The following is a 144179-nucleotide window of genomic DNA, read 5'->3' as shown; positions in this document are numbered from 1 at the left end:
CCTGTGCCCGCTTTCTTCAGGGATGGAGTTGGCCTTTCGTTCATTTTTATGGACGATAACGCTCATCCACATAAAACTACTCTGATGGATGATTATCTGGAAAGTGACGATATTAACCAAATGGATTGGTAAGCCAGATCTCCAGACTAAAATCCTATAAAATATGTCTGTAACGCTCTTGAAAGACATTTATTACTTTCATTCTTCCTTCCAAAACTGTCCAGGACCTGAAAATAGACGTGATGCAGGAGTGGAACTGACTGCCGCACAGAAACATAAACTGACATATTTTTAGTTACTGCCATATTACGTTCTTTGATCTGTATGAGGGTTAACTAGAACCATTGCTCAATTAATTTTTTTTTTTTTTTTTTTTTTTTTTTTTTTTTTTTTATATTGAAACCTCTGTTTTAGACTTTTGTGCACCGATGAACTGAGTACACCAACTTTTCTGTGTACCATGACAGTTATATAGTATATGTTTTATATTTCATCAACCTATGCGGACAACAAATATCTTTAGAATTTATCCATCACAACTGAAACGAATCAAGTAAAGGTGTTAATATTTTATTCAACTCTTATAGATTAAAAGCTAAAAATCAATTAAGATTTTATAAATTGCAAAATGGCATTTGTTAAAAATATTGGAATTAATAATATTAAAAATATTCTACAGATGATCGACGGGATGGAAGTAAGACGAATGACGCAATTGCACCATTTTCTCAAAGTCCTCAAGTCTTACGCAAACAATCCTTACAGTAACTTAAAACTTACTGTTTTGCTGAAAGAATTCCACTGAAAGTTGCTTTTCTGTGAAGAAATTTACATAATCCACTATTTTGGTCAGGTTGTAAGGATCTTAAGTTTTACTAACGTTTATTTTATTTTAAATCTTTACTATCACTTCTTATTTTCTACTTCCGGCCAGAATTAAAAGCTTTAAATTATTTATGCAAATTTGTCTGGCGAACGCCAAGTACTTAAGTTGTGGCTTTTTGCCAAGCAAGAGAGAGGAAGGAGTTAGTAGAAGCAGGCCGCTTGCCTTAGCAGTTTTACTCGGTTGTTGGTTGTCTTCCAGGCCAGAGGTTTAATCCTCTTAATAATTTTAAACGTATTGTAGTGTTAACAGTTCTCTGTACTACATTCGGCCTCCTGTTAATATACGGCCAATCTTCCACGTAGGCCCTTGTTTATTATTCCAAAGTTAAGTTAGAGTTTAGTTAATATTTTTATATTCTTACGTTCAGACCACAAGTGGTTAGTCTCTGTATTCCGAAGTAAGGAAATTATTGTAAAGAGTGAAAAATAAAGGGTTTCGTATACCCTTCCTGTGTATCTTGTCTACTTCCCACATTCATTGAACATGGCTTTAGTAAGCTCCCTGTTCCGAGTAAGGTTCTTGAATGTTCCCAAAGCAAGTAAGGCGGAACATTGAACCTGATAGTGGCGCCCGACGAAGAAGAATAACCACGGCCGAGTTTCAAGAAGAACCTGTGCTGCCTGCAGAAGCGGCTCAGAATCCAGAAATGCCAGCTGCCGCCCTGTAAGGATTTGGTTACGTCATCCAGACCATGCGCGCTTCGATGAAACCAGAAGCAACATTTAATGGAAACTCATCGGTAACCAGTTTTTTGGAAAAATTGGAGGACCACTTCATGATGTATCCCGTGCACGAGTTCCAGAAAGTCACATTAGCTACCAGCGCTTTGAGGGGCCAAGCGCTTAATTGGTTCAAATGTATAGGCAGAAGTCTCTTGGGTCAAGCAGGAAGTCCCACCTATACTTACGAAAATTTAAAGACTGCCTTAGTAAAAGCCTTCCCTGTCGTAAGGGATCGTGCGAAATTAGAAGCGGAACTTTTCAGCATATACCAGAAATCAATTCAAAATCTCTCGAGCTTTATTTTAAGAAAAATTCACGTCTTCAAACTCTTGTATGAAAACCGTCCGGATCCTGAAATAATTCAAGTGATTTTGCCGAGGTTACTTCCCCAAGTACAAGACTTTATTGAATTAAGGAATCCAATTACACTGGAAAAGTTATTTGAGATAGCAATCCAGTTTGAAAGTAGAAGAACGGCGGACATTGAAAGAAGACGCCAATATCAACAACGAAACCAATTTGGTGAGCCAAGACCGCAGCAAAGTCAAGCACACGGCTACGGAAGCAAAGCGAATCAGTGGGCAAGAAAACCCGAGCATTCAAAAACAGCCGGCGAACGTCGACAGTTCAATAGCAATCCAGGAAAAAAGTCTCAAGGCCAGTGGAAAAAGAAGGAAAGCATGGAAAGAAAAAAAGATTTAAACTAAAACGGATTTCTGCTGACGGGAGGGTGCGGAAATCCGAAGGCCAAGAAAACCCCTCTTCCTTCAAGTTAAATACAGTAATGGTGAAAAATTTGACTCTTCCGAAGATTGAAGTGTCGGTGAATAACATCCCAGCCACCGCACTCCTGGATATAGGCGCGCAGTGTTCCTCTGTGGCAGAAAATTTTTTTAGGAAGTATTTTCGTAAATATCGCATATATAATTCGGATAATACGACAGTGTTAGCTGCGCAAGGGGAAAGATGTAAGTGCATAGGTAAATTACCGCTATACGTCCGTATCAAGGACGAACAAGTAAAGGTTATATTTCTTATAGTAAAGAATCTGCAATCACATATTATCTTAGGAATAGATTTTCTTTCAGAGGCTGAAGCAACGTTGGATTTTAATGAAGCGTCCCTTAAGCTGACGATGAAACCAGTTCGAGAAGAAAAAACGGAACCGCCAATGTTAAACCTTGACCACCTGCACAAGGAAGAGCAACAAAGAATCCGACAAGTGGTAAGTGAATTTCTTCGTCATTTAGTGATATTCCAGGATTTACTTAAGTTACTAACCATAGTATTGACACCGCAGAGTCAATGCCAGTTCGCCACAAAGCATACCGGTATGATAAGAATAAAGAAAAAATTATAGAATGGCACATTAGCGATATGCCAAAATGGCCAAATTTATGACGACTTTAGACTTAACGACTGGTTATTTTCAAATAGGGCTTAGACCGGAGGACGTGCCTAGGACTGCTTTTATAACCAAGTCTGGCACTTATGCATTCCTGCGTATGCCGTTTGGCCTTTCAGGGGCACCGGCAACATTTCAGCGATGTATGGATATTGTGCTAAGGCCTGTTCTTGGAAAGTCCACATTTATCTATTTAGACGATATCATTATTACTAGTGATAATCTGGACCAAAATGTACAGGATTTAAGACAGGTGATTTCATTATTAAATGAGGCCGGTCTAAAAGTTAATGTGGAAAAGTGCAAATTTGCAGCCCCTGAATTAAAATATTTAGGTTACAAAATATCTCAGAAAGGAATCGAGACAGACGAATCAAAATAATCGCTGTGCAAAGGTATCCGCCGCCAAATACGGCGAGGAAGCTCTCTTCTTTTCTAGGACTTTGTTCATATTATAGGCCCTTTATAAAAGATTTTGCAGCTATTGCTGAACCATTGTTAAAATTAAAAAGGCAAGATTCTCGTGGACGGTCGAAGCCAATAGTGCTTTCGCAAAATTAAAGCAAGCATTAACGCAAGCCCCTGTGTTGAAATTTCCTGAAAAGGATGAGAATATAGAAATTTCAGTGGATGCTTCGGATTATGCGGTAGGAGAGGTACTTTCGCAAAATCAGCAGCCCGTGGCATTTTTTAGTCGAACTTTAAATCAAACACAAAGAAATTATTCCGCGACTGAGAGAGAGGCACTTGCAGTTCTGTTAGCAGTGCAAAAGTTCCGAGTCTATTTTGGAAGTATGCCAGTAACAGTGTATTCTGATCATACGGCGGTAACTAGATTGTACTCAGAGAAAAACTTATCCACAAGGTTAATAAGATGGGCACTTAAGTTACAGGAGTATAATTTGGTAATCAAACACACCCCGGGAAAGGAAAATATCGTAGCAGATGCCCTATCCAGAATAAAAATAGATGAAGAAGGTAATACTGTAAAGGTGGCAATACTCACAGCATGTACAATAAATTCCCGAGAAACTGTAATAACCGAACTGGGTAAGGATCCTGAGTTTGGACACATTTATGAGTATTTAAAGGATCCTGAAAATTTTAGCCACCAAGATATTGTGGCGATAAGAAATAGGGCGGCCATTACGAACTAATAGATGGTCTATTATTTTATACAAAAACTACAAATTCCAACAATGAATTTCGACCTGTTATCCCAACTAGTCTTAGATTAAATATCCTGTAAGGGTTACATGACAGCCCTTTAGCTTCCCATGCTGGTATTCGGAAAACTATCCAACGCGAACGCGAGGCAGTCTATTTTCCTGAACTGCAAAAGTTAACAAGGGCGTATGTCCAATCCTGCCCAACATGTCAAGCAGTTAATTATATTAATTTCCGCCCGACCGGGTTTCTAAATAGTATTAAATCCGATTTTCCAAATGAAATAATTGGCATCGATTTATTGGGCCCTTTCCCAAAAAGTCAGTTAAATAAAAGTCGCTATCTCCTTGTTATGGTTGATCATTTTAGTAAGTGGACCGAAATTGTTCCCTTAAAACGAGCCTCCGCGAAATTAGTTACTGATTCTATTTTAAATAAATATATTTTAAAATACGGGGCGCCCCTAAAAGTTATATCGGATAATTGTCCTCAATTTGTAAGTAATATATTTGAAGACATGTGCAAAAAACTGGGCATACGTCATTTAAAAATGGTCCCGTATCGGCTGCAATCAAATATAGCGGAACGGGTCAATAGAAATATAGTGAAAATTATCCGTAGTTATGTTAAAAATTTTCATAAAAGCTGGGATAACTATGTCAATGAATTTGCTTTCGCCCTTAGGACCGCAAAACATGAAAGAAAGGGCAAAACTCCTGCTGAGTTATTTTTAGGCAGAAAGATTATAACGCCGTTAGATAAATTATTTTATGTTCAACAAAGAGCCCCAGAATTTAAAATGGGTGATATAGAAAAATTAATTAAAGAAACATAAAAGAACACTGAAGTAGCACAAAGAAAACAGAAACTCTATTATGATATGAAACGACGGGGAGTAACTTATAAAGTAGGAGATGAAATATTAAAAATTAAGCATTCACTTTCTTCAGCACCAGAAGATAAAACCGCCAAATTTTTTCCACGATTTGAAGGACCATATGCCATAGAAAAAGTAACTCACGCTGTAGTGGTGTTAAAAGCCAGGAATGGTGAAACATGCTCCGCAAACATTGCCCAGATAAAACCTTAGTATGACCGTAATGAAATGCAAATATTCAAAGATCTTTTGCAGGATCCGGCAGGGCAGGCAGTGCAGGCACAAGCTCCAGAGGTGGAACAACGACAAGTACAAGGGCAAGCCATTAGGAGGCAGGAGCAATTGAACAGAAAGTTTCCCTGTTGGAAAATTGAAGGTAACAAGAAAAAGAAGCCGTTCCACCGACCACAAAAGAGAGCGCACGACCACCCCCAAAATAAAGAAGGGAGAAGTACGACGAACGCAAAGAGAGCCAGGAGAAATAACGGCAACTGTAACCCGGCTCCCAAACGGAAGATCTACTCATCGGACAGGACTCTACGCAGTAAATGTCGCCGAACTGTGGAAGGATCACCAGCGGCGGAGGAAAAGATACAAGGAAAATTTGAACGGCCAGCAACGAGATCCAAGCAGGAAATAGAGAGAAGTTTCCCGGTTCCGCCAAGACCAGCTGCCATCAAACGGCCAAGACCACAGACAGAGGCGAAAAAAAAGGTATTCAAGGGTGACCGAACTGGAGGAAAAGAAAGCTCCTAGAGGAAGGAACTGAAGGGCGAGCCCGCATAAGAAGGAGGATAAATCAAACTAGAATCTTCGCTACCTTCAAGGACTGGGCTGAGAAAAGAAAGTCCGAATATCACAAAGATAAGTAAAATTTTATGTTACTTTGCAAACTTAATCTTTCATTCTTACTGCAAGTGGCAGATTTCAAGAAGTTTTACCTCATGTGAGGTCTACCTTTATCGCCAAAAAGGCGAGAAATGAGTTGTTACCGATTTTGGTATTATGTTTTTCAATTACTCGCGCGTAAAACTAAAGTTGATGTATAATAGGAATGTGTAAATACTTGAATATTGTAAAAGTTATTGTATAAATTTTATTTAAAACATTCTGGCAAGAAAGAAGTTTTAGTCTGAAAGACTTTTGAAATGTAGTATTTCAATGTAGAAGCATTGGCACTTGCTTGGAAAAGAATAGAAGTTAACAATGTACTACTAATGTATGTTTTAAAATGCGTAAAATTAACGGCATGTTAATATGTTCTTATATACAATGTGAACTATTATTTTAAACGTTAAGAAATACTGTGATATGGTAAAAGTGAAAGTAATGCCAAAAAATTTTAAACTTATTTGTGTGACTGTAGAAAGGCCAAATTATGGTGAATATGTGTTAAAGGTTGAATGAACGTAGTTAGGCTCTCTGACGCTACACTTCAGAGTTAGCCACTTTCAGAATAGTACCTCAGGGTTTAGATATGAAGATAAGGTGTGTTACGAGGTCTTGTTATGTTGAATTTTAACACGTTAGTGTTTTGATTGTAGGCGGCAGTGTTGAACACTTGTACATAAAACATTCGTGTTTGGTGTTTTCTTTTACAACACATGTCAGAGAGCACGGGGAGAGAGAATTAAAATAAAGTCATGAATGAAATAAAAATGTTAAGAGAAATATAAATATTCATGTGACTTGCCATTTAATTGTGTAACATTTCATTAAACTAGTTTTCCTTCCAGATCTCTGTAAGGAACCAGATTTTAACTAAAAGCTCCTGTTTAGATGCAGTACAGATGAAAAGTAATTGTCCAATGAGCTGATAATGTAAAAACAATTTTTTTTAAAATTTCTAGTTTCTAGTGAGAAATGTTTGTAAAAGATTGGCCTCGCGTTAGATTCTAGAGCTAAAAGTTTTCAACAAGGTCGTTTTAGACCTCAGTTTCAAACTAATTAACTTTGGCGGGAAGTATGTAAGGATCTTAAGTTTTACTAACGTTTATTTTATTTTAAATCTTTACTATCACTTCTTATTTTCTACTTCCGGCCAGAATTAAAAGCTTTAAATTATTTATGCAAATTTGTCTGGCGAACGCCAAGTACTTAAGTTGTGGCTTTTTGCCAAGCAAGAGAGAGGAAGGAGTTAGTAGAAGCAGGCCGCTTGCCTTAGCAGTTTTACTCGGTTGCTGGTTGTCTTCCAGGCCAGAGGTTTAATCCTCTTAATAATTTTAAACGTATTGTAGTGTTAACAGTTCTCTGTACTACATTCGGCCTCCTGTTAATATACGGCCAATCTTCCACGTAGGCCCTTGTTTATTATTCCAAAGTTAAGTTAGAGTTTAGTTAATATTTTTATATTCTTACGTTCAGACCACAAGTGGTTGGTCTCTGTATTCCGAAGTACGGAAATTATTGTAAAGAGTGAAAAATAAAGGGTTTCGTATACCCTTCCTGTGTATCTTGTCTACTTCCCACATTCATTGAACATAGCTTTAGTAAGCTCCCTGTTCCGAGTCAGGTTCTTGAATGTTCCCAAAACAAGTAAGGCGGAACATTGAACCTGATAAGATGTGTCATTTTCTTCGATTTATCGCTCACAGAATGCAGTGCTGGCTCGATTCTATATCATGACAGTGTACTGAGGGGGAAGCATTTTGACTTAGCGGTTTCAGAACCCTGAGAGAAGACCGCTTTTACGGTTGGACCGAGGGGGTAAAGGCTATAGGCCACCGTGCTGGTGATATCTGTAGCGGGCGTAACTCAGCCTCTTAACTGGAATTCCATGTAAAGCCACGGTACTAGTAGCGGTGCTTTTGCCACGGACAGTCCGTGGTCATCCCAGGTATTCCATGTAAAACCTTCAGCCGGTGGACTACCCGCGTAGTACTGACGGGGGCGCTCCAACGACCGCTAAATTTCCAGCTCATAGGATGTCACACTTCATGGTGGTCTCAGTTCGCCGGGAGTGGTGACCCTGGTTGACCTGTTCAGCCATGAGGAGCGAGAACTTTTTTGAATCCGTTGCCCGTAAGTGTGAGACGAGGCGGCGTTGTAGCGAGATACTTTAGGCCCTCATGTTGGGCTCCTTTTGCCTGATGACCACCTCCCGTCTAATGCGGAGGCCTTAAGGTGTTCAGGCCCAGCAGTGCGTCTTCCATAGTTTGCGGGTCCGGTAATTCATATGGCTAGTTATCGTTCATATGAACAAATGCCCTAATTCAGGCCCAAAACATTTTTTAAGAGTGACGTCCTTTTCGAATGGCTTATTTTTTCTAATATTGTATGCCGTTATTGCTTCTTCATGAGCGATATCATGTACAGTATATAGCAATTCACATAATATCCAAAGAACATAATATATTAGATCAAGCTGTAGAGTCAATAGGTTATTTTGATGCTCGAGGCGTGAAAAATGAGCAATGGCCTCGCCGGGACACGAACCTAGTCCTCTCGAATACGCGCTGAGTGTGCTATTACACCACGAAAGCATGCTGGAACAAGGAAGAAAATAATCTTCTACAGCTGATTTCAGCAGACAAGTTCAATTTCTACAGCAGACAAGTTCAATTTCTGCACCTGAATGTGCTTTAGATCCTTTTGATTATAGTTGAGATATTAATACAAGGGATATAGATAGCCTGGGGTTAAACGACGCCTTAAACTCTTAGCACTACGTCTTTTATGTAATCCGCTTTAAATCCTTAAATCTATACATTTTATGTATCTGGACACAATATTGGAACTATTGCCATCAAAATTATTCATTATTTATAATTATTAAATTAAATATTCGGTTACATCTTTCGAGCCAGGAAAATTTAATGAACTTTTTGTACAGAAATATTTTAGTGGATAATAACTTTTGGATCATTATCGAAGTGTTTTCCCCGTCTAGGATAATTGTTAACAAATAGTCACTATTTATGTTTGTAAACAAATTGAGCAAACTCGCCATTTATTAATATTTTGTATCAGACACCTGACGAAGACGATTGGTCAATCTATCAAGAACCAAATTTCTTGTACAATCTATGTTCAGCGTGTTAATTATTAAAGCCATGTTAACCAGTATTTACTTCACCGAGTAAAATGCCCATGATCTTGATGTAAGGTGACTATTTTATTATTGCATCACGACTTTTCACTTGGCTATTAAATGAATATTACACATTCTATAAATATTTACGTTTTCATACAATTAAAGTGAAATAATATTCTTTACTGAGTTATTATTTTTCCCCTGTTGAATCCTGATGAAATACAATCAAATTATAGGAATAATACTAATTTACTCTAAATTTTCCTTTTGCGCTAAATGTAAAAATTTATGAAAAATTTCAAAAGTGATTTGTAAGCTCAGTCATGTATCGGTAATGAAATAAAATGAAATATTGTTATTAAAGACAGGCTAAGAATAATTACCACATTCTTTCATGATACTGGATCCGTTTTAACAAGAAACCCTTCGTAAAGTTTTCGTTAAACATAAAGTATATTGTTACGAATTTTATACACACACTGACCAGAGATTTTCATTTGAATGTGCTCTAGGGATGAAGTATGCAAATTTTTTAATGACGTAGATGCAAGCTGTTTTAATGGCGTAGATGCAAATTTTTTTAATGACGTAGATGCAATTTTTTTTAATAACATGGGGTTAGAATGCTTGTATACATAATAGGTAAGAGTGCTTTTCAGAATGAATGAGTAAAATGTGAAAAACGACAGATCATTTGAAAAAGGGCGTACCGTTGATGCCCATTTAGCAGCAGCCTCGATTTCGAAGCAGCAAATCTCACTGGGTTCTGAAAAGTAGTATCAAAGTTTTTCAAAAGCTGGAATCAGAACTACAGTCCTTCTCTAGAAGACATAACTGTGGTTCGAGCACAGTTTTTCAAGAGAGTGATCCTCCGACGAGTTATACGGCAGAACAGCGACTTTACTGTGCTTCAGCTGACACACAGATCGTCAGCCATGGTTCTTCCCAAGAGATTTCAGATCAAACCATGCGCAAAGAATTGCAGAAAATAAGAATTCACAGTCGGTTGGCTGTGAGAAAGCCGCTCATTTCTACCCGACGTGTAAGAATTCGTTTGCAGTGGTCTCGGGAAAGAAGATACTGGACATCTGAGGATTGGAAATGGTTTAATGTGGTCGGATGAATCACGCTACACCTTATTTTGCACTAATGGAAGACGTCGGATTTCGGAGAGAATTCCATGAAGCCATGAATCCATCTTGCCTTACTCGCCCTATTCAAGGGTCTGGCAGGAGTATCAGGGTATTGGGGAATATTCTGCTATTATGGAAGTGGCACCCTGGTTTTCCTCGAGGTTAAGCAAACAGCCATGAGATAACCTAGATATACTGGCCGATCACGTGTTCCCTACATGGTTGCATTTTTACCCTGATGGCGACGAATACTTCATGGACGATAATGCAAGTATACATCGTGCCAGAAGTGTTCAAAATTGGTTCGCTGAACATCAGTCTGACTTCCAACACCTTCTCTGGCCACCGCATAGCCTGGATCTTAACCCCAAAGAAAATGCGTGGGATATGATGGAAAAACGTATCCGACAGCACTCTCCTCTTTCATCTAGTTTACAAGATCTAAAAAACTGCATAGCCAACGCATGATATTCTCTGGACGTAAAGCACTCCAGAAGCATGTAGACTCGATGCCTAAATGAACCAAAGCAGTTATCCATGCAAAAAGTGGTCCAATAAAATATTTATCTTGGATTTCTAATTCATTGGCCAGTGGGTGTAAAATTTAATATGAAAACTCTAAGAAAGAGCGAAGCTTTGCTGGAAAAATAAGATTACAAGGGCAAGTCTAACATTGAAGTAAATGGGTATTTCCTTAACTTGGCGAGATATCGTCAATCTAGCAATTGTTTAGGCAACTAATTTTTTGTCGGCAAATTTTGCGAGAAATCGCAATATGTCGCTAAATATGGCGACATTTTAATCTGCCCCCTGTAAAACTGTAAATTGGTACTGTAATTGATCTTTATACGTAACTTTCCATTTTGTACCACTGAAAGGGCTTCCGAACTAAAATGATATCGAAAGTAAAAAGCCCACCCAGGTAAATTTATTTATTGAGAAATTTTTACAGAGAGTTTTTACAATGAATATTTTACAATCATGCTTGCATGACAGTAAATGTTATTTACAGTCTTCTTTGAATTTACATGCTACGTTGAGCTGGTTTTGATATATACAATAGATATACATAATATGAAGTTTAATAGTTCGAGAGTCCAGTAAAATTTCCAGAATTCAAAATTCATAGTACAATAGTTCAAGATTTAGTAAAAGTTTAATAGTACAATAAAGTTCAGTAGATCAAAATTTCGATAAAGTTTAGTATTAATTCTACACGTAACTGTAACCCGGCCCTTTTATGTAACTTCAACCGTATATACCTTCTAGTAATATCAAGAAACTGATACTGGAAATTCCTTGGCGGCCGTGGAAAAACTATATAAGATTGAAGAGAGCGTCAGTTCTCAGTTTTCAGTATAGAACTGATTTCGGATAATTAAGAGATCTTCGTGCGAGCTTCGCTTTTAGTTGCGCTTTGTTTTGCGTTGTGTTAAACATTCTTAGAAGTTTAAAGGGGTAGCTACCGTTTGTGCTCCATAAAAGAGTTGTACGAGTACTATTTTTTGCATACAAGAAATTGATTATAAATTTCGAAACAATAGGCTTTTCAAACAATGTCATATTTGACAGCATTTTAAAATGAAATACGTGGATGAGGGAGGTTTTTTTGAGTAGTAATATATTATATTTGCTGTCTGCTGCTTTGTCAAAGACCAAAAACTGAGTCACTGCTTATAAATGTCTCTTGTTGCATTATAATTTTCATGGTAAAATCGAAAAGAAGAATTTTATCTGTTAATAGCAGCGTAATGTTTTATAAATCTTTTCGAGAAGGCGAAATAAAAGATTTGCAGTTTTAAAATAAACGAATTATGGTTGTCAAAAACCCGTCAAAAAATACAATCTACGCTTCTCAAATGATAATAACATAAGCAGAAAATGATGAATAAACAGATAGGGATTTTGTGGTATTTTAAAACAACAATTTAGATCCTTTCTTCGAATGTTAGAGCGGATATAGCCCGTAGGTATATCTAAACATTTTGTTCGTAAATAACTGAATCATAATCAATATTTCACTAATTTTTGTTACAGAACACTTACTGTGCTTATATTTTCTTGCCTGTAAGCATAGAAGTTTCATTTCGAATTGTAAATCCTTAGATTATTTCTTTAGTTTTTTTAGATAGCGAAGTATTTTTATGGAAGTGCTTTTGTTGAATACGTGGCATGTAAAAATTCGGAAAGCTTACTATTAACTCAGCTTTCAATACAAATTGTATTTGAAATTAAAGAAACTGAATCTGAAATGATAGCAACAATATTATTTTAATAGAATATGAAATTTTTGGAATGTTCTTTAAATCTAAACCAAACTGACCTTAGCCTACATTGTACAAGTAGTCTAATTCAACATTTTAAAAATGCCCTTTAGGTCAAATTTTCCTTTACATATAACTAAAAGAAGGAAATAAAATTAATACTGCAAATTAAATTTAGAAATGGAAAGAGAAAGATAACTTTAAAAATAAAAACAACTCGAATTTCCATGAAAATTTAATTGGAAAGAATACCATTGTCTTAAATATTCAATGTAAAACTATTTTAATGACATAAAAGAGTATATATTGAATAAAATATGAACAGATTTTAAAAGAATAAAAATAACAAAGAACGCAAAATGGGTAGAAGAATAACTTTTACCTTACTGGACTTAATAACCCTATCTGAACTTTGAGCAGATAATAGAGGGACCGGAAAGTAATGTCGCTTTCTTACATTAAACTCACACGAATAAATTTTTAACACATCTTTATTTTTAACCAATAATGTAATCCCCCTATATATAACCAACCTTTTGCTATCTAGTGTGCAGATTTTCAATCCTCGGACCGATATAAATCACTTGGTTTTTGAGTAAACTATGTCAAAGTGGCATTTTGGACATCATTCAAATTTTTTGGCAGTAAGAAAATGTTGTAAGGATCGGAATAAATGGAAATCCGAGTGTACGATAACGGGCGAATATGGTGGGTGATGCAGCACCTCCCAACCCAATTCATTCATTAATTCCAGTGTCCGTACTGCACAGTGCGGTCTTGCATTGTCGTGTTGCAGAATGATGCCTTTTCTATTGACAATCGCCCGATAATTTCCGATTAAAGATTGGTTAACTCGATCCAATTGTTCACAATAAAGATCTGCATTAACAGTTTGTCCAAGTTTCAGCAATTCAAAATGAACAATTTCGCGAATACTCCACCAAACACACAGAAGCGCTTTTTTGGGATGTAAACCTTTTGTAACCCCTATTAAAACTGCCTTTTGCGTTTTGGATTATCAGATAGGACCCATTTTTCGTCTCCAATTTCAATCAAATGATCCAAAAACGGTTATGTATGGTGCCGTTGAAGCAATAGGTTGCATGTGATGGATCGGTTGGCTTTGTTCTCTTCGGACAGATTATGGGCAACTCGAACACCTTGCTTTGCTTATTTTTCCATTCTGCTTTAAATGTTCTTGGATGGTCGACCAAGGTTGGTTAAGAATGTTTGACATGGATTTTCTTCCACTTCTGCCCTTAGCATGTTGTTTTCGACATGGGCAGAAATGACATTACTTTCCGGTCTCTCTATTACTTCCATGCCTGTTTTCTTTATTAAGTACTGTTTCCTGTTTCTTATTATGGTTCGGAAAAAAATTGACACTACAACTGTAAGCGATGCATGTATTATTTGCACTTCAAATTTATTTATCTGGCTTCAAAATTATTTATTTGCCTTCAAAATTATTTATCTGGAATTACAGGGTCTTAAGAGAAATCTTAGTTCCTGTTTAAACTTTTATCACAAAACAAATAGTAAATAAAAGCTTAAATAATATTCTGTATTTACTGTGATGTAAATCAATAGCTTTTCTAAGAAAACAAAAATTTAAAAACGCAGTTAATGCTCTTTTATAATTTAAATTCTATATTATTTTTCCTTCCGTATTTGCATAAACAGGATTATAAAGTAATTAGCTTTTAATTTTTCCTGCTTATTCATTTTATCATAAACAGCCGCGGTCTTAAATTTAAACATGAACTGTCCGTTTTATAAAATTAAACATAGAAATAATTCTTTTTGCGGAAAACTTTCCTATTTTGGAACTGGCAACAGTTGTGATGAAACATTATTTTCAGAAAAATAAACAGAAATGATTCTGGGCTTTTTCTGTGTTAAACGGTAAACTCTGTCTCTGCCTTAAATAGGGCCAATTATGAAGCGTTACATGAAAAGAAAAATCGCTCTTTTAAGTTTCATAATATTGAAGTAGTGTGTGTGTGTGTGTGATTATGGCAAAGCCTCGAGGGCTATCTGCCTAAGAGGAGGGATGCCTTCGTGGAGGACTTTCAAAGGGAAACTGGCTCGTATACACGTTACACATGGGGAAAACCACGAAAACGCCCATGCAGCCAGCTCGTTCGCGGGATTCGAACCTCGGACCGAACTACCAGTGTTTAGCGTCTTTACCGCTCGGCCGCTGGTGGGCCTAATATTGAAGTAGAAACTATTCGTTACAAAATATGGAAATAATACATTTAAAATAGATGTTTGAACCATTTTTTTATAATTCACGAACGTAATATATACACATACACACATATACGTATATTTTCGGGATAACCACAATAAGAACTGCGAGATAAAAGCTTTATTCTTTTATATTTATAAACTTTATTCTTTTATATAGAAGTTTTTAACATAGTTGTTTCCTTTTATGCGAAAACTCAGTGTATATTTTACTTTTTATGAAGAGAAAAGCGGTGTATTAGCTTTGCTTAAAAATTAGTACTTTCATATTATACAAAATTTAATGACGTTACCATAAGTCACTGAATTTTAGAGTGTGCCAAACTCTAGCAACGATTTACATGGTCATTTTTCAGAATTAACAAACAAAGTTGCCATTTTCTTATACGATCTTTTTATTGCATTCAGAGTTCCGGCAGTTTTATAAAGCAAACGTAATACTTTTTGTCTTAAATTCAGTTTTCAAATATGCATTTGCAGCATTTCTCTACAGTGGAAGAAACTGTGCTAAAATTTTTGCAGAAATATACAAATGCTAAACGGAACACTTTCTTTGAATCTATTTTTAAAGCAACAGCCGCGAAATTTCTATTCATAGAACAATAGAAATAAAACCCGCTCCTAAGCAGATTTATTAATTGACTTTTAATAAGTACCTAATTACTGCTTAAAACATATATGTATGTAATAGAAAGCTCCTTGAAATTATAAGTCATCATTCTTCATCTTCTGTAAAAAGTCGCTAAACTGTGCTACGGTGGTTTCGCTAATATATAAATACCTAAACATTTACTGTACAAATACGTGAAAATGTCAAGGGAAACATAAACTAAGCAATTTTGTTAATGAAGAACAAGAACTATAAGATTTCATTTGTCTTAAACCCTTAGAAAACCGAAGACTTCGCTAACCTGTCTGCTTAAAATACCGAAACGCCTGTCACCGTCCATTATCCGTTCCGTCCATTAACGCACCCCTACTCGACCATTAACGCACAGAGAGGTGCGACGATTTCAAATGACATCCTTTCTACTTCCTAACAAAGAAGTTTCCATTAACTTTTTGGGACAAACTGTCTGCAATAAACTGATACAGTGCATTTGGGAAAACCGCACTTGCTACTCCATACTTTAGGAGGGAGGGAAGAAAACAACGTTGCAATCTCGGCCGTTTCAGGCGGTTGCCGTCGTTTGAATGAAAGGCCTTCTCGGGAGTTCAGGCTTTTAAAGAGTTCAAATACACTACAGGATACAGCTTTTTTTGTTAAAGGGCCCACCAGCGGCCGAGTGGTTAAGTGGCTGAATACTGGTAGTTTGACCTTGGCTGGATTCTAAGTGAACGGGATAACTGATGAGCGCTTTCGTGATTTTACTCATGTGTAACGTGGATACGAGCCGGTTTCTCTAAGAAAGTCCTCCACGAAGGCACGAAACCAAAGCAAATCTCAAGATCAAAACTGGTTCATGAAATATAGATGTCTGCCTAATGCCATAATGAAACTATCTAATTGTTTTTAATCTTATCTAGTAATAACAAAACTGCTTCTTCTTCTTCCGCAAAACTTTAAAAAATATAATATATGATATAATTGCTAGTAAAGATAAAACATAATGGATTATAGTTATATATAAATTATTTAATAAACAAATATATTTTGAAATTTCTTTCAACTTTCATATTATTTTATATTGTTTATTAATTTGTAGAACAAGTTTAAGAATCTAAATCTTTGAAATCACTGATTGCTTAGGAATATTTCCATCCTGGTCAGTTTAAATGTTGATCATTGTTCACCTTATCATACATTAGTATACTAATGCTCACCAAATATCTCGATACATAGTTTCATATATATTTTTTAAAAATCTTCACCGTAAAAATAACTTAATCCTATGCAAGATTATAAAATTCGGTGTTTATAAGACAATTCTGAGTTTTGTACTTTCGCTATCTACATAAATGGAAAGGAAATTTGGACATAACTGCATTAAAACCCTATATGCTCTTTTACTTTCACAACTAAGGGCTGGAGAATATCAGACGGCAGGAGATTGACGTTTCTACCCGGATTACAAACGAATACTCAGACTTCTTCTGAAGTCTCATCTTTCACAAGAGTCTGTTGCAATACTGAATGGAAAGTACCCATGCGTCTTTTTAGGATAGCTGGCTCCTCTAAGCTTTTGCTTGCTAAAACCATCACAGACCCCTGCAAGAAATGATTTTTATATGTTTTTCTTTCATCTAAAAGCACTCAATTGTTTTTATCTGGGAAAAAATGGAAACTTTGGGGAAACTACGACAGCGCATCGTCAGTCCTAACAATAATGGTAGTATAAGCAATCTTATGCTTCAAAAGATAAATAATGCTTCCGAATGGAATTTAAGCTTTAAAGCAACACTGGCTATTATGGAAACTATCTAGATATTACCAAATTTAATGCTTTATCTGTGTATTTTGTTCAAACAAAATATTATTTCTTTTTAACAAATGTAATGCGTAGGTTATAGTCAAAAAATTTTAAATGAAGCACTTTTCAAGCCGCTTAATGGGGAAAACAAATAAAACTTTATTTTATTTTATACATTAAAAAATATAACAGTTATAGTAATAAAATATACTAAAATATGAGAACATTGAATTGTACGTATCAGATTAATTAGCATTATCAATTTTACATGTTTCTTTCAAGAAGATCTGTGGCTGATAGTCTTCGTTGCTGATTAAAAGAAAGATAAATCGTATTTACATATTAATAATTCGGTGTTTTATAATTTGTTTATAATATGTCTTCTTGCTTTTTAATTTAGAAAATTGAAGAATATGTCTCAGATACATCGATTAACAGTTTCGATTAACATTTAAACAGAATAACATATATGTGAGTTTATTGTAACCCACTATGCGTTCTAACTTGTGTATATATATTTTTTAAGAATTTGCACATTTCCTCTATAATAATGAAGCAGCTCTTTATATCGGGTAAAATAAAAACTGATCTATCCCGGGTCAAAAAAAATTCCTCTTCTGTAATAATTCGTTGGGTGTAAATTGCATACATCTCAATATACTGAATTTACATGATTTTTAAAAATATATCCAGATTTGTGGAATACCCTGTACAAATACAAGGATAACTACTACTGCATCTTGAAATTTGTTTTCTTCTTACATATTAAATAATTATAAGAAAATATGTAACTAATTAACAGAATTACAACTAAGTATGAGATAAAACTTACACCTATCTCGGACGTTGCACAAAAATTTTTAAAGCAGAAACTTATGAATAGTCTTCGAATTTCCTATTTGTGTGTTTTTAAAACATATTGTCTCCTTTTTGACAATTCAAAGATGATTTACTTACAGTTAAAGCTCACAGAATATTCCAGATGATTTTGGCCTTCCAGGGAAGTAATCGCTTTAGAGCAGTGTTTCTCAAACATACTCGTACTTCAAAAGGGATCCACTTTTATAATTAAGAATGTTCTGCCGATCACCTTGTTCTTCTTCCCTTGAAAGTAATGTTTCAGCATATATTACTACTTGAAGATTTATATTTTTCAAATATAATTAATTAAAATTCATTTAATACCTTTATATCGATATTAAGTAATCAAGTTAACAGACGAAAACTGATATCCATTTTCAATAATTCGGGCCATTTAAAGTGTGGGTAATCTTTATTTTAGTGACTAAAATTTAAATGAATCTTGATATTCACATTAAAGCGTGGCCTAAGATTTATGAAATTTAAATAAATGTTGGTACTCATATTAAAGAGATGGATAAGCCTATAAGGTATTTTCTCCCTTCTTCTAGCATACCTTCGTGGTGTAGCGGTTAGCACACTCAGGCGTATTCGAGAGATCCAGGTTCGAGTCCCTGCGTGGGCATTGCACATTTGAGTCTTCTCCTGCTCAAAAATACCTAATAAATCTACAGCGGTGAAAGAACTAAAGCCAAAGGTGAAGACGATGATTTTTCACCAACAGGATTTGGCGATTGGGTTCTCTAATCCCCAGTGACTCTTTAAAAGGGGGAGTATATAAGGTATTTTTTCCCTCCTTCCAGCATACCTTCGGGGTTTAGTGCTCAGCAAACTTGGCGCGTATTCGAGAGATCCAGGTTTGAGTCCCGTCGACGGCATTGCTCATTTTTCATGTCTCCTTCATCAAACTAACATAATGACTTTACAAGCCTATTGATTCTTGTATAGCTATTCTATGTTTAGATGCGTGCTGGTAAGAAGCACCACAGTCACAGTACTTTATATCTTTCTTTTGTTATTAAAACTGGAGTGAGAAGTTTATAAGATAGGGTTGTTGAGTCATTAGGTTTTCTTTGAAGTAGAAGACGTGAAAATGTGCAGTGCCCTTGGTGGGACTCGAACTCTAAACCTCTCGAATACGCGTCGAGAATGCTTCCAATTCCACCACGAAGGCATGCGGAAAGGAGAGAGAAAATATCTTATAAGGTAACCGGTAATAAATTTTGGAAATGTCACTCCTGGGCATAAAAGTAATAGACGATTTCTATGAATAATTTCTTAACTCTGAGATTTAAAGCTCTCAGATTTTTTTCTGTCGTATGCGCACTTAATTTGAATTTTAGTTTTTCTCCTTTTTGGAAATGTAAGAGGACAACAAAGTCAAGCTTCGAGGACAACATACTGAGAAGCACTAGTTTAAATAAAATGACCATCGTTAATGCTCATTGTTATTATTTAATTATAATCACAAAAATACTAGACATTCTCAGAGACTGTTGTCATAGAGAAGAAGTCACCATGGGATTATTCACTATAATATTGTGACCATTTTTATGTTAAATTTTACTTTGCTTAAAGTTACAATGTTGGCCTAAACGATGCCTTTCTGGAAGCTTATTTGTCTTATACAAAGTTCAGCACTTAAAATGCATTAAAATAATTAATTACTTAACCTTTAATATTCACAATAAAATGAAGTGTATTTATTTTAGTTTCGTCTTTACAATGATGTTTATACTATTTAATTATTGTCTTAGGGAACACTTTTATTATGTCAAACATATGGCAGACACTGTTATTTATGTTGTAATGTTGCGTCGCCCCAACCTGCACGCAACAATAGTGGTGACTGCTATGAACTGGAAAGTACACAAAGTCTTGAGAAGGGTTTAAATCCCTTTTTCTTCAACTTTAGAAATTACAGATGCGTGCTCTTGACGCTCACAAACTACGCCGACCCGGCGGTAAAATAAAAATAAGAAACTAAAAATGAATAATAACAAGTTACTACCTACGAGGCTCTCTAAACGTAACTAACCTAACCGCATTCTAAGATACCGCTGATATTTCAGCAAACTTCTGAATATTAAGTCGAAAAATTCAACTATCTGCCGAGGCAAGCTCACTGGCCGAAACGCGTGGTTCTTCAATTTCTACCTAGCCACCTCCACGCTCGTGAAGCAAGAAGGCACAATTTCGAACTCGTTTCCCTTCTATTTAACTCAAAATACTTCCGCTGACAATTTGAATACTTTGCGCGTTCAACTAAAATTTACATACTCTGGCATTGGCAATTCCAGGGAAAAGTAAGGCTTGACATGAAAGATAGTTTAAACTTAAAATAAATGTTAGTTAAAACAAATATAAACCCTACATTTGCCGTTGCCAGAATTTCGTAAACTTGGAAGCAGGTCCTAGAAACGACCTGTTGAAAAGTTTCCACAATTCTGAACTAAAATTTAAGAGCCTAGTTTACATTAAAAAAAAATGTTTTCTCACAAAAGTTAGAATAAATTTCTGTAGATAATTATTTTACCCTCTCTTCTTACAGCAACCTTTCCTGGACTTCAGCAATCAATCTGTTCTCTTCCTTCCAGCATCTGGAAGGAATAAGTATCAGTATCTTTCTAAATACATTATAATTTACACTTTCTTGACACTGAATAAAGTTTTTGTTTTTGATCGATTTATTTTCCTTAATTACTGCTTAATTCACATTCATTCAAGTATTCAAACATGAATTTAACTTTACCCTGGCTCTCCACCATGTGTGGTGTCAAACGGGAATATTCGTGTTTTAGTATTGCAACACTTCCCCTAACCACAATGATTTGTTAGAATTCAACGACCAAATAGACACACCCTACTCGACATTCTAAAACTCGATGAGCTATTTTAACATTCTTAAAATTCAAGTGTAGGTGGAGAACCCTACAAAACACATTCATTCTAAATTCCAACTCATTCATCTTTAGACCTGCAGGCTTTCGCTCTAAAGCATGATTTTATCTACAGTTTAATACTTAAATTTGAATTCATTTCTTTTGAGCATTTACTTTTAGAATCTAAAATTTTATGCTTCTAGACTAAATTCTACTTTTACATAACTTTCAAGTATTTACGTATATTTACAAAATTCTAATCCATATGACTTTTACAATTTACCATAAAATGAATAAGAGAAAAATAAATTTTTACTTCACGCATCCTTCGCCAAGTTGGCGGCACTGAAACTAAATTTCTTATTAATACAAGAATACGAAGTTATTTTTATCTTCGGCCAAATTTTGGCTTTAACATAACAGAATTAGTCTTTCGACTAACAGAAACTGCTTGTTCTTAGATTTTATACTTAAAGAAAATAATACTTTTGCCTTAGCTAAATAAAGTAAAACAAAACTAAGTCTCAACCGAGACAAATTGACTTCCGTCAAAACATAGAACTTCGTATTTACGCATAACATTTCGGATCAAAAGAAAAATTTATAGAAGATTTTAACTTATCTTTGAGTTTTCGATGATTGGAACTCCGACATCCTCTTCTGGCAGAACTGTTCCCACGTTATAGATTTCATCGAAGTCAGTCGTCTACTTTGTGTCCTTCGAGTGTCGTCCATGTTGATTTTTCTTTTTCGCCCTCTGAATGCCGGCCTTTTAGAGTGGTAGTCGTCGGGTTGCTGTCTTTTCCGTTTTGCCCCTGGACGGCTGGTCTTGCCGTCCTCCGGTCTGGAATCGTGCTTGAATTTCTTCTGTTGGTGGTGGTCTTTTCGTTCCTCCTGCTGTCTTTTCGTTCTCGGGAACGGCGGCCTTGTTTGCTCCTGACTATCTGGCCCTGGAAGTGTTTTCCTCGATGCAGAATTTCTACTGCGATACGTTGTAACTGGTCTTTTCCTCTTTACCGTCGCATGACTTGTAGAAGGGCTAGGTTTCTCTTCAGTTCTCTGCTTCTTGGGTGGTGGAGCGGGTGACGTTACTTCTTGACCTTCAACTTCTTTTACGCTTGAGTCCTGCAAGAAACTTTTAAGGATTTCAAAATCATTTTGATTATAATATTTTTTCACCTGATCGGGACTTGCTTTACAGATTTCCCCTCTCTCGTTCTTAAGGTACAATACTACTCCCTTGATTTCCTGAATTACATAGGGGCCTTCAAATTTTGGAGCTAACTTTGCAGTAAAATAGTCTGGGGCACTTGATAAAGAAAATTTCCGCTTCAACACTTTATCCCCAACTTTAGAATCTGCTTCACGGCGTTTTCTATCATAGTATAATTTTTGTCTCTTTCTTGCCGTATCCGAGCTTTTAACCGCCTGGTCAATGCGTTTTTGCACATCTTTTTGTTCTCTTTGTTGCACAAAGAATAATTTATCTAGTGGCGTAATTAACTTCCGTCCTAAAAATAATTCTGCTGGAGTTTTCCCCGTAGTATCGTGATTTGCTGTTCTTAAAGCATAAGCTAACTCATTTATGTAGCCATCCCAGCGCTTGTGATGTCTGCTAACATAACTTCGAATTATTTTTACAATATTTTTATTAACTCTTTCTGCTATGTTTGCCTGTGGTCTATACGGGACCATTTTGATATGGCGTATGCCAAGTCCAGTGCAAATGTTTTCAAATATTTGGCTAACGAATTGTTTACCGTTATCGCTAATGACTTTTATCGGTGCACCGTATTTTAAAATGTATCTGTGTAAGAATGCATCTGCGACTGTTTTGGCTGACGCGCGTTTAAGTGGAACAATTTCTGTTCATTTTGAAAAATGATCTACAATTGCTAAAGGAAAACGATTTTTATTTAACTCACTCTGGGGGAAAGGACCAAGAAGATCTATGCCTAAAATTTCATTCGGAAATGTAGCGCTAATGCTATTTAAGTACCCAGCCGGGCTGTGATTAATATCATTTATTAACTGACATTGATTGCAGGACCTGACATACGCAGTTACTATTTTGTATAATTGCGAGAAATATACCGCCTCGCATACCCTTTTTAAAGTCTTTCTTACCCCTAAATGACCCGCTGTTTTCGCGTCGTGTAATTCCTTCAAAATGCTTAATCGAAGCGAGGCTGGGATGACTGGTTTTTTATTCAAATTTTCGTTTGTTGTTTTCGTATAAAATAATAAATTATTTATTATTTCATAGTTTTCTGCTCTATTTCTTATTGAATCGATATCTGTGTGTTCAAAGTTTTCGGGGTCTTTCAAATACGCATAGATACTTCCAAATTCAGGATCAGCTTTCAATTCAGAATAATTGTTTCTCTAGAATCTAAATTTTTGAAGTCAACACAGCGCATTTGAGTTCATTTCCTTCATCGTCCAGTTTTATACGAGATAGTGCGTCAGCTACATTGTTTTCCTTACCCGGTTTATATTTAATTATAAGGTTATACTCTTGAAGTTTTAAAGCCCATCTTTTTAACCTGGGCGTTAGGGTTTTCCCCGAGTAAAGTCTACCAACAGCCGCATGATCCGAAAAGACTGTTACTGGCGCTTTGCCGAAATAAACTCGAAATTTGTGTACAGCCATTAATACGGCTAATGTTTCTCTCTCTGTAGCTGAATAATTCCTTTGTGTAGGGTTCAAAGTTTTACTAAAAAATGCCAAAGGATGGCCATTTTGCATGAGAACATAACCTACAGCATAGTCCGACGCATCTGCTGCAATTTCCAGGTTTTCGTCCCCCTCCGGGAATTTCAAAACAGGGGCATTGATGAGCGCTTCTTTTAACCTTTCAAATGCGGTATTTGCTTCTGCTATCCACGTGGATTTACTTTTCTTTCTTTTAACTACTTTCACGTGAATTACAAGGGTTCAACAATATTAGCAAAATCTTTTATGAATGACCGGTAATAATAACATAACCAAAGGAAAGAAGAAAGTTTCTTGGCGGTGTTGGGAGGTGGGAAATCCTTGATGGCTTTTATTTTTGAATCTTGAGTTTCTATACCCTTTTGCGAAATTTTACAATCCAGATATTTAAGTTCTTTAGTTGCGAACTTGCATTTTGAGGCGTTAATTGTAAGACCAACCTCTTTTAATAATTTAAAACTTCTTCTAGGTCTTTAATATGTTGTTCCAACGTACTACTCGTTATAATTATATCATCTAGATAGATTAACTATAAATTAATATAGTTAATCTATCTAGATTAATTATAATAATTAAAGTCGATATTCCTAGGACAGGCTTTAGAACAATGTCCATAGCTCTCTGGAATGTTGACGGGGCCCCACACAACCCAAAGGGCATGCGTAAAAATGCATAAGTGCCCGATTTTGTGATAAACGCGGTTTTATGTATGTCTTCGGATCTCATAGCTATTTGATAGTAGCCAGACGTTAAGTCCAACGTAGTCATGTATCTCGTAGACTTAATCTTTCTAATAATTTCCTCTATAACCGGCAAAGGGTAAACTGGGAGTTTAGTAACACTATTAAGTTTTCTGTAATCGATAGCAAACCTCCAAGCCCTTTTATCCGAAGGAGGAAACTCGTTCTTTTTCCTACATAGTACGACTGGACTCGCGTACGCACTATTTATGGGCGTTATTATCTGGTTCTTTAACATTTCCTGAATGTGCTCTTCGACGATTTGTTCTTTCTGTTTATGATAGCGTAAACGTTTAGTCCTACAGGGTTTGTCGGCAGTTAACTGTATATCATGGGTAAGAATTTGACAGTTACCAGGCCGTTCCGAAAACAAATTCGAAAACGTACTCACCACTTGCTGGATGGCTTGACTTTCATGATCATTCAAATGGCTAAGGTCGACTTGCGCTTGTTCCACTGGTTCCACCACCCTCCGATCCATCTCCAGCACAATAGAACTTTCCTGAAAATTCAGTTTGACCTTCGCGGCTTTTAAAAACTCCATACCTAAAATAAGTGATTTTGCAAATTTTTTAGTACAAAAATTAATACTTTAAGGCTTTCGTTTTGAACCTGTATTTTTAAAGATAATTTTCCAATACATTGACAAGTTTGTCCTTGCGCTGCTATGATTTCTGAGTTTTTATTTTTAAATAATCGTAACCTATTAAAATTCTTCTTAAAAAAAGTATCACTCATAAAATTACCTTCTGCTCCTGTATCGATGAGGGCTTCTACTGATACATCGCCAACCAGGACTTGTATAATCGGTAATTGTGAGTTTTTTACGATGACCGTATTTAAATATCTTCTTGAGGGCTTTTTCAAAACTTCCGGGTCTGAACCCTCGCTTTTACAGGCCCCTCTACTCGTTTAAATCTTTCCTTTCAACTTCTGCCTTCTGGGTACGCGGACGGTTGTTTTCAAATTTCCTTTTTGGGCCTTGACCTTCGAGCTTCGATACGTTAGCTTGATAGCTCTTTCCCCCATAAGAGCGATTTGCGTTTCTGGTTTGCTCATTTGAAGATTGCCTTCGGATACTTTGAGAATACGATGCCCCTCTAGCTTTTTCCGCTATTCTGCGATTTTTGAACTTGAACGCCAATTCGAAGAGTTCATGCAATGCGCTTGGGTTTCTAATTTCGAAGTAATCTGGGTAAGATTATTTCAATAATCTCCGCGTCGGGTTTCTTCCCATACTGCATATCCGTCAGTTTAATTTTTCGCAGAATAAATTCCGTCAACTCTTCTATTTTCCGTTGATAAAAACTATATAGTTCGGCTTCTAGCCTTGCTCGCTCTTTCAATATGGGGAAGGACTTTAATAATGATTTTTTGAAATTTTCAAATGTATATTTTTGGCCTCCGAATTCCCCTATTAAAAATTTGCCTATATTCTTCCACCATAGCGAGGCCTGTCCTCTTAGTGCAGATGTGCCAATGGCAACTTTTTGTCTTTCAGGCACAGGGTAGAGCTGGAAATGATTTTCGAGGCCTTTTAGAAATATCGCCACCGAATTTTTTCCGTCGAAATTGACGTTTGGCTTGATTGACGCTCTCATCGTCTGGACCAGGTATCCAAATCCTTCCAATTGGCTTGCCATTTCTTGTTGTTGTCCAGAAGCTTCCATCCAGTTTTCGGCCATTTCAGTTCGACAAGTGTTCGGGCGCCAATGTAATGTTGCGTCGCCCCAACCTGCACGCAACAATTGTGGTGACTGCTATGAACTGGAAAGTACACAAAGTCTTGAGAAGGGTTTAAATCCTTTTTTATTCAACTTTAGAAATTACAGATGCGTGCTCTTGACGTTCACAAACTACGCCGACCCGGCGGTAAAATAAAAATAAGAAACTAAAAATGAATAATAACAAGTTACTACCTACGAGGCTCTCTAAACGTAACTAACCTAACCGCGTTCTAAGATACCGCTGATATTTCAGCAAACTTCTAAATATTAAGTTACAAGATTCAGCTCTCTGCCGAGGCAATCACACAGGCCGAAACCCGTGGTTCTTCAATTTCTACCTAGCCACCTCCACGCTCGTGAAGCAAGAAAGCACACTTTCGAACTCGTTTCCCTTAACTCAAAATACTTCTGCTAAAAATTTGAATAATCTGCTCGTTCTACTAAAATTTACATACTCTGGCATTGGCAATTCCAGGGGAAAGTAAGGCTTGACAGGAAAGATGGTTTAAACTTAAAATAAATGTTAGTTAAAATAATATAAACCCTACAATGTAAGCTGTTATTTTTCTTGTAAATCTACTTTTAAGAAAGGGATAAGTTAGTTGTATAAGTCGGACAGGCATATTTATGGTAATATAGAAACTGACGTAAAAATGAATATGTAATTTGCAGTAAGAAATAGTATGTATTAAACAAAATCTAAGATGCCAAAATGTTTATCTAGCTCAAAAAGATGGGAACATTTTAACACCTTTAAAAAAAATTCCCCTACGTGTTTACTGCATTCGAATCTTAAATTTTGCGTCTTGACAAAAAAGAAAGCAGTACCACTGAAAGAAATATTTTTTGCAAATGATCCAGCGAAATAAATGCTTAGCTACGTCCTGAATAAATAAATCGTTTCTTTATTAAATAAGTGCATCATTCTCCAAATGGTTTGATATATGAAGAAATAATACTATACCACATTTTTCCTTATTGAGCTATTTTGAACAATATATAGTAAGTATAACATTTTATGTTGTATGTATAATATTTTATATTATGTATTTTTCATTTCTAGAAATCTAATATTTAAACTAGGAAGCATGTCGTAGCCGTTTAGCTTAAAATCAAGTTCCATGTGATTTTAAGCTAAGCGAATTAAGATAAATTAAAATCTGAATACGATGATTAAATTGAAATTTTATTTTAATGTCATTATTTTTATAGTTTTTGTATATATTTTAACTTTAATAGTAAGCTTGTAATCACCCATGAATTAAACTAAGTTATAAAGTTTCCAAATTAAAATTTCTTAAAAGTTATTTTTGTGTACGGCTTTGTCATAGATTTCAATAATTCAATGAGGATGCTATAAAGAATCCGTGAGTCTAGAAGATATCTACATTAGCTACACAGTTATTAAATTAAGTAACGAGAATTTGATTTGCACACGTCCCATAATGGCTTGGCTCAATTCATCGCCTATACAAGAATACCATTAGTTAAATATTAGAAAACACTCAGCTTCAATCGTAACAAACTGCAAGAAGTAATGCATTATAATACTTTATTAGATTAATACTTGAATTTATTGCCAAAGCAATGTTTGCAGTAAATTTATTCAAGTAGTCATATAATTATAAGCACTGGAAAATTCCATGGCTCAATTAGATTATTTAAGTCAAAAAGTTTCATTTGATTTGGGATGATTTTAATAATTGCGGAAATTAAAGTGTGTTACGTCTGGATACGATACAGTAATAAAACATGTTAAATAACAAATTTAACTTAGTTGGAGTGAACTGAAGCTTGTTCATTAAGCTACGAGATTATAAGTGGAAATAAAAACTTGAATACACATTCTTCCTTCGGTAGAATATCTGTTAATTATCCCATCACACATTTGCATTAGGAATCACTTGGCATTTACCGATATATCAAAGGAATCTTAGCCTCAAATATTTGCTCGTTCTGTTTGACGAAATATTAATTTCAAGCAGGAAGCGTTCGCTCTTCAACGCAAACAGCGCCGAACTCGTCCCCAGCCATCATTCAAGACCATCTCGGAGAGTGAGCCAATTACGAGAAATGCCGTTTTAAAGACAGTCAACACGCTGTTTGTTAAATGAACAGTCAGTAGGAGGTGCTGCCGGCATTTCTCGTTTATTAAAACTTCCACCATTTAAAAGGATCCTGAGATGAAAAATTAAAAGCTCATGCTTCAGCTCCAGGGCAAGTTGGGAAAAGCAAATCTTCCTAGTTTTGTCGTTTAATCCACAAAGAGACTTTTAAAAGGAGCAGAGTGTTCAAATAAAGAGATGCATTAGTTTTCGTGAAACAAAATACATTAAATGGGAAAACGGCGACACGCTACGCGCCCATGTAAATGAGACACTATGTATGTACTCACACAAATGTACCTAAGCATGAATTTTAGCTTGTTCAGAGCGATTCAGAAAAGTCACTGTAAAACTCTTACTGTAAATATTATTAATAATATTAATATTCTTACTGTAAACATAATTAAACTTCAGAATTAACATTGTAAATATTATTTACTTTAACAATGGAAAATGTTTGAGAATAATTTTTAATATTGTTGCGTTATTTTCTTTCCTTTTATTTCTCTTTATTTTTTTCCTTTACTTCACGTTCGTAGATTAGGAGTGAATAACGACGAAACTTGATGAAGTATCGAAACACACTTTATTTAGCAATATTAATCAGGACAGCTCCGTTACGTTAAAATTTTAAGTCACGTTTTACAATCGTCGAAGATCTACTATATACTCGCTGGAACAATTAGCGACACAGCCTTCAGATTATCAGGCTATTACGGTGGAGACAACTTCACTGCAAAGCACCAGTGTACAGCTCCCGACTCTGCTCGGTCGTTCTCGGAACTCTACGTACTCTCGAGACGCTACAACTCGCGATGCACTCGACGACACCCAGAACACAGCTCCCGACTCTTCGGTTCAGTCGTTCCCGGAGCTCAACATTCTCTCGACGATGCACTAACCACGATATACTAAGAGACTCTTTCGATGCACTCGACGACCCACTCGGCACTCGCTGCCCGGCTGTCAACTCGATCGACTCCGCACGGACCAACTAAATGAAACACTAACTCGCATTGACTATCAGCTCGCTAGACGAGGCACTAACTAACTGCGGACCAGCCTGGTTTATATAGCTTTCGGCTTGTGTTCGAAAACATTCTGCGCTAAACCGGTAAGAATTTGTTCCAGAAGGTTCTCCATCCGTCCATGGCATATCGCCAGTTTTGTCGCCAAATGATCGATTTCTCTCCAAATGTAGCAACCTTGCCTTCCCTTGCCATTTTATGGCAACCCTAAAACTGCTTTTCGGGAAATCTAACTTACCGCGCCTAGACATTTCGTAACAATATGTATCTGGCCTTCGAAGGAGTGCTTTTTCAAGTTATAGGGTGTCATGCTTAACACAATAAGCAACATTATAGGGTGGCATACTTAACACAGTGAGCAGGAGTTGGGAAGATTGGACAACTAACGCACTATAAGACACATGCGAAAACAGAGAGTTTTAGTCGCGTTTCAGAAGTTAAAAGATCTCTAGAACGCTATGATAAATAACCGCACGTGATATTCTAATTACCACTTTAAAATAATGGAGAGAAATATGTACTTTGTTGCGATTCAGCAATTCTGCCAAATAATTTGGTACGCATAAAATAAAAGTAATCAGCGGTAAGGTGAAAGGGTGACCCTTTTAGAGTAGAACAAACGTTCCGGACCTTCTCTGGACCAACGCTCCTTTACAAAAAACAAAAAAATCCTACCCCATCACTTCATAAATAGTAATTTTGCCAAATATTAAAATATTGTTGCCTATTTTCCATGTCTGTTTTAACTGTATATCTCTCTATTCAGTATCTGAGTAGAAATTAATTAAAGCGACCATCAAATGTAATAAAAAATTGCTAATTGAAAATTCTAATATAAGCACAAAATCAATAAGAAATTTAAACAAGTTAATGAAATGTTTGAGACTGGTAGATTTTAACAATTTGTTAATCGCAGGTTCCAACTTTGTTGATATCAGTCGCAAATTGCTACAATTAGTGGTGTGTAGTCTGTTATTTTTCTTACACAGAAATTGGCTACTGCACTGAACCCACACTCAGTCAAATACGATGAAAAAAAAAAGCAATTAAATCTTTTTGTACTTTTTCTCACAATAAAAGGTAGAGATCTGGTATTGATCTCGGAAGCAAGAATTCGTGGTATTTATTTCCAAATTTTACTTTTAGTTCTTCGTAAAATTTGATGATTCTACTGTAACTGTATTTTAAAAATTATTTAAAACCAATCTCTTATATTCATGTTTAAAATATCCTGGAATCGCTCCGTAAAATCCGCATGGAGTACTTTCAAGCGTTGGATGTAAATCAGTAAATCTTCCTATTTTGCAGAGGCTTTCGTTTAAACAGAAGTTTTCTCACAAAAAAAGCTGTTGTTTGGTTAAATTTTTGTTTTGGTTAAATTCAATTCATCCCCCTGCAATTGTAAGTTTACTTTATTACATAATTTATTAAATCTTTCAAATAAGCAATGTCATTTTTGGATGCAATTAGCTTCTCTCGCAATGTTTGGCACTGCTTTGAAGGTTACTGAGTTACAAAAATTGGAAAAACGATACAGACAAACATCAGTATTGAGTTAAAAGATTGGAAAAACGGTTCAGCCAAACACCTTTTGAAAGCTAACAAACTTCTGTTTGCAGCAGCAAGTGATTGTAATCAGGATTTTTAGCACAAAGTTAGCCAAATATTATGTCAAGCAATGCATTGCTTCTAATCTTATTAACACATCCCATAACGTAATGAAGCTACGTATGCAGGCGTTCATTCACATTTTTTTCAACCAAATGCGGATGATGAATCACACAATATACAGCGAGAGCATTTGGTACACTGCTTGTTTCAAATGCGCTATGAAACTCTAATGATACTTCGTTATAACTGTAGCACCGTCAGTAGCAGTTAATAGAATATTACGAATAGGAATTTCTCTTGGAAAAATGTATTCAAGATATTAAATACAGATTCTTCCTTCGTACAAGTTTCCAAATTTTTAGCAAATAATAACTCTTGACAAGATTTTTTTTTCTTTTATGCATTGAGCGTATGATAAGAGTAGTGTTTCGTTATTTGGTAGAGTTGATTCATCGAGTTAAATGGAAAATTGTCACGCATTTAAGTACTCGCATGATGATCCTTCAACGTTTTCAGCAATTTCATCTATTCTTCTTTGAAAGGAATTATTATACAGAGGAATTTCTCTGATGATATTTGGCTGTGTCTTATGATGAAGAACAATTTGTGTTATTTCTATGACTGCTGGCAAGATTTAATTCCTCACCAGTTGTGTGTGGCTTTCCCTCTTTTCCCATTAATAGTGTTATAATATATGAGGCTCGTATTCCATCATCTTTTTGTTTAAAAGATGATATAAAAAAAAAGTTTGATACTGACGGTTGTTTTAAATATTTCTTTTCCAATCCTTCAAATCAGCATAGATAATTGTCCTTTTTATCAGCATGCATTATATTCAAATTATCCTCTAGCCTTGAAGGTTTCATGGCTTTCCTTGAAAGAAAGGTTTTGACAAATTAAGCACACAGGTAATCATTGGTTTGTAAAAAATGTGTAAATCCATATTTTAAATACTTAATAATGCACTCATTTCTTCTTAGATTCAGACATCTTGAAATACAAAAAATACCAGATTTTTAATTAATTACTTTTTAATTATATTTATGGATAGTTATACAAATAATGGTTATAATAACTTCTGTCGCTTTCACTCACAAGCATAGATTATTGGATAAGCACACAAAAAGATATTCCTTAAGCTATCTCGGCCTTTTATAGATTTTATTTCTCTTACGTATCAATTTTTATGCATTTGCTTCTTTGTGATACTTGTGGACTTGTTTACAAAACAAGTCCACAAGTATCACAAAACACGTCCACAAGTATCACTTGTTTTGTAAACTACTTCCAACGCAAAAGTATTTTAAATGAGGCAAACATAAGTGCTTTTGTAATTTTAAGTTAAAGTTTTGTAAAAGTTACGAAATCTAACTTCTTAACACTCGGGTTCTTACACTTATTTAGGAAAATGTTATACTCATTACATACAAAAAATAAAACTAAAAAGTTAATACTCACATACGAAAAAAATTGAGCAGGATATTTAATTTTGAATTGGAGATTTTTGAAGTCATTTTCAATTTGCATTAAGGGGTCGTTTCGTAAATAAATTAAAATAATTCCAGACTCATTTTCCCCCTTAAATGCCATTTAATAACATAATTTATTATTTAGTTGGGTTTTTAATGTATAATTTTATTACATTTAGTATACCGAAATAATTTTCACAGAAATAATTTATATGTTTCAAAGGTTAAAAATACGTTATCGGTATTCTCAAGCAGTTAGCAAGCAATCTTTTAACTCAATACTGATGTTTGTCTGTATCGTTTTTCCAATTTTTCAGCTCAGTAACTTTCAAAGTAAAGCCAAAATTTGCGGAAGAAGCTAATTGCATCCAAAAATGACATTGGCAATTTTACTTTATATTCTAATAATCAGGCAAAAAAACTCATTAATCTAGAAATATTTTAATGTTTGTTCAATTCAAATAATGTTATTATTGGCCGTGCGCCAGTACTGAAACTTACTGTGGCTTTCTAGAATACTAGTTCTATAAGATCCTGTAAATAAAATCGCCATTTGAAAAAAATTATATTTGTCAATACTTTTCACAATAATCTGCACAAAACAGCTCTTAGATAATTCTATTAACAGCAGAAACATTTTCTGTAAACTTATAGTTTGATTTTAGTTAAGTGAAAAATGCAAGTATTGTACTTTACAACTTTATATCTCGCCATGAAATCGTTCGGGCAATTGTTTTCATACGAGAGTCACACTTTTGTATTATATTCCCTAAACTTCAATATAGAGTCCGTGGGAATGTGTAAAAAGATTCATTCCATAACTTTACAGAATTAATGCTTTAATTTATAGAATAAATGGAATTTCAATGTGGCAAAATATAAATATTTGTGCCTTATAAAATATTTTTGTACTGGAAGTATATATGTATGCCTACGACCAACGGTTGAGAAAATAATGGTAGAACTAAAGGACGTTTGTGAACACGTTATACTAATTGCTAATATTTATTTAAAATAATTTAAACTTAACTAATATTTTAAGCCACGAATTTCATGCAGATTTTGTTTCATAACTACAAAGAACCGCTTACTGAGCATCACGCCATATTAACTAGAAACCTAAAATCTCGTTTAGTATGTTACATTAATGCATTACAGTACGAAATAATATTAAATATTTAACTAAGACTCCAATTATTCGATTGGAACCAGTGCAATCCCTCACATATTGCTATTAAATAAAGTTTTGTTTTGAGCATAGAAATTTTAAGGATTCATTAGGAAACTTTAAGAAAAAGATAGTCATCACCTAAGTATATAAGATCCTTACTAATTATAAAAGTTAATGCTAGGGCTTGAAGAAAGATAACATGTAATCAAACATTAATGAATATTTTGCAGCAAATGCAGCATTCTTAAATACCATGTGTTAATGTGCCGAAAGATACAGCAATTAAAAATATTCAGTTAACAGTTTCCCCATTTAGAAATGAGCTTTCTGTCTAAGAAAAACCTAAAAAATATTTAAAACTATATCTTTTAATGTGACAGTTACTAACGACTGAAAATGCAATTGTAGACGAAACGAATTTCTTATACTTTAATTTTTTACTGAGCGTTCAAAAATAAATTCATGAACAATGATAATGTTTTAATGACACCTTGAAATAGAGGCGTTGGAGCGACATAAATGTTCTCACATCTTTCAAAATTTAAGAGATTCATAATCAGAAAACCACCACAGAGAAGTGGCCCGCGCATGAAATAATTGGACTGCTAAAAGGTGCGGTCGACAGTTAAAGAGACACGCTTTCTCCAATTAAAATCTCGCCTGACAAAGAGACCCGTCGTTCTCTTTATCTCCCCCTCACACTTTAGAGCTAAAAATACATTCTTTCGATAAGAAAGTGAGGGCGGGGAGGCGAGTATCCTTTTCTTACGCCCAGGTGAAATGAGGGGGCTTCCTTTAGTACCCTCATCAAAGACTCCGTGATGCGTGAAGCGCGTTTAATATGGATGAAAGTGCGCTTGTTACTCGCTTATCATTAACGCTGCTTCTCTAATTAGAGGCTGTCATCGGGGAGAACTTTCTCTCCCTCCTCCTCCGCCTCGTCTGTTTCAGACTCCCTTTCCCTTTTGGAATCTAGGGGACCAGAAGAGGGTATGATGTTCAAGGGAGCGGGACAACCACAGCCACTGTAATTACAAATCGGCGGCGTCGTCTTGGCAGCTTTCTTTTGGGGATCCTGCATAGTTGCTGGGCCTTTTCTCCAAATACACAAGGGAAGCAAGGAGAAAAATTGGAGATTTTCCACCACTTGGACAACTTGAGGAGATTCGGGAAGAATTTAGGGAACTATTCTAATGTTCTGCCTTTGATGTTCTGCGGGAACGCAGACTAACATGAAACACCGTTTTTATGTAGATTTTCAATTATTCAATATTACACAATAAGAGGCATTAATAAATTAGGACATTTTTAGCAGAACTATTTGTAAAAGTCAAATACTGGCATTTAAAGAATCCAAAAATACGATATTAGAAATGTCATCTAACTACCCATTATAACCACAGTTACATTCAATCGTGTATTTTTGTTTATTTTCAGTCCAAAGGGGCAATTTGCCCTGAAGGACTAATATTCTCGTTTTTGGCATTTTGCGTCGGTTCACTATAAATGTCCGATTCACTTTTCAAATTGCTGCCATAAAATATTAGCGTCCTGTATTATATTTAAATTAATTAAATAATGAAGAATCTGCATAAATGTAAGTATGTTTCTCGCATTGTGATAAAACAACGGTATCTAGAGCCATCCAATTTTGAATGACGTAATCCTCCTACGAATATGGTCATCTGTAAGCCCAAATTTGAAATTTGAAATTTGTTTTATTATCGTTTTCATATTTCGTAAAACTTTAACGAATTTTTGATTAACAAACTCAACGACCATAAAACGAGCAATGGCAACACTATAAGAGGAAAAAAACATTTTATCTCTAGCGCGCGGAACTGTGTATTGGAAATTCTAAAGGTATGCTTATTTTTAAAATTATTTTGTGATATTGCTGTTGAACTGAATTTTATGTTTTATGTGCGAAGAACATGATATTTAATAAATAAAACGTTAAAAAAACGCTCCTTTGGACGTAATTTAAAATCTGAAACCTTTCAAGATATTTAATAAAGATTAAAAAAGCAGGCAAAAATCATGGATTTCTCACGACATTAATAGGCAAATTTGACTTGTACTATCATGTCTTAAAAAATGACAGGAAGAAAGGAAAATTATAAAATAAATATGTTAAAAAATCTTAAGTTTGTGAAATAAAAGATAAAAATATATTAAAAAGGATTTCCGATAACAATATCGAAATGGAAGCTATACTGATGGTTTCTTTATTTTCAGAGGTTTAAAAAAAGATAAATGCTTTGATTGTATGATAATGCGGTCTCATTTGATTTTTATCTTTTATTTCAAAATATTAAGATTAATATATTCATTTTATATTTTTCGTTCCTTTCTGTAATTTTTAAGGCGGCAGACGAATCTGTCGTATCTAAATATGTGCAAAAATACATTATTATAAAAACTTGGCATGTGATAAAGACGTGAAGGATTTTGGGATATTGCCCAGTTAGAACATATTAGACTTTGTCTGCCTCCCAAGAGCCTTAATCCTCCTACCGCCGACACTTTTACAGAAAGATCTTAAAAGACATGTATACAAAACTAAACTGAGCTCCACATGTCAGCGCGTTTTGCAAAATCTCCACGCTCGATTCAAGACTGCGAAAGACACGTGGATGGCTATTTCTACAATATTATTTTTAAAAATTAAAGTTTCATATTTGCCAACTCTGTTAAATAATAGTTCTATAAATTAACTAAACCACACTTTTTATTTCCTTTTTAAAACGTGCCAGCTTTTTCTTTTTCCACTGCTAACTGGGCGGTTCATGGTTCATGTGCTGTTCCGGTTTGATTAGAAACTTTTCTCTGCCTCAGAATGGCAACAGGCAGAACTTGACTTTCGATTTGTTTAATGCAGCTCGAACGCTGCTGTGATGAGATTTAAAATTAGATTAGATTTAGATTAGATTAATTTGTTTAGTTTTTTTAATAAATCCTTTTTAAAACTATATTGATTACTTTGATCACAGAATCATAACTGAAGCACCACTTATAGAAATTTAGATGGGGCATTTAGATTCACAACAGTACGTAGTTAACCACGCAGTTAGATGCGTAGTTAGCACCATTCGTTTATTAGATTAGTGTACATTAACACGTACTTGGCAGAGAGAAGTTTCTAATCAAACCGGAACATGTGCTATTATGCGTTAACTCAGTTACTAGTCCAGCTAGTGTTCAGCTAGTTTTCTACCCATTTGCAAGTCAATCAGGTATTCATTTCAATCTATAAATACAATAAACGTTTACAAATACAGTCCAGCGTGCATAATGGGGAACTATTTTGTATGTTATACTACACTTGTAAGCAGTAAAATTTTACAGATTTGACTATAATTATAGGCATATATGTTACCGTTAACGTGTGAAAGTCATTAACGTGCACATTTCCAACTAATATGCACATTAACTGATTTGTACAAGTATGTATATATATGTGTGTGTGTATGTGTGTGTGTGTAAGAAAAATAAAGAATATGTAAAATTCAATTAACACCATAGATTAATTTACCTTCTCTATTCTAAATCTAGTAATCTCTCTGCACTGCGTCATTTCGAGATTAATCCATGTCATATGACTCTTACATAATTCTGATGATGTAAATGGAACTAAAACTCAAACAGCCAATAGTAATTTTACAGCAGTATTGACTATCCAATCAAAATGTATTGAGAACCAAAAACTAACTCAGTCTGAGTTAAGATTTCACCCTGAACATAACACACTTACTTTCTACGCTTTCACCTAGCTAGACTGCAGTCTGTCTGCTCCTTCTTTCTTACTGGAAATTTATCTAAAATATAAAATTTTTGTAATAGGCACATTTAATATGCCAACTTGTTTATGGCTTATACCTGTTGCTGAAATAAAAAATAAAGATTTAATCTGCATTCGCCTCCAATTTCCTATTCATTATAGATCAAAAACTCTATGCCATCAAAATTCGTGCTGATTATTACTTCTGAGTTTGTTTCTAGATTCTGTAGTCGAATGCAGGCGTTTGAACCCGTAATGAACAGCTAGAATTTTAATGTCGTAGAATGGTTAAACGCCGATCCACAATGAAAATCAAGTGCGTTATGTTCAGGGTTAAATCTGAATTCAGACTGCGTTAGTTTCAGTTCTCAATGCATTTTGATTGGATAGTTAATACTGCTGTACAATTACTATTTATTATTACTATTGGTTGTTTGAGTTTTAGTTCCATTTACATCATCAGAATTATGTAAGAGTCATATGACATGGATTAATCTCGAAATGCAGTGCAGAGAGATTACTGTTTTTAGAATAGAGAAGGAAAATTAATTTTACGATGCTAATTTAATCTTTTACATATTCTTTATTTTTCTGACATATATATATGTACATATATTATTCGATGGTTGTGTATCATGACTTTGATTATTATCTTTCTATTAATTTTATTTTCAAAATTAATCTGCTAATTTAATCATTTGCATATTCTTTATTTGTCTTACACACATATATGATTTAATTTGATTATTTGCAATAAATTATATGATACTTGCGCAAAAGCCACAAAGTAATAAAATAATAATTTATTTTCTAATAGATTATACAGTATATTATCTCCTTTGACAAAAGTAGTTAGAACTCTATTGAAATGAAGTAAGTGGTTAGCAGATTTAAAAATTTATCTTGAATAAATTTTAAAATGAATCAAATGAATTTTGAATAAATTTAAGAAGGAAACTTAAAAAAGGTATAATTAAAAGGGAAACTATAATCAATAAACAAAGTAATTATCGTCACTGAGCGGAATTTAGGTGACTTTTCAAGGGAAACAAACTAATCTCAATTAACAAAAATTAATATATGCGACATATATAAACTTTATTTTGCATTATAAATATATGTATATACATATATTTATAATGCAAAATAAATTAAAATATTTAAAATGCGCAAAATATTCGATTTCCAACATACCGTATGCAATAATAAAAAAAAATCAGAAGTGCAGTGACAAAGTGCATAAGAGTTGTAAATATAGTTTAAAATAAAAATAGCAAAAGAAAAAGAAAAAAGTAATTTACATTTTTTGTCACATCGTATCAGGGGCTAGGTGCAATGAAAAAAGAAAACACTGATAGTATGTCTCTGAATTGATAAGGAGATAAATTATAAATTTGAGTTTAATAGAAATTTCAATACCAGATAATTAGTTGGTGTGTTGGTGTATTTAATTATGGCAAAGCACACGAGGGCTATCTGCCTAAAGGGAGGGATGCCTTTCGTGGAGGACTTTCTAAGGGAAACTGGCTCGTATACACGTTACACATGGGGAAAACCACGAAAACGCCCATGCAGCCAGCCCGTTCGCGGGATTCGAACCTCAGACCAAACTACCAGTGTTCAGCGTCTTTACCGCTCGGCCGCTGGTGGGCCACCAGATAATTAATTCATGCCTTTATCAGTCCAAGCCCTGCAGGCTGAAGTAAGTAATGTAAAAATTGTATAATTACAGCATTAAATCCGTAAATGCGCATAAAAAACTAAAAAAATGTAAACGAATTTTGAGTAGATTGAGTGTAATAAATAAATGTAATGCTGCACACAAAAAATCGGTACAAAAAACATAGGAAGACATAGCAAAATATATAGTTAGTTCTCAAAAGTGCAATAGTCGAGCGACAGTTATTTTGAAATTGAAAATAAATTAATTCCCTATTACTAGTAGATAAGTCTCGCGTTAATCCTATCATATGCTAGGTTATAAAATTAATATAAGAGTGTTAACTGATTAATAACATAAAAAATTAGAAAAACTTCTAATGCAACATTAAGCATTGTGTAATCAAAAATGAAAGATGTAAAAGGAAATAGCATCGATTTACGTGGATTATAAATTCGAAAAGTAACTATAATGCTAACCGCATACATAACGCCAAAAAATTAATCTCAGGTAATGCAACAGTTTGCTTCAGTTCAACGAACGGAAAAAAATGAAGTACTTAGAATAAAAATTAATTTACTTTCTAATTTCTCGGAGCGAAAACGTCATAGTGCATACTGTAAGTATAAATTCGAAAAAGTTTATAAAATTGCTGTGTTTGAAAGATAATTCATAAATAAAGCGCGGTATTAAAAATGTGTGTATAAAAATTACTATGTATGATGAAGAAAAGACAGTGTATAGAAACAATGGCATATGGGCAAATAATATTGCATATGAGCAATTTTAAACAATGCAAGCAAGGAACTTAGCGTAACCTAAAAGAGGAAACAAAAGGAAGCAGAAAATGAAATACGCTGTCAAACTTTACAAACTATAGAATTTGAAGTAAGATTACATTTAAATAAAATAGATAAATAATTATGCAGTCTAATAAAAAATAAAACTAATACAAGAATGGGGCCCACCAGCGGCCGAGCGGTAAAGTCGCTGAACCCTGGTAGTTCGGTCCGAGGTTCGAATCCCGCAAACGGGTTGGCTGCATGGGCGTTTTCGTGTTTTTCCCCATGTGTAGCGCGTATACGAGCCAGTTCCCCTTAGAAAGTCGTCCACGAAGGCATCCCTCCCCTTAGGCAGATAGCCCTAGTGTGCTTTTCCATAATCTCAATAAACCAAACCAAACGCAAAGTAATGCGAGAATGCCTAATTCAACTGTATTAAGACTATCGAAGCTATGTCGGCACAATGGTTTAAGTGTAAACTATCATTAATAAGCAGAAGTATGGTAGTGAAAATAAATTTTTAGATTGGAGACTGTAGTTTAGTTAATTGTTTTTTGATGAATTTATGGGGAATTTTGTTATCTTTTAGTATTTTAATTAATAAATTAAACTCTTTTGCAAAATAATTGCCACTATTGCAAATATTTTCGATTCTTTTGGTTTGATTAATAACAGTGTTAGCAATAATTTTTCTAGAGGTGTGGATTTCCAATTAATTAGTTTAATTCTTTTGAAATTTAAAAGATTTCTTTTGTCAAATAAAGTAATATTCTTCAGATTGCAAATTTTTAAGTATAAATAATCTGCTTCGGTATCATTGTTAGTTTTATTAACGCATTTAGGAAAGATTTCTTCTTTTTGAATTTCATTGTAATTATTAATGGCAATGATGTCACTTGTATAACGGAAAAGTTCTGTTTTACGGTAATTGTTGATAAAATTTTACTTTTTACCGAAGAAGAAAAGATTACAGATGCCAGTCGAATATTTGGTACTTATGAGATTATCGTTAATTTTTAGAAATATTTTATTTAGCTATTTAACCAAATTGTGTTAGGAATACAGTTTAGTAAAGAGCACCAATTAGCGACATCAATTAAACCATTAATGCTGGGAAAAAGGTTCTAAATCTCAATTAATCTATTATCGATTTCATTAAATGGCAAGGCGATGTATAAATTCTCCAAATCTTAGCAGTTAATACTGTAAATTTGTTATTTGTTAATGGTTTTAATAACTTTCTGATTATGGTGACAATTCAGTTGTTATATCATTCAATTTTAGTTTGCCTTTGATCTCAATCAAAATTTTCCTGGGAATTTTGGTGAAATTAGAATGAATATCTTTTTTATAATTATTCATCCTATTAGCTGTAAACCTGAATTTAGTTGAATATTTGGCAGTGAATATAAACTGAAGACTTAACTGTGAGGTCTACTGGTAATGTTAGGATTTTGCGAAGTGCTTTATATCTCTTAGTAAATATGTTTTCTTTACTTTTAAGAGATCTGGTAAGCAATTTTATTATTTAGTTTATAGTTAATAATTTTTAATAAAATATTTTATAAATAATTCTAAAATTGTTATTACCTTTGTCAATAGTAGTAATAATAAATCGGTTTTTAAGCTCTTCTTTATTAAGTTCTTTGTATTTAAAATCGATCCTATTTCATGACTGAATTTATTCATGTTATGCTTGATTCCTCTCTAAACCTGATGTTTCCATTCTTCAAAAGAGTTAAGTGGATAGTTCAAAAGAGTTTAATGTCTAATTTCATGAATTCCTTATGCTGTTTGTTTTTAATAATATTAAGATCTCTCGTAATAATGGGGATGTTAGCCAACGTATTTCTCAAAGCACCTTTCATAGCTGTAACAGAGTGGGTTGAAATTCGATTCCCGTTGTGGTTAGTAATCATACTACTTTTTTTTTTTTTTTTTTTTTTTTTTTTTTTTTTTTTTTTTGTTAAGTCACTAATTGGAAAATATTTCTGGTATTTTTTAAATATTTTGTTAAATTTAATAAACACAGAATTATAATATATAAAATGAATTTTACAGTAGCTAATCTTTTTGCCTTCAGGTTTATGGGTTCTGTATTAAATGAAATCGTTAACCAGGTCAATGCAAATTTTATAATAAGAGGAGTTATTATTAAAATCATTCTCAAGTGCTAATGGTTCCCGGTTTTTTTAGGCGAAGAGGATTTTTATAATTTCTTTAACTAAGTTATTGCTATTGAATTTCTTAATAATTTTGTTGAATAAGTCAAAACGTGAAGCATAAACTTTGTACTTTTTCTACTGCCTCGACAATATCTGTTGGTTTTGCTTCTGAAAAATTGCAGATTTACATAAATGTTGGTTATGCTGTCAATTTATATTATAAATGAAATTCAAAATTTAGTCAGTATGGATAAATTGTTTTGAATTTCCCCATATTTTTAATATTTTTAAAATTACGTTGCTTAAAATTCTCCAGCTCTGCTGTATAAAAAGCATAATCCTTATTAATTTTATTTGAGTTAAAATTTTAATTAACCATCTGTGGTTATGTATTAAGACTGAGAATATTTTTGTTTTGTTCAGTATAAGTTACAGACATTGCAAATGCTGGCATAAATGCAGTTAAAGGTTTTTCGAACAGCTTGTACAGAATTTGAAGATAACTTGGGAGCTGTAGCATTGCTAATACAGGCCAATAAATTAAAACATTTAAAACGCTTTACATATTCAATTTGGAAAAAATCATATGCAATAAAAAAATCAGAAGCACAGTGATAAATTACACGAAAGGTGCAAAAGTAGCCTGAACTGAAAATGGAAATAATAATATAAAAAAATGCATCTAAAGTTACAAAAGTCTGAAAGCTTTCGGATTTTGTTACTTACGTATTAACGCCACCGCAGCTGCAGATTTGGCGGTTTTTAAGCGCCGCCAATCTACACCTAAAATTTATGCGACAAATCGTAAATTAAAACTCTTTATTTAAAATCAATGTAGTTAATCGGATTTCGGTGGAAAATGAGCCGATATAAAGTAGATTCAAAACAGTCTCTATTTTTTCTTTGACCTGTTGCTGTCGCCACATGAACTCTGCTAAATAAAATTCTAAATGATGTCTCGCTGCCCCCTATGTCTCTTGTTCCTCCATTTAGCACTGTCTCACATTCTCTCAACTGTTTATGTATGAATTCCTGTAACAGGATCTATAAAATTGTATTTATGATTAATATGTACTATTCTATTTGTTTGTCTTTTCTAAGTCCCACTTGCTGATTACACTGTCTTAAATTACATTTCTAAAACGTACGCTTACCAAAATAAAGTTTCATATCATGCGAATTGGTACATTTTAGTTTTTTGGTAAAATATTTCGCTCCTGGGGGGGGGGGGAAATTGCATCTTCTTCTGTGTTTGGCAAATCCCAAATCCCAAAGACGCATTTTCTTAGCACTAAATAATGGCGTCAAAAATCAGCAAACAACGAGGCAAAAAGGAATCCAAAAGATAATTGCGTGCGAACAACAGGATTGCTCTTTATTGGAGCATCAGCGCAACTTCTGCTGCGATGGCGTTAATACGTAAGTACCGGGATGGTTACACAGAGAGGAAAAAATTTAGGATAAAGAGGCTAGGAGATAAAATAAAAATTTTCTTTACAGTGTTGCCATAGCCCGCTTTGAAATCATTGAGTTTCTTAATCAAAAACTCATAAATGCTTCACAAAATATGAAATAGGTTATAAAACAAATTCCAAATTTGGGCTTACAGATGCCCATATTCGGGTGGAGATGTACGTTATTCAAATTTGATGGCGGTAGGTACCGTTGTTTTATCACAATGCGAGAAACATGCATACATTTATGCAGATTCTTTCATTATTTGAATTCTTTAAATATAATGCAGGGCTCTAATATTTAGTGGCAGCAATTTAAAAAGTGATTCGCCGTTAATAGTTAATCAACTTAATCAAAGTAATTCGCGCCTTTGTCAGTTCAATATGTATTGGTTGCAATATGCGACGTAAAAATTACAGAATTAGTCTCGTATCGAATATAACATAACTTTTGCTACAAACCAAATTTCCAACACTTGTGCATATTTTAAATTAACAGAACACGCATTTCAGTTAGAAAGTCGATAACGTCTTCTAAGATTTCACATTAAATAGGATAAGCTGACTCATATATATATTTATCTATATATATATATATATACAGAGAGATAGAGAGAGAGGGAGGAGACAGACAGAGGGAACGAGAGAGAGAGAGCAAAATAATATGTCAAAAACAAAAGTTTAACTATCCTGTATTATACCTGCAATATTGAAGTAAATTTTTAAACAAAGGAACCAAAATTATAAAATGTCTTATATTAATTTTGATTATGTTTAGATACAATGCTAGACCTTTTATCCACGGTTGAAATTATTAGTATTATTAGGGAATTGCTTTGTTTTGCTTCCAATTGAATTTAAATTTTGGGTGCTTTGTTTAATTTATATATGTATCTATATACAGTGGTGGCCAAAATTGTGGACACTTTTGGAAATTTTTATGTTTTTGAACTTTGTATGCTTATAGAAAATGTTACGTTTCGCAAAATGCAAACTTGTATATATCATTTTAAAGAGAATTTATTACTGAATTCAATAAAAAACACAAAATTCAATTATTTGCAATACAGAAAAGTTATATGTACTTTAATATAAATAAAAAACACAGTTATGAAGTGGTTTGTAATGTCTAGCTTTCCTGGCCAATCACTGTTCTTGTTCTGAGAACCAATCAAATGTTAGTAACTGCCAGTAGAAGCTGACATCGTGTTTACACTTGAAACAATTCATTATTTTGCTTTGTTCTGTAGAAGGAGGACCTGTTTCTTATACACTGCAATTTCAAGTAGGCCTTTTTGTAAAAATTTTTAATATTTAGTCAAGAAGCAATGACATCAAATAAAAAAGTAGATTGGACACCTAGAAAGAGATGCAATATTATTGTGTTACGAAAAAGTGGTCTTTCCTATGCTGAAATTGCAAGACAAGTGGGTGGTCAATTCAATAAAAAACAAAGAAGGAAAGGGCCGAAAAAGGTGCACCACATCTATTGATGACAGAAGAATAAAAAGGCTATGTCTCCAAGATAGAAAAATGTTATCAGCGGCCATCAGAAGTGATCTGAATGATGCTGGTGTTTCTGTCAGTTCAAGAACAATCAGGAGAAGATTAACAGATGTTGGACTGAGAAGTAGAATTCCACGAAAAAAGCCTTATCTTAATTTTCAGCAACGAAAAAAAAGACTATAGTGGGCAAAGGAACACATTAATTGGACAGATGATCAGTAGTCACAAGTTATATGGAGTGATGAAACTAAGATATCGTTATTCGGTAGTGATGGGCAAAAATATGTAAGACGTAGAATAGGAGAAGAGCTACATCCTGACTGCATTCAAGCAACTGTGAAGAACCTAGTTAGTGTTATGATTTGGTCATGCATGTCAGCAGATGATATTGGTCGCCTTCATGTCATCGATGGGACACTGAATGCCAGAAAATACATTGACACTATTCTAGAACCAAAACTTCTACCTTCCTTCAGAGATCTCTTTCCCAACAATGCTTCGTTTTTTTTTTTTTTTTTTTTTTTTTTTTTTTTTTTTTTTCAGCAGGATTCTGCTCCTTGCCACACGGCCAAAATATCGAAAGAGTGGTTTCGTACAAACAGCATTAAATTGTTGTCATGGCCAGGAAACAGTCCTGACCTGAATCCTATCGAAAATTTGTGGCACCGTTTGAAAATTCTTGTCCGAATGAGGCGCCCATCAAATAAAAATGAACTAATTGAGGCTATAATTGTTTCCTGGCATCATGTAATAACGAAAGAAAAGCTTAAAACTCTTGTCAGCTCAATGAAACGTCGATGTGAAGCTGTAATCATAAATAAAGAGTACCCTACTAAGTACTGATAACTCACTGCAATCATCACTGTCTAATGTATATCGATAACTATTATCGTTTAACTTGTTTTGTATTGCAAATAATTGAATTTTCTGTTTTGTATTCAATTCAGTAATAAATTCTTTTTAAAATGATATGTACAAGTTTGTATTTTGTGAAACGTAACGTTTTCTATAAGCATACAAAGTTCAAAAACATTAAAATTTCCAAAAGTGTCCACAATTTTATCCACCACTGTATATTACATGCGCGTATTTAAAGCATCGGCTAATGAGAATGCTGAAGCCGGAATATTAGTTTTAAATAGAGTTGGCAGAAAATACTAACAGCAAAACGCGATTGTCGGAGTCTCTGTCACTTAGATTCAAATCCTCAGATTAACAAAACTTATATGCTTATATGCATTCTGGTTAGGAATACGAAAAGAAGAAGTTATAGTAAACACTTAAATCATAATAACCAGTTATTTAAAGTAAGATACTTTGAAAAATCGGTACTTTTCCGTTTCGCCGGCGCAAATCTCGCCAAGCAAACTTTATTGGCGACAACATACACATAAAAAATGTTAACAAGTGTTAGTTCTAAGATTTTTTTATTTTGAAGGCATAAACATTTTAATTTGTAAAATCTATCTCAAAATAATATCTATCTCAAATAAATCTATCTCAAATAATCTATCTCAAATAAAAGAATAAATTTGTAAAAAAAACCGTAGTGATTTACTTCGCTTCGCTAGTAACCGCAGTGATTTACTCGTTAGAATTAATGAATTTAATCCTTGACTTTGCTTTTTCTACATTTTCGTCTTCGGGTGATCGGTGTGATTGCATCCTAACTGACTTAATTATCGCGGATGGCCTTAGGGCACAAAATTGAACTATCTGGTAAAAATTCTATCTAATTGTATGCAGTATTGAAAGAAACAGTCACTCTGATAAGAAATGGCTGCGACTTGCTTTAAAAATGAGACGTAAAGGTTACCAGCGAGGATATTCCGTTTGGCATCAGTTGTACCATTATTGGCTACTTTATCGCCTGCGCTGGCAAAACGGAAAAGTACCGAAAAATCTAATATCCTGGCTCTTAATTTAAGCAGTCTCGCTAATGATGGAGCGTTTAAAGACTGCTGATACTTTGTCTTAGAAACCAAGCCAGACGAACAAGCTGGCCAGATGGCTTTTCTGAAAGTGAATACTAAACACTTTTTCTTAGAAACATTGTTCATGATTGCATTCCTTCCCTTAGGCAGATAGTCTCCATGTGCTTCGTTATATTTAAATAACCAACCCTGGTCTGTAAATATCTAAATGTAGTTTCTTCCTTACACTTCTTTTCCTATTACTGATTTTAATTTCTAACTCTTATTTATTCGATTAATTCTAATTCAGCTACTAAATTAATTAAGTCACTATATGTTTAGGTATATTTAAAACCTTTTTATTAATTAAGTCCGATTTGACGCTTTAAGAAAACTGCCTCAGTACATAAACAATTTTACCATATCTCTTTTACTTTAATGATGATCATAACGACTAATAAGATTATCCGCGACATGCTGTCGTCATTACAAAATAACTTAGGAGCCAGCCAGTGTTTCTTATCCTTATCCGAAGAGAATTTTGCTGTTTTTTACGTCTGCCATCTGCGAATTTCCTTCATGTTATTACTTATAATGTTATTTATTTAATTTATTAATAACTGCAGTTAACATTAGATAGTTATTTGGGAAGGTCGTAGCTGCTTAACATCAGTTAATTTAATTTATTGTGAAGTTTTTTTTTTTATATGCTTTAGCTTTTCTTCTTCAGAAATGGAAAAATATTTTGACAAAGAGAAAACACATTAGCATATATAGCTTAGAAATTTTGAGATAGATTTTACATTATAAGGCAAGGGTTCTGAACCGGTGATACGCAAGAGAAAAATAGGTGGTTCGCAAAGAAACAAAATATTTTTAACTATTAAATTCAAAAATCTCGTGAAGAAAAAGAACAATTGATAGAAATTTTCTGTGATCGAACTCTAACTGAAGATTTAAAAAAAACAGACTTATTAACTTTTGGTTGAACCGAAAAAAACAATTTAAAGTTATTTCAAATATAGCTATTACATTTTTATTTTCCTTTTTGCACAACATATCTGTGTAAACAAGTATTTTCTTCCACGATTTGTTTGAAAAAGAAATACAGAACAAAATTAAGATTGGACCTTAATTTTCGGTTAAAGTTAAGTAAAATAAACAGACATAAAAAAATTGACCTCTCTTAAACAGGCCCAAATTTCCCGCTAAATTTTAGAATTAAAGTATTATAATTTAAATTTTGATAATTAAAAAAGTAACCAATTATTAATCTAATATTTTTTATGTGTGCACATTTAATATAGCCAATAAGTTGCGCAAATGGCAAAACATATTTTAAGGCATTTCAAATAATGCTATCAAGTTTGTGTTACCTATTTGCACACCTGTTTGTGTGAGCAAGGATGTTTTTCATGCTATATTTGAAATATAAATACAAACCAAAATTAAAATGGAATCCTAATTTATGATTAAAGCTAAATGAAATAAGACCACACATAAAGAAATTGATCTCTCTTAAACAGACCCAAATTTGAAACTAAATTTTAGAATTAAAGTATTGTAACTTAAATTTTGATAACTAAACAGGTAACCAACTTTTAATCTAATATTTTTTCATCTGCGCATATTTAATACAAATTGCCAAAAGGCTGTGCAAATAACAATATATATTTTTTTAATATTTCTATTGTCTCGTTAAAAATAATTATTGTAAAATGTAGTGGGGGTACTAAAGTTTTTTAATTTTATGTTTAGATGGTACGCGTTAGTCAAAACGTCGAGAACCGTTTCTGTAAGGATTTTAAGTTTTACTAACGTTTATTTTATTTTAAACTTTGCTATCTTCCCGATTTTCCATTTCCGGCCAGAATAAGTGAGAGTAGGATTTTTATGCTAATGAGTTTGCAAATTGTAAAATGTATTTAAGAAGTGGCTTCTAGCCAAGAGAAAGAGAGAGCCTTCCTGCTGTCCTGCTACGCGTGTGCTTTTCAGTCAGTTCGTGTCTGCCTTTAGGCCAGAACTTAGTTCCTACTGATATAATAAGCGTATTGAAGTATTTACACCTAGCTTACTACTTACGCAGGTTCAGAAGGCCAATTTTCGCGTTAAGTCTCTCTTGTGCATTTAAATTTAATTCTTATTTAGTCAAGTTAGTTACTAAGTGAATATTTCTTTTTTAGGGATAGACAGCTAAGCGATAGACAGAGATTTTAAACGTCCCCCAACTGCAACAGTAGGAGAATGGGGGAAAAGGAAGAAGAGGAGTGAGAAAATTGGCGTAAACCTTTTTAAGTGAATTGACAGTGTAACCTAAGGACGTTAAACTCGCGGCCTGTGGTCCGCATGCAGTTCACAGTGAATATACGTGCGGTCAGTTCCTTTTTACAACGATCAGCTCTCTTTTACAACGAAGTTGCCCCATGCATTCAAGAATGCCTGAGTCCATTTTCTACTAGTGCTTTATCTCATCACATTAGTACATTGCTCATTGGTTTTTGAGAGTTGTTACATGACGTGGTCTTCTGGACCGACTCGAGTAGCTCTCTTATTTGAATGCACCTCCCCTCTCCTTTGTTTAGCTTTTGTTTAAATGCTCCGAGGGGATGGCCTACCTCTAGTTACCTGCTTTACTGGTTCCTCAGATAGTTAAAGTGTCTTGCTAATGTTCTGGCGATTGATGCTCGCAGTTGTAATCTTATCCTAAGAAGAAAGTGCAAAGAACTGATAGTTACTTTTTGATATTTTATACCCACGTCTTTATGAAAGTCAAATTGTAGTAAAACTAAACGAAAAATGATGTTGAACATCGAAATTTTCAAGAAAGGTGGGAACTGGAATATTTTTGCTGTGAAGAAAAAGGCAAAATAATCCGCTTGATATGTAATAATGTTATTAAAGCTCGAAAGTTATATAACATTAAACGCCATTATGAGAAACATAAATCAAAACATGATCAGTACGGAGAATTAATGAGACTTAAATTGCTGAAACTGGAGCTGGAAAAACAACAGTTGTATTTAATAAAGCACCAAAAGAAAATGAATTGGCGGTGCATGAAAGTTACGTTTTGTCGGAGTTGATAGCTAAACTGTCGAAACTTTCACTGAAGGTTATTTCATCAAGAAATATCTAATTAAGAGTGCAGAAATTGTTTATCAAGGAAATATGAAGTCTTTTCAAGCAACATTTTTTGTCTCTAAATATTGTTCCAGAAAGAATTACTGATTTGGTTGCTACTTTAAGCGATCAGATCAAAGCGAAATCACCTAATTTTGAAGAAATTTCCATTGCATGTGACGAGAGTACTGATGTCCGGGTGTGTAGCTCAATTAACTGTGTTTTTTTCGTGCTTGCAAGACACAAATTTCAACGTTTTTGAGGAATTATTGGAACTAGTACCGATACGTGGTACCACTACAGAACAAGATATATTTGATTGTGCTTATTGTAACTTAAAAAAATATAATTGACTGTCAAAATTAACACCTATAGCTATAGACATCTATAGCTACAGACATCTATAGCTACAGACGGTGATCGCTCAATGATCGAAAAAAACGAAGGTTTAGAAGATCAGTTTACATTAATGCAAAAAAGCAAACCGAAATTTATGGTTGATCTCACATTCATCATACACACTGTATTGCACATGAAGAAATACTTTGCAGTAAAATTACATACGTGAAAAATGTGTTATCACATATCAAAAAAGTTATCAATTTTATAAGATCTCGAGGCTTAAATCAGCGATAAATCTTCGCTTTCTTACGGGAATTATAACGCAGGTATTCTGACCATACCGAAGTACGTTGATTATCTAGGTCTAAAATTCTCAAACAATTCTGTTATTTAAAAGAGCTTTTAATAACTAAAAATCAAGCTACATGTTTGGTTTCTAATCCGACATGGCTGCGAGATTAATCTTTCATAGTTGATGTCACAAAGCACTTAAACAATCTGTATATATCACTGCAAGGAAAAGATCAGATCATTTTAAACGTATGTGACAGAATCAACGCATTCAAATATAAACTATTTCTTTGGGGAAAGCAATTAAAAATTGAGAATTTTACACACTTTTCGACATGTACCGCTATGATGGCTACCGACCACGGACATGAACCAAACAGAATCATGTACCATCACAGCGGGGAAAACTCCAACGTAAAAAAGTTGAATATTACATACTAATAACAGTTTCTATAGCTTGATAATTGCAGGCACAAAGATTATCAGCTGATTATTATTCTGATTATCAGCTTTAACTTCTGAACATTTCACACGTAATATTATTCACGGTTGTTTCTTCTTTCGCAGTGTCTTGAGATTTTGTCTATTTCACCAAGAGCTACTCTGTTTTTGAGTGTGTTAGATGTCCACATTACCCATGCACAGTCAGGAGACCAATCAGGAGATTAAGTAAGGTGATGTACGGTAGCACATGCGCAGATATGCAGGTAGACGTAATGGGGGAGTGTCTGAGTAGTATAAAACATGTTGTCGGTGTAAGATCAGTATTTCTGGCAAAGAGATTGCACGCCGTATAGCAGTTAAAATCACACCGAGTTGCTGCTTCAGCGAGAAATAGCGAATAATCAATCTGTTAGACGACATCTGGATGCTTTTACCCGAGGTCGAATCATTGGGAAGTTGGAGGAAGGCCGCAGAGTGACAAGTGTGGCTGCAGAGTTTGGAATTGCTCACAGCATCGTTTCATGACTTTGGAGACAATTTCAAACTACAGGAACAGCTATCCGGGGGTTTAGTAGTGGTCGTCTACGAGGTACCACACCCGCAGATGACCGGTATATTGCCTTACAGGCCAGAAGAAATAGGCGGCAGACAGCGGGAGAAATCGCTAGACACGCGACACAGGCGACTGGACGACCGATATCGCGTTTTACCGTGGCCAGAAGACTGCACGGTGGTGGTCTGTTTGCACGACGCCCTGTAAGGTGTATACCTCTAACGCCTGCCCATCGGAGAAGGCGTTCTCTGTGGTGCCGGGAACACCGGAATTGGAGAGACAATGAATGGGGACGAGTACTCTTTACAGATGAGAGCAGACTCAGTCTGAGTAGCGATTCTCATCGCTTACTCATCTGGAGAGAGCGGGGAAACCGCAATCATCTCTCGAACATCATTGAAAGGGACAGGTATGAAGGTGGCGGTGTTCTCGTTTGGGGAGGCATCATGCTTGGTAGTCGTACAGACCTTCACATCTTCGACGCAGGTTCAGTCAACGGGACCCGTTATTGTAACGAGATTCTTCTTCCATATGTGCGTCTTTTTAGAGGCGCTATGGGTCCGCAGTTCCTTTTCATGGACGACAATGCACCATGTCATCGCACAGTAGCTGCCAAACAGCTCTTAGAAAGTGAGAATATTGAACGTATGGATTGGCCGGCACGATCTCCGGATCTCAATCCCATCGAACATTCTTGGGATTTTCTAGGCAGACGCTTGGCAGCTCGTACCTTACCACCAGTAACGATTCCGCAGCTTCGATTGGCGCTGCAAGACGAATGGGCAGCAATGCCTCAACAACTCATTGACACCCTCATTCTCAGCATGGGCAGACGCTGTGAAACCTGCCTAGCAGTCAGGGGAGATCATATCCCCTATTAAAGACCGGATGTTTCTTGCTGGACACCCATCACAGGGATGTTTCGGCTTTCAGTCGCATTGCGCTCCATGCTACTTTTTCAATAAAGCTTCTTTTTATCCCTCTGATTTCTCTTTTAGTAAGCGTTGCTTACATTACTCATGTCCTTACGTATTGAGGATCTTACGGTATTAAATGTGTTGATTTGCAAAGCTTTTGTACAAAGTTATATTGAAAAAAAACCGTCTCGTCCTTAATTTTTGCACACCAGTGTAAATTAACCTGTTTTCATGTAATACCAGTGAGCAATAAAATGGTAAGATACCTTCTGAAAAGCTAACGGTGCCTGTATAAGACACTTGTGATTTCAGACAATAATATCACAAATTTTTAATAATGAATTCATAAAATGCAGTTCTTTGAAGTGTACATTTTCTCGGTGTTATTTTAGCACTAAAATTTTTTTGTGAAAGACGGTATTTAGCTTAAAATTAATATTTTTACTGAGCCAGAAAATTATGCATGAAAGGAATAAAACACTCAATATTATTAAAAATATTTTTTAATGTTTACGTTTTTCTAATATTATGTTGAAAGTTTTATTAACATCTTTAATTTTGATTAAATGTTTTGCTTTATTTTAGCATTTTGTTTGTTTTATTATAGGTTAACAAGAACATTAATTTCTTTTGCATGTATTTATCTAGAAGTTTTGCAATTTCTAATTCAGCGTTTCTTTACACGTTTTGTATTACTTTTTTCATTCGGTTTTTGTTTTAAGGCAATATTTTGCTTTAAAAGTTTATATTTAATTTATTGCCATATATATTCCATAGAGCTTAAATCTGAACACTGTTGAAGTGTTTTGCTTATTTCAAGAGTATTAAGCTGCAGCCAGAGACCACTTTTTCACAATATTATGTTGAAGGACATTATTTTGTGGGATTATTTTACTATAATGATTCGAATTCATTTTAAAGAATGCGTATATGTGTGCTGATTAATCCAATATAACATGAGTAAACTTAAGGTCATAGTTTTAAGCAGCGATTTTTACAACTATTATCATAATTTCTACTCCGTTTCTTTGGCCTAGCAGCGGCCGAGCGGTAAAGTCGCTGAACAGTGGTAGTTCGGTTCGAATCCCGAGAACGGGCTGGCTGCATGGACGTTTTCGTTGTTTTCCCCATGTGTAATGTGTATATGAGCCAGTTTTCCTTAGAAAGTCCTCCACGAAGGCATCCCTTCTCTTAGGCACATAGCCTAGTATGCTTTGTCGTAATCTCAATAATCCAAACCAATCCCAGTCTCTTTCTATAGATGCAACTACCTACAATTTCGAGATATATATTTGCTCTCGTGCATGCTGAAACTTTACGCAAACTATTTGATTAGCTTTTCTCATCAAAAATTAATTTATTTCACTATTTATAACTCTTGTTTTGCATAGATTTTCAGAACGAAAGCTGACATTTTCTGTTCCTCTTTACTAATGTAAAAATTTTAATTTATTACCCGGCCATTTTACCTTGTACTATTTTAATAGACTTTAGAATAATGATAAATCTACATGATTAGCAATGTTCTGCTTCACACTTGCGAACTCTCATCTTTCGATTATTTTAATTATTTAAACAACATTACGTTATACTTCACAGATCATCATGGATAGTTTTTTTAGGTTTTCTTTAATTTTGTATTACAGCATGCTTTGAATACTCCACTGTGTCAGAAACTGAAAGAAATGACTATTACTTTTAACGAACTTTATCTTTAATAGTAGATTTCTCTCTTTCTAATATCAACTTAAGAAAAAATACTTTTCCGTGCGTGCGAGTTCGTAATAGATTGAATGCACAAGTCCGATAATAGAATAATAAAATTTATTCTTATCAGCAAAAATATATCTGAATTCTGGAATTTTCCTCAGAGATATCGATACAGGCGTTCACAATATCACGCAGTATAATCAGTTGTTGTACAAATTACTAAAAACGTTAAATAAATGCAATGCAAAGCGCATCTAAAGGGAAAGCTAAGTCTGATATCTCAGTTCACGTCGAACTGAACAACTCGCGCCAGCACTAGTTAAGCAACTGAGGGCACGTGCTCTCTCTTCGGCCTTTGCGCGAGATCTTTCTAGGACTTTCTGCTTCTCGAGATTTCTGGAAAGTAAAAAATGAGTGCAATTACGTATACAGCTAACATAGTAGTCAATTACATTTATTCAGTTTAAATACAAATTACCGAGATATACATTTAATCAATGTTAAAATGCACGTGCCTCTGTAATCTTACCTTTCCGGCATAAATTTCTCTTAAAATTTGTCTCGCGCTGCATCGCACGGGAAAATACAACAATTTTAATTCTAATTCTACTAAAATTAGCTATCTAAATACAAAATTCGTAACAATAGTAATTTCTATTTACATCTGACTTCTCGAGGAAGTCATAATAATAAAATGATAAAATAACCTAAATTCTTACAAAACATTATATAGGAATTTAAGGAGATGACTTTTCAGATATATATTGTGTTTAGATGCAAAATAATGTAAAAAATACGCATGCGCATTTATGCCTGTAGAGACTTTAGGTATTTTTTGAAACAGGAAAGATAAAAAATGAGCAACGCCTTCGCCGGGAATCGAACCACGGACCTATGGAATGCATGCAGACCACTACACTACGAAGGCATGCTAAGAAGGCGGGAGAAATATCTTATATATTCCCACTTTTAAAGGGTGACTGGGGTTTAGGGGACCCTAACGTTAAGTCTTAGGTGTGGAGATTCATCATCCATCACCCTTTTTAGTTCGGGCGCCACTGTAGAGACATTAGGTTAATTGAAAGCCAGAGAGATGAGCAACGCTATCGCCGGAAATCGAACCGCGGACCTCTGGAATATGTTTCCAGCATGCAGACCACTACACCACAAAGGCGGGAGAAATACCTTATATGCATTTATTACAGTTTTTCTAATATACATTATATTACAAAAACTGTAATAAATCCACTGTAATGATGCATTTATTACAGTTTTTTTTTTTTTTTTTTTTAAGTTTGAGAAATATTTTTTCCGTCTTTAAAGGCAATATATTTGTCTTTGAGTTAAGCATTTTTATTATCGGAAGGAGGCCTACGTGAAGCCTTACTTAAAAAAAAAATCACATTATTTTATTATTTTGTTTAATGTTTTTAAAAATCTGCATTACTTTAAAAAATTATAAGGATTCTTTTCGAAGATACTGTATTAGCGTGAACAATGTTCAGAGTAGCTTTAAAATAAATTGCTGCTCCAATGACAAAAAATAACTGTGAATTTTCCTTTGAAACCTTTGAAGTTTTTTGAAAAAAAAAACTGTTGCAGAAATTTAATTTTTACTTTTACCAGCTTAAATTCTACTTTCCTATATGTGGCATTGAGGAACATCCATTCAAAAATCCCGGTAAGAAAATGCATCGGGTTTTTCTCAAGTAAAAAATCAAATGATCGCAGGCTGTCAGTAAAGCTTGGATCATTTTAGGGTTGAAGGACTTAAGAGATTGATTTGGATATCTCGTGAAGACAGCTCGAGCCACGGAAAGGAGAAAGTCGTTTGAAGATAGTTATTATTCAAGATCAGTTTGCGTTGCTTTGTTAGGTCAACGTGGAATAGCGGAATGAGAAATACACATAAAGGCAAAGCTATAACAATAAAGAAATGAAAGGTGTGTCTGGGAGACTGAATATTTGATGCAATGCTGTTGTATCATTAAAAGACTTTGTGGTACTAGATCATTAGGTAAACAGTGGTATCATTTATAATGACAACAGGGACATACATAGAATAAATAGACATGAACATAACAAAAGAAGTAAGAAATTATTTCTAAATAAAATCCAATTTAATTAGACATTACCTCTGATTTTCAAGCGTATATTTGTTCTGAATATTGAAAAATAATGCCTAAATTAGACTGAATTCTGTTTAAATACGCATTATTGCAATTTACAGCCTATTCCGGCTATTCATCGGTTTATCCATACCAATATATACGCTTATGTAATCCGTTATCATACACAGAGTATTCATGGAAAATTATTATATAGCGTTCGTTGTTAATTTAGACATTTCCAAATGAAAAAAACCTTTAAAATATGGTTTTACAAATTTTGAAGGAATTTACGAACTGATCTAAAGTAATTCCTTCTTTCACTTATTTCAATAAGAAATCCTTTACTTATTTACTAAAAATCTTTTTTACTTCCTTGTACGAAGTAAAAAGGAAGTATTGTAATCGCGAAAAGTTTCAGGCAGCATATTTCAACGAAAATATCCATTTTGACCGCTATCTAATGCAATTTAACGCTGTTTTTGCGTGATATCTGTACGTAAGGACAGAATAAAAGACTCCTTTCCTCCAAAAAATTATAAAACTACTTTAAAATAAATTCTGAAGAGAATTTTTCGTATCGTCTGTACGAACGTATGTACGTACGTACGTATCTCTCATAACTCAAAAACGAGTAGCCTCAGAACGTTGAAATTTTGTATATAGGACTGCTGTAACATGTAGATGTGCACCTCGTATTTTGGTTGCTATCTGCCGCACCAAACGTATATAAATATATTTATATATATATCCACTCTGTTACCCGGCTCAGTGATCTCAGTTTCTTTACTCTTATATGTTTGTAAATTGTACATTTTTTGCTTTAAAAATTATTGAATTATGTTGTTTTTATCTTCCGATTAAGGTTTCTATGCCTTTAGTAAATATGTGTGCAATATTTTTAGAATTATCAACAATTTTAAAGTTCTTTATGTGCCGCTAAGCCTTTTTTTTAATGGCTGCCATTGATTGTTTACATTTGAAACAGCAGACTAGTGGATTTGTTGCCAATCTAGAGAAACTTAGCTTCGCAACAACAAAGATAATGCCTTCATTTATTATTGCCAATTTAATCATGCTTAATCCTTTCTGGAAATTTTCGAGGAAATAAATGTTTAAGATTTACTTCGTAATTTTTAATATACATATTTTGAGTTTTTATGTATTTTTGCCTTCTCGGGAAGTGAGAACTGAATTAATTGAATGAGAAATACTCAATCGTCTGTTGAAAACTGTTTCTTTTCTGTTCTGTTTGCTTAATTTCTTTTATACATCGTTGTAGCTTTATTATAGTATTTGGATAAAACATGTGGCAACGATTATATAATTCTATTTTTTAAATGATATAAATATTGTGCATTATGAGTTATAATATGAACGAAATATAATACTGTTAAGTGAATCTAGCGCCAGAGTGTCGCTATGGTAAACAAATAGTAGAGTGAATTTTAAAGAATGCATTTATTCTATTGTGGTTTATGCGCTGTCGGCGAAGTAGATTTAATTCAATCCAATAAGTTTAAATGAAATGCAAGAAAAAATGCGTATAATTTAATATTCCGTACAAGGAAGTCATGTGGTGTACACATCAGATTTTTTAAATTTGTGAACAAATTTCAACACCCTTTTCGGTGCTAATAATATCGGATTATATTGCTTAATCATTAGAGAATCGCTATAAAGATTCAACTTAAACAGTAAGATTTCAGAAAATCTTGAACAATTATTTTTTTAAATTTTATTCATATTCAGCTCAATTACAATAGGCTTCTCCTTAACCGGCTTCTGTTTAACCTGACCTCCGCTTTAACCGGTCGTTGTGGTAAAAGAAAACGCGTTATTGTCTCTATGGAAAGGCGATTAGATGCATTAAAAATGATGAATAGAGGTGAAAACTTTAAATCTGTTGTTTCGTCTATAAGGTATTTCTACCGCCTTCCTAGCGTGCCTTCGTAGTGTAATGATTCTGCATGCTGGGCCGGCATCCAGAGGTCTCTGGTTCTATTCCCGGCCAAGGTGATTGCTCATTTTTCATCACTCCGGCTTTTCAAATCATTCTAATGTCTCTACAGTGGAACCCGAACTAAAAGGGTGTTGGATGATGATTTTCCTCACCCAGGATTTGGCGATTGGGTCCCCTAAAAAGCCGAGTCGCCCTTTAAAAGGGGGAGTATATAAGGAATTTCTCCTGCTTCCTAGCATGCCTTCGTGTTGCAGTGGTTCTACACGCTGGTCCGGCATCTAGAAGTCCTTGGTTCGATTCCCGGGCAAGGCGATTGCTCATTTTTCATTTCTCCAGCTTTTCCAATTAACCTAATGTCTCTACAGATCTTTTGATGCTGGCGAGAGTACTGCAAATGACTGGAAAAAAAAAGTGGAGTGCTATCGCGTCATTTTATAATAAACTTGACGATAAAGGTGCGCTTGAGTTCCAATCTAGTCTAAAGAAACCAAGGTTAGAGAAATTAGACAATGCTTTTCTATTATGTTTAATCAAGAGCGTAGCAAGGGAAAGCCGATCAATGGACTAATATTAAAACAAACGGCTCAGAAGAAGATTCCTCAGAAAATGACTGTGTACGATGGTCTTCGGCAAGCGAAAAATGGCTTAGCGGATGGAAGAACAGGTGGAAGAAACGAAATTCATATGAACATGATTTCAGGAGAAAATTATAAGCTGCAACAAAATTCAAATAAAAATCAGAAGCTCTTATTAATGGAAAGGCTTTATCCGGCGAACAAGTTTATAATGCAAATGAAACTGGTCTGTGTTTAGATTGCTTCTAGAGAAAACATCAGCCTCTAGAAAAAAAGCCGCTGCAGCAGGCTACAAAAAAATGTAGACAGAATGATTTTATCTGTATGCAGCAACGTTGCTGGAACCCATAAACATCCTTTAATGCTTGTTGGCAATTCATCAAATCCAAGAGCATTTAAAAATATTGCCATCAAGTCCCTGTTAGTGCACGACCCAGCTGTAAGGAAAGGATGATTCAATTAAAAGCTGTAAGAATCCTAAGTTTTACTAACGTTTATTTTATTTTAAAACTGTACTATCACTTCTTATTTTCTACTTCCCGCCAGAATTAAACGCTTTAACTTATTTATGCAAATTGTCATGCTAACGCCAAGTACTTAAGTTGTGGCTTTTTGCCAAGCAAGAGAGATGAAGGAGTTATTGGAAGAAAGCCGCTTGCCACTGTAGTTTTACGAGATTTCACTCTGTTGCTTCAAGGCCAGAGGTTTAAACCTCTTGATAATTGCAGACGTATCGTAGTTTTAGCAGCTCGGCGTACATTTTACGTATACGGCGTACGTATGTACAAAACATACGTACCTTTCTTTAAATAAAAGCCAATCTTAGTGCTAGGCACTTGTATACTAATTCAAAGTTAGTTTTAGTTAGAGTTTTAGTTAGTAGATTTTATATTCTTACGTGCAGACCACAAGTGGTTGGTCTCTGTATTCCGAAGTTTCGGAAATTCCTGTAAAGTATAGAAAATAAAGGGTTTCGTATACCCTTCCTGCTTGTATTGTCTACTTCACACATTCCTGAACATAGCTTGAGTAAGCTCCCTGTTCCTATTCGGGGACATTCATGTTTCCAAAGCAAGTCAAAAGAAACACTAGTCCTGATAGTGGCGCCCGAAGAAGAATAACCATGGCCGAGTTTCAAGAAGAACCTGAGGTGCCTGTAGCAGAGGCTCAGAATCCAGAAATGCCAGCTGCCGCCCTGGAAGGGTTTGGTTACATCGTCCAGACCATGCGCGCATCGATGAAACCAGCAGCATCCTTTGATGGAAACTCACCAGTGACCAGTTTTTTGGAAAAATTGGATGACCACTTCATGCCATATCCAGTCCATGAGTTCCAGAAAGTCACCTTAGCTACCAGCGCTTTGATGGTGCAAGCGCTTAATTGGTTCAAATGTATAGGAAGAAACCTGGTGGGTCAAGCGGGAACTCCCACCTATACTTACGAAAATTTCAAGACTGCCTTAGTAAAAGCCTTCCCTGTTGTAAGAAATCGTGCAAAATTGGAAGCGGAACTCTTCAGCATATACCAGCAACAAATCGAAAATCTTTCAAGCTTAATTTTAAGAAAAATTCACGTCTTTAAACTCTTGTATGGAAGCCGTCCGGATCCTGAAATAATCCAAGTAATTTTGCCTAGGTTACTTCCCCAAGTACAAGACTTTATTGAATTAAGGAACCCGACTACACTGGAAAAGTTATTTAGACTAGCAATCCAGTTTGAAAATAGAAGAACGGCGGACATTGAAAGAAGACGCCAGTATGAGCAACGAAGCCAATTTGGTGCGCCAAGACCACAGCAAAGGCAAGAACACGGCTACGGAAGCATTTCGAATCAGTGGTCAAGGAAACCTGAGTATCCAAAAACAACCGGCGAACGTCGACAGTTCAATAGTAAGCCAGAAAAAAGTCTGAAGGCCAGCGGAAAAAGAAGGAAGGCATGGAAAGGAAGAAAGAAGATTTAAACTAAAACGGATTTCTGCTGACGGGAGGGTGCGGAAATCCGAAGGCCAAGAAAGCCCCTCTTCCTGCAAGTTAAATACAGTTATTGTGAAAAATTTGATTCTTCCATAGATTGAAGTTTTGGTGAACAATATCCGAGCCACCGCGCTCCTGGATACAGGCGCGCAGTGTTCCTGTGTGGAAGAATTTTTAGGAAATACTTCCGTAGATACAGAATATATAATTCGGATAATACGACAGTGTTAGCTGCGCAGTGGGAAAAATGCAAATGCATAGGTAAAATACCACTCTATATTCGTATTAAGGACGAGGAAGTAAAGATCATGTTTTTTATCGTAAAAAATCTACAAGCACATGTAATTTTAGGGATAGAGTTTCTGTCAAAGGCAGGAGCAACGCTGGATTTTAACCAAGCGTCCATTAAGCTGACCATGAAACCAGTGCTAGAAGAAAAAAGAGAACCACCCACGTTAAATCTTAACCACCTGCCTACGGGAGAGCAACCAAAAATTCGCCAAGCGGTAAGTGAATTCGCTTCATTATTTAGTGATATTCCCGGATTTACTCAAGTGACGAACCATAATATCGACACATGAGATTCACTGCCAGTTCACCACAAGCCGTATATCGGTACGATAAAAATAAACAAAAAATTATAGAGCGGCACATTCGAGATATGTTATGTAAAAAGATCAAAACGCCCATCTCAAGTAGTTATGCTAGCCCGGTTGTGTTATGTAAGAAAAATAACGATTATCCAGTAACACATCCGAAACGGTGGCGTTTCGAAATTGACTATCGTAGATTAAACTCCATTACTAAATATCCAGTATATCCGTTACCTATTATTGAAGAAATTTTAAGGAACATAACTTCTACGAAATACATGACTACGTTAGACCTAACGACGGGTTATTTTCAAATAGGTGTGAAACCAGAAGATGTGCCTAAGACTGCTTTTATAACTAAGTCTGGCACTTATGCATTTTTGCGTATACCGTTTGGCCTCTCAGGGGCACGGGCGACATTTCAGCGATGTATGGACATTGCGCTAAGCCCTGTTCTAGGAAAGACCACATTTATATATTTAGACGATATCATTATTACTAGTGATAATTTGGATCAACATATAAAAGATTTGAGAGAGGTGTTTTCATTATTAAATGAGGCCGGTCTAAAAGTTAATGTTGAAAAGTTCAAATTTGCAGCCCCTGAATTAAAGTACTTAGAATACAAAATATCTCAGAAAGGAATCGAGAGGGACGAATAAAAATTAATCGCTATTCAAAAGTATCCGCCGCTCAATACGGCGAAGAAGCTGTCTTATTTTCTAGGACTTTGTTCATATTATAGGTCCTTTATAAAAGACTTTGCAGCTATTGCTAAACCATTGTTAAAATTAAAAAGGAAAAAGGCAAGATTCTTGTGAATGGCCGAAGCCAATAGTGCGTTTGAAAAATTAAAGCAAGCGTTAACGCAAGCCCCGGTTTTGCTATTTCCTAAGAACGATAAGAATTTAGAAATTTCAGCGGAGGCTTCGGATTATGCGGTATAAGCAGTAATTTCGCAAAATCAGCAGCCTGTGGCATTTTTTAGTAGAACTTTAGATGAAACTCAAAGAAATTATTCCGCGACTGAGAGAGAGGCACTTGCAGTTCTGTTAGCAGTGCAAAAGTTCCGAGTCTATTTTGGAAGTATGCCAGTAACAGTGTATTCTGATCATACGGCGGTAACTAGATTGTACTCAGAGAAAAACTTATCCACAAGGTTAATAAGATGGGCACTTAAGTTACAGGAGTATAATTTGGTAATCAAACACACCCCCGGAAAGGAAAATATCGTAGCAGATGCCCTATCCAGAATAAAAATAGATGAAGAAGGTAATACTGTAAAGGTGGCAATGCTCACAGCATGTACGATACATTCCCGAGAAACTGTAATAACCGAACTGGGTAAGAATCCGGAATTTAAAAATATTTATGGTTATTTAAAAGATCCTGAAAATTTTAGCCACCAAGATATTGTGGCGATAAGGAATAGGGCGGCCCATTACGAACTAATAGATGGTCTATTATTTTATACAAAACCTACAAATTCCATCAACGAATTTCGACCTGTTATCCCAGCTAGTCTTAGATTAAATATACTGCGGGAGTTGCACGACTCGCCTTTGGCCTCTCATGATGGTATTCGAAAAACCATCCAACGCGTACGCGAAGCAGTTTATTTTCCTGAGCTGCAAAAGTTAACAAGGGCGTATGTCCAGTCCTGCCCAACATGTCAAGCAGTTAATTATATTAATTTCCGCCCGGCCGGGTTTCTAAATAGCATTAAATCAGAATTTCCAAATGAAATAATTGCCATCGATTTATTGGACCCTTTCCCAAAAAGTCAGTTAAATAAAAGTCGGTATCTCCTAGTTATGGTTGATCATTTTAGTAAGTGGACGAAATTGTTCCCTTAAAACGAGCCTCCGCGAAATTAGTTACTGATTCTATTTTAAATAAATATATTTTAAAATAAAAAGTTTAAAATAAAAGCCCCTAAAAGTTATATCGGATAACGGCCCTCAATTTTTAAGTAGTATATTTGAAGACGTGCCCAAAACTGGGCATTCGTCATTTAAAAATGGTCCCGTATCGGTCGCAATCAAATATAGTGGAACGGGTCAATAGAAATATAGTGAAAATTATTTGTAGTTATGTTAAAAATTTTCATAAAAGCTAGGATAACTATGTCAATGAATTAGCTTTCGCCCTTAAGACCGCAAAACATGATACGACGGGCAAAACTCCTGCTGAGTTATTTTTAGGCAGAAAGATTATAACGCCGTTAGATAAATTATTTTATGTTCAACAAAGAGCCCCAGAATTTAAAATGGGTGATATAGAAAAATTAATTAAAGAAACATAAAAGAACACTGAAGTAGCACAAAGAAAACAGAAACTCTATTATGATATGAAACGACGGGGAGTAACTTATAAAGTAGGAGATGAAATATTAAAAATTAAGCATTCACTTTCTTCAGCACCAGAAGATAAAATTGCCAAGTTCTATCCACGATTTGAAGGACCATATGTCATAGAAAAAGTAACTCAGGCTGTAGTGGTGTTAAAAGCCAAGAATGGTGAAACGTGCACCACAAACATTAACCAGATAAAACCATTATATAATTGTAATAAAAAGCAAATATTTCAAGATCTTTTGCAGGATCCGGCACGGGAGGCACAATCTCCAGAGGTGGCACAACGACAATCACAAGGGCAAGCCATGAGTAGACAGATGCAATTAAAAAGAAAGTTTCCCCCGTTGGAAAACTGAAGGTAACAAGAAAAAGAAGCCGTTTCACTGACCAGAAAGGAGAAGGCACGACCATCCCCAGAATGAAGAAGGGAGAAGTACGAGGAATGCAAAGAAGGCCAGGAGAAATAACGGCAACTATAACCCGGCTCCCAAACGGAAGATCAACTCATCGGACAGGAATCTCCGCAGCAAATGTCGCCGAACTGCGGAAGGGCCACCAGCGGCGGAGGAAAAGTTACAAGGAAAATTTGAACGGCCAGCAACGAGGTCCAAGCAGGAACGCGAAAGAAGTGTCCCGGTTCCGCCAAGACCAGCTGCCATCAAACGGCCAAGACCACAGGCAGAGGCGAAAAAGAAGGTATTCAAGGGTGACCGAACTGGAGAAAAAAGAAAGCTTCTAGAGGAAGGCACTGAAGGGCGAGCCCGCACAAGAAGGAGGATAAATCAAACGAGAATCTGCGCTAACTTCCAGGACTTGGCTGAGAAAAGGATGTCTGAATATCACAAAGATAAGTAAAACTTTCTGTTACTTTGAAACTTTAAGTTAATTTTTCATTCTTACTGCAAGTGGCAGAATTTAAGAAGTTTTACCTCATGTGAGTCCTACCTCTGTCGCCAAAAAGGCGAAAAATGAGTTTTACCTATTTTGTACTATGTTTTTCAACTACTCGCGTGTAAAATGTTATTTAAAAGATTCTGTCAAGAAAAAAAGTTTTAGTCTGAAGGACTTTTGAAATATAGTATTTCAATGTAGAAGAATTAGCACTTGCTTGGAAAGAAATAAAAGTTAACAAACATTGTAATACTAATGTATATTTTAAAATGCGTAAAATTAACGGCATGTTAATATGTGCTTATGTACAATGTGAACTGTTATCTTAAAAGTTAAGAAATACTGTGATATGTTAAAAGTGAAAATGTTAGAGTAATGGCAAAATTTTAACGTATTCGTATGACTGTAAAAAGAGCAAATTATTGTGAATATGTGCTAAAGGTTGAATGAATGTAGTTAGGCTCTCTGACGCTACACTTCAGAGTTAGCCACTTTTGAGAATAGTACCTCAGGGTTCAGAGATGAATATAAGATGTGTTCTGAGGTCTGGTTATGTTAAATTTTAACACGTTAGTGTTTTGATTGCAGGCGGTACTGTTGAACACTTGTAATACATAGACACGCACGTGTTTGGTGTTTTTCTTTACAACACATGTCAGAGAGCACGGGGAGATAATTAAATAATGGCATGAATGAAATAAGAATTTTAAAAGAGAAATATAAGTATTCATGTTACTTGCCATTTAATTGTTTAACAGTTCATTAAACTAGTGTTCCTTCCTTTCCAGATATCTGGAAGGAACCAGATTTCAACTAAGAAACTCCTGTTTATAGATGCAGTACAGAGGAAAAAAATATTCTCCATGGAGTTGATCATGTAAAAACGACTTGTAATTTCTAGATTAGATAGTTTCTAGTGAGAAATGTTTGTAAAAGATTGGCCTCGCGTTAGATTCTAGAGCTAAAAGTTTTCAACAAGGTCGTTTTAGACCTCAATTTCAAACTAACTAACTCTGGCGGGAAGTATGTAAGGATCCTAAGTTTTACTAACGTTTATTTTGTTTTAAAACTGTACTATCACTTCTTATTTTCTACTTCCGGCCAGAATTAAACGCTTTAACTTATTTATGCAAATTGTCTTGCTAACGCCAAGTACTTAAGTTGTGCTTTTTGCCAAGCAAGACAGAGGAAGGTGTTATTGGAAGCAAGCTGCTTGCCACTGTAGTTTTACGAGTTTTCACTCTGTTGCTGGTTGCTTTCAAGGCCAGAGGTTTAACCCTCTTGATAATTGCAGACGTATCGTAGTTTTAGCAGCTCGGCGTACTACATACGTACCTTTCTTTAAATAAAGGCCAATCTTAGTGCTAGGCACTTGTATACTAATTCAGAGTTAGTTTTAGTTAGAGTTTAGTTAGTAGATTTTATATTCTTACGTTCAGACCACAAGTGGTTGATCTCTGTATTCCGAAGTTTCGGAAATTCCTGTAAAGTATAGAAAATAAAGGGTTTCGTATACCCTTCCTGCTTGTATTGTCTACTTCACACACTCCTGAACGTAGCTTGAGTAAGCTCCCTGTTCCTATTCAGGACCATTCATGTTTCCAAAGCAAGTCAAAAGAAACACTAGTCCTGATAAAGCAATACACACAGTTCTTAACAATATATGTTTTTACTTTTTAATCTGATTGATTTAAAATGCATTTAAGTCATGATATATCTAATTGAAAACATTTAACATTTTTATCTAATTACATGATATATTTCTTCACTTTTCAAATATATAGAAGATGTATAACTTTCTGGTGTCAGTATCTAATAAAATGTTTTGCTATTTCCACTGCCCCATCGGTATTGATAACCTGCACTGATAAACCACATTAAAACTTTGAGCACTTTTGAGTGACTGCTAAAATCTGAGGTCTTTCAGATTTTTTTTTTTTTTAATTGTGTGAGCAGAAAGATAAAATTTTAGAAGAGCTTCTTGAGGACATAATTTTTACATTTAAATATTAAATATATAAATAAGCCTGCAGCATTTTCATGTTACGAAAACATATTTATTTATTCTGTGGCTAGGAATTGATTTAGTTTTAAAAATACAATTTATTCCTTTTAACAATTTCCCAACAGTTTCATCAAAACACTAAAAATTCTTTACATATTTTAAAGAAAGGTGATTCATTTAATTTGTAAAGATTATTAAATGGCTAATTTTATTATTGAATTTTTAATACAAATTAACTGAAATTAGAAACTAAATTTTGTAAAATAATTTAATTATCAATACTTCAGTTTGGGGCTATTGGATGTTTAAAAATGATCGAAAGATTTTTAATATCTTAAAAATAAAAGCAAAATTTTCTGTTATAATATTTTGTATCAATAATTCATTTTAAGTTCCTTGCTCAGTTTTAATATATTCACAAATACAGATTTAAAAACAAAATAAGTTGTATAAATATTCTGAACATTTCTGATTTTTCCATAGTAACCATAGGAGAATGATTTGAGACTTTGTGTAAAATAAAGTAGATTTTAGATCATCACAACTCCTTCACATACTTTCACTGGAAGTTTCCAAGTATACTGTTATGTAACATTAAGCAGTTGAGAATTATTTAAGAGGTTAAAGGGGTATTGTAACTAGTATTTCAAATCCTGATAACATCCCATACGCTGTAGGTGGGACCTAGCTAGGATGTCCTAAGGATATACTGGATGTGACATTAAGCACTCAGGAGGATGAGTTTAGGAGGAAATTGGGATGTTACGGGATGTCCTGAGAATGTAGTAAGTAGGACTTTAATCCTAATAACGTCCCATACGCTGTCGGTGGGACATAGTTAGGATGTCCTGAGGATTTACTGCGATGTGACATTAAGCACTCGGGAGGAGGTGTTTAGGAGGTTCGAGGAATATATTCCGGGATGTCCTGAGGATGTGCGCATATCCCGCGAGCAACATCCTCAGGATACCCCAAGGATGTTTTTGTGTTATGTGGGATTAATTTAAACAATAAATGCTACATTTTTCCACACCAGAATTTAAGTAATCGCAACGAAACTCGTTAACGAACTCGCAAAGATTCTAATCTTAACCATGAGCCAGCTTTTACAAACTTGAAATTACGATTCTAAAACTAAATTTAAATTTTACAGACAATCTACCACTGAACTATTCTTCAACTAAGACTTTATTAATTCTTCAAGACATCATTTATATATATATATATATATATCTAATTGTAACTCATCTCCTTCCAGGCATCTGGAAGGGAAAATACTTTAGCAGGCATACCTTAAACATTTCATATATTTCACTTACCACTTTATCAAAATCTTTCATACACTTTTCAGTTTCTCAACAATTTTAGTTCTTACTTCTGCTCTCGAGTACTGAATCGTATAAAAATGTGTATAATTGTACAAGTATTCTAACACTACCAGCTGACCGAAATCTTGCATATTAATCACTTAGTCTCACTAGACCTCAACGAACACCTTAATTTCAGGAATATACCTAATGTGCTAAGCCTAAAATTTTCTAAACTTGAATTTTGGCTGGAGGCCCTAACTCTTAACTACTTACATTCACAACGCTAGCTTTTCCTTATCATAACTTGTAGCTTGCAATTACATGTCTCAGACATATATCAATAATTTTAACTTTTATAAAATGTTTAACAGAACATTTTTACAATTACTCAACAGTTAAACGTACAGTTCATGAAACGTTCTCAAACATTCACTTATTTTCAAAAGATTTCATTTTACATGAAAAGGTATAAAAGTTGCTTAAAGTTAGTCTACTGATATGCCAAAATTTCGTTAAAACAGTTTCTTCGATTAAAGTCACAATATCATACTCCTACTAAGAACTTAAAAATCATTCAGATAAATGCGCACTTAAACTAAAAGGCTTCTTTTGCTGCATAAAAACCTAATATGTCTTCCTGACTTGAAGCAAAACTCTTCATAACCAGCAACTGTTGCACTCAAATATAAACTAAAATTTAAACTTAAGGAAAATAAATTTCACATATCTTATTACAGTGGTCCTTCATTCGCTTCTCCACAAACTCGTTCCACGAGGGTAAATCGTTGTATGCTGAACTCGCCACTTTCGTCGAGACTGCTGACTTACTTCCGCGTGGACGGCGTTTTTTCGCGCTTGTGATCTCTTTGGCGTTTTCGTGTGAATTTCCGCTGAGGATTAGCGTTGGGTATATTCTACAGACGCCGACCGCTGCCATGTTCCCGAATCCGCCGTTGGAAAACTCCTTTGATTCTCTGTGATATTGTCGGCTGCGCTGGCTATTGCTGTGCTGTCGGAAACCTCCTTTGGTTCTTTTGTATCTTCTTCAACTACGTTTGCTAGTCCTCCATCGGGCACTTGCAGCGTGAACTTTGCTTCAGTAGTCCATATTTATTCCTGCTGCTGCAACCCTCTCTCGGCTTTTGGTTCCTCATGCGTTGATTTTCCACTAATCAGTGCTGAATATTCAGTTGATCTTTGCAGCTTCTGGAACTTTTCACTTTTCCTTTCCTTCTGGAACATTTCGTTTTTTGTTGTCCTACCCCCTTTTAACCATGAAAAGTTTCTTGCTTCTTTTTGACTCATCATACTTTGGCCTTTTCTTGTGTTATTTACGATTTCGCGCCTCTAATGTTTTCTTTGTGGACCTTGTATTCCTGAAGTTGATAGTAATTCAGCCGTTTTTCCAGATGGCTTTCAGTTGCAAATACTGGGCGATTCTCTCAAATATCTTTAAGTAGAGGATATCAGCTCGCTCTTATTAGTGATTTCTTTGATCCACATTAGCTTTTAAACTTCACCATTTGGAGCTTCTAAGTACGCTAGTTTTTCTTATTGGCTCAATCAAATATGGTCCTTCAAATTTATTACAAAACTTCTGCACTTTATGTTCTGGGGCACATGAAAGAGAAAGTTTAAATTTCAAAAATTTTATCTCGAACCTTAAAAATAAATTCCAGGCTTTTGGTGTCATTATAAAATTTCTGCTTTTCTCTCATCATAACTGAATTTCTAATAATAAATTAACAATATTTATGCTCTGAGTGATGAAAATTGATCCATTAAGATGCTGTTTGCGTGTGTTCTATGCAGCAAAATTCAACAAATTTTATCTGGATATTGAAGCTCCTGAGTTCGATAAAATTCTAGAGCACATTTGTATTTTTAAACGCTTCTTTTTTCTTAAAAGTTCTTAGTGTATACAGAAACAATATTATGTTTAATTGCTTTTGAAAACTTTTTTCAACAATATTATCTAGAAAAGGGATTATGTTTACCATTTGATAATTTTCCGGATACAGCTGAAGAAACGACAGAAGTTAAAAGAAAAAATACACGGAATAAACAACAATGGAAAGAAAGTAAATAAGCAGACGAAGAAAGAAAACCCACACCCGAGAAATTGCAAGATGAACCATATTTGATCTTGTTAAAGACCCTCGAACGAAATTACCTTCGTCTAAATCGTTAAAAACGTTTGAAACATTCCTTGTGTCTTCTTAGCTTCTTTAGCTGCAGCCAATTTACTGGAATGGGCGGTCGGGATATAAACAAGGCCAGCAAACACGGGATCATTAAAGTGGCACAAAATACATCACAAAGATAACTGGAAAGAAGAATTCAAGGATAAAAAATTGAGGGTAAGGAATAGTTGTCATTACAGATATATAATAACATTTTCTGTGTCATTTTCCCTATATTTAATTAAAATTGTTAACGAATATACAACATTATAGTATTTTTGAAGCCAGAAATAGCGCAGACTATTTTTAAAAAACTGGTTTATGATTGATATTTCCCCCCTTCTTTACAGATTGATTATTTTCTTTTACTTAACTAATAATAGTTTTTTACTTACTTTATGTTTTCCTAAGTTATTTGTTAAATTCTGTAAATTATACATTTTTATCTATTTAACTTGTGTAACATTATCACGCATTGTATTGCTATACTTAAAGTAATAAATTTACTGCCAGGAAAGGCACAGCTCATGAGACAGATTTTTTCAGAGAAATTTATCTCTAAAAACAATCTCTTGTTTCAGAGACTGTTTCTCGGTCACTAAAAATTACAGCTTCATAATTCAAAGTTCACTTATTTCTTTTGTACAAATTAATTTATACAAATAAAAATGTGCTACTCAGCAACTTATTTCATGTATGGAGGCAAATGACATTGATGCTACACTGCTGCAGGAACCACACTTTTATAAACATGTGATTCCTGGCTTTCTAATTAAACATATTGTTTACTATGATTCTGAAGCTTGAGTCGTCAAGTCTGCCGTTATTATTTGGAACCAGAATCCTTCTCCTTTTTTGAATTTAGTCACATTAAAGGAGTTTATAATACTGCTATTTTGAATATCAAAACTAATGCTTCTGATTTGACAATTTGTTTTGTATATTTTGAGCGGCAGACTGAAACTGATGTAGAGTCATTACAAATTTCTCGAAATTAACATGAATTTAACTTTAAGAAAAACGCACAGTTTTCTTAATGGTATGCATTCGAATAGAAATCAGTTTTGGGCCTACTCCTATTAATGATGGTGTAGGTCAGAGGTAATTGCTAACGGAAGACGAGAACACGAGAACCAGTCATCATACTAGACGGGTATAGTTCCATGCTCCTCGATAAGGTAGAATCCGCTTCACTCTGTGGTTTAGCAAGGAGTGCAAATTAATAATAATGGAAGTGATGTTAACAAAAAACTGCGTATTTATATCGGAAATGCAACTTCGAAAAGGAGAAATTAAGCGACATCACACAGATCCAGCCGATGTGCTGCTAGGACATCCAGGATAATTAGTCTTTAATTTTATAAGTAGTGCCTTTTGTTTGATGCTATAGCGTTGGTAAGGGATTCTGGCATCTTTAATGCCAGACCACAGCTTGTAAGGTAATGTTCGGAAGCTCCCGTGCTACCGCAGATGCACTGGACCGTATTCCTTAGGCATCATTTATGGAAATAGACCGAAAATGGTCATGACCTGTCCTATAGCGTGTTAGCTGAGCTGTGGAAGTACATCATTTATTGCTGATTTTGGGAAAGAATAGATAGATGCCACTAATTTGTGGTGTATCGTGCCATTCGTCTTGCCATTTCGCTTTAGTCAAATTATTGACGACTCTTTTGAGGAGAGACAGTATGGTATTGGCAGATGTTGCAAATTCGCTCCGACGTTGTAAGTTGTCTCCTCTGCCAGTGAGACTGCTTGATTATTTCCTTTTTTTCCGACGTATGCCTTTTCCAGGGGAGGTGGAAATTGAAGGTGTCTAAAACGCCGTTATGTCCTTATAAGTGGTACATATGGTACGAAAATTGTGGACGGTGTTTAGGATGTCATGTAGCACTGATAGGCCATTGCTGTAGAAACTGACGGTTGTAGTGTCAATTTTTAAACCCATTGAGCTCCAACACCGGCTTTATCCGGTCATTAGATATTTTATTAGTGTATTCTTAAAGATATTTTGCTTTCTTACTTTCTTTAATAATATAAATTTCATCTTAATGAATGTAAGTTTATGAAAATAGAGACTAAATTAAGTAATTATACAAATTTACCTAATAAATGCTGTTTAAATATAGGTCTTTATGACAGATCCCCAAACTAGCGTGGCTCAGACGTTTAATGCATGAGTTACTGGCATTGCTAATGAATGAGCTTCTGCCTGGAAAATGTTGCTCGTTTGGGAGAAAGTTACGCTTTTCCTGTGCATGATTCTTGTTCATTAGTGTATTGAACAGAGACAGAGCTAGTTTCATTATCTTGGCCTGAACCGTCAGTGTAGTACTGAAACTTAGTATTGGAAGTGGTAGATTGTTATTGCAGATGTATAATTTCTATTTGCAAATTCCTACGAAAACCGGATGAATGTCAAGCTTTTTACTCGCCGCTTCACACGCATGAGTGTGGAATCTTGTGTTGTGGAGCTGCGTTTGTTTTTGTAACTGGAAAACTGTCTGTAGTCTACCTGTTATTTATGTCCTTTGGGATAAGAGCTATAGTGCTATTTGCAGTATACGCCAAGCTTATAAAATAACATATACAAAACTATATTTGCGCTAAAGCCTGGATCCCCGACCTTAGGAATGACCATGTAGGGTCTGCCAAACGGGGTTTAAATGTATCCAAGCCTCAGAGACCATTTTCAACGGCGGCGCAAACCCCAAAGTGCAGCTCAGCTTTATACAAAGCCTTGGAGAAGTTGCCAATTTGAAACGCTCAGACAAAATTAAGTTACGAAGTCATCTTTTCCTCAGGGCACCACTCCTTTGGCATCGAAAACCGCTTGGTGCCTTGTCCGCTCTGTCAGCCCCCGTCACTGGGACTATGGAGGCCAAACCCCCGTCGATTAGATCGGTAATCTCCAATCTAGCTCCACCACGAACAGAGGAACGGGCACGATAGTACCAGTACGGTCCCTGCCAAGCCTGAACTAACCTGAGAATAAACTCGGGCTCTAGTCCTGTTTAGGATGTCATGTAGCACTGATAGGCCATTGCTGTAGAAAAAGACAAATTATATACCTCCGTAGTTGAGACTGCCTAAGTACAGATCCTAGCCAGTACTTCCCAGGAATTCTTCTGAGTCAACCCCCGGGAGGGGGGAAACAGAATTATATTAACAAATGCAAGAAAAAATATAGAGTATCTCTATCAAGTGATATTTACTGATGAAGTAAATACAGATGTGAGATATATCTAACTGAAGTTCACAGGCAATAAGTGAATATGTCGTTTATATCTAAAGAAGTATGTAGCCTAACTATTCAGGCGTATGGTATTTAAATTTAGGTTGACGTACTTGCGAAAAGCTTAATAAAATGGTAATTCCTTACGCACTTTGAAATCTCTTTAAATTTGATTACAAATTTTACAGTAAAATAGAACAGAAAATTTTACTTTATTAACAGTTTTAACTTAAATTTTCTTAACATTAAATCGTTATTTAATGACAACATTAATGGCAACAAACGCAATTTTCATTCACATTAAAATGGAGATGCGAATGGATACTTATTTTAAACTTTTATACTTACAGACCCAAATTGATTATTTGTTTACAGCAGCAGCAGTTTTCATGTAGTGGAAACTCACCCAAATGTTTAAGAACGGCGTCAGGCGCAATCATTTCATCGATTGAGGAGTTCTGGCTCCAACAGGTCCCCCTTACCACCACCCATTTCGACGCCGGAAATAGTCGAAAGACGAATTTTATGGACACCCCTGGAATATTTTTAATAAGAGAGGTTGCTCCAGTTAACTTCGACTAGAAAACAAATTTTATCTTCTACTGAAAGCCATTCTGGGTAGCATAAAGTGATAAAGAAGAGCAAGTATTTCGAACATTGGACTTGACGCCTAATTCGAATAAAGAGGGAAGAAAATGTTCCGAAATGTCTTCGACGTATTTGCAAGAAGATCTGAGCTACTAAGTTCTCTGAGAATACAATAAAGTCGTTTTAATCATATGATGCTTTAATAATTAAAAGATCAGGTATTAAATTTTTGCTCTAATCTTGAGCATCTTGTAAACAGGAAAATATAAAGCCAGAAGAAAAATAATTCTTAAGTATAAATTTATCTTCTAAAATATTTTACGAACATTCCAGAATTTAGATCGAATACTGGTGGTTCAGGTTTCTCTTTCAATAAATAATATTTTTATTCCCCCATTTCTAATTTTAAAACAATTTTCACAAGAGTATAAAATAAATATAGAAAGCTTTCCAAAGGAATAAATATCAGTAGAATAATTTTTAGTGTATAGCGAACAGAACAGAACTCTAATAAATCCCTTTGCAGAGTAAGACAATAACTTTAGACGAATGTTCATTCCATCATTCAGTATAGGCTATAAGTACTTGTTCCTTTTCCTAAAAGCCGCTCAGACGGGAAAGTGGTTGGTGACTCTGATTGCCGTACCAAAGGACCCAGAAGGACCAGAAGTGTCTGACTCTTCACAGAAGGTAACGGTGATCTCCTTTTAGGTGTCTCCATGATAAAATGACCACCACTTCTGGCCTTAATAATGATCTAAGCCTAAAATGACTAGTGTCTGTCATATATGTTTTAAACGTTTTTTTAAAAAATCGTTTTGCAATTGAATGTCTAGATAAAGAAAAATTTCTTTTGTGTGCTATATGTATTTAATGTTAATCTATCACAATATCCAATCCGCATATAAAGCTCTCATTTTAAAGGGCAAAAACGTATCTCTCTTACCATTTCAATGTATTATGTATTTTTTTACCCTCTAGAAATATGTTAAAAGTGTATCTATACCAGAGGGTGAGCAAAAATTTTCACTCACTGGCCTAAATGGTCTTTTTAGAAGCACCATGTATGTAGGGGCATTGCAAGGTGCGATGGTACTCATGTGACGATCATTTTCAGTGATCCCATTGTTTGTCAGGACGCGATGAGGAAAAGAGGAACACTCCTCCTCGGTAGAATTTTTTTAAAAAAACTTCAGTTTATATTAGCATTTGATGCATGACATCTATACGTAAGGACAGAATAAGACTCTTTTCCTCCAAAGAGTTATAAAACTGCTTTAAAATGAATGCTGAAGAGAATTTTTCGTGGCGTCTGTACATACACACAAATTTATCTGGCATAACTCAAAAACAAGTAGCCTCAGAACGTTGAAATTTTATATATAGGACTGCTATAACATGTAGATGTGCTCCTCGTATTTTAGTTTCAATCGGCCGCATCAAACGTATATAAATATATATATCCACTCTGTTACCCGGCTCAGTGATCTCAGTTTCTTTACTCTTATATGTTTGTAAATTGTGCATTTTTTCCTTTAAAAATGATTGAATTATGTTGTTCTTATCTTCCGGTTAATGTTTTTATGCCTTTAGTAAATCTGCAAGCAATATTTGTACAATTATCAACAATTTAAAAGCTGTTTAAGTGCAGTTAAACCTAATTTTTAAATAACATGGCGGAAATATTTGTTTACATTCGAAACAGCAGAATAGTAGATTTGTGGCCAATCTAGCGAGACTAAGCTTCGCAACAACAAAGATAACGCCTTCATTTATTATTGAGAATTAAATGATGCTTAATCCTTTCAAGGAAATAAGTGTTTAAAATTTACTTCGTAGTCTTTAATACAGATATTTTGAGTTTTTATGTATTTTTGCCTTGTCGCGAATTGAGAACTGAATTATTTGAATGAGAAATACTAAATCGTCTGTGAAAAGATTGTTTCTTTATTGTTGTTGTTGTTGTTGTTCTTTGCTTAATTTCTTTTATACATCGTTTTAGATTTATTATAGTATTTGAATAGAACATGTGGCAACGATTAGATAATTCTTAAGATGATATAAATTTTGTGCATTCTGAGTTAAAAAATGAAAGAAATATTAAGTGAACCTACGGCCAGAGTGTCGCTATGGTAAATAAATATAGTGAATTTTAAAGAGTGCATTTATTCTATTGTGGTTTATGCGCTATCGATGAAGTAGATTTAATTCAAATCAATACGTTTAAATGAAATGCAAAAAAAATGCGTATAATTTAATATTTCATACATAGAAGTCATGTGGTGTACACATCGGATTTTTTATTTTAAATAAGTCCCAGACAATGAACATGGCGTGACATAAAATGTATACGTAAATTTCAGAATATGAGACAGAAAAAGGCACTAATGATTAATTAAGCATTTTTATAAATTTACAGTTTTGCATTTATTTTTACTTCAAACACTGTGTTGTAAACATAATTATGTAAATTTTCATCATCAGTAATTTGTGATCAGTATCCATGTTTTGTGTACTTCATTATTGAAAATGTTCTTCCATTAAAATACATCGATCCAAATAAAACTAAATACTTTTGACATAAGCCAGAAAATTTTTGAACGTATCTGTTTTTAGGAAACCATGAATACTTCCTTTCCTGATCAGTTTTCATACCTCAACAATATATTTCTTCGTGTTTCATTGCTTGGTTTCTAAATTAAAATTGTTAAAAGTAATAGGACCACATTCTTCATCGAATACACATGCTTTCTAGTATATTTGCTGCTCTCAGTTTAGGTTGGTAGTTATATGTATACATATGAACATTTATACTGCAATAATAGATGCGCACTTGCTCTGATAATTCCTGTAGTTCGCGTCCAAAATCAGTATGGAAGAGATGAAAATTTCAATGCACAGGACTTCATTATAGACCGGTTTAAGCAATAAAAGACCCGGATTCTGAAGACCGGCTTTTGCCCAACCCTGATATAGATGATGGTGAAAAATCAAAAAATAAATATGAGGCTGAGGTAAAATGACTTAACATTAATAGTTAAAGTGGTGGTTTCCAAAGACATTGGATTTATATTATACAAAATGTCAAGTCTGAATTACATAATTAACGATATTGAGTTTATCTATTGAAATTGTCTAGAGGTATGATATAATTTAGAATATTAATGAATTCCTTTCTTTTAGCAGTTACTATCTTTGTGACTTCACTGATAAATAGGACGCTCTAATTCTTCCATTAAAGAAAAGGAAGGACTAAACCCTGCATTCAGGATAAGCAGCCCACAACAAACTGTACTGGGAACAAACTGTCTGCTTATGTGGTGTTACTGGATTTCAGAACGTGCCCATTGGCCAAAATTCTACAGCACGGACGCATAGATCTCGATCCTTTATTTTTATGAAGAGTCTTTTCTTTTAGTTTAAAATTAACACTAACAAAGAGTTTTATGATTTGTCAAAAACAAATGACAATCAGTAGAAACTGCCTTTTTGCCTGCTTGCATAAAGTGTACTGGAACTTCTGAATACATAATAAGTGCTGTACATTTCTGCCATTGTATTCAATTTTCTTCCCTGAAAATGGTCAGATACTTGCTTCTTGGAAATGATCAAATTCAGTGGTCATTCAATGGCCATTTAGTTGTCTCATTCCCGACAACATTGCTCAGGGTGTAATACAGTGGGTAGATCGATATTACACTCTCGAGCAGAGATGATGGACACATACAAACAACCAAATCTCACGTGAAATTCAAGCTCTTTCCCTAGAGTTTGGACTGGCAATCAAACATTACTGACCATTATAATTTGCCTTTGATTTAACGCTAGGTAGCACCGTATGTTTTGTGGCAGTAGTTATATACTCGTAGTTCTCTTCACTGGCGACCAAAAGTCGTAATTGAGATTAAACCTTGGTTTGGTTTTGTTTGCACTGAAAAATTGCTTATTTTGAACAGTTGTATGCTAAATATTCGTAGTTCATATCAAAATGACTGATAATCACTGCTATCAAGATAGCAGGGTTTAGTTTTCATGTCCCTGCAACAACATTCGAAAGCCACTTACGGGTAATGCAGCAAAATACAACACTACACAAATTTTACATTGGAAATAGCATCGATTGACAGAAGTGATTTTCTGAATCTAAATACTTCTATTTCGGGCGAAAGGTTAACTCAAGAACATATTAGTGTACCAGTGATTCATCACAGTATAAAATCAGAAACCTTTATCTGATAAATAATTTGAACAGAACCTCATCAGATAATTTCACTCCGTGATATAGATTCATACAGATTTCTTGATCAACTCATTTTTAAAATATTCTTACGAAGTATACATACATTATTTCAACCATTGATAAAGCAATTTCTTGAAGTTGTTGAGAAGTCCTGTTTCTTGTAAAGCAGTTTCAGTTTCAGCAGGAATAGCCAAACTCTTACTTTCTATCAACAGGTATGTACCTTCAAAAGAAAAAAAAAATCTGAAGGGTTTCAGATTTTAACGATCACCCCAAAAAATTCATTAAGGTTTTAAGTTCTCGCTGAGCTCGTAGTCTACCAAACTACTGCTGCACTCACTCCTGCTAAACTCCTTTTTTTTTTTTTTTTTTTTTTTTTTTTTTTTTTTTTTTCAGGTTAGAGGGTCTTTTTACCTCTATTATTAAGCATCGTCTTCTTCTCATTTAACAATATATTAAATTCAGTTCAACAGCAAAATTACAAAATATTTAAAAACAGCATATCTTTAGAATTTTTGATAGATATTTCCTCGCACTGGATATAAAAATGTTTTATTCTGCATAGTGCTGCCACTGCTCGCTTTCAAATCATTTAGCTTGTTAATTAAAAATTCATTAAATTTTAAAAAGGAAATAAACGATAACACAAATTTCAACTTAAAAATTCGGACCTCCAGTTGCACATGTTCGAGTGGAGGGCTATGTTATTCAAAATTTGATGGCTCTACGTACTGCAGCCTTTTCGAAATGCGAGGAACATATATACATAAATACATGCAGATTTTTCATTATTAATTTCTTTAACAATAATACAGGGTGATAATATTTGGTGGCAACAACCTGAAAAGTGATACATCATTTATAATAAACCGACGCAAAATCTCATTTTTAGACTAGATTTTTAGACAGTTTAGGGTTAAAAAGGAGAAAAAACAAGGTGAATGAATTCTAAAGCAGCCAATAAATATAAAGATATTAAGAACAATTGCAATTTTTGAATGTTGTATGCAAGGAGTCGTATAATTATTTTATTTCATACATTTAGTGCGAATCAAGTTAAAAAAAATAGCCTTTAGATTTTAAAAAAATTATATTTTATTAATCTTACATTTAAAATTATTATTAGAGAAAATATTTAATTTTATTTTGGCGTATTTCGTTTTGACTTATATATCTCAATTATCTATATTTTCATATGATATCAATTATATCTATATCCAGTTATTCTTCTGCGCTCATCTTTATAAACTTGCATCTAATATTTATCAATTCTGCGAAGGTTCGCATGACTACAATCAAAAAAACTTTTCTATTTGTATGAAATCAATAGAAAAATGTTTTGTAATGCAGCTTTACATTTCAGCTTACAGAAGTTAAAAGATTATGTTATAAGAGATTTAACATTGTTCTATATTTTTATAGAAAATATTTATGGAATCTAAAACTCCATAAAAACAGTTCAGATAGTGTTGGGATTCCATTCCATTGTCTAAATGATAATATTCTTTTCCTGATGTCATCTAGAGAGTATGTTCAGCATAAATTCCCTGAAATGTTTTGGTTTCAAGCTTTCCTCTGAAGAAATAAAACATTACTGAATAAAATTAAAGAACTGAAAGATTTCTTTGTAGAGACGTGAAGTTTATTTCGAAGCAGGAGACTTGAAAAATGAGCAATGCCCTCGCCGGGACTCGAACCACTGACCTCTCGAATACGCGAAGAGCGTACTGAGCACTACACCACGAAGGCATACTCAGAAGGAGGAAGAAGTACTTTATAGCTTAAACAAGTTTTAAGTTCTTTACACCTTGCTAAACTACACAGCTTACACTATCTTTAGGATTTAAAATTTCTACAGCCAACTCACTAAAGAGCAATGAGTATACTTTTTGCAGTGATTAAATTTCTATAAGGACATACACACACACTGACGCGCACACATAAAAAAATGTAAAATAAAATCCGAATATTTTGTTCTTCAAAAACGCCAAATCAGCTTAAATGAACTAGAAAAGCCGATAATATGCATTTGCGGAGGCTAAAGCAACAATTTTCTCCAGCAAATCCTCTTTATCATCCAATCCCCATCCATCTAGGACCCACCAGCTGCCGAGTAGTAACGTTGCTGAACACTGGTAGTTCGGTCCGGGGCTAGAATTCCGGCAAACAACGGGCTACTGCATGCGCGTTTTCGCGGTTTTTCCCCTGTGTGAAAACTGATTCTGAGCTAAAATTGATTCAGCATTAAAAATTACTAACCTCGCCTCCAAAAACGAATTTTAAGACATCTTTGAAAAAGCGCCTTCTCTAGTTCAAAAAATCTGATGTGTACACCACATGACTTCCTTTACGGAATATTAAATTATACGCACTTTTTCTTGCATTTCATTTAAACTTATTGGATTAAATTAAATCTACTTCTTCGATAGCGCATAAACTACAATAGAATAAATGCACTCTTTAAAATGCACTCTATTTGTTTACCACAGCGACACTCTGGTCCTAGGTTCACTTAGCAGCGTTACATTTCATTTATTTTTTAACTCAGAATGCACAAAATTTATATCATCTTAAGAATTATCTAATCGTTGCCACATGTTCTATTCAACTACTATCATAAATATAAAACGAATAATAAAAAGAAATTAAGCAAAGAACAACAGCAACAACAAAAAGAAACAGTTTTTCACAGACGATTTAGTATTTCTCATTCAATTAATTCAGTTCTCACTTCGCGATAAAGCAAAAATAAATTAAAACTCAAGATGTCTGTAATGAAAATTATGAAGTAAATCTTAAACACTTATTTCTTCGAACAAATTCCAGAATGGATTAAGCAAGATTTAATTCGCAATAATAAAAGAAGACGTTACCTTTGTTATTGCGAAGGTTACTTTCTCTAGATTGGCCACAAATCTACTATTCTGCTGTTTCAAATGTAAATAAATATGTCCGCCATGTTATTCAAAACTTAAGGCTTAACCGCACTTAAACAGCTTTTAACTTTTTGATAATTGTACAAATATTGCTTGCAGATTTACTAAAGCATAAAAACCTTAATCGAAAGATAAGAACAACATAATTCAATCATTTTCAAAGCAAAAATTTCACAATTTACAAACATATAAAAGTAAAGAAACTGAGATCACTGAGCCGGGTAACAAAGTGGATATATATTTATATATATATTTACGTATATACGTTTGGTGCGTCCGATTGCAACCAAAATACGAGGTGCCCATCTACATGTTATAGCAGTCCTATATACAAAATTTCAACGTTCTGAGGCTACTCGTTTTCGAGTTATGCGAGATACGTACGTACGTACATAGGTTCGTACAGACGCCACGAAAAATTCTCTTCAGAATTCATTTTAAAGCAGTTTTATAATTTTTTTGAGGAAAAGAGTCTTTTATTTTGTCTTTACGTACAGATGTCACGCAAAAACATCGTTAAATTGCATTCAGTAGCGGTCAAAAGGGATATTTTCGTTGAAATATGCTGCCTGAAACTTTTCGAGATTACAATACTTCCTTTTTTCTTCGTACAAGGAAGTAAAATGTAAACATATTTTAAATGATACAGAAATTTACTGCGGAATTTCCTTCGATTCATTCAGACTTTTCATACCTAAAAAATTTAGGAATAAAAACTACCATGCAGTTATCTTCGTAATGTTTTGCTTTAAGATTTAATAAATCTGTTGCTGTTTATTCTAAGAATATCGATCTTTTACCAGACTTCTAGAGCACAAGCCATTATCATGAACTGCTACCAAAAGAATATTACAGTATTATTTCAAATGTTTTTATTTCATCACTATGCATACTTTTTCTGGTTTCTCAACAAATCTTTTTTTGTTCGCGAAATCATTTAAATCTTAAAGTATTATTAATACAAAATGCTCTTTTATGCGTTTTCATCTTTAAGATATTCGTCAAATACTATCACATCGTTAAATTCTGTCATTCTGTTTTAATAGGCCTACCGAGTAACTCTTTTGTTTGAGATTTAAAAAGTCTGCATTCGAGTTTTCAAATGAACTTGTGTCCGTTTCCTTTTGAAATTTGTGTAACTACTTTTCTCTGATTTTTTTATTTCAACCTACAAAAACAGTTTTTTGTTAGATTTGGGAAACAATGCACACCTGTTTGACAGCAGATAAATAATAAAAATACCGAAATTTACACTGTAAATTTATGTCAGTAGGATACTTTATATGTTTTTAATTAAAACAAGTAAATAATTGTAAGCAATTTCTATTTCCATTGTACTGGTACAAGCATTTCATTATTTACGTAATTATTTATGTAATTAATAGACGAAAGTATCTATAATTATTACTCACTTTGTCTCTGTGATATTGAGATTAAAAGTGAAATATCTGTGATTAAAAGTGAAATATGGAAAGCACTATCTTAAATTTTAATCTGAACATAAATGAACATGTGATTAAAGGAATTTGATTAAAATAATTATTGAATTGTAATTAATAAGAAAATGTCAAATGTCATTAAGAAAATGTCAAAATGTTGCTTTAAACTGAAGGTGTTTCACAGTTTCATTACCGTGTTCATCTATTTTCCAAGCTAATCAATCAGTTTGACGCCCGATGTCTATCAAATTAGATTTCTGTTTAAGCCTAGAGAATAATTTCATAAATACCTTGCACATAATTGAAAATTGTAAATCTTACCATGTCATGAAAGTTCTTATACGTCTAGTATACATGTACAAACAAAGGAAAAAAAAATACTATTTTAAAGCTGGTTTGCTTTGTTAAAGTATTAGGAAGAATGAAACAAATAAACTAATTACACTTTACTTGAAAGAAATAGGTACACTGCGGAAAAAGGGGGGCGACAGGTCTATATCTCCCGTTCTACTACGCCGCTTAACGAAATTCGAATTGCGTGTTTCATGTCTCGAAAGAGCGACTTAGGATAAGCATTAGATTTATATATAGCATTGTTCTAATATAGGTATTTTGACACAAAATCTGACTTTTTCTGGAATGACATGGCAATTTTATTTTTACATTTTTCGATTCTATGACTCAAATTATGCCAAATTGCCAAGTTTTGCAAAAATTGCTCGAGTAATTTTTAAAAAACTAGCTCTCAAAATTTTAGCTCCTCAATGTTAGTTAAATTTGATATATATTTATTAATATCTCTTTCTTTATTAAACTTGCTTGATTCCTTCTTCCAGAATTCGAAATTTTCGCTTAATCCAAATATAAATGCTCACATTTTTTATGATTTATTTTTAAAATTTGTATTTTTAAATATGTTTTATAAATTTTTCGGAAACAATTTTGTTTTATAACCTATACAATTTTTAACATCATCATCATCAAGTAGTATTTTTAGGTACACCTGTAAAAAATTAGAGTTTTTTATTCAAAATTTTCTAAGATATACATGAATTTACATACAGCGTTTTGAAATTTGGCATCTTTTTTTAACGAAATTAATGCCAAACGATAATAGTCACTTCGTTAAAATTATTTGAAATAACGAAATATGACTTTTTCGTCTACAATGTAAAAATGAAAAGAAAACTAGGTTGCAATAAATTAGAAGTTCGCCAAGTAAATTATTCTTGACGAAAACTGAAAATATACGCTAAGATAAATTTCTGAGTTTCTCCTTAAATTTCGCATGAAATGTTTACAAAATTTAATATTTAGGCATAATTTAAGTCGTAGAATCGTAGAATCCAAATATGTAAAAAAAATTGGCATGTCATTTCAGAAAAAGTCCAATTTTGTGTCAAAATACCCATATTAGAACATGCGACATGCGACGGGGGACGTGGGCACCACCCCTTTACCGTCGGTTAATTGGTGTAGCGCCACGTCCACCAATATCTAGAGTTGAACCTTGAGTCTTTCAAAAGAGCAATTACATGGCCATACAAGGGCTGTTAATATTTAGTATTACATTCTTGTTTGCTGGTTAACATATTCTATGGATAACGTGATTTACACAGTTACATACTGACTTTGTCTCTCATTTCCGGCATACAATGCATATGCATTACCTGAATTACATTAATCTTACATTGCGTTGGATTACTTTTGTGTACAGTTACAGTTTTTAGCTGTACATTTCAATAAATATACCTACATTACTTGTAGATTGCATATAAATACAGTTTGCATGTACAGTTACCTATGCCAATATTACATGTGCCTTGCGTTACATTATTTTTATATACATACATAGTCAGGCACGCCTGCTTCACATATTACTTAATTTTACCTACACTGCTTAACCTTAGGTTACATATACTTGCAATTGCATATAGATACATGCAGATGCATTCTGATTAATTTTTTAGATACAAATATTTACAAATATAATAGTCTTACAGGTTACTTACATTACATGTTATTTGGGTACTTATTGCATAATTTTCCAGTACATGAAATAGACATTCCAATACATACATTGCTTTGCGTTAGACATCCTATATCCCTTATTCATAATACAAAACATATATGTTACCCATGCATTTTTATTAGAGATTTCTGCATTTATATTGCATTACTTTAAATTGCATAACTTACTTATACATAGCTTACTGATACACAAAAATATTTACATATATTACACTCCCTTACTTACTTTGCTTACAGATATATGCACTTTCATACATTCGTTATGCCTACATTATATGTCGGTTCATTATATATGGTCTTACGGTATAATTTGCCGAAATTTATTTACACAGTACATGCACATTGTTAAATGCAACTGACTTTCCAGGTATGAATACAGGCAGTCTTTATACTGTGAGTTTCTAGTCTACATTATAGTTTCTTACAATTCACTTGAATGACAGTTTTCCTACGTTGCAATACATGTCCTTTTTAAAATGCTTAAGTTGTTTTTACATGCTGGGTTGTTCTATGGCTGACACAAGTCTGTATCTAAGTCGGACAGTCTGTCCATCAACTGTACCAGCTTTTTAATAAAGTGCCGCTGTTTTATCATATATTTACAGAACGGCTGGCGATTTGTTTCAGGGAGATTGATATGCAGTCCTTCTGTTAATGGGCATGACGTTAGATAGTGCTCTGGTGAGCCTGAGTCGCCGCATGCACATTGACTTGTATGACTTATGCCACGCTTGAAGAAATATTCCGGGTAGGGCCCATGCCCGGAAATGAACCTTACCAACTGTGCGTTCGCTACATTTCGGCTAGTGTCCACATAGCCGATGAAGTAGTGGGTCCTTCTCCCTGTGGTGCTTTGGTCCCATTCGTTCTGCCACATGCCAGTAGCCCTTAGGCGTAGTGTCTTCTTTAAATACGAATGCGGCCATGGGATGATAATTGGTGCATCAGGCGGGTCAGTTGTTGCCTCTTTGGCGAGTTGGTCGGCAAGTTCATTGCCATAGTGGCCAACATGAGCCTTTATCCACTCTAATTTTGTGCGGTACTGGGGGTTACTTCTAAGATCTCTCTGGATTCCCTGTATAATGAACAGTGCTATATATAAATCTAATATATATATGTATCTTAAGTCGCGCTTTCGAGACATGAAAAACGCAATTTTAATTTCGTCAATTGGCCGAGTTAGAATGGGAGATATAGAACTGTTTTTTTTTTTTTTTTTTTTTTTTTTTTTTTTTTTTTTTTTTTTCGCAGCGTACATTTTGACATTCAGGATTAAATTCTCGAGTTCTTTAGCTAAAATTTTAAAATCAGATTTCAAAAGCATGTTAATAAAAAACATAATTTTGCAGAATTCTTAGTGATGCACATACGTATCATAAAGAGAAGTAATGTTCCTCTTTTTCTGATATTTTTAATTCTGTTGCACCTGAAACATTAGTGTTTTGTACAATTTTTAAATTTAGTCATATCTTACATATTTCTGTTTTCATACATTGCTAACAGTAAAAGGATGATTTTACTGAGCAGCAAGCATTCTAAAATGATCTTATCTGAATAATTTCGCTAAAAGAATACATAATGTATTTCTTGTCGGCAACTTGAAAAACGGCACACAGAGAATGGTTCAGAAATTCTTAAAAATGATTTCATAAATTTATAAAATAAATGCTGTACCGTATTCATTATAACACTGATAGTCTGATCTGCATTTAAAATGGTTTATGGTTTATTTGCATGCAAGGAACACATTACGTAACATGAAAATATTTATTCATGGCATTCGCAAACAAATGATACCATTTATTATCGTTTTCAGTGCAATTCTAATTGTGATGGTAATTGTCAATAAGATTCAACACTCTCTATTGGTGATAGTTTGCACTAAATGTTTATCACATGCTTAAGCAGGTCTTTCTCCTAGGTTTTACATTTTCGCGCAATTTGTATAGTCAGTTTCTGTATAGCCCTATCTTCTAAATTGTATTCTATCTAATCTATATAGCCTGTTTCTGTATAAGCCTATATAGTCTTTCTCCCAATCTATATAGTTTGTTTCTTCAGTCTGTATATTCTGTTTTACTAATTTATTTATAAGTTTTAATGACCATTTTGGACTGCATCATGTATTTGCCATAGAAATCTGATAAGCCCATTTCACATTTTGGTAAGAAATTGAAACCGAAAATGATGGATCATTCATATTAAAATCATACAAACGTTCTGTTTACGAAGTAATTAAAAATCAAAGACTGTATTCATTACTTAAGAAGAAATGTTCTTCAAATGAAACTCCATAATACGGAAGGTTTTTAGTCCAAAAGGGCTTTGTGCCTCGAGGCCTATTGTTTTCGTTTTGCGATTTTGCGTTGAAAATGTTAAAAGGCTGTATCACTTTTCAAATCGTTGCCACAAAATACTATTGCCCTCTATTATACTTAAAGAAATTAAATAATAAAGAATCTGCATGTATGTTTCTGGCATTGTGATAAAACAACGATACCCAGAGCCTTCCAATTTTGAATGACGTAATCCCACTGCGAATATGGGCATCTGAAAGCTCAAATTTGAAATTTGGAATTTGTTTTATTATCGATTTCATATTTTGTAAAACTTTAACGAATTTTTGATTAACAAACTCAACGATTTAAAAGCGATGGCAACACTCTACGGCGGAAAAAAAAACTTTTTAATCTCCAGCGCGCTGAACTGTGTATCGGAAATTCTAAAGATAGGCTTATTTAAAAATTATATTGAGACATTGCTGTTGAACTGAATTTTATGGTTTAAGTGCAAAGAACATGGTATTTAATAAATAACAATTAAATATCATGTTCTTTGCAAATAATTAGGTAACACACAAAACGTTAAAAAAAACGCTCCTTTGGAAGTAATTTTAAAATCTGAAACCTTTCAGATTTTTTTTAATCTGTGCTCTTTACCTAGAAAATTTCAAGCTAAGAAATTTTCAAGCCTGAGAATATTTCAAGCCTAAGAAGGCTAATTATCCCACTAAAACAAATTGCTATAAAGAATCTGCAGTAAAAAAAGGCCAACATATTTATCTAGAGTGTAGACAACTTCTCAATTTCAAAAACAACTATTTCAAAACAGAGAGAACAGCTGTTGAGAAAACATTACAGATATCAAAATACAGAATAATATGCCAAAAAAGAAACTGCTTCTTGGTTGAAACGCTTAATGGTTCTCCAAAGAACCATCTGGCTAAAAATGAAGTCTCTTATTTCAGAAAATACTATTGCGAATAAGTAAAATCTCATATAAAGTTCATATTCTATGCCATACTGCTGGAAATTAGAACTTCCCGTTTGTAGAACATTTTTTGAGTAAGTCACTGTATACTAAAAAATAATGGATTCCTTTAATCATTGAACTATGAAAGGATTGCAGTAACCTAGTAGCAAATCGTGTACTTGTCTTCAAGAAATAAAGAATAATTTACAGTAACACAATCACCATTAAGTACTACTTAATTTTTCCAATACCATTTTTAACCATTTTTAACACACTATTTATTGCATCACCAACTGCATCTTTATTATGCATAATTATATTACTTATAATTTAAGAACTTACAATTTCGTGTATAGAACGTTTACAGTTTCGTGTATACATACAGTTTCGTGTATAGAACGAAACATAGATTTAGTCCTAGTATATTAATATGTAAAATCAAATTTTGACGTATGAGTTTAGTTTCTAATACGATAGCTTGCATTTAAGGTTTTTTCCACATAATTTACGCACACGCTAGACAATGCATATTGGAAAATATTACACGGAAGGAATCAAGCACGAAATCTACCTTTCAGATTTTTTTTTAAACTTTCTTTTGGAGAATAAACTAGTTCCTAACTCCTAAAAGGCATAAGCGAATTATCGCTGCATCTGAAGGAACTGCTTCTGATTTAATAAAAGCCTTAAAAGAAACCTTTTTTTCAAATCAGAACTTGAACATGAAACGCACTTCTCGTGCTTGAGAAGATCAATCACACTTGTGGCGATGAAACTTAAATTAACTGTTAAATTCAAACTGAAACTTAAGTCAGTATTTACAATTTAATATAAAACTAAGCTGATTCAAAAATTCTCACTGGCATAAAAATTTAAATTTTGGCAGCTATAGCACAAAGACAAATAATTTCAATCTCATTAGAGCTGCCGAATCCTAATAACGTGTCCTTGAGAAACAGAAACACGCTCTGTCTAACAAACCCAAAACCCTCGACATAAATTCTTTCTGATTTGCATTCCTGGTGAGGAAACGGAAAGGGGAAAGTTGTAGTAAAGCTCTAAATCATAACAACTGACTAATGCAGTACTGATAGTAAAAGTGCACTGCGAAAAAAAATGACAGTTCTATATCTTCCGTTCCACTTGGCCAGCTCAGAAATTCAACTCAGTGTCAATGTAACGCCTGCGAGGTGCGCTGATATGTTACACAATCGCATCATCAGTACTCTGGCTGATACACCATTGTTGAGTATGACTTTTATGCAGGATGGCCTTCCACCCCATATTACTACACATGTGAAAGATCTCTTGCACATATCGTTTGGTCAGGATCTCGGGCTGAGTCGCAACACCCGTCATGTATGACCTCTCATGTCCCCAGATCTCAATCTGTGTGGTTATTAGTTGTGGGGTTACTCGAAATCGCAAGTCTACCGCTATCGCCCGATTACATTACGGATGCTAAAAGACAACATCTGACGGCAAGTTTTCACCATATGGTGAGAAACATTTTTGTTCACAACACTGTTAACAACATTGTGTGTGTTCTGTTCACAACATTGTCCCTCGACCATAAGTATTGGTGATAAATAAGTATTGGTGACGGCCGACATGTTGAATATTTGTTAAAAATGTTTCCTTTTTTTAGTTAAATTAATCACTCATAAATCGATCGTAAAAGACAAACAAGCATTTATTTAAAGATAAATCGTACTCGTTACTTAATAACCTACACGTGACATATTCGTAAACGTACATAACATAACAGACGTTCTTACTGTATCGTACCAATATGCATTTCAATCGCATATCATCTGAAAAAAATATAAATAGAACGACATCCAGAGCTGTTGCCAAAATCGCATAGCGTTTATTCGCACGTATTTCTGACGTGTCAAACAACTACAGAGAGTTACTGATGAAATTCCTTTATAATTCAATACTGTTTCGATAAGGCAATCCCTTCCACATAGCTTTTGGCGGCAGATAAGTTTCTAATTGGATGTGGGCAGGAGAGAAACTTTCGTGGTAAACAAATCCGTAAACGCGAGCGCGTCGGTCATCTCCAATCAATAGCAGGGCCTGATTAAGTCTCAGCCGTAATAAATGTTCCCATCGCGAGCAATCCATCATTGAGTCCGATACCCGGGCTTTCTTTGCCTTTCATTGAACCACTTAACCGTGATTAAGCGTTTATTTACAGTCACCTCTACCCCCCTTAGAAACCTCCCTATCCCAAGAATAAAAGGGAAGAAAGTAATATGTAAAACTTTTAATCGATAAACTGTGTGGCCAGTGGATTGATAAAACGATACACATCTGGATATTTTTCGGGAACAAAGCACAAAATATGTATGTTTCGACCATTGCTTTGGCCTGCAATTTCTGTCCTAGGTAAAAGATTTTACTAGATCCCAACACTAATCTATACGCAATTATGGGAATTGTTCTAATTTCTTCCGTATCAAAACAAGGTCTTTTTTAAATTTATTTAAAGAAAGTAATGTCAGAAATGAAGGATAGGAATTCAATCATCGGACAACCCGTACGAAATATTATGCTTAGAGCTTCAGTGCTATCTTAATCGGGTCCAGACTCAAGACTAAAGTTTTAAAATTATGTTAACCTAAGGAAACATCTTGTTAGAACCCTTATCTTACGATTCTTAGGCAATCTTCTAAGCATGTTAAGTCACGGGAATATTTCCTATACAAAAACCAAGAATAACTCTTTTTATCTGAATTTTTAAATTCTATCGAAAAATTGCTTTATCTAAATATTTGAAGAAGAAAGTCTGTATGTTTGTTCGCTAATAACTCAGTCACTACTAAAGCTATCGTCACCAAACTTTCTGCAATTATTTTCCGGGACTTGGAAAAGGTCGACGTCCACTTTTTTCCCAAAAAACAGTAGCTAAAGTCAGAGATGTTAGTATTAAAAACTCGGAAAAACAATAATTTTCGCTCTCATCTTTCCGAGTGGCAACAGTCTCGCAAGCTGGAGATGAAAATCTGCTTTATTTCGAAAGTTGTTGCCACTGACGTTTTCGAATAGTAGAGTTTGTTAATAAATAATTTCTCAGTTTTAAAATGAAATAAAAATAACATTGCCATACATTCAATACATTATTCCCGATACCAAAATTCGTGGGAAGCCATTTCGACTGCGTACCACTTTAATCAGCCGAGATATTAATTGAAAACTCCGAATACATTAATTTTCGAACTTCGAAAAGTGTTGCTACTGTCGCTCCCAAATCACAGAGTTTGCTAAGCAAAAGTTTTTAATTTTAACAAAGTCTATGTATATAAAGAAGAATGTTTTTGTGTTTGTTTGTTTGTTCCCGTTATTGATTTCTGAAAAATTATGATAAATTTTTGCCACATTTAATCGGCTAAAATTGAATATAGGTGAAATATATATAGAACTTTAGATTTTATAACTATTTGATTACGAAATAATTAAAAACTGCGTGCCTTTCTTGCTGATATAATTAGAGAGAATTAGTTTATTTTTCTACCAAAATTTCCTACATGGGTCCCATACCGCATCATACTGAAAAATGCACGACTATGAATCGTATACTTTACGTCGTTATAAGATAATGATTATAGCAGTATCGTTCTCTCTGCTGTAAAATACATTACTCTCAATCTTACTTAACTGGCATCAGGTACTTCCGCTAGTGTTCTATAAATATTAGTTGAATGTTAAAAATAAACATATTAAATTAAAAAATTTTGAAAGGTTTCAGATTTTAAATTATTTCCAAAGGGGCGTTTTTTTTTAACATTTTATGTGTTACCTTTATTTATTAACATATCACGTTCTTCGCACTTAAACCAAAAAATTCAGTTCAAGAGCAATATCGCAAAATAGTTTTAAAATGAGCAATCTTTAGAATTTCCGATACAGAGACTCGCGCGGTGGAGGTAAAAATGTTTTTTTCTGTACAACATTGCCATGGCTCCCTTTGAAATCCTTGAGTTTGTTAATCAAAAATTCGTTAAAGTTTTACAAAATATGAAATCGATAATAAAACAAATTCCGAATTTCAAGAGCTTCCACATTAGTCGTAGGAGAATTACGTCATTAAAAATTCGATGACTCTATGTACCGTTGTTTTATCACAATGCGAGAAATATACATACATTTATGCAGATTTTTTATTATTCAATTTCTTCAAATATAATGCAGGACTCTAACATTTGGTGGCAACAGTTTGAAGAGTGAAACTTATATTTATAGAACCAACGCAAAATCGCAAAACGAAAGGTAAGAGGTGACAGGTTGGAGGATGAAGAATTGCTTTGCGTTCAGCAAAACTAACAGTTGTATTACAATTTAACGATATAAAAGTGTAGTGAAATATATTTAATTAATAAGCAGGTTTGATTTGCATTAGCAATGAAATTAAATCTCAGACTCTGTCTAGATCTACTTCAACAAACCTACACGGTTTAAAAGTTCTCATGCTCAAATTGAAAAGCAGAGACACTTGCTTCCAAGAAACATTCATTGCTGGAAGGGTATTAATAGTTTGTATACTTCAGTGGCAATTCTGCACAAAACCTTATCTTCTCGATTGTCATTCGATAGCTTGAAATAGCTACTTAAATTATTAATTTGCAATATAAAATTTTAAGTTGCTAGATTATGTGCACGTTAACATATAAATAATGATAAATATCTTAAGAGTCAGGTACCTTAAAAATGTCAAAATATCTTAAAAATACACTCTATTCTTTTCCGCTCTAACACCCTTCTATCTCCATTCTCATTATTTTCTGAAAAATATTGTAATCACTTTAAAAATGTTGCTAATTTTTAAGAGTTTACGGTATTTATATGCAGTTATTAGTCCAAAGGTCATTGTTCATTATCTTTGCAACTGATTTATGAGCACGAAATTTTATATACTTATTTCTAAACGGTCGATAATTTTTTCGTAAAGTTAAAATTATTTGACTTACGTTAAAAATGATATAATTATGTTTTTAAATAACAATCTTGTATTTTTTATTGTTTTACTCTGCTGGCCTTTAAAGTTGCAGCACTACGAAGGAAAGCAAATAAAAAAAACATATTTATTGTACGTGAAAGAGTATGGCATGAAGACCAAATGATTAAATTTGTAAGCAGTCTAGGGGGTTTACAGGGGTGCGAAATCAGTAGAAACAGCTGCCAACCCTGGCAGCTGAAACGGCCCTTACCCGGTTAGGCAGGGAGTCGAACGGGGCTTGGATGACGGAAAAAAAGGGCAACTTATTTCATGCTGCTTCAAGTCTATGCCGCACTTCATCAACCACATTAGCTACAGACGAGTAGCGGGATAGTCTCTTAGCAACCCATGACCAGATGTTTTCAATGCATGGTAGATCTGGAGACAGTGCAGGCCAAGGCAACAATTGAGTACCCTGTATATCAAGAGATACGACTTACAACACGTGGTCTTGCATTATCTTGTTGGAAGATGAAGTTTGGTAGGCCTCGAATATAGGGCATAACTGCTGGATGTAAGATGTCAGAAATGTACCGATCTGCGTTCAGATTACAAGATCCGAACTGGAGATATGCGTGTCGTGTATCCAATGGCTTCCCAAACCATCACACCAGGTGCAGAGTCCCTAGGCTGATACCGAATGCTAGGAGGCGACGTGCTGTCTCCTCGGAGCCTCCAGACGCGTATACTGCCATCGGACTAATGCTCGCAGAACCGGGACTCGTCTGAAAAGACGACATTGTGCCATTCTTGTATCCAAATTTGCCATTCGGCAACTTTGTCGCCGTCCATGCTGAAATAGAAAAGAGTTCAATTAGGGGAAAAAAATTATACAAATTATAAAAAATATTGTATGTAAAAAAATGTGCAAATACTTAGTGTTGAAAAGCGATGATTTTTAAGATGATTATTGAATCTAGAGGCTTTATCCAGCAAATTCTAAATAATGGCAATGAAAATTCCGGATGATTGCTTATGCATGAAAAAATGATTTATAAAATTAAGTTGTAAAATTAATTATTGCTCTAAGAATTTTCATGACATTGACAGTTTCAGTAGCAACTTCAAAACATCTTTTTCGAAGTTAAACCTTATAAAAATACACTGGTTCAAGAAAATGTTTCGAGAAATATTCAATATGATGAATTAATAAAAAATTTAGTAGAATTTAAAAAAAAATGCCGGAAAACTAATTTTTACCGTTTTTAGATTTAAGATATAATAACTTTGTTCTTGTTCAGATGCTGTAGCAACAGTGTCATGTATACGAATATATTAGTGTTAATTAATATTCTTAAATGATACTAAAGATACCATTCTTATAAATATCCATATGTGCATCTGTGCGATTGTAGAACTATAATATTTACAGAATGTAAAGATATAGAATGAACTTTTGATTTTACGAACTCTTACGAACTATTAAATAATCTTCAATAGAATGATTAAGATGCTGAAATTTGCACTCGCTTTTATTTGTTAGAGATTCCAAATTAATCATTAATTGTTTCATAACAGCACTTTAATAATATTCTGTACAAATCCAATATTTTTTGGCAAATTCAGTTATGAGTAGCTAAATACAAATATGTGTTTGTAGTAATATTTCTTATTATTATTATCATTCACAGACAAAGGCATTCTCTTCTTTTTATTTAATATCATTAGGAAACCTTGCAAATAAAAAGACGAACAAGATTTTGGATATTTTTTGGAGCAAATTAAGAGTGCCGAAACCTGGATTACGTTCTTGCACAGGTGCAATACATTTTATGCTGACAAATCGACCGGTTAATTCAATCCTTTTTAAGAAGAAAATAAGTTTCTTTGTTACAAATCTCTCTACAGCCGAGTTGTCATTTTCCAATATGGATGCAAAAACTTGGCAACTTAAATTCTCAACATTTTCATTCAAGAAATTTTGTTTCTCTCCACCCAGATTTCCGGCATTTGATGTGACAAAGTAAAAATAAGTAAAGAATTTGATTTTGTATAGAAAGAAAGTACGTGTAATTTTATTTTCGAAATCAGCAAATTAACATTAGTTTTAGGAGATAAAATTTTCGATTAAGGGAATATTTCGAGGAGTATGATACTTAGCCAGTTACAACAATTATTATGACTAATCAAAGTAATAAAGGAGCAACTGGGCATTCCATTCACGTTCGAATTTGCTCCACTTCTATCCACTTTTTAAACATTTCAAAACTATCGAAACTTGAGAGAAACGTGATATTGCAAAATTGCCAGTCAAACAATTTTATGAATTTTTACATCTCTTTTTCCAAAAACAATGTGGATGACAGAATATTATTCATAAACATTGGACGTTGACCAAAGCAAACTTAAAATTTACAGACTGAAAAACATTACCGCACAACTGAGGCTCTGGATAAAAGCAACTTTAACAATCTAATTCGCCGACAAAAGGCAACTTTGTTTCCACCAGCGCCATCTACATGTTTTCCTACAAACTAAAATAATTCTTTATTGATTCGCTTAAAATAACTAAATTTTTACTAAAAACTCAGCGATTTAAAAGTGAGTAGTAACAATAATGTTCCAAATAAAACAATTTTATCTCAAACGAGTGAGCCTGCAGCCATTTGGCAAAATGCAATGATAATTTTCCCGTTTTTATCAACAAACTCTGTTAACGTAAGAGGCAATGTGTTGCCACGACCTGAAATAAAATACTTTTGGCTTCCACGCACCAGCATGCTAGCTTTTAGTAACGTTTAAGATATTTAACTTTCAGATTTAATCTGTGAACAAGTTTACGGGTTTAAAAGCAATAAGTATATTTTTACTTGAGAGTATACTTTTACTTCTTAATCCGACTGATTAATCATGAACTTCTAATACATCTAATTCGAAATATAAAATATTTTTATAAAATTACGTTAGTTGAATTCAGTAAAATCATTATATGCATTTTTCTTTTTACATCCTTGTACGAAGTAAAGGAAGTACTGTAATCTCGAAAAATTTCGGGTGTCATATTTCAACGAAAAGATCCATTTCGACCGCTCTCGAAACCATTTGAACGATGTTTTGCTTGACATCTGTACCCGCAAACAGACTAAAGGCCTGATTTTGATTTTTGATTTGATTAAGATGGATTTAAAACGGATTCAGAAGAGATTTTTTTTCTTTACGTGTACGAATGTACGTATGCATCTAGCATAACTCAAGAATGTATTGCCGTAGAACGTTGAAACGCATATGGGACTGCTATAACATGTAGTTTTGCACCTCTCCTTTTTCGTTGCAATCGGCTGTAAAAATCGTATATAAATATATATTCACACTCTGTTACCTGACCCGGTGAGCTTATTAGTATTTTATTTTTAATGTGTTGTTTGGTAAACGGTTCATTTTTTTCCTTTAAAGGTGATTAAATTATGTGATTTTAATGTTCCGGTTAAGGTTTTTATGCCTTTAGTTAACCTGCACGCAATAGTTGTAAAATTATCAACAATTTAAAAGTTTGAGTGGCGCGTTAAGCCTGACGAACAGCCAACTGTTTACATTTGAAATTCAGTAGAATAGTGAATTAAGTCAGTTTCTGCACCTTCAGTGTCTTTTTGCCGAGTGGAACCAAAAGGAAACTTTAAGTTTTGTACACCGAAATGACTGCCTTCTTACCTGCTGGCCGAATTGCTCGTTTTTGCGTAGAAACTGTAATTTATATTTTAAAATTGCTTTTTTTTAACAGTATTTGGTGTTTTATGTTTTTCTGTATTTTACAATTTTTAATGAAGATGTTTAGAGTTTTATGCGTTTTTACTTCGCCTCGAAGTGAGAACTGAATTAATAGAATGAAAAATCTATCTCTAATGAAATTCAAGGAAAAAAGTTTAAATGAAATGCAGCCAAAAATAATAGGCCGTACAAGAAAGTCATATGGTATCCACATCAGATTTTTTTATGTTGATTATTTTAGGTGGTTGGCTGCTCAAGGGGCTGATTACTTTGAATTTTCTGATGCTTTTCTATTGTAAAGCAATCTTTTTTATTATTATTATTTTATTTAAAGGAAAAAAATCTTCATGCACCACAAAGTACCGTACGATGCTTGCAAATCGTAAATAAAATTAGCAAAACCTTAAGTAATAAAAAAAACTTTTAATAATAAAATGAAATCAAACACAAAGAAAAAAACGCGTAAAAAAGTGATTACATGTACCATATTGAAATAAATATTCTGTGAATTACTGTTTTGTTGCCCGACTGCAAGAATTCTGCTTTGTATGTCTTTTGTGAATTAATTAAACTGATACTTGAAGTCTTCGACCAATTTTTTCTGTAGTTATATATTTACTAGAAAGCCCGGCGGTCATAAGAAATGACCGCTGTTCTAGATATTATTAATTGTAATTAAAATGATTTGTGCAAAGGTGTCTGCTAATTCAAACTCAATTACCCAGGGCAGGCGGCGAGGACACCCCTTTGCTTACTGCTCCACGGGGTTTCCTCCTTCTACTTGCTTAATTGCTTAAAGTAGAGTACAAGGAAGGAAACCACTGGAGATACATTTCTTAAGAGTCAAAGGTGATTTAAATAATAAAATGTTAATTCACAAAGGTCTCTTTGTACACAACATTTCTTGTGTAGATCTTTCCATCATTTTTAAGCTTGCCTTGCAGAGGACCATCCATTATTTTTAATTTTATATCCGTTCTCTCACGAACTCTTGAACAGAAAACATAAAGTTGACTGTGTCCAAATGCAAGCTCAGGTAAAAAAAATGCCAACATGCTTAAGCGTTTGGCCTTGACACTTATTGATGGTCATAGCAAAGGCAAGTTTTACAAGAAATTGTCTACGTCTCGATTGAAACGGCAACCCTGTGCCAAGGCAACTTCACCCCATCGGCTAGTACAGTTACGCAAGCAACCAATAAACTATCGGCGACAAACGGACACTTAAGCCGCATATAATAAAGATATTTATTTATTTCATTTTATTTGTTTTTTCATCGTTGCCGGTTTTTGCCGGTTGTATATTTCCGAATGCTATTATATATAGATGTTAAATTTATTTAGTAAATAATAAATGCACGTGCTCTTGTATTTTTAATTTTTACGGCTTAGCTTTCTCATAATATTCGGCATGCGCTGCACTGCACGGGAAATAAAACAATTTACAGTTACGCAAGCAACCAATAAACTATCGGCGACAAAAACTTAAGTCGCATGCATATAAGATATAAAATTTGGCAATAATTGAGATTTGTTGTACAGGCTAAATCATTCGTCACCATTTCATGGCCAAATCTTGGAGAAGGAGCTACTACTCTCCACTTAATGTAACTGGCAACTTACTATTGTTTAACCTTATATACCAAATAGTTTTTAACAATTATTTGGGGATTAATCTAATCTTAACTAACTCAAAGACAATTTTGCTAGGTGCTAATTAAACTTCTTGAATTAGTTTTCATCACTAGCTTAACTATACACTATAAGATGGGGAGACATTAGGTTATTCCCAAGAAAAAGGAGCAATGTCCTCGCCGGAACTCGAACCACTGATTTCTCGAATATACCCCGAGCGTGCTGACCACTACGCCACGAAGGCATGCTAAGGAGGCGGGAGAAATACCTTATATACTCCCCCTTTTAAAGGGCGACTGTGGTTTAGGGGACCCAATCGCCACCAAATCCTGGTGGTGGATAATCATCATACACCACCTTTTTTAGTTCGGGAGCCACTATAGGCACATTAGGTTTTGTTGTTGTTGTTGTTGAAGCAGGAGAGATGAAAAATGTGCAATGACCTCGCCGGGACTCAAACCACTGACTTCTCGAATACGCGCTGCGCGTGCTGACCATTACAGTACGACGGTATGCTAAGAAGGCGGGAGAAATACCTTGCACACTCCCTCTTTTAAAGGGTGACTGAGGATTAGGGGACCCAATCTCCAAATCCTGGTGGTGGGAAATCACCACCTACCACCTTTTTAGTTCGGGTGCAGCTGTAGATTTATTAGACTATTTTGAAGCTGGAGACATGAAAAATGAGCAATGCCCTCGCCGTGACTCGAAACATGTACCTCTCGAATACGCGCCGAGCGTGCTGACCACTGCACCACAAAGGCTTGCTAAAAAGGCGGAAGAAATACCTTATAAAGAAAACAGACACAGATATTTCTTTAAATTTAAATTTACTGTGCCTTAGCACTTGTAAGGGGGGGAGTAAAAATAGTACAAAGTTACTGCTTACCTAGATCTTGTTGCGAACGCAAAATTTACCTTTAAAACTTCTGCACATGCAATATCTAATTAAAATTTAAAACTTCTTACAAATGCGATACCTAAGAGAGGCTATAAGTTCGCGAACAACTATTCGTACTGAAAATCTTGGATTTTCTTTCAATTGCGAAGAGACTCCCAGCAGAGCGGCTTAAAAATATTGCAAATATATATATAGCTACCAGCGTTTTGAGGGGCCAAGCGCTTAACTGGTTCAAATGTATAGGCAGAAGTCTCTTGGGTCAAGCAGGAAGTCCCACCTATACTTACGAGAATTTCAAGACTGCCCTAGTAAAAGGCTTCCCTATCGTAAGGGATCGTGCGAAATTAGAAACGGAACTTTTCAGCATATATCAGCAAAGAATCGAAAACCTCTCAAGCTTTATTTCAAGAAAAATTCACGTCTTCAAACTCTTGTATGGAAACCGTCCGGATCCTGAGATAATTCAAGTGATTTTGCCGAGGTTACTTCCCCAAGTGCAAGACTTTATTGATTACACTGGAAAAATTATTTTAGCTAGCAATCCAGTTTGAAAGTAGAAGAACGGCGGACATTGAAAGAAGACGCCAATATCAACAACGAAATCAATTTGGTGAGCCAAGACCACAGCAAAGTCAAGCACACGGCTACGGAAGCAAAGCGAATCAGTGGGCAAGGAAACCCGAGCATCCAAAAACAGCCGGCGAACGTCGACAGTTCAATAGCAATCCAGGAAAAAAGTCTCAAGGCCAGTGGAAAAAGAAGGAAAGCATGGAAACGAAAAAGGATTTAAACTAAAACGGATTTCTGCTGACGGGAGGATGCGGAAATCCGAAGGCCAAGAAAACCCCTCTTCCTTCAAGTTAAATACAGTAATGGTGAAAAATTTGACTCTTCCGAAGATTGAAGTGTTGGTGAATAATATCCCAGCCACCGCACTCCTGGATACAGGCGCGCAGTGTTCCTGTGTGGCAGAAGATTTTTTTAGGAAGTATTTTCGGAAATACCGCATATATAATTCGGATAATACGACAGTGTTAGCGGCGCAAGGAGAAAGATGTAAGTGCATAGGTAAATTACCACTATACATCCGTATCAAGGACGAAGAAGTAAAGGTTATAATTTTTATAGTAAAGAATCTGCAAGCACATATTATCTTAAGAATAGATTTTCTTTCAGAGGCACAAGCAACGCTGGATTTTAATGAAGCGTCCCTTAAGCTGACGATGAAACCAGTTCGAGAAGAAAAGGCTGAACCGCCGATGTTAAACCTTGACCACCTGCGTAATGAAGAGCAACGAAGAATCCGACAAGTGGTAAGTGAATTTGCTTCGTTATTTAGTGATATTCCAGAATTTACTCAAGTTACTAACCATAGTATTGACACCGGAGATTCAATGCCAGTTCGCCACAAAGCATACCGGTATGATAAGAATAAGGAAAAAATTATAGAATGGCATATCACCGATATGCTACGTAAAAAGATCATAACGCCCATCTCAAGTAGTTATGCTAGTCCGGTGGTTTTATGTAAGAAAAATAATGACTATCCATTGACACATCCAAAAAGGTGGAGATTCGCAATTGACTACCGTAAATTAAACTCCATAACTAAATATCCGGTATATCCGTTACCTATTATTGAAGAAATTCTAAGGAACATAACATCGACCAAATATATGACGACTTTAGACTTAACGACTGGTTATTTTCAAATAGGGGTTAGGCCTGAGGACGTACCTAAGACTGCTTTTATAACCAAGTCTGACACTTATGCATTTCTGCGTATGCCGTTTGGCCTTTCAGGGGCACCGGCAACATTTCAGCGATGCATGGACATTGTGTTAAGGCCTGTTCTTGGAAAGTCCACATTTATCTAGTTAGATGATATCATTATTACTAGTGATAATCTCGACCAACATGTAGAGGATTTAAGACAGGTGTTTTCTTTATTAAATGAGGCCTGTCTAAAAGTTAATGTCGAAAAGTGCAAATTTGCAGCCCCTGAATTAAAATATTTAGGTTACAAAACATCTCAGAAAGGAATCGAGACAGACGAATCAAAAATAATTGCTGTACAAAAGTATCCGACTCCAAACACGGCGAAGAAGCTCTCTTCTTTTCTAGGACTTTGTTCATATTATAGGTCCTTTATAAAAGATTTTGCACCTATTGGTGAACCATTGTTAAAATTAAAAAGGAAAAAGGCAAGATTCTCGTGGACGGCCGAAGCCAATAGTGCTTTCGAAAAATTAAAACAAGCATTAACGCAAGCCCCTGTGTTGAAATTTCCTGAAAAGGATGAGAATTTAGAAATTTCAGTGGATGCTTCGGATTATGCGGTAGGAGGGGTACTTTCACAAAATCAGCAGCCCGTGGCATTTTTTAGCCGAACTTTAAATCAAACACAAAGAAACTATTCCGCGACCGAGAGAGAGGCACTTGCAGTTCTGTTAGCAGTGCAAAAGTTCCGAGTCTATTTTGGAAAGGCGCCAATAACAGTGTACTCTGATCATGCGGCGGTAACTAGATTGTACTCAGGGAAAAACTTATCCGCAAGGTTAATAAGATGGGCACTCAAGCTACAAGAATATAATCTGGTAATCAAGCATACCCCCGGAAAGGAAAATATCGTAGCAGATGCCCTATCCAGAATTAAAATAGATGAAGAAGGTAATACTGTAAAGGTGGTAATGCTCACAGCATGTACAGTAAATACCCGAGAAACTGAAATAACCGAACTTGGTAAGGATCCTGAGTTTGGAAGCATTTATGAGTATTTAAAGGATCCTGAAAATTTTAGCTACCAAGATATTGTGGCGATAAGAAATAGGGCGGCCCATTACGAACTAATAGATGGTCTATTATTTTATACAAAAACTACGAAATTCCAACAACGAATTTCGACCTTTTATCCCAGCTAGTCTTAGATTAAATATCCTGCAGGAGTTGCATGACAGCCCTTTAGCTTCTCATGCTGGTATTCGAAAAACTATACAACGCGTACGCGAGGCAGTCTATTTTCCGTAACTGCAAAAGTTAACAAGGGCGTATATCCAGTCCTGCCCAACATGTCAAGCAGTTAATTATATTAATTTCCGCCCGGCCGGGTTTCTAAATAGCATTAAATCGGAATTTCCAAATGAAATAATTGGCATCGATTTATTGGGCCCTTTCTCAAAAAGTCAGTTAAATAAAAGTCGGTATCTCCTTGTTTTGGTTGATCATTTTAGTAAGTGGACAGAAATTGTTCCCTTAAAACGAACCTCCGCGAAATTAGTTACTGTTTCTATTTTAAATAAATATATTTTAAAATATGGGGCGCCCCTACAAGTGATATCGGATAATGGTTCTCAATTTGTAAGTAATATATTTGAAGACATGTGCAAAAAACTGGGCATACGTCATTTAAAAATGGTCCCGTATCGGCCGCAATCAAATATAGCGGAACGGGTCAATAGAAATATAGTGAAAATTATCCGTAGTTATGTTAAAAATTTTCATAAAAGCTGGGATAACTATGTCAATGAATTTGCTTTCGCCCTTAGGACCACAAAACATGATACAACGGGCAAAACTCCTGCTGAGTTATTTTTAGGCAGAAAGATTATAACGCCGTTAGATAAATTATTTTATGTGCAACAAAGAGCCCCAGAATTTAAAATGGGTGATATAGAAAAATTAATTAAAGAAGCAAAAAAGAATACTGAAGTAGCACAGAGAAAACAGAAGCTTTATTATGATTTGAAACGACGGGGAGTAACTTATAAAGTAGGGGATAAAGTGTTAAAAATTAAGCATTCACTTTCTTCAGCACCAGAAGATAAAACTGCCAAATTTTTTCCACGATTTGAAGGACCATATGTCATTGAAAAAATAACTCACGCTGTAGTTAAAAGCCATAAATGGTGAAACCTGCTCCGCAAACATTGATCAAATAAAACCCTACTATGATCGTAATAAAATGCAAATTTTCAAAGATCTTTTGCAGGATCCGGCACGGCAGACACGGCAGGCACAAGCTCCAGAGTTGGAACAACGTCAAGCACAAGGACAAGCCATTAGGAGGCAGGAGCAATTGAAAAGAAAGTTTCCCCGTTGGAAAATTGAAGGTAACAAGAAAAAGAAGCCGTTCCACGGTCCAGAAAAGAGAGCTCACGAACACCCCCAGAATGAAGAAGGGAGAAGTACGACGAATGCAAAGAAGGCCAGGAGAAATAACGGCAACTATAACCCGGCTCCCAAACGGAAGATCAACTCATCGGACAGGAATCTCCGCAGCAAATGTCGCCGAACTGCGGAAGGGCCACCAGCGGCGGAGGAAAAGTTACAAGGAAAATTTGAACGGCCAGCAACGAGGTCCAAGCAGGAACGCGAAAGAAGTGTCCCGGTTCCGCCAAGACCAGCTGCCATCAAACGGCCAAGACCACAGGCAGAGGCGAAAAAGAAGGTATTCAAGGGTGACCGAACTGGAGAAAAAAGAAAGCTTCTAGAGGAAGGCACTGAAGGGCGAGCCCGCACAAGAAGGAGGATAAATCAAACGAGAATCTGCGCTAACTTCCAGGACTTGGCTGAGAAAAGAATGTCCGAATATTACTAAGATAAGTAAAATTTTATGTTACTTTGCAAACTTAAGTTAATCTTTCATTCTTACTGCAAGTGGTAGATTTCAAGAAGTTTTACCTCATGTGAGGTCTACCTTTATCACCAAAAAGGCGAGAAATAAGTTGTTACCGATTTTGGTATTATGTTTTTCAATTACTCGCGCGTAAAACTAAAGTTGATGTATAATAGGAATGTGTAAATACTTAAATATTGTAAAAGTTATTGTATAAATTTTATTTAAAACATTCTGGCAAGAAAGAAGTTTTAGTCTGAAAGACTTTTTGAAATGTAGTATTTCAATGTAGAAGAATTGGCACTTGCTTAGAAAAGAATAGAAGTTAACAATGTACTACTAATGTATGTTTTAAAATGCGTAAAATTAACGGCATGTTAATATGTTCTTGGATACAATGTGAACTGTTATTTTAAATGTTAAGAAATACTGTGATATGGTAAAAGTGAAAGTAATGCCAAAAATTTTAAACTTATTCGTGTGAATGTAAAAAGACCAAATTATGGTGAATATGTGTTAAAGGTTGAATGAATGTAGTTAGGCTCTCTGACGCTACACTTCAGAGTTAGCCACTTTCAGAATAGTACCTCAGGGTTTAGAGTTGAAATTAGGGTGTGTTACGAGGTCTTGGTATGTTGAATTTTAACACGTTAGTGTTTTGATTGTAGGAGGCAGTGTTGAACACGTATACATAAACACATTCGTGTTTAGTGTTCTTTTACAACACATGTCAGAGAGCACGGGGAGAGATAATTAAAATAGTCATGAATGAAATAAGAATGTTAAGAGAAATATATATATGCATGTTACTTGCCATTTCATTGTGTAACATTTCATTAAACTAGTTTTCCTTCCAGATCTCTGGAAGGAACCAGATTTGAATAAAAGCTCCTGTTTAGATGCAGTACAGATGAAAAATTGGGTGTCCATGGAGATGCTATTGTAAAAACAAATTTTTTTTTTAATTTCTAGTTTCTAGTGAGAAATGTTTGTAAAAGATTGGCCTCGCATTAGATTCTAGAGCTAAAAGTTTTCAACAAGGTCGTTTTAGACCTCAGTTTCAAACTAATTAACTCTGGCGGGAAGTATGTAAGGATCTTAAGTTTTACTAACGTTTATTTTATTTTAAATCTTTACTATCACTCTTATTTTCTACTTCCGGCTAGAATTAAAAGCGTTAACTTATTTATGCAAAATTTGTCTGGCGAACGCCAAGTACTTAAGTTGTGGCTTTTTGCCAAGCGAGAGAGAGGAAGGAGTTAGTCGAAGCAGGCCGCTTGCCTTAGAAGTTTTACTCGGTTGCTGGTTGCCTTCCAGGCCAGAGGTTTAATCCTCGTGATAATTTTAAACGTATTGTAGTGTTAACAGTTCTCTGTACTACATACGTCTTCCTGTTAATATCCGGCCAATCTTACGCGTAGGCCCTTGTTGATTATTCCAAATTTAAGTTAGAGTTTCGTTATATTTTTATATTCTTACGTTCAGACCACAAGTAGTTGGTCTCTGTATTCCGAAGTACGGAAATTATTGTAAAGAGTAAAAAATAAAGGGTTTTGTATACCCTTCCTGTTTATCTTGTCTACTTCCCACAGTTATTGAACATATCTTTAGTAAGCTCCCTGTTCCGAGTCAGGTCTGTGCATGTTCCCAAAGAAAGTAAGACGGAACATTGAACCTGATATACTTTGAGACTTGACTCTTGCTTGAAGCAGTGGCTATTCGTCAAGAGACAAGCTGAATGGCAGGTAGCCAATATTTCTTCCAAATCCTCACAGTTTTCACGGCTCCGGGCTTAATCTTTATATTAATACGTTTGGCACTCATTTCTGCATAATCTCTTCAATGAGCAAGCGAAATGAGGCTGTAGAAAAGATGTAAATTAAAATGCTCTTTGTTAGTGGAACTCAAACATAATGCCATAATGTTATGTCACAAAACTTAGAGGAATTTCTAAATAACTTTGGTCAAGAACTAACAAAACAAAGGTTCGATTAAATCAACGTCGTACTGAAAATCTTGGATTTTCTTTCAATTGCGAAGAGACTTCCAGCAGAGCGGCTTAAAAATATTGCAAAAAGCTTTAATGATACCGCTTCTAAATTTAATGGGCTGGTTCTCATTAAATTGTTTTCCCTAATGAAAGACAAACCAGTTCTAATAAGAATGTTGAACGAAATATGCATCAAATGAGAATGAAAAACGTTTGGAAAAAATACATAGATCCTGCTGCTTAGTTTTAAAGAAAACCATTTCACCAAATTGAAGCTACTCAAAAATCAGAAAACAAACAAGTCTACTTTGAGACTTGACTCTTGTTTGAAGCAGTGGCTATTCGTCAAGAGACAAGCTGAATGGCAGGTAGCCAATATTTTTTCCAAATCCTCACAGTTTTCACGGCTCCGGACTTAATCTTTATATTAATACGTTTGCTACTCATTTCTGCATAATCTCTTCAATGAGCAAGCGAAATGAGGCTGTAGAAAAGATGTAAATTAAAATGCTCTTTGTTAGTGGAACTCAAACATAATGCCATAACTTTATGTCACAAAACTTAGAGGAATTTCTAAATAACTTTGGTCAAGAACTAACAAAACAAAGGTTCGATTAAATCAACGTCGTACTGAAAATCTTGGATTTTCTTTCAATTGCGAAGAGACTCCCAGCAGAGCGGCTTAAAAATATTGAAAAAGCTTTAATGATACCGCTTCTAAATTTAATGGGCTGATTCTCATTAAATTGTTTTCCCTAATGAAAGCCAAACCAGTTCAAATAAGAATGTTGAACGAAATATGCATCAAATGAGAATGGAAAATGTTTAAAAAAAATACATAAATCCTGCTGCTTAGTTTTAAAGAAAACCATTTCACCAAATTGAAACAAAATGTATTATTTATGAGTACTAAGAGATGAATGTAAAATCAAATCAAAAAAGGAACTGAGAAATCTGAACAAATAATAACGTCGTAAATTTTTAGAAACATTCATGTTTATTTGTCCGTATTTTGGTTTTTATGTATTTGCGTATTGCTAGGTTTACTTTCATTTATTTAGTGCAATTTTAATTATAATAATTTTATAACTTTAAGTTTATTGTTTGCTGTGCTTAATCTTGAATTTGTGACAATTTATTTTACAGAATCCGCTAGTGAAACGGGAAACTTTAAAAGCTCCCAATTTTTTCATGAAGCATTTTTATCTGGCATTTTTGGTCATGACGACTGAGAAATGTAAAATTTGAATTTACTGCTGTAGCGCTATTAATACTCGTTTTAATTTCGAATAAAATTAAATCAAATACAATCTTGTTGCCTTAGAAAATTACTGAAAAGGTTAAAGTGTTTCTGAATCGTCCTCTTACAATTCAAAAAATTTCTTTTTGTGTCTTAGATGTCATTTGTTTCTCAAAATATTCACAACTTCAGCTCTTTCGACTACTGTTTTAGACTCTTCTATCCAATATTCCATAGGATTTTTTTTCATTTTTTACAAAGTTTTGATCATATTTTTTATTAATGCAACAGAACACGAAAGAATAAATACATTCCTTTGGATTTCTATATTTACTCGATTGATTTCTCGAAGAATATTAGCCAAATTTTTTATATTTTTCTTCTATGCTTTCTTTTCTATAAATTATCTATATAAAGATAATAACACTGGTTATCATCTTACTATCTGAATTTAGTAGCTTGCAGATTTTTGTGTTTCCTAAATTAAAAGCTTACATTGAAGAGTACAATTTTGACAGGGGTTTCAAAATGTCGTAGCAATGCAACAAATTAACTTCTATGAAAGTATGCAGAAGTTCTGTGAAAGCATGAAGAAATACATAACATCAAAAATATATACAGGATATTAAAAATAATTTTAAAAAATCTGAAAGCTTTCAGATTTTACATTACGCCCAAAGGGACGTTTTCTTAACGTTTTCTGTGTTACCTTTGTTTATTAAATATATTCTTCGCACCTAAACAATAAAATTCAATTCAACGGCAATATCGCAAAATAATTTCAAAATCAGCGTATCTTTAGAATTTCTGATACACAGTCTCGCACGCTGGAGAGAAAAATGTATTTTTTCTTTCGTACAGTATTGCCATTGCTCACTTTGAAATCGTTGAGTTTCTTAATCAAAAAATTCATTAAAATGTTACAAAATATGAAATCAATAATAAAATAAATTCAAAGTCTCAAATTTTTTAACCTTCTGAGTGTTACCTTAATTTATTAGATATCATGTTCTCCTTACTTCAATTAAACAGCAATATTGCAAAATAATTTTAAAATCATATCTTTAGAATTTCCGATACACTGTCTCGAGCGCAGGAGATAATTTTTTTTTATTTTATTTTCGTACAGTGTAACCATTGTTCGTTTTTAAATTGTTGATCAAAAATTCGTTAAAGTGTTACAAAATACGAAATCGATAATAAAACAAATTCGAAGTTTGGGTTTCCAAATGCCCATATTCGGATGGAAACGTTCAATATTCAAAAATGTGATGGCTTTAGGTACCGTTGTTTTATCCGAATGTGAGAAACATACATACATTTATGCAGGTTTTTCACTATTTAATTTCTTTAAATATAATAGAGAGCTGTAATATTTCGTGGCAACAGTTTCGCTCTTTTAGCAAAATTAGAATATATAAAGTTGGAAATTTGCTCACTTATACTTTTGCATATACTACTCACTCTCTGAAGTTATATTCCAAACGGAAATGAAAGATCGCAGCCATTTTGTTCTGCTCCTACCTCCTTGTTCTTTCTGATGATATGTTTCTTACAGCCAGGTAGATCCCGAGATAAAACAATTCTCCTCAACTCATTCCGTCTAAGATTCGATTATGCTTCACAATCAAATTATCCCGTCCAGGAAAGAGGAAAGGAAATTTCCCGAATCTAGTTTAAGCGAACTCTGGAAGGAGTGTCTGAAGGTTGTTCACTAATGGTCAATCTCGAAAAAGCGGAGACAAACCGTTTTAATGGGCCACCCCGACGCAATCAGTGGAAGCACAGATCGAATTATTCTAGCTCTGAGTCATTTGTTTCCACCGCTTCCTTACTTGAATTTGTAAAATTAGTGATTATAACAGTTAATGAGGAGTCGTTATCCGAAAATGGAAGTTGAATTTTTATATCCGGTTATTAAGCGCAATAAATGAGTCCATGAATATTTCAAGGACTCCAATATCTTGCCATAAATTTTAAAGTAAAGAATTTTTATGAGACATAAAAAGAATGTGCACCATTATTACTTACTGCAACATTTTACAGATTGCTTTTCTAAGTTAATATGAAATCTTTTTTTGTAATTACTATTTTAAATATTCTGTGCAATGTAGAAATTCTAATGTACATTTATTATGCACTTAACCAATAATAAACTGCAAGCTCTTAGTAACTATCGCTGTTATTGTTACATATCTTAGTTAACAAACTTTCTAAGTTTAACTGTATATTAGGATACCATTTTCAAAATATTTTAAGAGCAAATCAACAATTTGTTTATTAATTAAAATCGTAAAAACAGAATCACTGCTTTTATTAATAACTGGAAAGAGTTAGTATTATCACTTTTATTAATACGAACAATCCGCTGCTCAGCGATAAATTCGTCTTTCGTTCAACTAGGAACTTATTGCCACTTAAACAACTTAATTTTCTCTGAAATAACCTATTGCCAGGTTAAAAAATATAAAATCAATGGATTCGCGTTAAATAAATTAAGTTGTTTACACGACGTACTTTGCAGTTAATTACTGTAATTAGCAAATTGCGTAATCTGTGTGTGTACATCTGAGGGACATAAATTATAAAGAATTATCGGATTCCCCGAATGTGTTTTTGTAGTGTAAGTGGCAGCACGTCCAACTAACTACTGGAAGCAGCAACAACTATCATCTGGAACACCTGTGGTTCTAATCACGAAGAAGGCGGGGCTAATTTTTCATATTATCTAGCTCCGTAAAACCAAATATCTGTAGTAGAACCCGAAATGAGTGGAGGATAACTCGTGACTTTGTCGACTGTCTCTCGTGCTTCTTTCCAGCGGCCCTTTCAGTGGGCGAGAATATAAAGAATTGTCGTATTATTTCCTGCATGCTGTCTGTGTAAATGGTAGGATGTCTAGTCAGAACTGGAAGGTTTGTGGTTAAAACCCCTACGAAGGCGAAGCTAAATTTTTGCGCTTTTTGCTCCGATAAAGCTTAATACTTTTACAAATTTGCAAGCCACTTGCACAGACAATTAACAGAAACATATGAGTGTCGCGATTATTTAGAAACTTTTATCTTTGCATCGTTGGCAGACGCTTCATTTACATGAAAATTTCTAAATGTAATAAATGAAAAATTTGTAAATTTGTACTCTTGAAATATAATTTAGCATCTGCATTTTATAGAAAAATTGAAATACGTTTTGATTACAGCATCCTTCCTTTTCATTTCGGTTTCCGCGTGCATATGAATTTTTCAGTGGCCTTATTCTGAAATTTAAAAATTCGCAAGAGGAAATAAAAGGTTGGGCCAGGATTTTTAATTCTCCAAGAAACTCGAATTTTGTGAAAGATTAATTCAAAAGCTCAAGTCTTCGCTCGTTTTTATTCACTCGAATCTTCTAAATCTTAATCTAAAGCAATATTAAACAATTAAATCGAAATCATTGAGAAATTTCGTTTCATCAACGTCCAGTAGAAGCATTTGTTCAACAAATAACGCACATGTTACCATTTCACCAGTATTTGATGTCTCTGGATCATTAATATTCTTTGGGGTGGTTCTGAGAGCCACGTTCACAGGTTTTTGAACATTTGGATGTCTTAACTTTTGAAATGTTTCTCTCAATTTTGCACTTTAATTAAAAAAGGGGTTCTGAAAATGTATGAAAAATATATTGCCAAATTATGCTTAGAAAATAAACCACAAAAATTGAGAATTTATTTATGTTGTTCATTATTAAAATTCCATTGTATTTTGTGATTAAATGTAAAAGATGTATTTTAAAAAATTCTGCTCTCAAATGTGCTTTACCTTAAACTTATTTTGCAAAAGTTTGCTTTAGGTGTTTAACAAATTAAAATTCTCTTAGCCCGAAGGGGTAATTTTCCCAGAAGGGCTATTAATTTCGTTTTGGCATTTTGCGTTGATTCTTTATAAACGGCGAATCAATTTTAAACTGTTGTCACCAAACATTATCACCCTGTATTATATTTAAAGAAATTGAACAAATTTCATTAAAATAAGAAAAATTTTCATTAATGTATATGTGTTTCCCGCATTGTGATAAAACAACGGTGCTTAGAACCGTCAAATTTTGAATAACGTACTTCACTATCGAATATAATCATCTAGAAGCCCAAATTTGGAATTTGGATTTTGTTTTATGAACTATTTCATATTTTGTAAAACATTTACCAATTTTTGATTAAAAATTCAACGATTTCAAAACAGGCAATGGCAACACTGTACGGGAAAAAAATTATCTTCAGCGCGAGAGACTGCGTATCGGAGATTCTATGGAAATATTTTGTGATATTATCTCTTATCTCTTTAAAATTATCTCTTTTAAATATTTATATATCTGATATATCTCTTTTAAATATTTTGTGATATTGCTGTTGAATTAAATTTTATGTACTTGAATTTTCTGATATTGCTATTGAATGATATTTTTTGAACATGATGTTTAATAAATAAAGGTAATACACAAAACGTTAAAAAAACGCCCCTTTGGGCGTAATATAAAATCTGAAAGTTTTGAGGTTTTTAATTTTTTTTTCTTTTACTTTTTGTTAATAATATTAAATGAAGGATTCATAAAACTCAAAAATTCGAAGTTTCGGCAACAAAAATTCAGGATTTGTTTCATGTCTAATTAATAGCAGATTTCCCTTTTCTTTGAAACGGAAACCTCTTTAAGGCATAAAATTAACTTTTGATTTTGAAGCCAAGACTTTTGAAGCCAAGAAACATGAAACACGCTCGGCGCCTTGTCTCAGAATTGATCCCCGAAATTTTCCATTTGTTAGCTGGACTGTTTACATCCTGAAAAACATGTACGAAAGGTTCCGATGATTTCTTATAATTTTTCACCATTTAAAGGAAATTTAGGGAAAGGCACGATATCCATTTGTCTAAATCCGTGATAAAGAATGGTACATTACATTTTACCTGATGCGCAACATGAAACATTTACGTTAGTTCAAACAGAGAATACGAAAACTCAGCTGCACCCTTGCCGGAATTTCTACTGTGCGTTTTCCAGTTGCTAACTGAACGTCCTATCACTTGCCCCACGAGAGCGCACACATGCAAATAAAAACATGCCTTCCAGTTTTCTTCGGTTTTTCATAATTTTGTTGTAATTATTCGGTTTCTGTGTGTGTCTCAGTGTTTGCTTCAGTTTCCGCATGCATGTCCAACGGAACGTTACCCCAGAAAGGCTGTTAGTCTCGGAAAGGCATTTTGGGTTGAATCACTTTTCAAAATGTTGCCGCCACATATTATCGCATTGTATTACATTTAAAGAAATTAGATAATGAAGAATCTGCATGAGTAGTCTGCATTGTATAGTCTTTGCACTGAGAGAAAATGACGGTACCTAGAGATATCAAATTTTGAATTACGTAATCCTTCATCTGAACATGGAGACCTGGAAGCGCTAATTTTGAATTTCGAATTTGTTTAATTATGTATGTCATGTTTTAATAAGCTACGTTAAAGAAGCTGTTTGGTTTCCAATGAATAGAAAAGTAAATACAATTTTGCTGCTTATATAAACTGTGGCCACAATTGGTTATATTAATAAAAATAAATTTAAAATAACTAATAAGAACTAGACTTCAGTAATAAGAATTCCATTATTAGTCCAAAGGGATTTGAGTCCCGAAGGACTATTACTTTCGTTTTGGCATTATTATATGTCCTGCATTATATTTGAAGAAATTAAATAAGGAAAAATCTGCATAAATGTATGTATATTTCTCGCATTGTGATAAAACAACGGTACATAGAGCCATCGAATTTTGAATGATGTAATCCTACTGCGAATATGGGCATCCGAAATCCCAAATTAGAAATTTGGAATTTGTTTTATGATCGATTTCATATTTTGTAAAACTTTAACGAACTTTTGATTAATAAAGTCAAAGATTTCAAAGCGAGCAATTGCAACACTGTACGGAAAACAAAAAACATTTTTATCTCCAGCACGCGAGAATGTGTGTCGGAAATTCCAAAGATATGCTGTTATTAAATATTTTGTGATATTTCTGTTGAATTGAATTTTATGGTCTAAGTGCGAAAAACTTGACATTTAATAAATAAATGTAACACACAAAACGCTAATGAAACGTCCCTCTGGGCGTAATGTAAAATCTGAAGGTTTTCATAATATTTTTATTTTATTTATTTATTTATTGTGTGTTATGAAGTAAAAAATGTTTTGATTCATTTCTGTTGCTTATTCAATTCTTATTAACCTTTGATCCGATTTAATTAACGAAAAACTAAGTCTACTTATCGCAAAATCTATTTTTCCTACATACAGCATAAATATTATCTAATTGCTATTAAAAAGCTCTCTACAAAAGTTTGGTTTCCTCAAAGCGTATAATGAGCTTAGTCTCACTAATTAACTTAATCTAATCTAATTAGCTTAATCTAACGCTGGTATCTTTTCAAGAAGTTTATTTTTTATGCTAGCAAAAATAAATTAGATTTTCGCATAATCTCAGGTGTAAAAGTATAATTAACTAATAAAAAAGGTAAAGAATATATAAATAAATAGCTAAATAAATCGTAAAAATCTAAATAAGCATGTTACAGCAAATTAATGTTTGTAACAGAGAAAATATATATATAATAATAGCGTAATATTACTAATTCAGAAGTCAAACAACAAAAATCAGCGTTATATTTTCAAAATTTCACAGGACTAGTTTTGATGGTTTTACCGAACCACCATCGCAGTTTTTATTTTTGACAGGTCCGAAGGTGAAGGATCTTTAGGGATCGGATTATATGGTCCTTCGTTTAAGATTTTAGTGACGCCATCGATGTAAGTGTTCTTATCCATGACGACTATCTAGCCATCTTTGACATTTGGTGATCAAATCTTCACAAATCATTTCAAGCAACTTAAAACATTCGCTTATCCCATCTGTTGCGAATTGTGCCAGATTATATGCTCTTCCCAAAATTCATAAAAGAGGTATTACTTTCCGCTTTATTGTATCAAATTTAGATACTACCTCGTATCCATTAGCTAAATATTTGGTTTCTAGATTTTCAACGCTATTAGACAATAACATTTACGCCATAAAAAATTCAATAGAGTTTGTAAACATTTCTCCAAGAAATTTACTCATGGTTTCTTTTGATGTAAAATCATTATTCACCAATGTACCAGTGGAGGGTGCATTAAGATGTCTAGAAACCAGACTTCACGAATTTCATTTCTCTTGCATCGAAATTGATGAGCTAATTTCTCTCACTCAACTCTGTTTGAAACAAACACATTTTGTTTTCCAAAATAAATATTACAAGCAAACTGAGGGATTAGCCATGGGAAGCCCCCTCAGTCCCATCCTGGCTGATATCTACATGCATTATTATGAATATAAATTGTTTGAAACTTTTAACTTCCCGGCGTGGTTCCGTTACGTAGACGATACTTTTACCCTGTTTGAAGGTATTAAAGATGATTTAAATAAAGTTCTTTCAACGATGAATTCTATTCATCCTGCTATTCAGTTCACTTTTGAACTTGAGACTTGCAATTCTCTTCCGTTTCTCGACATTCTCATCACACGTAACACATTCAACTTCAGTACTGAGGTTTACCGTAAATATTCATCGGTTTGCCTTCCACACTTTAAATCATGTCATCCGACAAACAAAAGTTAGTTTCATTTTATTCCTATGTTTTCCGGTCTCTTCAAGTTTGCTCCTCCAAACTATCCCTTGATGAAGAACTAAATTATTTAAAAGCAATAGTTATTGACAGGGGCTTTTCACCCAACATTATTAATCAAGCAGTTAAAAAATTCTCATCTCAACACACTAAAAGGCACACTCTTGTTTTAGAAGATTATAAAAATTCTGTTGTCATTCCCATCTTTCCATCAATTATCTATAAAGTTGCACATATTTTGCAGAAATTTAACTTTCAGGTTGTTTATTCTCCCATCAATAAAATTCCGAGTTCCATACTCAAGGACCCCATTCCGGATATGAATTCCTGGGGTATTTATAGGATTCCTTGCCAGTGTGGTTTAATTTACATTGGCCAAAATAAGAGAGCCTTAAAATTTCGCGTGAAGGAACATGAGGCATACGTTAGATAAAAGGAAACACAGAAGTCTTCTGTAGCCCAAAATTGTTGGTCCGAAAATACCAATTTCAATTTTTCTGCTGCCAAAAGTTTTCAAAAAAGCATCTTCCATTGGTGAACTGGATTTTGTAGAGGCCGTTTCACATTCAAAAAATTCTTTCAATTCTAGTTAACGACCCTAATTCCAATCCATCTTTGCCTTCAGTCTTTAAAGAAATTATGTTTTAGTTCTGGTTTCATCAAAAGATGGCGCCAGTAGCTTATCTCCTGTCCAGGCTTTCTTATCTTATCAAATCATTATATCCTATCTCTTTCATTTCCTCTTTTGCAGCTGAGGATGATGGTTCGGTAAAACCATCGAAACTAGTCCTGTGAAATTTTGAAAATATAACGCTGATTTTTGTTGTTTGACTTCTGAACTAGTGAGCGTTTTATGATATGGAAAAGAAAGGCAATGAGTAGATGTAATGAAAGTTTAACAAAAACTTCCTTCTATGAGAAGCAGCATATATGAGAATATTTTTTCTAAATCTTAATATTTTTATTATTCATAATGTATTTTATCTTAATATTTTTATTATTGTATTTTATCTTAACATTTTTATTATTCATAATGTATTTCATAATGTATTTGAAACTTGTTCAGCATGTTTATTTTACTGTATAACCAACCTAACGGTAAATGGCAACAGTCAAAAAAATTGAAACATCTAATATCTGAACCGTTAGTTAAAAAGATTCGACAGATTTTTGCATGGACATAACTTTTCCTCTTATCCAAGAGTTTATTTATGTTACCTTTATTACTTTTGACATGTAATTCTTCCATGTAGTGTTTTTTCTTATAATTATAATTCTTTCTTATTTGCTTGGTTAAATGTAAAGTTTACATGGCCCTCTGGTTATAACTGTGATTAATTATAATGGTATGTTAATAATATATTTTTTCTTTTTTAAACAGGTATAGCACAGTACATTTAAGAGAAAAAATTTGTTAACTGATAAGGTATTTCTCCAGTCTCTTCAATAGCACTCGAACTAAAAAAGGTGGTGGATGATGATTCTGCACCACCAGAACTTGGCGGTTGGGTCCCCTAATCTCCAGTTCCTCCTTTAAAAAGGAAAGTATATAAGGTATTTCTCCCACCTTCTTAGCTTGCCTTCGTAGGTGAAGTGGTCAGTACACTCGGCGCGTGTTCGAGAGGTCCGTGGTTCACTCCCGCCGAGGGCATTGCTTATTATTCATGTCTCCTGCTTTCAAAAAAAACCTCTTTTAATGTCTCTACAAACTTATCATATTATCTTTTCGTACGATTACTACAGAGAGATTATTTTAGAGAGACTTATTTACTAGAGTACCAAAACACATCGATAGGAAAACCTTTGAAAACTATAATGGTAGAATTAGACTGAAAAGGTCATCTCCTATGAAATTTTGACAAAGATACTAGAGCAGTTCTTGACCTCGATCACAACAAATTTTCCTCCTTCCAGGAGCCAAAATTTATTTCCATACAACCTTGCAATAAAAAGGAATGACTGACAACATTAAAGCGAAGGAGAACAGCACCATGTAACAGTATCCAAAAGAAGACTTTGTACACGCTTATCTGATGATACAGTCACTAATGGAGATTTTGGAGTATCTCTGACTACCCCAGGCGATACTACGTTTCAAGACAAAATTGGTGCTGGAGCCATAATCTCTAACTTTACTTGCGAGCTTCTGGTAATATCGAAGTCATCGTTGTCTTCTGTGACTCAAAGGTACTACAGGATAAACAGGTAGGCTAGGTACTAAAAGGTACTAAAGGCTCTACAAGCAATCCTGGATGGCAGCTCTCTGATCACGAACGAGGGATAAATGAGCTTCAAACGTTTGATAAGGTCTATATTCTTCAATGTTTGCCAGCGCATGTCAACATCCCAGGTAACGAGAACGAAGATAAACTGGCAAATGAGGCTCGAAACCCCAACAATAATAAAATCTAAATGTCACCCTCTAGGACTCAAATGACCATGGCCAAAGAATTGGATGGCCAAAAGTTAAGTTAGCAACTGGAAATTTCGCGGTGGCCGCTACAGAGGATTGAAAATTGACAGACAGGGTAGAAACACCTACAGGAAATGTGATAACTAAAAACTAAACACAGTGGCGCAACAGCCCTAGTGGGCCACGGCCTGCAGTGGCCCGAAATCTGCTTTCTTGACCTTGGGTCCCCGGTGTGCATCAGCATCTGCCCTGGGCAAGTGGTCGGCTTGTCGCAGGACCCCCGGCGTTTAGTCCCCAAGCGAACTTGCTACTCGTTTTAACGACCCACTCAAGGCATCCTGGGCTGGGCAAGGACCCCAAAGTCGACCTTGCCCAGCCCGGGGATCGACTCCCGTACCTGTGGTGCGGCAGCGCTACGCGCTAGCCACTAATGTGATAACTACCCCAGCACAGAACTGCCAACTTTTATTCTCCTGCCATCTTTGCTGAATTGTTAAAAATTGGGATTTTGTTTAAGAGACCGAACCTCTATGATGATAACATTTTGCAGATTGCCAGGGTTGTCAACTTCATCCATGGCAGTGTTTGATAAGCTTTATCAACAACAACGACGACGACACGACAGCAACTAGAGATCAGTAATATAATATGTTTTTGTTTTTATAGTTTATAAAGTTTGGTCTTCTTTGCTATCATGAACTGTATCCAAACTTTAGGTAGACTGACAGTGAATTATCGCTAAGTCTAAAATAAGAAATGACTCTTGAAAAAGGTATTCTATTTTAGGCTTCTGTTGACGGGATTTGAACTGAAACCTACTGTAGTCTTTCAAACACTTTTCCCCAAAAGTGCAGCTCCAATGCGCCGGACAAAGCTTCGAAGTCTAGACATTAATTTTCAGTTGAAAGAAAAAAAACTGTTCACATATAAATGTATTCCCAATAAAGTGGTTATTCTTATCGTAAAAATTCGTAATTGTGTATATTAATTATTTTGATAACTTCGAATAGGCAAATTTGTGAGTTCAAATCTTGAAATAAGATTTTGAAATAACATATCAGAGTGTAAATGAATTATTTCAATTTGCGGATTTTCTGGGGGGTTACTCACGGTAATCCTAATGTAAAACCGAACTCAAAATCATTAAAATCTTAAACCTTTTTTCAAATTCTTGTCTTAAGAAATAATAGTATAACAATATTTACGAGAAATGTATTCGCAGGCCATCTAAAATGGCTTCGAGTGCCGCATGTGGCCCACGGGCCGCAAGTTTGTGACCGCTGCATTAAACTGTAAAATCAATTATTTTTCTCCTTTGAGTTCATTAATTATTTTATCAATTTTAAATAAAAGCTTTTTTCAAAAGAAATTTTTTTTTTATGTTTTTATTGGCAAATAAAAAGAAAAGCTTGCACACTCCTCCTCTACTCTTCTTTTGTAACAACCGGTATTACACTGGTGTGCAAAAATTAAGGACGAGACGATTTTTTCAATATAACTTTGTACAAAAGCTTTCCAAATCAACACATTTAATACCGTAAGATCCCCAATACGTAAGGACATGCGTAATGTAAGCAACACTTACTAAAAGAGAAATCAGAGGGATAAAAAGAAGCTTTATTGAAAAAGTAGCATGGAGCGCAATGCGACTGAAGGCCGAAACATCCCTGTGATGGGTGTCCAGCAAGAAACATCCGGTCTTTAATAGGGGATATAGTCTCCCCTGACTGCTAGGCAGGTTTCACAGTGTCTGCCCATGCTGAGAATGAGGGTGTCAATGAGTTGTTGAGGCATTGCTGCCCATTCGTCTTGCAGCGCCAATCGAAGCTCGGAATCGTTACTGGTGGTAAGCTACGAGCTGCCAAGCGTCTGCCTAGAAAATTCCATACATGCTCGATGGGATTGAGATTCGGAGATCGTGCTGGCCAATCCATACGTTCAATATCCTCACTCTCTAAGAGCTGTTCGGCAGCTACTGTGCGATGACATGGTGCATTGTCGTCCATGAAAAGGAACTGCGGACCCATAGCGCCACTAAAAAGACGCACATATGGAAGAAGAATCTCGTTACAATAACGGGTCCCGTTGACTGAACCTGCGTCGAAGATGTGAAGGTCTGTACGACTACCAAGCATGATGCCCCCCAAACGAGAACACCGCCACCTTCATACCTGTCCCTTTCAATGATGTTCGAGGGATGATTGCGGCTTCCCCGCTCTCTCCAGATGAGTATGCGATGAGAATCACTACTCAGACTGAGTCTGCTCTCATCTGTAAAGAGTACTCGTCCCCATTCATTGTCTCTCCAATTCCGGTGTTCCCGGCACCACAGAGAACGCCTTCTCCGATGGGCAGGCGTTAGAGGTACACACCTTACAGGGCGTCGTGCAAACAGACCACCACCGTGCAGTCTTCTGGCCACGGTAAAACGCGATATCGGTCGTCCAGTCGCCTGTGTCGCGTGTCTAGCGATTTCTCCCGCTGTCTGCCGCCTGTTTCTTCTGGCCTGTAAGGCAATATACCGGTCATCTGCGGGTGTGGTACCTCGTAGACGACCACTACTAAACCCCCGGATAGCTATTCCTGTAGTTTGAAATTGTCTCCAAAGTCATGAAACGATGCTGTGAGCAATTCCGAACTCTGCAGCCACACTTGTCACTCTGCGGCCTTCCTCCAACTTCCCAATGATTCGACCTCGGGTAAAAGCATCCAGATGTCGTCTAGCAGATTAATTATTCGCCATTTTTCGCTGAGGCAGCAACTCGGTGTGATTTTAACTGCTATACGGCGTGCAATCTCTTTGCCAGAAATACTGATCTTACACCGACAACATGCTTTATACTACTCAGACACTCCCCCATTACGTCTACCTGCATATCTGCGCATCTGCGTACATCACCTTACTTGATCTCCTGATTGGTCTTTCTGTCCGCTCTGCCTCTTCGTTCAGCTGATATGTTAATTTTTCGACTTCGTCCTTAATTTTTGCACACCAGTGTATTTTAAAGCATGCTTACCTGTTCACTTAATTAAAAATTTTAATGCTCTTCATAGACATCTCATTGATAACTGTTACACCTAAATTTTTCTATCTACAGCGCCGATCTCGGAACTTCAAAACACAGTATATTCTTATATATTTAGGAAATACTGAAGAATACTTGATGGAAATTAGGGAAATAAATTCTTATTCATTGATTTTTGTCTCTCACATCCGAAAAAGACGGATAATTTTTCCAGTTGAGCCAACTCTGAGTTCCTCCCAGATAATTCCACGGAAGTATTGCAGCGTGGATCTTAATATTATTTAAGTTCCGAAGACCCTATTCTCTGGTTTTCGGGAAGAGTTTGCAGGATATCCGCTGCGTCTGCTCTCAAAGAAGCGGCGAGATGACAGGCCTTAGCTTGGGAATCACATCCATTCGCTTCCGCCACTATAGAAAATTGTGCTTTATATACTTGCCAAGAGATCTTCCCATCATATGTAGATAACTTCAGAGAAGGACGAGCAGGCATGGGTATCAACTTCTTTCGCAACTGCTGAAACACTATTATCAGTTTGTTGTTCGACGGCAAAAACTCTCTCTTCTATATGTTCTTTTACAGAAGAAACTCTTTCTTCGATTTCTTCTTTCACCGAAGGAACTCTTTCTTCAATTTGATCTTTTACAGAAGAAACCTTTTCTTCAGTTATTCCAACTTTATTTTGAACCACGTCCGTTCTGTTTACCATAGCCTCAGATTTCTTTTCCATTATGCAGGTAATTTCTCTTTTTATTTCTTCTTGACCTACTTCAATCTTTTCTTGACCAGCTTGAACAGCTTTCATTTCTTCCTTGACGGATTCTTGGACAGCATCCATCTTCTCTTTGAGTGATTTCATCTCACCTTTAAAGGAATTCATCTCTTTTGTAACAGAATATTTCATCTCTTCTTTAAATGCATCAAAGCCTGCCATGAATTCCCTTAACTATTCTTCAATCACTCTTATAATTGGCATTCAAATCCCTACTCCTGACACCAAAAATTGTTGCGTGCGTATGGGTTCGTTATGAATTGAATACACAAGTCAGATGAAAAATGAACAAAATGTATTATCACAACAAATAAAACAAAATGCTTAAATTTCCTCAGATCAGTATTAGAATATCTCACAGTAGTTATCTTTTCATTACTCAAACGTTCAACAGAACTTAATTTGAAGCAGCTAGAGAAAGCTAATCCGCGAATTCGCTACAATTAACAAGAGCAGTTTTCTAAACAAACTCTTAAAACGACTAACTGAAATGAGAGGTTTTCCTCTTTTTCATAAGCTTTTAAACCACGGGCGAGGTTGTTCTAGCAATTTCTCGAAATCAAAAAGAGATATAGCATTACCAAACATTAAATACATTATTCCCGATTCCAAAAATTCGTGGGAAGCCTTTTCGATTATTCCCGTCTTCGTACGACTTTAATCAGCGGAAATACTAATTAAAAACTCTGAAAGTGCTAAGTTTCGCACTCATTTTTCGGAGTGGCAACAGTCTCGCGCGTTGGAGATAAAAATGCCTTTATTTCCAAAACTCTTGTGTCTGCTCGCTTTCAAATCGTAGAGTTTGTTAATCAAAAATTTGTAAGTTTTACAAAATCTATACATATAATGAAGAATGTCTGTTTGTTTGTTCGCATTATTGATTTCTGAACCATTATGATAAATGTTTTGCCACATTTAATCGACTAAAATTGAATATAGGTGAAATATTGGGTGAAACTTGAGCTTTCACGACCATTTGATTAGAAAGACGAAAATTATTATAAACTGCGCGCCATTGTTGCTGATATAATGAAATAGAATTATTTTTCTATCAAAATTTTTTATGTTGGTTCCATATCACATCAGACTGAATGTATGACTATGAATCGTATTTTTTGCATCGTTTTTAGAGAAGGATTACAGCGGTATAGTTCTCTCTGCTGTTAGATACATTACTCTCAATCTAACTTAACTGGCATCGAGTACGTCCGTTAGTTTACTAATAAAGAAGTGTGTTGCACTATTTCTGTTTCAAAAAGTGTATTTCAAAAATAAAATTGGTATTTGTGGTGGGCGAGTCGCTTTAAGGAGCCAAACACCTCGTGCTGTCCACAAGCCGCAGTTTCATCATGCCTACTATAGATCAAAAAGTATAAAAAATGTAGATAAGAAAAACTTTTTTAAATTATTATGTTTTAATAAAAGCATTAAAAAGCATAAATAGTTTTAGATGTTCTAATATTCCGTGTCACGTATGTTAAAAAAAATGTAGGACTTCTTATATACGAAATTTACTGTAACATCATCAAGAAACAGTAAAAGTGATAATGATATGCATAAGAATGAAAGCACAAATTATTCTCTGACAATTTGCATTTAAAATCTGTTACTGTTAGCAGCTAAAGATTTTAGTTTTTGTCACTTATGATCAAAAATATCATGACATCTAAAAAATGTTTTTTTTTTTTTTTTTTTTTTTTTTTTTTTTAATATTTTTAATTATAATCATTTCTTTAAAAGAATTACATTTATATACATACATACATACATATGCCTGTTTTTATTAAATCAGTATTCAGAAATTGCATATTAAATTATGCAAATTGTTGTCGTTCTATAAACGCTTATATACGTATGTCATATATATATATATATATTGCAGGGTTTTCTTTAGTTAAAATTAACATATTATTCAAATTTTTGTTATCTTTCCTGAACTCCTCAACTTCCCCTCTCATTTCCTCGCCAGGATGTAAATTTAAATTTAAGTGAGCATTTAAACGGGTGAATATTGAAATTTATTCAGAGCGTGTTTTCGCGAGCCAGCACAAGTTTCGTTGCCGATTTTGCTGTTACGCTAATACGTCCCTTGGCCACTTCAGATAATTGTCACGCCTGTCGGGTTCGTTGAGTCAACCTAAGCTAGCCGTAGCTTAACGTGTTAATCCAGCTCTATTCTATTTAGACGTGAATTGATATCATGTTATAAAGTTTAAGTTCCACCGCAAGTTGTCTTCTGTTCTTAGTTTGAATTAATAAAAGGTTATTTTCCCCCTTCTTCTGTGCTGGTATTTACTTCACGCTTGTGCGAGAATTCGCCAGGTTCATTTGTAGTATCTAGATTAGTTCATGTGGAAAAGAAGAGACAGTTCTTATAATATGTATGTATGTGTGTATAATTCATTTTAATGGACCTGCGTGGATTTGCAGAAAGTCAGGCTTCAATTTCTGCAAATCCATTTAACTTGTTAATTACTCTATAAATAATGAATCTACATGTCTTTCCCTTTCATTTAATGTAACTCTGTTTCCTATTTGTACTAAAACATTTCAATATGGAATGAAAAAATACTAGGTGCTACGCATAGTACGTTTTTCTTTCTCATGAGGAATTAATTCATCAGCGGTCGAGCGGTAAAGTCGCTCAACACTAGGAGTTCAACCTGGGTTTCGAATCCCGGCGAACGGACTGATTGAATGGCGTTTTTGTGGGTTTCGTCATGTGTAGCGTGTATACTTGCCAAATTCCCTTAGAAGTCCTCCACAAAGGCATTTCTCCTGTTAGGCAGAGAGCACTTTGCCGTAAAAAAAATAAACCAAACCAAACTCCCTTTCTCTTAATTTTAAATTAACTTTTATTTTAAATGACCAAATATGGAAGAACATTTTTAAAGTAAAATTTTATGTTTGCCTCTAACACTACGAAGAAAAACCAAAAAATGTTCTTAAGACTTTATAATGTTAAATTTCCGATAAAATCGCATCCACGGTAATATCCCACCACGGTAATACCGATTATCAATAGCATCGATAGATGCTATTGATAATCGGTGATGCATAAACTCTTTTATATCTTGTCAGTATATTCTGAAAGTCTATTGCTGCAAAAGATGGAGTTTTGCTAATATTATAACGAAAAAACGACTAAAAGGGGAAAAGCGGTTAAAAAACCAGTTAATGCTGGATTGGAAAAATTTCGTGTTATTAGTAACAATGAGCTGTTTCAGTAAAGTATAAAGTCATACTGCTTAAACTTCTTTGCTATTTGAACATGGAACTGGTTGATCGCTTGTAAATATAATCTATTATTTTTGAAAACTTTATGACTAAATGTTAATTATAAGCACTCGTTTTCTATTACTCTATTCTCTCATACAATGATAATTATACGTGCTCATATGCATTGACGTAACAATAACAAAATTATTCAAACAAGCATATCTTTAGAATTCGCGATATAGTTTTTTTAAGTGTTGCCACACATTTTTGTCCAGTCTTTTCTCAGTTCATAATATCAATGTTTAGTTTTTCTAATAAGATGACAAGATTCTTTTGCTCTTTTAAATTTATTTATTAAACATCTCTTACTTAGGATTTAAACAAATTCGCAAAATCTTTAAAAGCAGCATATCTTATCCCTGTAACCCTGTTTTCCCGGCGATGCTATTTTTCAAGCCTTTCATATTACATTATATAAGAGATACTAAAATTTACAAATAATTTCATTAAAATTATTCTCATGCAGACAAAATTTGTAACAATATGACAGTAATTTTTTTAAATATGGAAATTAGTTTGAAAATTTTGTTTACTTTTTTCGAACACGTCAGGGAAACGTGTATTTATTTAAAAAGAGTAAAACATTATCTAAGGATTTTACTATTAGAGAAAAGACTAAATAATATGGCTATTTTAAATAGAGAGAGCGATTTTCTTGTTGATTGTGATGACATAATTAATGCGTTTGACAAACAAACAAGAAAAAAATTATTTAAATATTTTCACATTTGTAATATTAATCTCAAGTAAACTTCTATGAATGTTTCCCTGTTCAGATTTCTTAATGTCATTCCTATGGTAAATATACTACCATTAGTTATAATTATTATGTTATTTATGTTCAACTATTAGTTCAAAACTTTGTGATTGTTATTATGTAAGGTATTTCTACCGCACTCTTAGCATGCCTTCGTGGTATAATGGTCAGCACACTCGGCGCGTATTCGAGAGGTCTGTGGTTCGGGTTCCGGCGAGAGCATTGCTCATTTTTCACATCTCTTCCTTCCAAAAAACCTTGATGTCTCTACAGTGGCGCCCGAACTATAAAAAAATTGCTGGATGATGATTCTCCACCACCAGGATTTGGTGATTGGATCCTCTAATCCCCAGTAATATCCTCTAATCCTTTAAAAGGGGGAGTATGTAAGGTATTTCTCCCACCTTCTTAGCATACCTTCGGGGTGTAATAATCAGCACCCTCGACAGGTATCCGAGAGGTCCGTGGTTCGAGTCCCGGCGAGGGCACTGCTCATTTTTCATCGCTCCTGTTTCTAAATAACGTGATGTCTCTACAATTATGCGATTATTAATTATATTATACATATATTTATTGCATTCTAATTTTAATGGCATTAAAATAATAATAGTACATTATGATTTCCCCGTTTCTTTCGTTTTTAAGGAACCTAATATTTAATTCTGCGCCCGAAGCCTCGACCGACTTTTCTGATTTGCCCTGTTAAAAGGCATAAAAGCATTTCACTGAAAGGAATCTACTTCCTGAACACTTCCTGAACGTAGCCTTGATCTTGCTTCTACAAAGCCGTAACCTTGCACAGACGGATATGCAATCACGTCTCTTTTGATACAGTAGATTTATCGAAAACATTTTCATTAACTTCCTTTTACCGGATATCCCTGAACGTTATTTACTGTAGTTGAAACTGTTTTGAATATCCCAATATTTTATTAAATAAAAGAAAAAAATATTGCATAGCTATTTAGTTATTTCTAAATTAATGACGGAATATCATACCAACAGAATCAATGGAGAATTTCCTGTGCGGCTCTCTCTTTGAGAATGAAGGACAGAGTTGGCAAACAATAGCCACGCAAGCAACCAATCACAGCTAGATATTAATTGCTGAAGTAGAATGATAATTCAGAATAATTTAATTTTGCATCGAATTAATTAGCTAGAATCTGCTTAGCAATAATACGGAAAAAAATGACTTGAAAAAATCTGAAAGGTTTCGGATTTTAAATTACGTCCAAATGGAAGTTTTTTTTTAACATTTTGTGTGTTACTTTCATTTATTAAATATCATGTTCTTAGCACTTAAGCCATAAAATTCAGTTCAAGAGCAATATCGCAAAATCTTTTTGAATTGAGCGTATTTTTAGAATTTCCGATACACAGTCTCGCGCGCTGGAGATAAAAATGTTTTTTCTGTGCAAAGTTGCTATTGCTCGTTTTGAAATCCTTGAATTTTTTAATCAAAAATTCGTTAAAGTTTTACAAAATATGAAATCGATCATAAAACATATGCCAAATTTAAAATTTGGGCTTCCAGATGCCCATATTCGCAATAGGATTACGTCATTTAAAATTGGATGGCTTCAGATACCATTTAATTTCTTCAAATATAATACAGTGCGATAATATTCCGTGGCAACAGTTTGAAAAGTGAAGCGGACATTCAGAGTGATTCGACGCAAAATCACATAACGGAAACAATGGTATAATAATAATATGGTTTACTTAATATGGTTTACCAGCAGAAATTATTAGTCGAGATGCCTCAGGAGGAATAAATAAACATTTATAGGACATTAGATGAAAATATGTTTATACTAACATGAGAAAATAATATACATTCTATAAACTAAAAAGGTAAAAAATATGTAAAAATTTCTGTAAAAATATTTCATGTTTTTAATTAGATATATCATGAATTTATTGCATTTTTATTTAAATCGAATATATTGAGAAGCAACAAAATAATATTCTTTAGAACTGCATCTATTGTTTTTAGATATTCCTCGGTACTTGATGTATGATAAACGTAGAGGAATCTTATGAACTGAGGAGCGACCTTTCGCTGCGTTCAAGTTCATATAAAAACAAGTCTAGAGAAGGATTAAAATATCCTTTTATTCACTCAAAAAATAACAGACGGCCCCTTCTCGGGCTTTCTAAATCAAAATAAGAAAATATTCCAATACTAAACTAACTGATATAACCGAAGCCAGACACAAATACCTAACGTAGTTGGCCAGCCGTCGATTATCAAAAGACACATACAATATGGCCGAGCGTAGTAGATTTCAGAACGAAGTAGCCAGACTGCAGACACGCGTCGTTGAGGACTCCTCTCTCTCTCAAAATAAGTTCAACTTTCTTTAAATACGCCTTCTAACTCATTTGTATAGAACGCGATACTAAAAATTCATTCTGGTAGGAAATAGTAGATGGGAAATAAGAATAGACAGCAAAGCATGTTAAACAACTTAAAGTAACCTCTCCATAGCTTAGTTTGTTAGTAAACAACAGAAGGTTAAACTTGAAATATAAATATCTTACATTTTGACGAATAGCAACAGACTCGAATGAAAAGCGAAATTGGGCGTTAACAGTAGACGAAGTGAATCAAAGAAAAGTCCTGTTTCGAGATTAATAACCCTTCTAGAATAATAATACTTAATACATATTACAACATACTTCTGAGAAAGATTATTTTGTGGTGGATGTTTCTTCTCTTAAAATTCCTTTCCAATTAAAATGTTTTCCTTGGTAACAATAATTCCTTCCTTGAACTTCTTACCTTTACTAAAATTTTAGTTTTCAAATCAAATCTATAAGTATTTTTCATAGAAAATCTCTTCTAATTACTTGCCAAAGCTACAAATGGAAGGTAGCTTGCTTCAATGTAAAATGTAGACAGAATATATAATTTGCGAATTACACATTGTAGGGTTTATATTTATTTTAACTAACATTTATTTTAAGTTTAAACTATCTTTCCTGTCAAGCCTTACGCTTCCCTGGAATTGCCAATGCCAGAGTATGTAAATTTTAGTAGAACGCGCAAAGTATTCAGATTTTCAGCGGAAGTAAATTTGAGTTAAATAGAAGGGAAACGAGTTCGAATGTGTGCTTTCTTGCTTCACGAGCGTGAAGGTGGCTACGTAGAAATTGAAGAACCGCACGTTTCGGCCTGTGTGCTTGCCTCGGCAGATAGTTGAATCTTTCAACTTAATATTCAGAAGTTTGCTGAAATATCAGCGGTATCTTAGAACGCGGTTAGGTTAGTTACGTTTAGAGAGCCTCCTAGGTAGTAACTTGTTATTATTCATTTTTAGTTTCTTATTTTTATTTTACCGCCGGGTCGGCGTAGTTTGTGAGCGTCAAGTGCACGCATCTGTAACTTCTAATGTAGAATAAAAAGGGAGTTAAACCCTTCTTAAGAGTTTTGTGTACTTTCCAGTTCATAGCAGTCAGTATTATTGTTGCGTGTAGGTTGGGGCCGCGCAACACCACAACCTTTTCTTTTTATTTCTTGTTTCCCTGTAATAGCAAATTAAATTAAAAAAGTATATTTTTCAGCTGTCGTAACGTCATTGCCTACATGTGACTTAAAAAAAAAAAGTTTAATTGTATTAGGAATTAAGAATAAGAAAATTTTGAGGAACAACAGAAGTGGAAAAATACGGAAATGTCTCGGGAAATAAATGATAACATGGGCATTATAAAATAATGTCCTATATTTTAATGTACATATGAGTAAAATCGTATAATTTGAAAAGAATTTTTTATATATTATATAACATAAATGGTGTTAAATAACCAAAATCGTTTTCAGTTTTAAAAACTACGTTATTGAATTCATTTCTTAAGTTAGGATCGTTCATCTATTACATTGGGGAGCAATTTGTTACTCAATTTCTATTGAGTTCGATTTTTGAGCTGTTTTAGAGTTCAATAACCATGCTGATTTAAAAACTGTACTTAGCTTTTATCTACCACGTCAAGTTTTGTCTCTACACTTCATATGAATGTGACCACTTTCCGCGGTATCGAACTTGGATCATAGAAAGTACTATTGCTCTCCTATTGGCTGACATTACTCTCCGACTAAAGCAGGGTGAATGACCCCGTAGGAGACCAGCAACCGGTGCATACCTATCTAGACTAGTTTAATTACGCTTGAGATATTGTAGGGAGACGTTGTATGTCGCTCTGATATAGGGAAGCGCATTCCTACGTGGAGTCCGAATTCATATTTCTATACAAGATTAGCAGTGTTACGTTTTTATTTATATATCAACTGAGGTCTTTCATTACGTCTGTCTATGCTAGTTTGCGTTGTTTGTAAGTGCTTAAACAGCCCGGTCTGTTTTGTTACATATGTGGCAGTTTTACCATTCCCATCAATACATTTGTCAGGCAAGCAGTGTTGAGAGTTTACTGATGTGGTTGAAGGGAAAGCTTTCTAAATTTCCATTTGGTATACCAATGATTTAGCAACAGCCTAGTCACTCAACTGATTGAAGTTGTATAATGAAAGCATCAGGTTATAACAAGAAAAACAAGTGTAACGTAGAGGATTCTAGTTTACCATCCCGCCCACTGCCTCATTCAGCCGAATCCCCGGTGTCAGTTTTTCCTAAGAAATTAACCTCTTTGTAAATACAGGAATACGATTCTGGAGAATTCGGGCCTCAGCGATGAAGATTTTGTAATTGAAGATTATTCCGTTCGTTAAGGATTTGACGAGTTGGATGATTTAGTCTTAATTTCAGACTACCCAAAAATGCATCAGAGCTGTTAGCATTAAAACTGCATGAAAAAAACTTGCTTGAAAAAGGAGCTAAGATATCCTACTTTCGTTAAAGGGAAAGTGCGCTTCTGCAATACTTTCGAAAAGATGATTAATTTGTGTATTGCCATAATGTACATGGTTTAATCCCAGCGTTGAGAATTTCAGCCTCTAATGCAACTCAGTGGCGATTGTTCAGCGACAGTTCAAAGCGGTTTCAGTAATCAAAGCGGAACTTGAAGTATGTCCTCTTCTACAATGGAAGTTTATTTGGTGCAGTCCTAATAGGCCATTTAGTTTTTGTGTGAAGAATATGAAGTTATAAAGAGAGTCTTGATCTGTTGCAATATCACATGCATCAATAAATCATCGGTCTTGACCTTAAGTTGGTGTGCTTCCTTCTTGGGCAGCAACTCGGGTTCGTGTTTGTGGCAACCAACAAATATTCTTGTTTTCGTATATGTGGAGTAGCAGAGCTTGTGAGAAGTATTGGGTGCAGTCAAATTGGCCGCCAAGATATGACCCTGAAACTTGGTGATTCAAATATTCTACATCAGCCACTTGTCGACAGAAGTAACATTATGTTTCCACCTCTGCATATAAAAATGGAGTTCATGAAGTAATTTTTAAAGCTTTTCCAGTTGAAGGCACAAGTACAGAATTACATCGAAATTGTCCAGCAACTTTTGGACAACTTCAAAATACTTGGTTACAAAATGAGCGACAAACTACATTTTTCAAGTATCTCATTTTGACAATCCCTAGCCTGCCATTTGAAAAGTTAAAGGCCGGTGTGTCTGATGGTCCACAGATTCGGGAGCTCCTTAAAGATGAACATTTCATCCGAACAATGACAAAACTTCAAACAAATGCTGGTTGGTATTCAAAAACATTGTCAAAAACGTTTTTAGAAATACACAAGCACAGAATTACAACGAAATTGACCAGCAACTTTTGGATAGCTACAAAATGCTTGGTTGCAAGATGAGCATTAAACTGAATTTTTTAAATAGCAATCTTGCTAACTTCCCGAAAAATCTTGTTGCAGTCAGTGATGATAAAGGTGAGCGATTTCATCAAGATTTGAAGTCTTTGGTTGCACGAGGCCAAGAGAGATGGGATGTACATATGATGCTTACTATTGTTGAGGAATCAAGCCAGAATGTCTATAGAATAAACACTCCAGAAAACGCATAAGCTAAATAAGAGATTCTACCTTTATATGTATATTCACCGCTTGGTAAAAAACTTTACTAATTGTGTGCAAAAAAATTTTACTTGCAGTAACTATATACAGCCTTTGAATGAATGAAACTGTTCTTTGTTGATATTATATTTGTAAGTTTTTCCGTTATTTTCCTTTATATGTATTACACAGTCATTAGAGTTTTTATGATGAGGTGTGAAAAATGAGTAGTGTCCTCGCCGAGATTCAAACTCCAGACCTCTCGAATACGCGTCGAGTAAGCTTCCAGTTACACCATGAACGCGTGCGGAAAGAAGGAAGAAACTATCTTATGCACTCCTTCTTTAAAAGAAAGATTCGTTTGTAGAGGACCCAATTGCTAAATTCTGATGGTTACTAATTGTCATCCAACGCCTTTTAGTTAGGGCACCACTGTAGAGTCTTTAGGGTTTCTGATGCTGGAGAATAGGCGTCGAGTGTGCTTCCAGTTACACCACAAAGGCATACATTTTGTATCATTTTTGAGACAAAGAGAGGGTATCCTGTAGCTTAAACAGTTGAAATAATAGACAAAAATTGAAGTGGTGTTTTTTTTTTTTTTTTTTTTTTTTAATTATTATTATTTAGAGGTCGAAAGTTAGTCAAAAACAAGGGGAAATCTAAGACCAACAAAACTTCTGTTCCCCAGTATTATCAGCCATTAAAGAGATAGTTGCAATCTTTTTAAAGCAACTTACATGGGAATTCTTTCTTAAAGTTACATGGGGACTTTAAGAAAGAATTTCCATGCGTCTCGATCATAAGCACTCTACTATTTCAGATTAATCATTTAATAATACACAAAACAAATGTCATAATGTCACGTTGATCTTTCAAAAATATCCTATTTTGTTCAACCACCAGTTAGCATATTGATTTCCAAGGGAAAACAGATAACTAAATCAAATGAATAATTAACTCAAATTAGAATAATTAGGTACTAAATAGGGAAAATACTTTATTTAAAAGTAATTTATCATCCCCGTTTTAAACCAACACTTCTTATAAACAGAATGGCAACACTGATGAGTCTGTCGTAAGCCTTATGCTTCATATCCCACGGAATGTGGGGAAAACAGGCCTCCCTCTCCTTTCTGCCGACGATCTGACAGGGGGATCTGCAGCCAGCCCAGCCGACACTGAATACGGACGAGCGAGCTCTCATCCAATAAAGGACCGGGATGCATCATCCTCTCTTTTAAAATCCGATGCCTTTCCCGGAGAATTAATCGCGATGCCGCAAAGCAACCGAAGCTTCAAAAATTCGACCTCGGGCAGGTGAGCGCTCAAAGGTCCGATTTATCTCTCTGAGATTGACCCGCTCATGAATGAGCAACGATGGTCCAAGTCTGCAGACAGAGAGGATTCGGGTTAGCTTTGAAGGCAAATTAGAGTTAGGAATCATATGATGAATTAAACAGAAATACCTGAGTGTAAATATATCCAGTGACGTAAAATTTCGCTAATGAATTAGATGATGTTAGACATTTGGGATCACTAATTAATATTCTAAGCTATACGGAATTTATGGAACTTTAATCTGTTATCTATGATAGTATTATATCATACTATCAAAATTACAACTTCCTTTCCTAATTTCTGCTTACATTATATGCTTTATAAATAATATTTCATTCAGCTTAATTAAACAATTTTTGAATTAAACTAAATGAGACAATTCCATGTAAATAAAATATTTATCTTATGCAATGAAATATTTTAAATCTAAAAATCTTGATAATAACTTTGCTATTAAACATAAGTAGCATAATTCTGTTTATTAAATTGATAAACAGAATCACTCCAGATTTTGCTGATTGAATTATTTTGTTCAATGTTGTTGCTGTATTTCAAGTGTGAATCAAAATTCATGGGTAGAATAGCAGGTGCATAACTATCCCTTGTCAGTGAAATGGGTAAAATCATTGGTTATATCTGCCCTAAGCTTCCCAAATTTGAATCAAAGGAGTCAAAAAAAAAAAAAAAAAAAAGGAATTAAAAAAAATCGTAACTCTTTTTTCTTACCACAAAAACACAAAAAAATCTCAAAAAGGCTTTAGACACTCAAAATTTAACATCTAAAAAGGACTTAAAACAGATTTTACATAACTTTCCTGCTAGGAGAAGGATTTGAGACTATCTGAGTAAAATAAGTAGGTTTTTGATCATCACATCACCTTTACATACTTTCACTGGAAGTTTCCTCTGTATATATACTGGGATGTGACATTAAAGCAGTTGAGAGTATATATTTAAGAGGTTAAAGGGATATTGTAACTAGTATTTCAAATCCTGATAACATCTCATACGCTGTCGGTGGGACCTAGATAGGATGTCCTAAGGATATACTTGGATGTGACATTAAGCACTTAGGAGGATGAGTTTAGGAGGAAACTGGGATATTACGGGATGTCCTGAGGATGTAGTAAGTAGGACTTTAAATCCTAATAACATCCCATACGCTGTCCATGGGACATAGATAGGATGTTCTTAGGATATAATGGGATGTGTTTAGGAGGTTAGTGGGATATCCCGGGATGTCCTGAGGTTGTAGTAAGTAGGATTTCATACCCTAATAACAGCCCGTACGCTGTCGATGGGACTTAGTTAGGATGTCCTGAGGATATACTGGGATGTGACATTAAGCTCTCGGGAGCAGGTGTTTAGGATGTTCGAGGGATATTCCAGGATGCCCTGAGGATGTGCTTTTATCCCGCGAGCAACATCCTCGGGATATCCCAAGGATGTTTTCGTGCTATGTGGGTTAGAGAGAACAGTAACATACGGCCATGCTTAGCCTGGGAATCAAACTTTTGACAAAACTTTTTTCATGTGTCTCGAATGTTAGCCCGGGATTTGTCCGTTGATTTTGCTGCCTGGTCCATTAATTTATCAAAAATATGCTTTTTAAGTAACTCTGGGGGAAATGGTTTGCTGTCTTGTGGCGCAAGTGTTCCTCTCTTGGCTAGTGAGTCTGCATTTTCGTTATTGCCTTATTTCCAATACCTACATGTGAAAGAATCCATTGAAAAACGATTGTTTTGTTGTGTTTGTAAAGATTCAAGGTTTGCTTTATTTCTGAGATAATCTGGGTATCTGTGTCATTATTTATAACTACAGCCAGGATGGCTGCTTTGGAATCGACTAGAATAACTGCTTAGAGAAACAATCGATCTTTATTTTCAGGATTTCCAGAGCCAATGAGATTGCAAGAAACTCTGCATAAAATTCGACATGAAGTGTCCCACAGAAGTACATTGGGAAAACTTTTATTGTATACATCAGCCCCATATGTAACAACAACAACATTTAATTAGAATTTAGAACACTTATGTTGTAGCACACTTTCTTGTGCTACACTATAAGTCACAACTTGTGGTGATGCAACTAAATAGAACAATCAAACTCAAATCAAACGTCGAACAGTAGTCAAAGAGGAACATAATTAATATTGCTAGAAGTTCGCTCAATACTCTAACGGAGCGTCAGAATCAAAGTGTTGGCAGCGAGAACGCAAGGAAAAATAATTACAATTCTCACAGTAGGCAGGAAACTAACATGTAGCGTGCATGCGAAGCCAAAAATACTCTTTGTTTTAAAATCTAAAACCGTCAGTTTAAATACTGGCTACTCATTTGCATTCTGGTGAGAAATACGAAAAGGAGAAGTTATAGTAAATGCTGAAATTATAAATAACTGCTTAACAAAACGTTCCTTACAATGGAAATAGAAATGCAAATAGATATACTATATCCGTTATTTACTGTAGCAAGTCATTATTTCACTTCTTTTTAATGCTGCAGAGACATTAGGTACTTTTTGGAAGCAGGCAAGATAAAAAATGAGTAATCGCCGGGAATCGAACACGGACCTCTAGAATACCGACCCAGCGTGCAGAACCACTACACCACGAAGTCACGCTAGGAAGGCGGGTGGAAGCAGGCGAGATGAAAAATGAGCAATCACCTTCACGGGGAATCGAACCACGGACCTCTGGAACACCGGTCCAGCATGCAGGACCACTACACCACGAAGGTTCGCTAAGAAGGCGGGAGAAATACCTTATAATGTGGTAGTCGAAATCAAACAAAAAAGTACACATAATCTTTCAGAACGACTATTTATCAATAGCTTTCAATCATACTGCAATTATTTATCGAAAGTGGAAAGGCGACCTTAGTCAAGAAATTTCACAGCATCTTCAAACATCAATTTATAACTAAAATGCAATTTTTTTTTTTTTTTTTTTTTCATTAGTATTGTTACATTCATTTACATAACACAGACACACGAGCAAATAACAGAGGTAATTTAAAGACATAGTATCGATTTGCATTTAGGAACTAAAGACATCTAAGGAACATTAGATCTAAAGGTAATGTCAGATTACTAATAAAGGCTATCATAAAAAGTAGTAGCTATTTTGAATTATTAGCAGTTATAAATTTTCGAGATCTGTAGTAGTGTTATCTTGGTGTAATATGAAAAGCCGTTGATTGTAAAATTAATTAATAATCAAATTCTGATTAATTTAACTGCGTACAGGGCATAAACACTGAAGATCTGTGTTACGTAGAAAAAAAATTAAATTTATCTTTTACATTTAACTATCTTTTAACTGACTACTTGGTGCCGCGACAGAAAAAAAAAAAAAAACTAACTACTAAAAACACTTTGTACTTACATAATCAAAACTTTTAAATCTAAAAGACATCAAAGAAAGATATCCTCCCTGATGTTTTGGTAGAATCACGATTATTTGACAAAAACAAAATTCGAAAACGCACTTCCACAACAAAATCTTTAACACGCTATCTCTCACTAAATTAAAACTAATTTATATCTCCAACCTGAAAACACATAAATTTCAATACAAAATCTAGAGATAGCCTTAAACCTTTAACATTTCAAATACCACACAGAACTCTTCAAAACACCGGGGAAAGATACAATCTCACAATTAAGAAGTCTACTCAACAAATCAAAATAAAATTCAGTAAACAGATCGTATAGTCACCAACACTAAAACTTATTTTTTTCTTCCTACTACAGCAATATGAGTACCCAGGTTCGAATAAAATAACCATGTTTCCGTAAGGATCACATGGGTGACCTACAGTAGACCACAATTAATACACAAAAGAAACATACAATGTTAAAAATAATAAACACATTTATTGAAAATTCCCACACATTATAATTTAAGATACTACCCCTACAAAAATCTTTTAAAAGTTACTCATAGTTTTTTTTTTTTCATATTAATCTCATATTTAACATTAATCCATTAATACAAAAATCATAGTGAAACACGTCCCAGTTCTTGATCATTTTAAACAGGAACCCAAGAAGATTAAACTCATTAAAAAAAACTAATTTAGAAAAAATCATATTGAACATAGCACTTAAACATTAAAACAAAGTTTCACTTCCTCCAAATTGGTTCAATTAACTTCTGACTATTAAACACTAATAAAAAAAAATACCTTCTCAGCTAGAAATATAGTAAAAATATTCAATTTTTATCTACTTAAACATGACAGCTCTTGCTTTCGTATTAAACATTTCCAAATTTATAAGATCAGTTATAAAAAAGATAAGCACCAATGAAAATATAAAGTCACTCACGAAATCCGCGTACACCTGAGAGACTCAAGGAGCTGCCCGGATCGAGTCACGAAACGTCGAAAACATATCAGCCAAATCCTCATCGTTGTTTTCAGGAACCGGACCTTTTTCGTACTTCCAGCACTAACCTCCGTCAAGCAGCATTTTAACTCAACAAAAATAATAATTATCAGCCTTCCCTTTTATTTCGAAGACCCTCAGAAGATAACGGAAAGAAGATTGACGACAGGAGATGACGACTTCCCTCTTTTTCTATATTTTCTAAAGCAAACTTGAACTTCAGCGCGAGCAATTCAGACTCAGCTCTTCCGCACATGGAAAACGTCAGAGACATGATTAAGACGCTGGACTTAGCCCCAGATCTTTGGCCAATTACGCCGAAATTTAACCGCAAGAAGCCCGGGACGAGCTGGGACCGGTCACCGCTGTCAGTGCCACGGAGATCAGCAATGGAGAGGAGCGTAACCGCGGTCGCCCCCCATAGGGTCGCTGGGTAACTCTCCTCTCGAAGACTATCAAACTGGACCAAAGTTCGCAAAAATCTCCCCTTCTTCTCCCTTGCAACGGCTTAAGAAAATTCGGTTGACACTCACCAAGAAACGCCTCAAAATCACTATTGGCTCAAACAACACTAAAATTAAAAAATTCAACCAATCTTAAAGGAAACTTGGACTCCCTCACGCACACTAGAATAAAGGTAATAAATCGCCGCTGAAATTCTCAGAAATTTAGAACTTTCTACAAGTTGACAGACCCTTTCTTTCCCACGCAACAGAAGAATGTTTCCAACCTATAACTCTGTCAAAAAAATCGCCGCCCCTTAGAACTATTCGGCTCTGAACGAGCAAAACACGTGTTTTGAACCCCCGCGAAAAGAGGAAAATGCAGCTGGACAGTGACCTCTAACCTCCAAAGAAGCCTACTCGTGAGAAACGGAAATACGCCCGCGCCCTTTTAACTAACACATATTCTGCCAAACTTAAGGGAGCTTTGCCGTAAAGTTTAAGAATATTAAATATTATACATTAATTTTAAATAAGCACAATACAAATTCAATAAACACAGTAAAATAATACGCAATAATTTTACACAACAAAAAATACATAAGAATTTTCCATAACATCTGGCCCATTAGAAGCTAAGTTATAATACCACTGATTACTGGTAGTTCGATCAGGTTAGGTTTCGGTGTCATTAGTGGTTACTCGCATGTGGTTCCGTATCTCGCCTATCTGAGTAATCTTCCTTCCGTGAGAAAACGTAACAGAAATTTGCGCGCGTAACTGCGTAACAGAAATTTGAGAGCTCACCTCGCTGCTCAGAGTTTTTATGAAAAGAGAGAGCGTGCCATGAACAACGAGGGAATGATAAATAAAAACGAGATTCATCGAGGCGTGATTTCTCGTAGTTATAGATAAAATTAAATGTGCATCAGTTGAATAAGTGAATATAAATACGAACTTACGTGTATGAGTGAGTTGACCATGTGACACTAACCAAAGTATCAACTAGAGTAGCATAAAACTTCTTGCAAGGCGGTAATGAAGAATACAGCAAATTATCTAAAATTTCGTGTTTATGAAATTACTAGCGGATGTACCCGATGGCACATTAGTTAGATTGAGAGTTATGTATCTAACAACAGAGAGAACGATACCGCTGTAATCCTCTAATAACGATACAAGAAATACGATTCATAGTCATATAATTTTCAGTCTGATGCGATAAGGAACCTACATAAAAATTTCTATACAAAAATTAACTAATTCTCTCTCATTACCAGCAACAATGGTACGCAGTTTGTAATGATTTTCGTCTTTCTAATCAAATGGTCAGAAAAGCTCAAGCTCCATCGAATATTTCACTTATATTCAATTTTAGTCGAAAAGTTAATCGAAAAGTTGTGGCAAAAAGTTGATCGTAATTTTTCAGAAATCAATAACGCGAACAAACAAACACACAAATAAGCATTCTTCCTTATATGTATATAGATTTTGTAAAACTTACAATTTTTTTATTAACAAACTCTGCGATTTGAAAGCAAGCAGTAGTAATACTTTTCGAAATAAAGCATTTTTATCTCCAACGTGCAAGACTGTTGCCTCTAGGAAAAATGAGTGCGAAAATCAGTGTTGACAGAGTTTTTAATTGATATCTCGGCTGATAAGTTGCACACAGTCTAAATGGCTTTCCACAAATTTTTGGAATCGGGAATAATGTAATTAATGTTTGGCAATGATATTTTTATTTCATTGTAAAACTTAGAAATATTTTATTAACAAACTCTACGATTTGAAAGCAAGCAGTTGCAACGCTTCTCGAGATAAAGCAAATGTTTATCTCCAGCTGCGAGACTGTTGCCACCCGAAAAAATGAGGGCGAAAATTAGCGTTTTCGGAGATTTTAATTTATATCTCTGATTTTAGCTACTTTTTTTGGAAAAAGTGGACGTCCACCTTTTACAGGACCCAGAAAGGAATGGTAGAAAGTTCGGTAGCGATAGCTATAGTAGTGACTGAGTTATTAGCAAATAAAACAGACACAGACTTTCTTCTTTATATACAATGGTGGCCAAAATTGTGGACACTTTTGGAAATTTTAATGTTTTTGAACTTTGTATGCTTATAGAAAACGTTACGTTTCACAAAATACAAACTTGTATATATCATTTTAAAGATAATTTATTACTTAATTAAAGATAATTTATTACTAATTATTATTAATTCAATACAAAACACAAAATTCAATTATTTGCAATACAAAAAAGTTAAACGATAATAGTTATCAATATACATTAGATAGTGATGATTGCAGTGAGTTATCAGTACTTAGTAGGGTACTCTTTATTTATGATTACAGCCTCACATCGAAGTTTCATTGACTGACAGAATTTTAAGCTCTTCTTTCGTTATTACATGATGCCAGGAAACAATTATAGCCTCAATTAGTACCCTTTTATTTGATGCGCGCCTCATTCGGACAAGAGGTTTCAAACGGTGCCACAAATTTTCGATAGGATTGAGGTCAGGACTGTTTCCTGGCCATGACAACAGTTTAATGCTCTTTGTACGAAACCACTCTTTCGACATTTTGGCCGTGTGGCAAGGAGCAGAATCCTGCTGAAAAATAAACGAAGAATTATTGGGAAAGAGATCTCTGAAGGAAGGTAGAAGTTTTGGTTCTAGAATAGTGTCAATGTATTTTCTGGCATTCAGTGTCCCATCGATGACATGAAGGCGACCAATACCATCTGCTGACATGCATGACCAAATCATAACACTAACTAGGTTCTTCACAGTTGCTTCAATGCAGTCAGGATGTAGCTCTTCTCCTATTCTACATCTTACATATTTTCGCCCATCACTACCGAATAACGATATCTTAGTTTCATCACTCTATATAACTTGTGACTACTGATCATCTGTCCAATTAATGTGTTCCTTTGCCCACTATAGTCTTTTTTTCGTTGCTGAAAATTAAGATAAGGCTTTTTTCGTGGAATTCTACCTCTCAGTCCAACATCTGTTAATCTTCTCCTGATTGTTCTTGAACTGACAGAAACACCAGCATCATTCAAATCACTTCTGATGGCCGCTGATGACATTTTTCTATCTTGGAGAGATAGTCTTTTTATTCTTTTGTCATCAATAGATGTGGTGCATCTTTTTCGGCCTTTTCCTTCCTTGTTTTTGTATTGAATTTGTCGCCTGATATCGTAAACAAAACTTTCGGACTCCAGATGTAGTCACTGAACCACCCACCTGTCTTGTTATTTCAGCATAAGAAAGACCATTTTCCCATAACACAATAATATTACATCTCTTTCTAGGTGTCCAATCTACTCTTTTATTTGATGAAATTGCTTCTTAACTAAATATTAAAAATTTTTACAAAAATTCCTACTTGTAATTGCAGTGTATAAGAAACAGGTCCTCTTTCTACAAAACAAAGCAAAATAATAATTTGTTTCAAGTGTAAACATGATGTCCGCTTCTACTGGCAGTTACTAACATTTGATTGGTTCTCAGAACAAGAACAGTGATTGGCCAGGAAAGCTAGACATTACGAACCATTTCATAACTGTGTTTTTTATTTATATTAAAGTACATATAACTTTTTTGTATTGAAAATAATTGAATTTTGTGTTTTGTATTGAATTCAGTAATATATTCTCTTTAAAATGATATATACAAGCTTGCATTTTGTGAAACGTAAGATTACCTATAAGCATACAAATTTCAAAAACATAAAAATTTCCAAAAGTGTCCACAGTTTTGGCCACCACTGTATATAGATAATTATTAACATTCCTAAAATATTGATCGCATATGCTATGTCCCCTTTTCTTTGCATTTTATCTTTTTTTGCTAACAAATCCCACTCTGTCATGGATGCATAGCATTAACTGGAAGCATTTCATTGTGTGTAAAAGATAAACTATTAGTTGGAGTTTTACGGAAACCGCTCGACGCCAGTATCATTAACATTTTCCTTTTCCTCGGAATCGGTCCTCTGGCGACGACGGAGAAATAAGTTTTCGACGTTGCCAATCAATTGGCGTCTACTGTGCCAGCTGATGCTGACCGCCGAGTCCGCACTTGATGGACGAGGTTTGGGAACCGACACCTGCGGATTCCGGAATCCAAAAGGATTTGCCACCCGTCGGAAACAATAAATGGCTGAAACTGCGAATATAGAACTGATTGCTGACATTCAGTAACGGAAGATGATGTGTTTGTTATTGATTTGTCGAATTCTTGTTCGATCAAATCTGCAACGATTTTGTTTTAAATTAGAGCTATTAATATAAACTTTCACACATGTTTGCAAGTGTCAACAAACGTGCAAGGTGTTTGAAAAATATGATTATACGTACACTTAAATATCAGTGCTAGATATATATTTCTAGTTACGAAGTTTCTTTAAATAAGGTACAGATCATACTATATAATCTATTTCAGCATTAGTAATAAGACGATTTTTTAAAAACAATTTTAAATTAAATAATTAATTTAATTTAATTGTACATTCTTTCCTATAAGCCTTCATTCCCCTAATTTTCAATGCCAGAATATTGCAATTTGGTAGCGCGCGTAAAGTAATGCAAATTCTACCTTGAGGAGAAAAGGTTTAAATAACGAGTTCTAGTAGGAAAGTGAGAAACTTTTGGGCATTCGCCGTCACCTCTGTAGCGTGAGCTTCTATTTCTGTATTTATTGCTGGTTTACGTGGCATAACAGCGACTATTTGGCTACCACTAGATTTCGACGCGGATTTAAATAACAGATACAGGTATAAGCTAGGCCAACACCTCCGTAGTACCACAGGTAATCGAGTTACTGCTAAATTTAGCTAAGTGTTAAACTTTCCATCCCAATTTTGAGACAAAATACCCCCGAGGGAGGGGTGTCCGAGGATCTCCCGCTCCTCTCTTTTTACCATCAACCCCTTGAAAGGATTTTCTGAAATAATTGATTTCTGGTATTAATAATGTACGAAAATCATACTGAGGAAAGACTTTCCTTGAAAAGTTCAACAACTGATGCTTCCAAAAGTTTAAAAGTATGAACAAATGTTTTTCTAAGACGAAATGTGTAATAAGCAAGCCTTTGGGGCTCCCGTTCATCAGCATTGCGTAGAAAAATGAAATTGTTGGAACATTTTTGGTTTTCAATAACTGGATTTTCTGGAGCCCTGTAACTTAATTTCTACTAATTAATTTAATGCTTGTTAATATCTTCGAATTTTTAGGTTAGTTCTTGTTATTTCATCTACCGCCCGAGTGAGGCGTAGTGCGTTAGCGTCAAGTCGACACATTGTGAATTTTAAAAAGTTTAATAAAGGGTACTTTTAACCCTTCTCCTGTGTAGTTCGTACACGAACTTACTACACGTAAAGTTGTCACTTAGAAGATAAGCAAGTGGTTCTTACGAACTAATTCAAAACTTCATATCTTGACTACTAAACAGGTGAAGTGAAATACTAATTTAAAAATTGCATTTAATTTCAACACTAACTTATCACATTTAAATTACTAGTTTAATAAGATATCATCGTAATGTATCATTTTTTTATTTTTCGTGTTTACTTAAGTTAGTTGTATTATTATGCTTAACCCTCTAACTGATCATCCCGCGAATTCCACGGGCAACTCAATTGTAGCAAAATTTGCTTATCCCGCGATTTCCGCGGGCATATGTTTTTCTTCCTTTATCGAGAAGCGCATCCTATTTTTTCTCCGTTTAACCATTGAAATAAATTGTATACAGTATTAGGCGTTTAGTTTACGTTTTGGCCAACAGATATCGTTAGCTCTCCACTAAATTGCGGCATTTGAAGGCACGTGGTATTAGCGCTCAAACTTCACATTTTGCTGCTTTTTACTTCCTTGTACTAAATAAAAAGGAAGTATTGTAATCGCGAAAAGTTTCAGGCAGCATATTTCAACGAAAATATCCATTTTGACCGCTATCGAATGAAATTTAACGATGTTTTTGCGGGATATCTGTACGTAAGGACAGAATAAAAGACTCGTTTCCTCCAAAAAAGTTATAAAACTGTTTTAAAATGAATTCTGAAGAGAATTTTTCGTGGCGTCTGTACGAACGTATGTACGTACGTACGTATCTCGCATAACTCAATAACGAGTAGCCTCAAGAACGTTGAAATTTCGAATATAGGACTGCTATAACACGTAGATGTGCACCTCGTATATTGGTTGCAATCGGCCGCAACAAACGTATATAAATATATTTATATATATATCCACCACCAAACATTGTACATCTTTTGCTTTAAAAATGATTGAATTATGTTGTTCTTATCTTCCGGTTAAGGTTTTTATGCCTTTAGTAAATCTGTATGCAATATTTTTAGAATTATCAACAATTTTAAAGTTGTTTATAATAATATAGCCTAATAATGTTTTTGATGGCGACCATTGCTTGTTTACATTTGAAACTGCAGAGTAGTGGATTTGTTGCCAATCTAAAGAAACTTAGCTTCGCAACAACAAAGATAATGCCTTCATTTATTATTGCGAATTAAATCATGCTTAATCCTTTCTGGAATTTTTTCGAGGAAATAAGTGTTTAAGATTTATTTCGTAATTTTTAATACAGATATTTTGACTTTTTATGTATTTTTGCCTTGTGCCGAAGTGAGAACTGAATTAATTGAATGCGAAGTACTCAATCGTCTGTGAAAAGTTTCTTTTTTATGCGATTAAAGAATTCTTTAAATGATATAAATTTGTGCATTCTGAGTTATAATATGAACGAAATATAATACTGTTAAGTGAACCTAGCGCCAGAGTGTCGCTATGGTAAACAAATAGAGTGGATTTTAAAGAATCGATTTATTCTATTGTGGTTTATGCGCTGTCGGCGAAGTAGATTTAATTCAATCCAATAAGTTTAAATGAAATGCAAGAAAAAATGCGTATAATTTAATATTCCGTACAAGGAAGTCATGTGGTGTACACATGAGATTTTTTCTTACAGAAATGGCTGCTACAGCGATTATCTTGATTAATTAATTAAATTATTGAATTATTAATTAATTAATTATATTAATAATTAGATTGATTATTAATTAGATTTATTGAATCTGGTGCAAAAACTGTGAAGTTGGACTTTACCTTGAACCCTGTTTTGAACTCTGTTATACTAAACTGCATTTCTAAGGTATTTTTCCCTCAGCGCTTTATATTTTCTTAAATTTTATACATTTTACTTTTTTTATAGTATGC

Source organism: Stegodyphus dumicola, chromosome 1 (assembly GCF_044657685.1).
Source record: "Stegodyphus dumicola isolate Sdum_Otavi_A_Nest chromosome 1, ASM4465768v1".
NCBI lineage: Eukaryota > Metazoa > Arthropoda > Arachnida > Araneae > Eresidae > Stegodyphus > Stegodyphus dumicola.
Note: the sequence above shows the minus strand (reverse complement) of the source record.